The sequence below is a fragment of the Miniopterus natalensis genome, chromosome 14 (genome assembly GCF_054644295.1).
Source record: "Miniopterus natalensis isolate mMinNat1 chromosome 14, mMinNat1.hap1, whole genome shotgun sequence".
Lineage (NCBI taxonomy): Eukaryota > Metazoa > Chordata > Mammalia > Chiroptera > Miniopteridae > Miniopterus > Miniopterus natalensis.
This window is the reverse complement of record NC_142094.1, coordinates 36780315-36924493: the sequence shown is the minus strand read 5'-3', so window position 1 is coordinate 36924493 and position 144179 is coordinate 36780315. Positions and strand designations below refer to the sequence as shown.

Sequence of the window (144179 nt, the reverse complement as noted above, 5' to 3'; positions counted from 1 at the left end):
AAATCTGAGAATGCACATCTCTTCTTTGGCTTCAATTCCTGACATATATGTAATAGTAAGATAAAAACTATCCATGATCCCCCAACATAGAGGTAATCACTGCTAACACACATATATTGCATGCAGGTCCTTTATTTATGTATAACTGTGTGTGTGTGTGTGTGTGTGTGTGTTATGTGTGCCTGTATAAAATATATGCCAAGTTACCCGCATCAAGAGGGCCACAATGAGGTGGTCCCCGGGCCAAGGCTGCATGTTTGCCAAAGCCCAATGTGTCTGGGCCATCGGCTGGAGTGGAGCATCCCTGGCTGTTCTGTGGGCCACAGTTCCTACAGCTTTGCAATAAGATTGAAAGGAAGCAAATGGCAGCACATGGAGGGAGGCCTCTTCTGCCTCCAATGTCCCTCCAGCGTTCTCTGCGGATAAAGCTTAACGCTGTGCTTGCTGCAAAGAAAAAATGCTTAAAGGGCCCCGGCAGTGTCACAGAGCAGGTAATGAAGGGTGTATTTGGAACTGGGAGGCAATAAATTGGTAACTGGCCCACCACCCGAGCAGAAGGGAGGGAGGGAACTTGCCCAGACAGCCAGTCTGTGTGATTTGAGGAGGGTCAGCTTCAAACGGAAGCAGCCCCCCTTTCTTTGGTCCCCTAGGGTGGAGGGGGCGAGGCCCTGTGAACTCTCAGTCCCTCACGATCTGTCCTGGAAAGTCCAGTTTGGCTGGAGTGTCCCCATAACTCCCATTTGCTCAATCACTTATCAGAGTTTCAAAACACCTTGTACAAGTCCAAAAAACAAACACCGCCCCCCCAACTCTTCAGTGGTTGTGATTTGTGGTCCCCCTGGAACCTGGGCCTAGGCAGGAGCCCCTCTTCCTTGTAGGGTTGAGTAGGCGCCCCTCCGATCACAGTGGAGACCCTCGGAGCCACTTGGCCATCCTCTGCCTCCTGCTCAGTCCCTTGTCAGCTTCCCCACAGCAACTCATTTTCAGCTTCCTCACTTCTGCATCTTCCCACGCTCTTCTCAGAGGACCCACTCTTGGCAGGTGACGTGGCCATCTTTTATCAAGATTTCAGGCCACCCTATTTGACCTCTTTAGACTTCTCTTGCCACTGCCTCAAATGTTCTTTTTCTTTACATCTCCGAGGGAAAAAATACTTGGAGAGCCTGTCACAGCCCTGCTGAGTGGGCAGGATCTTGCCCTCTGGCTGTAGTTGACGATGATCTGCCTCAAAGCCAGACCATTCGTTGGCCAGGACTGGCCAATCTGGGGCTCCTTTTGAAAAATTAAATAAGCATGATGATTGCACTCATGCCTCTATGCAGATTGGGACTGTAGACTGCTGTGGGGTCGGGGGGGAGGGGGGGGGGATGGCAGCCTGGGCTGTGCGCTGGGGAAGCAGAGAGCAGAAAGGAAGCCGGGGATCCCAAAGTGAGCAAGGCGGAGGGAATGGCTTCCAAATCACTCCCTAGTTTCCTGAGGTCTTGGACTTTTCGATAAGGCCTCCAAATCTGGGAACGATAGATGCTGATAGCCCCACCTTTTTAACTGGAGTCGTTAGACACCCCTGCAAGACCGAGAGGGTGCCAGACTGGTCTTTTATCTCTCACTGCCTTTACCCATCTCCGGCCTTTGTAAAGAGAAGACTGGAAGCAGAAGAGTTATCCTAGTGTAAGCTGTGTGCTCCACCTTCCCCTCAGGTGAGATGGGATAAAAAATGATTAGGGCGCAGCGACAAGAAGAGACTGGCCTCTCCTGCCTCCGCTCGCTGCTGGCCGGGCCGCGGGCACTGAGCTGCTCTTTGCTTGCAGAGTCTGAGGCTGGCGCTGCCCACAGTGGCAGGAGGAGGGAGAGTGTGGCGCCTGCATGCCCGGTATTGGAATGGCAAAGGTACAAGAATTCCCTGGGCCCGTTAGGTGTTGGGGACGATAAGTGGGCTCCATCCGTCTTACCGAGACCCCACTGAAATGGCCTCCTTCCAAGAAGAGGCTGTGTGATATGTGCTGCTGGGCCCAGGCCCAGGAGTGCAGCCGAAGGATGCATTGCCTTGTTTGGGAAACTGCATAGTGCAGAGGTCTTTGAGGGGCCTCCAAAAAATCCACACATCTGGATCTCACAAAAGAGCCGGGCTTTAGTCTTCTGTGGCACGGAGGGCTTCAGTGGCTAAGAGAGCACAGCTAAGGAGAAAGACTTGGCCGCTTTTCTTTTCTTTCTCCCTCCCCTTGCCCTGACTCTGGAAGACCCAGAAGCAGGTGAAGGGGGTGGAAGAGCAAGGAGTGAAAGTGCAGAGAGAGGACAGCAGGTCCCCGAGCCATGAGCCATGAGCCACACCTCAGTGGGGAGGGGGTCGAGTGGGGAGAGGGAGGAGCTTTCAGGATTGTAGTGGACTTTTTAGTATTTGGAAGTGAGATTTGTTCTTCTACTCAAAGTTTCTAGAAACGCGTTGCTCTAGGACCAGGAAGGGAGGGTTGATGAAACACGGTGGCAGACGGGCTGGAGGAAAGTAAAACCCTTCCCTGAGTTATCCTTCAGCAAGTGCAGGTTGTTGACAGGCTGTCAGGAAGACAGAGCCCTGAGAAGTACGATTATTGTCTAATAACGCCGAGGTTCAGGGAAGTCAAGCTGCCTGCCCAAGCTCACGTGGCTGGGAGGTAGACATCGCCGAGCTGAAACCCTAGAGCCTGTGGCACCACGCCCAGCGCCATCTCGCCGGATCCCCGTGTCCTCGCTGCCCACTCTAAACACAGCAAGGTTGGAGGATGGCATTTTGAAAAAGGGAGAGTTCAAAGAGAGCACAGGCGGGGGCACTGCAGGCAGGCGTGAGTGTGGAGCGTGGGGTACTGGACCAGGTGGGCTTGACCGCGGGGAGGAGCCTGTGCGGGGAAGGAAGGTCAGTTAGGGTGGAGCCAGGTGGCTGAGGCCCAGGGAGGGGGCTCGGGTCAGGCTCCCCCAGCAGGATCCTGAGCCAGCAAGCGAGATGGAAGCCGTGGATCTGCTCTAGCGGAGTGAGAGAAGAGAGCACAGCAAGTAGACCCTCTGAGCAGCCAGATGTGGGATGAGGAGAATTAGAACCATGGTGGTGGCTACAGAAGTTGGCAGAACAGGATGACAAACTGACAGAGGGAATGAAGGAGAGGCTTAAACAACAGGGTGCTAAAGAAAAGAAGCTGGTTGGGGCCTCCCTCACCTACTGAGGTAAACAGCTTGACGGGCAACCTGTCAGTCAAGGCCGCTGTTAAGAGCCGGGGACTGCCTGGGAGGAACATTGGCCTGGTCCCCGTCAGCCTTTCCTCTGGTCCTTCCCCTGAATGACGGTGCCGTGTGCATCCAATGCTGTGGCTCAGGCAGTTCCCAGGGGTGATGCTCGCTGAGGGGAATGGGGCACAGGAAGGGCCTGGCCTTCACCCTGCTGCTGGATGAGTTTTCCCTCCCCCTCTCCTTTCCCTGGGCCCTGGCACACAGCCCACCCCTCTCTGGGGTCGGTGAGCCCTGAGCAAGGATAACAGAAAGGGATTTTTTGTTGTTCCAGAGCTTCTGCACTAGCAGGGACTGGAAACTCTGCAGCTCCGCTCCCGGGGGAGGGCGGAGAGCAGAGAAGCAGGCAGATTGAAATGGTTGACAGCACAGGCCAAAGGCCGAGGAGGGAAAGAGATGAGCCCAGAGAGCGAGGAGCAGAGGTGTTTGAGAGACAAGAGGTGGGAGGGAGCACTGGGTAATGGGGGGTCCTCAAGGCCCCGGAGAGGGGTGGCAGTGTGAGTGGCCCTGGGGGCTGAGAGCAAAGGCCAAGTGGGTGGGGCGGGGCTCTGAGCAGGTGGCTGGGGGAGAGCAGATGGTCTGAGCAGGAAGCGACTGCTCGGAACATTCTTCTGGACGAGTCAGTGCCTGAGACTGACCAGCTCGCAGTCAGGCTCAATTCCTGTAATGGCAGAAAACGGGTTTCATCTGCACCCGGAGAGAAGCTCTGCTTTTCAGAGGGACCAGTAGTAAGTAGAGCCACAGAAACGAAACATGAGTGAATGCCAATGTATTGATTTATATAATGAGAAAGAGCTGTGGACAGATCATGTCAGTAGATCTCTAGGTTACAATTGAGTTATACACTTGGCTTTCACAAATCAGTTTTCATTCCTCAAAGCAATTGAGTTATACACTTACACATGGGAAGTTTAGCAGCATCCCCAGCGTCTACCTGCTAGAGGCCAGTAATACTCTCACTCCCCTACTTGTGACAGCTGAAAATGTCTCCATACATTACCAAATGTCCCCTTCCCTTAGGGTCAAAATTGTCCTTGGTTGAGATTAGTTGCTGAGACTAAAGGTAGCTCTGTTCCTGCCTAATGGAGCTTAAAAGTAAGCCTTAAAGGGTTAAATTGTTTCTAAGGCACTCTACTACATTCCAGAACAGAGTTTAGGGATATTAAAAAGAACACAGACAATCCAGCCTGCTGAAATATAAAATTCACCATGTCTAGCATCCAACCAAAAAATTCCAGACATGCAGAGATATAGGAAAGATAACCCACAATCAGGAGAAAATCAACCAGTTAGAAACAGACTCAAAACCAGCACTCAGTTGTGATATCCTCAGGGCTCCTTGTCTGCTGTGCAGAATTTTGATCACTAGATGGCAACCTAGACAACAGCACTGACTCATCCTGGATTTTTTTCCGGTTTTGATTACCCATGTCAGGCCAGCTAGCACTATTCACTCTTTGCTATCACAAAATAAAGAAGTTTCCTAAAAAGTTACTTGCTGTGACAGAACTAAGTAAACACAATATTCAGGGATTGACGGCAAACAAAAACAACAGCTGTAAACACATTTAGGAAGGATTGTTGGTTTGTCTACCACATTAGTGTCCCTTCCCCAATACATTAAACACCTAATATCCCAGTGTACGCACCAGAAGTCCTTAGAGGCTTCTGGTTTCTCCATTCAGCCCAGTGACGGCTGTTTACCTTGAACTAACCTGCTCACCACAGGAGGAGTCATTCAGGCCAGTTCCCTCAGAAAGCTCTCAGAAATCTCTCTCTCACGAGCTCACTGCTGCTTCCCTGGGCCAGGTCTTGCCATGGCTTTCTTAGACTTTTACAGTATCCTTCTAATTCGACTTCCTGCTTTCACTCTCAACTCATTTCCAACTCATTTTCCACACTGTCTTCTGAACAGTCTTTGAAAAGATGAATCTGGTTGTGTTACTTCCTTGCTAAAATGTTCATTGGGAGTTTCCAGATTATTCACCACTGTTTTGGGAAACATAGAACATGATTCAAATAAATGAGTAGCACTATTAATTTATTGACTAATATTATTTCGAAAGAAGCTCTGAGTCAGAAGCGTGCCGCGACTCTCCCTACTTCATAGCCAGAAGCCCTGGACCCCTGGGGACAGAGCATCACCTGCTGCGCTGACCCCTCCCCCTGGTTCTCACCCTGAGCCACCGCAGGGGCCCCTGGAGCCTGTGCTCGGAGGAGGGGAGCTTCAAGAACCTAACAGATGGAAAGTCGCGGGATCAGCCCGAAATATTGTGAACAGTGTATTCAGTTCAGCTGATAACCGTTATTTCCATAATAAAGCTGTTCCGAGGTTAACCCCCAATGAGTCCATCAAAATGGCTAAAGAAAGGAGAGTCACCGTAGGGAGATAAATGAGGAATTCAAGGGAAAGGGCAGTAACAGTAACAGAAAACGTGAACACTTGTACTTTAATCGAGCGTAGTTTCCTCAATGAAGATATAGTCATGAGTCCTTAGGCACCAAATGGCAGTCAATGAAGATCTATAATAAAAATTTGGAGCAATACAAGGGGAAATGCATACAACCACTGTAGCTGCAGAGCCTTTAAATATATGATGAGACAGCTAAAACTTGGTGAGGTGAGCTTACTTGCCCCAGGTCACACAGTAGGAGCACGACAGAGTTAAGCCCAGGATCCAGATCTCTCTCCCCTGGTCTGTGTCCTTTGCACCTCAACAAACTGACTTCCTTCCCTGAACATACATACCTACAAAATAAAACATGTCCCGTGCCTAAAGCCTATGCTTAGCGGATTTTGAGAAATTGTATATACAGGATGAATCTCAAAAAATTGTGAGAGAGAAGAGGTTTTTGTGACTGTGTTTAGGGGAATTATTGTTTCAATAGGCAAAATTATTTTGGAAGCCTGAAAGAGTTTAATAATACTTGGCTTTCACGAATCAGTTTTCATTCCTCAAAGCAAGAGCAAATAAATAGCTAAGCAGCCAACACCGTTGGTAAAGAGAGTCTTACTGCATGTCAAAGCGCCTGGCACATGGCACTGCATGCTCTCTCCTTTTCGTCCTTCAGCGGGGACTAAAAGGTCTTCATTTCTAAAGAGGGATCTTGGCAGCGCATCCCAGTAACCTCCACACCTACCTTCATCTTCAGCTCTGGTTCCCATTCCTGACGTAAGTGGCTGGACTGCTAGGTTCTGTTTATTGAAAGATGGTGGCTTAGTTGCCAAACATAAGACCAACCCTCGGGGAAACCAAGGAGCTGACAGGTTTGTCATCAGTGGCCCCAGCTTCCCTCTCTGGACCCCTTGCTCCCTTTGTCACTGGCTCTTCGTCTCCCTGCTCTTCTCTTCCTTGCCAAGTGCTCTTCGGCTCATCTCCCCCCACCCCTATGACACCCTCCTTTCCAGTGGAAAGTATTTGATAAATTCATTCACCGAAACCTGTCAATGACAGGGACTGGATTTGCATTTCAATGTACAGTACAGCCTTTGGGCCCGAGGAGTGAAGCCTCTGGAGTTTCAGCCTGCCTTGGTGAGCAGAGGCATTGTTTGGGGAGAGGGGGACACCTTCCTGAGTTGTACAAATGACGTGGTGTTGGGCACCGTTGAGCCCTGAAAGTTAAGTGTGGTCCTGAAGAGATCCCAGGAAATTGGCGCGGATGGGACCGGCGAGAGGAGGAAAATGAGCTTTTTCTGGAGGCCCTTGCCTGCTGGGCGGGATTGACAAGTGCAGATAAAAGCAAGAGCTGGCTCCTTCTGCCTGGGAGCAGCTGCTGCCTAGCAACCCGGGCTAAAGCATCAAAGGCTTTTTCCTACCCTGAACTAAGAATTCATCCCTTGTCAGTTTTGATGAGTTCGTTAAAGTAAATCCAAGTAGAGAACTGGAGAAGCTAGACTTTTGTTCAAGTGATGATAGCGAAGGTACTTTGCACAGGACTAGAAATAATTTCTCAGCCCTCCTCCCCTCCGTTATGGCCACCTGTTCCAGCTGCTGGCGTGGCACTTTTTAGTAGTAAGAACTCTGGATAACCTGAAAGAGGACTTTAGAAAGGAAAGATTTTACTGATATATCTTAACCGTCAGTTGCTTAAGGCCAGGAAACTTTCTCGAAGATTTTATGTGCATAGGCTGGAAAATCTGTGTCTTTAGCGTTCCATCTGATCCTATCTTACTGTTTGGGGAAACATCTCTTCTTTGATGGTCAGTAATTTACACCATCAACAAGTTTCACATTGTGCCAGGTACCTACATTTTGGGTTGTTTCCTGGGAGAAGCATATGGGAAATAAGTGAGTTATTAAAGGATTAGATTTGAAATTTTTTTTTTTGCCGAATTCACTTCTAATTTTGCTTCATATTACATCTCTTTATTTTCAGTTTAATTTTTCTGTATGATCAGTAATATTTTCTTATATTCCACTAGAATGTAAATCCTATGAAAGCAGAAGTTTTTGTTTGTTTTGTTTATAGATATACTCCTGTACCAAAAACATAGTTATGGAATCAATAAATATTGATTGCATGAAATTCATTTTTTAAAAATTTAAATTCATATACTGTGGTTCTGTTTCCTTTCTTGTGCAACTTTGTGTTAGCTCTGGCATTAATAACTGCTTGGTTCTTATCGTCTGCTTAGTCTTCTCTGTACCTATTGCTAACACCTCCCGCTTCTCCAACAGCCTCTCAGTACAATTTCCTGCATCATAAAACATATGAGATAGTCTCCTATAGATTTCATTTCAAACTACAACAAGCCTCTCTCCCGGAGCTTCTGCTGCTCTGCAGCTCCTCTCCCTAGAACTCGGGCCTCCTGCTTCTACTCCCGTCCCTTCCCCTTGGCCAGGGAGCATCTCTGGCCTCTGTGGGCTGGATCCTGGAGCCTTTCAAGTCTCACGTAGTCTTCTTCCCTCGCTTCCTTCATCCTTCTGATGATGTAGAAACTATGGTGGCTTTCTAAGAATGAGTCACGAGTAAATTAATTTTGTTTAGGTTGCACATATCTCAAAACTTGACCTTCTTGTTTTATTGCTTAGCAGGGTATAGAAGTTTAGGTTGGCAACCATTATCATTTAGACTTCGAAAGAATTTCTCTTTTGTGTTCTAGTCTCCAGTGTTGCTGTTGAGAAGCTCCAAACCATCCTAAGTCTTGACCCTCTTTATATTTTTTGAAAACTTTCTTTAGCTCCATTTTTTGGCAATATCTATTTTTTTTTTTTTTTTTTAAAACAGCTTTATTGAAGTATAATTGAAGTGCAATGAACTGCAGAAATAAAAAATGCACAGTTTGATACTTTATTACAACGTACACCAATGACACCATCACCATAATTTAGGCATATCCACTAGTTTGGATACATCAGTTTTGAACATCCAGAGTTTGCTGTGCCCTCGTATAATCCCTCATGCCTGTTCCTTTGCGTTACTTTCCTCTCATGACCTGTCCCCAGAAAACCACTGATCAGCTTTTGATCAGTATAGTTATTCTGCATTTTTTAGAACATGGACTCAGATAGTACGTACTCTCTTTTTGCTTGTTTTTTCCTCGGCATAATTATTTAGTCACCCATATTCTTCCATGTATAAATATTTCACTTATTTTTACTACTGATAAGCATTCCATTATGCACAATTAGTTCTAACATTTATATGGAAATACAAATGAGCTAGAGCAGCTAATTTTTTTTAGACATCTGTGGTAACAGCAAGTTGGAGGACTTATACTACTTGATTTCAAGACTTACTTATTTCTAATACTGTTACCAAGAGAGCACAGCATTGGCATAAAGGTAAACATTTTGATCAGTGGAATATAATTAAGATTCCAGAAACAGACCCACACACATAATGATCTTCAGCAAAGGAAAAGAAAGAATAATCTTTTCAACCAAAGCTGCTGAAACAACTGTGATAGTCATATGGACAAAAATGAAACCTCCACTGCTGCCTCATACCATTCACATCGTTTCTTTTAAATGGAAAATATATCTCAACATAAAAGCTAAAACTCTAAACTTCTAACAGGAGACACAGGAGACTATCTCCTGATGTTGGTGTAGACAGAGGTTTCTTAGATAGGATATGAGAAGAAGAAACTGTAAATATTTTAAACGATACATTGGATTTCATCAAATTTTTAAAAATTTGCCCTTGAAAAGATTCCATTAAGAAAATAAAAAGGCAAAGCACAGACTGGGAGAAAAAATTTACTATACACCTATCTGACAAAAGATTATATCTAGAATAGATAAAGAATTCTTACAGGTCAATAGTAAGAAAATAACCCAATGAAAATTAGCAAACGATGTGGATACTTCCCAAAAGAAGATATACAAATTCTCCAGTAAGCACAGGAAAACATGCTCCATCTTCTATCCTGAGGTAAATGCAAATTACAACTGCAGCGAGATCCTCTTGCAAACGCACCGGAATAACTATAATTAAGAAGACTGACGACAGCAAACGCTCGTAAGGATCTAGAGCAGCTGTAGTCCTCACACATCACGGGTGGGAATGCAAAAGGACACAGCCGTTTCGGGAAACACTTTGGCAGTGTCTTATAAAGTTATTCCTACATTTGTTAACAGTTCCTCGCCTAGGTCCTTACCCGTGAGAACTGAAAGTGTGTATCCACACAGACTTGTATACATTTGTTTTAACAGCTTCATTCTAAATAGCCCAAAGCTGGAAATAATCCAAAAGTTCTTCAAAAGGTGAATGGATAAACAGATTACGGTGCGTCCACATCATAGGCTCTTCTTCACAATAAAAAAGAACAAGTATTGATACATGCAAAACATGGATGAATCTCAAAACTTAAGCTGAGCTAAAGAAGCCAGGACAAGAGTCTATCCTGTATATCCATTTACATAAAACCCCAGAGGGGGCATAATTAATCTGCACTGACGGCAAACAAATCAGTGGCTGTCCGGGGCCAGGGAAGGGGTGCATGACTGCAAGGAGACGAGAGGGAGCTTTGGGAGACGATGAGGGTATTTTATGCCCGTCTTGAGGTCCCACAGTGTGTACATTTGTCAAATCCCACTGAACTAGACCCTTAATATGGGTGCAGTTTATGTTACGTAAATTATGCCTCAGCAATACCTTAAGAAGTGGCAGGGGTTGCTGTCACGTGGCATTTCTACTCTTGGGCACATCCTCTAGTACTCAGGTCACCCAGAAGTCCAGGCAAAGGTAAAAGGTAGCAACATGACAAAGGGAAAAGGAAAATAAAGGAAAAAGAATTTCTTTTAGCTTGTGGTCTCTCAATGCTTGTTAGCTTAAAATACAGAGATACGTTTTATAGTTTTCGAAGGGCAGGAAACAGCCCCTGAATAATGAAGAGAAAGTAGTTGATTGAAGAGAATGTAGAGAACTCATTCTGGAAACAGAAAGACTAGCACCTTACCCTGGCACGCACCGGCGCACAAAGCGGTCGGTACGCGGGTTACCTGTTCCCTAAGGATCAGGAGACATCCAAGTGCACTTAACCCGAAAACTCTGCTGAGCAGAACGAACTCTCTGGTGACTCCCCAGGCTGCCATCCCCTAGGCCTCACTTATAAACACTGTGCTGGCAAAGAGCTGAGAGATTAATATCCGAGATTAGCAGATTTCCTGTTTATAGAATGTGAGAAACAAGGGAATTTAACGCAGCAGTGTTTGAAAAGAGGCCTTTTAGACCTATAATGGAGTGAGTCTAATGGAGGAGGTTTTGGGAATGACAGAGGCAAGTGGGCAGGTCCAATTTTCCTCTCCCTTGGTACCACCCACAGCAAGCTTTTTCCTAATATGTGCAGAGGAGGCCTGTAGCTATTTTTCTCAGCTGACAAACAAGTTGAAGTAAACAGTTTATATTTTCTTGGACATACCCCATTATTTAAAGAGGTCTTGGATTTTACCGTTACCATGCCAAAAAGGGGGGGGGGGCACTTACAAATGAAAAGAGTCTTATGAAACAGATCAAACAATTTAAATACATGGCCCTAATTATTTGGAGCCTGATCAGAATAAATGAAATGTAAAAACAAACAGAAAATTATAAGGCAGTTAGGGAAATGTGGATACTAATTGGATATTGAATGATATTAAGAAATCGTTATTAAATTTTAAGTGTGATGGGATTTGGATTTTGTCTTTAAAAATAGCTTTTATATACCTACTGGCATATTTATGGATGAAATGATGAAATATCTGGCTTTTGCCACTGTGTCAAATGGATGATGACAGATACACTTTTACTTCACTTAATATCAGACTCTTAAAGGAAAATTGCTTATGGAATGAATTATGGATGAATCTGGCCGTTTACTTTAGTGTGACACTCTGGTAATAGCTTTGGAGCTTCGTCTTTAAGTGATTGAAGCATGCTCCCAACCAAAGCCACAAGAACAGGATCAGGAGCCCCCATCGTGTTCCACTCTTTAGTTTGGGAATTGCCTTGTGTCCTGTTCCCTTTCCCTTCTGTTTGTGACTTTCACAGCTTCCATGTTACTTGGCTTTCTACCTGGTTCCCTCTCTTTGCCTGGTGCTGGCTCCAGGTGGGGGACCTGAAAAGCCCTGGCCCTTTCTTGTTTTCCGGCTTCCAGGGTGGACTCCCTTATGTCTACACACACCATGACCACAGTCAAGGGGCCCTGTGCCCTCCAACCTTGCCAAACCTTAAGGGGGTAGCATTTTGAAAGGGGCTCCCAAAGACTCTGTCTGTTTGAGGCTGTAGAAAAGAGTCTGTTATAATGATACCATTTTCACAACCGATCGTCAGAACTGGAAGGGAAAGTGTGAAATTGTGGATACATTACGGTTTCACTAACGAGCTGGATGAGCAATAGTACTGACCCCACAGAAAAGAATCCTGGAAAATGCTAATTAATTCACTGTCTAGTTACAATTTTAATTTAATCAGAACGTTATAAATTGTTATTTTTAAACCACAGTTTAAGTAATTTGATAATTTCAAACTGTGGGTCATATTCCTTTAATGAGTTGTGAAATTAATGGGCAACAAAAGGTATTTTTAATAGACTAGACTAGATGAGAATGGAATGGAATAGAATGAAAGTATTAAAGTGAATCACACATAGTAAGAGGAAATATATTTTCTTTTGAACTTTTAGTTTGGGGAGTGTGTGTGTGTGTGTGTGTGTGTGTGTGCGCCACGCCACAATGTAAAACTAATTTCTAACCATGGTCATTGCCAAAAAGGTTTGAAAACCCCTAGGTAATGAATTTGTATATAATCAGGTAACAAAAAGATTCAAGAGGAAAAAAACAAGATAACCTTGAATGACAATTTCTTTCTAACCAAATTCTGGATAACTGGTCACCTGAATAGAGAACTAAAGTTAAACCATGCCAACCAGTCAGAAACCAGAAATAACCTGGCAGAAGAAACAGGCTACTAGGTGTTACCTGATTCGCTGGTGTTTTTGTGCGTGTTATTTTGCTTCCTACGTTTTCCTATTAATTTTAAAAGGCCCTATGCATGTCTGTAACTGCCATGTCCAGACTGGAGTTTGCCTGTCTCCAGATGCAGCTGCTACAACATCAGCAGGAGAATGAATGAGCCTGTGCAACTTTGCAGTTGGTCCACCGAGAGCCCAAATGAGGAATTCCGTCCCCCCCCCATACAGTATGTTCTGGTAAGAACAAGGTAAGATGACATTAGTCACTCAATCACAGACTGAAGCTGCAAGAACGACGTTCCTACAGGGTCGACTACATGCCAAGGCCACATTTGGCTGAAGAACGTGTGCCCTTTGAAATCTCAGCAGGCACATACCTGCAAATTCTCAGCTGATGAAAGGTTGATCAATTCTAGCAGCCCCAGGGTGGAGAAAACACTTTCCCCCTTGCCAATTTTTTTTTAATATAAACTTTTACATAAGAGCTACGAGCTTTCATAATGCCTACACGCCTGGAAAGTTTTAGTTCCAGTCCTCTGAAACTCCAGGCACTAACAGCCGCTCCCTGTTGTTTGAGAGTCACTGCAGCCTGGGCCTGCAGGTTTCCATCCCAACTAATAAGGGCTGACCCCCCAAGGGAAAGGCACGGCGAGAGGGCATAATTAAGACAGAGAACTTATCTCAGGATGGTACGATCATTTGGAAAATGAAATGTTCAAGCTCTGACGGATGGGGTCAGGAGGACACAAGTCCTAAAGTCTTGAAAGGGGAGTGGGGCGGGGAACACAATTGGATAGAAAAGGAATGTAAAATGTATTTATCAGGTGGTTTCACAATGGGATCTTGTCGGTGCTGTGTCTCTGGGCACTGAAAGCAGAATGGATGGGTGGTTGTGGGGGGGGCATGGCTCTGTGAGAGGTCACCAGTGACTCCTCTGGAGGCACAGCTGGGCCCAAGCAGCAGGGAGAGTGCAGTCAGAGTGAGCACTCAGGCTCCGGGAACCACAGAGATCACTGTTCCAGCTCACCTCTGACACAGACCTGGGCATTGCCACCCTGCCCTTTCCCAGAGAACAGTCTGCTCAGGTTCATGTTCTTGCCTAATTGCAAATTTCAAAGGAGTTGACAAGAGTGACCTCTGTCACACTGCCCGGCAGAGAGGGCACTCATCCCCTCCTGCTCCCAGACCTTTTACCTGTTTACCTCTTGTACCTGTTTCTGCTCCTGTTTCACAAAGGAGCCTGGCTATAAAGTGAGACCCACCTGGTTCAAATCCAGCCTCCCCACATCCTTGTTAGGTGGCAAATTATTGAACTTCTCTAAACCTCAGTTTCCTCAACAATAAAACAGAGAGATAGTAACGCTTACCTTATAGGATCATGTGAGGATTGAGATAATGTACATGAAATGCTTTGCAAGTATTCGACACTCAAGGTCAGGGTTTTGCAACATTTTGACCCAAAATTCTTTGTTGTGGAGGCTGTCTTGTGCATTTTGATGTTCAGCAGTATCCCTGGTCTCTACACACTAATGGCGGTGGCACCCACCCCCACCCCCACCCCTCACCCCTGTTAACTGTGACTTTCATCTTACTCCCCCTCCCTTCTCTCCCTCCCTCCTTCCCTCTCTCCCTCCTTCAGTTTTGGGAAAGCATACTGCCTTGTTAGAAATAACCCAAGTGGCAAGGAACTAATGTTTCCAGCAAGTAGCCAGAAAGAACCTGACACCAGCCTGCAGCCAAGTGAGTGAACTTGAAAGAGGATCATCCCGCAGTTGGTCCTCGAGATGACTGCAGCCCCAGGCACTCCCTTGATTGCAGCCTTGTGAGTCACCTTGAGTGAGAGGTGCCCAGCGAAGCCAGGCCCAGATTCCTGTCCCATAGAAACTCCGAGATACTAAATGTGTTCTCTTAAGCAGCATTTTGTGATAATTTGTGATGCAATAGATAACTAAGAGTAGGCCCAGCAATGCATCGAGTAATATATGGGGTGCTGCGTCAGGAAGCAGATGGCAGGGTTGGAGTCTCTGCTCCCAAAGGACATGAAACCCAGATGCAGCCCCACAGGGCAGATCCTGAGGTTTTATTGGTTTCCTCCCTCCCTCCCTCCCTCCCTCCCTCCCTCCCTCCCTCCCTCCCTCCCTCCCTCCCTCCCTCCCTCCCTCCCTCCCTCCCTCCCTCCCTCCCTCCCTTCCTTCCTTCCTTCGTCTAGAGTCATTTAAAACTAAATCTCACACGTCCAATTTCACACTCACTGTCTTCCTCAAACCTGCCAGTGCAAGGCAGCTTCAGTCGGGGGGTTTGGAGTGGAGGAAGCCTGGGTTACCTTTTTGCTTTTTCTGCCCTCCCTCCTCTGTGGTTGGGGTGAGAGAGGGAAAATAAATAAACCAGTCCTGAGTTAAGAATTTCTGCTGAGCGACAGGCATTATCATCCTGCAGGTCCCAGGGCTGGTGGCACGGCTATAATTCAAGTTCCAGAGAAATATCACAAAGATAAGCAGCACAGATGGGCCTCTTGTGTGGTAATTGTTTTTCTTTTTTCCACACAAGTACACTTTTAACTTCAGTGGGAAACCTGAGTTATTGACACAGACATCTGATCGATTCTAGTGATGTCTTAGTGACTCTTCGTGATTGCAGCCAGTGGTCACTGACTGGCCGGCACTTTATCTAACCAGGTCCAGGTTGGGTCAGGCTCAGGCAGACTGAGTTTCCAAAAGGGTCCTCAAAACCGATCAGTAGCTTTCCATTTTCTGGACATGTTAAATTTAAAATCAGAGCCCACTACTTGGTAAGTTAGCTTGACTTGATCGGGAAAGAGAGTGGTCAGGATAAAATTAGGCCAGTGGAGAGTCTCTCAGCTATGAGAACTGCTACGATTAGAACATTCTGTGGAGGACAGAAGAGCCGACGCACAGTATCAACGCCCTGTGCGCCCAAGGGACGCCGGAAAAGTTCGCGAAGGTATCGGGCATGCTTTCCCGGTGTGGCTATGCGCATGGCCTTGGCACCAGACAGACTGGGCTGAGTCCTGGTTTACTGAATGATTCTGTTGACTGAATGACTTTCAATAATTAATTCACTGAATCACTCTGGCTAAGTTACTTAACTTTTTTAAGGCTTAGTTTCATTGTCTATACAACAGGGATAATAAAGGCGATTCTACTATGCGGTTGTCGGGAAGATTTATTAATATGCGTGCCAAGCTCAGGGAATGTCAGCTGGCTGTGAGTTTACAGAGTCCACACAATAAAGGGTTCTTAGTTTTGTGAGTATCAAGGGAAAGGCTCAAAGGTGACTGCTTTTTCAGTGGCAAGCTAGTCTTCAAGACAGCGGAACCATGTCTTGCAACCGTGTGGGCGGGGAGCATGCGTCAATCCCTAGTCGTCATGGTGGCGTAGCCGAAGAACATTTGTCACCTCGGCTCAGTACAATGTACTTACTGCGATGCTATGTACTGTGAGGACATCTTGCGGACCTCCCTGTGGTGTAATCGTGTGCATGTAAATCACAGGTTTTTCTTTATTGCAGGAGATGGTAGAACTACCATATCTCCAATATGTAATGACACGAGGGAAATGTTTAGGAAATAATGTTAAAAGAAAAAAATGTAGGTTCTATAGGCTGACTCCCTTAATCACTACCTGCAATTAGGAGGCACATGAATTCAGGTCACAGCCCCTGCCTTCCTCCCAATATACCGTAGCCCCTGGGCACTGGGCCTTAGACCTGGTGACCGTCCAGTACTCTAGATCTGGGCACGGTTCTTACATTTGGCCTGGGGGCCAGGTTTGCTCTCAGCTCGGTCCCCGAGCTTGGTCTCTGCCATATGTTCTCAGCACTAACTTCTGCAGTGTCTACACCTGGCATCCACCATCGGTCCCTGACGCCTCCTGCTCCGTGCTCTGGGTCCGGGATATCACACGTGTTCAGAGGATGCCTGGGATGGGCACCTTCTCTAGGGAGCTCCCAGGGAGGGTGAGGCTTGGTGGGAGGAAACTTCTGATTCAATAGGATCCGGAGTTTCTTGTCGTGACTGGGTAGAGATCACCAAACCAAGGAATGGATGAGCGCACTCCGGGACTCGGTTGGTATCTCGGACCCAGGAACCTGACTCAGTCTGCCTCCCGGGCTGCCTGCTGCCTGGAGTTTAACCCCCAGCCGTGCCAGTCAGTTCCCCAAAGCAGTCAGCTCAGCCCGCTTCTGAGGAACAGCCATCAGCACCTGCTCCTGGCAAACGGAAGCGTGAAGTGAGTCAGTTGTTTTATTCCACTTGCTCGTGGGGAGAGATGTTTCTCATCCCGTGTGAATCGAGTCATCCAGGAAGAAACTCTGCCCAGAGGCTTATTCAGACGGTGACGGCGAATGCGGCTGCTCCTGATGAGACCAGGCGGGCTCCGGGGCCCCCGACGGGGCGGCCGGCGCGCTGGCCTCTCCCTCGGTCTCCCGGGCTGTGCTTCCCCCTTTAGCAAGTCATCGCGGTGACAATCGCTGCCTATCTACATGAAGCACGACCAGTGCTTGCTGTCCTACCGGCCCACCCCAGCACATATGCTGTCTTCTGAGGAGGTGGGTCCAGCCGCTGGAGGGCATTTCTTTGCTGAGCCCCTGAGATGCTGCCAGCGAGCAGGCTGGAGGCAGAGGCGAATTGCTCACCGTGGTGAGGGTGGAGGGGGGGCAAGAGAACTGCAGATCCAGGGGGAAACACAGGAAGAGAAAGACCCAAGACAGCAAGACGCAGGGCTGCTTCAGCAAAGAGCAGAGGACACCCCAGGTTAGAGATCAGACACTTCCCAAGAGAATTTGGAGCATTTCACTGGGTGTAACAATGGGAGCCGAACCCCTTCCTCCAGCCTCCGTACAGCACCCATGTTGCTCATGAATTCTCTGGATGCTGAACAGATCGTCTATTTATGTATTGGAATGAAGAGAGATACCATGTCCTTCATCGAGATTTCGTCTTTTTATCAAGAGAGGCTGTTTGCGGGGACAGCGACATCTGAGTTACTTGTGTAATTACACTATTTGTTTAATGCCTGTTTCTCCCCGCCTCGCCTGTGAGCTACACGAGGACAGGAACTGTGCCTCCTCTTAGTGTACCCCCCCAGTGCCTGGCACAGTGTTGGCACATTATAGATGCTCAAGTATTTGCTGGATGAATGCACAAATGACTGCACTCAATGGCTCCATACGACTTCTGATCCCAGCTGAATTGAAGTCTAAAAAACTGTTTCTTTGTCCCTTTGCCCAAGGCCGGTGGGGCATGTGAGAGCCGCAGCTGCGGCTTTCAGGGTGATGCTTTCAGAAGGACACTTTGGTCGCAATTAGGCGGTGCTGTTCCAGACAGCTGGAACAGCATATGCAGGAGGGTGTACAGGCCGTCAGGATACCCACTCCATTTGCAGGGGAGGAGGCCAATCTAATTTCCATAAGTATTCAAGTCCCAGCATTACTACAGGATCCACATGCTGATTTATAAGAAAAAATAAAGCATTGCTAGAAGAACCTCCTATGTTCTCTCCCTGTCTACCCTCTGGGAACTTCCATTGTAAAGGGGAATTAAACTCCCAGTTGAACTCAGTCGTGACATGTGGGAAGAAACATCGAGTATATGTAGTTACCATAACCTTCAATTTTTTTCTTTAGGCTAAAAGGAAACTTATTAAATTGAGAAGGAGGCTCGACAGGCTGCAGTGTGTCACTGAAAGGGAATGGTGTTTTGAATCAGAAGAGGTGGGTGGAAAGCCCAGCTCGACCACGCACCAGCTTTGTAAACTGGATGAATGCTTGGAGCTTGTTTGCCCATCGGAAGAGAGGAACATTACTATGATGTGTGTCCATGACACTGTGATGAAATAGTTTTGATGTAGCTGCTTTGGCTTAGCCAATTCCATGCAGCCTGAAAGTATAACAAATTCTTTACTCTTTTGAGGGTGGTTTTTTGGTTTTGTTTTGTTTTTTTGAGTTTTAAAACAATGCGTATATGAGAATCTCTATCTCATATGTGGTATGGGCTTTCATTTCTTGTGATTTATGTCCATTTTTTCCCCACCCAGGGCCCTAGTTACCTTCATGATCTATTGACACTTTCCCAGCCAGTGGATGTTGGTTATTCTAGCCATATTTCATGGGTGGGAAAGCTTTTCAAAATTCTCAGCTTTTGTGCCTTGGCCGGGTAGCTCAGTTGATTAGATTCAAGAAGCTCAACAAATCCAAGTACAATAAACATGAAGAAAATTACACCAAAGGTGCATTAGAATCAAATTGCTTAAAACTAGTGATAAAGAAAAATCATAAAAGCTGTCAGAGGAAAGGAAGACACATCACATACAGAGGAACAAGGCTAAGGATGAAAATAGATTTCTTTTTGGAAAGAATGCAATAAAACAGTGGATTATTAATATTTAAAATCTTTAAAAAGAGTCTATTGTTTAAAGCAAAAATATAACAACATATTGCGGGGCTTATAACACATGTAGAAGTAAAATGTAAGACAATAACAGCACAAAGACTGGGAGGGGAGAATGCATAATGTAAAATTCTTAGATTGTACATAGACTATATATCACTTGAAGATAGATTTAAGTTAAATATGTGTACTATAACCCCCAAAGAAACCAATAAAAATACAACAACAAAAAGTATAGCTAGCAATTCAAGAAAGGATTTCTCAAATAATAGTTCTCAAATACACAAATAAGTCAAAAGGAAGGCTGGAAAAGAAGGGAAAGGTCCAAAAAAAATACAGGACAAGTAGAAAACACACTGACTACTGCTTCTGGGGTTAGCAGCTTTGTTGTATAATTCAAGATTTGACTGTGAGGAAGCCTGAGGATATAAGAGAAGAACTTACATTTATTTATCACTTGTATTTATATTTAATGCCTCCTTACTCTGTGTCTGTTACTGGCCCAGGTGTTGGGAATACGTGGTTGACAAGCAAAGGGAACATACTTGTTGATGAACAGAGAGAGAGAGACCCAGCTGACACTGACTGAGATCTTAGGCCCAGCCCTGGATTTCACTGTGTTTAGGGAGCTCTTCCACTTCACGACTTGTATGGAACTTGGAAGAAGGAAATGGAAACAGGACAAATTAAAACACCACAAATCTTACTCTTATTGAGATTCAGCCATTTATCTTGAATAAATGCTCCTTGGATTGCTGCCAGGTTTTGGTTGATTTCTAGAGTTCTGAAAATGTTAATTTTGACAGTTATTGCCGCTATTCTCATTGCTTTTATGGAGGAGCACATTTTTGGAGGTTCTTGCACTACCATTTCTGCTGAAGTAGTTCCCTGTAATGTTCAAAATTTTGTTAAAATCCATGAGCATGTATACATTTTAAAATAAAAGCATAATGCATAAAATAAAGTGAATGAAAACATAAAATAAACGTTGGCTATGTTCTAGAACTTTACAAACACTGTTTCTCGTTCAATGTAACTTTGGGGTAGGGAGCAAACTCTAATCCCTGGAGAGAGAGAGCTACAGAGCTGTGTGTCCCAAACATAGGGTTTCCAGGTAAAATACAGGATGCCCCGTTAGAACTGAATTTCAGGTAAAAGCAAATAATATGTTAATATAAGTATGTCCCAAATATTGAATGAGATATAATGATACCAAAATATCATGTTGTTTCTCTGTAATTCAAATATAACTTAGAATTCTAGTTTTTGTTAAATCTTGCAACCCTACCCCAAAACAATACAAATTTAGGAACTGCAAGGAATGGGAAAACTTTCCCTACTTATGTTGCAGGCCTCTGGAAGGGTTCTCAGAGCAAGTCGCAGTTGTCAGCGTAACCACGGTGGAGGTAACAGCCACAGGTTGCACACTGGCCCGAGGGCAGGTGAGTTTCCAGCTGTGGGGGCGGGGGGGGGGGGGACGGGGGGGGGGGGGGGGGACACGACACACACACAATGTGAGCCTGGGAGTGCAAATGAGAATGGCCTGGAAAGCTTTCACTTTCTATTTTAAAATTTTCTGTGCTACTTGACTATCTTACAATATGTATTCCTTTAACATTTTTTAAATTAAAGTGAAAAAATTTTCAAGTTTGTATTGGAGTATATGCAGAAAAGTACACAAGTCATTATATACAGCTCAATAAATTCGCATGAATAAATTCTTGACTTTATGTTAATTAAAACTATGATAATTTTTAACCAGAAAACCATAGTTTTCTCCTACCTTTTTGGAATCCTTACCTCCTCTTCCAGACCTGCCTCCCCATCCCCAAGGATTGTGTTCATCTAAGTGACTAAAGTATTTTTTTTCTGGGCCATTACGTCAACTGTCAAATGCTGGTTATAATCACGGTCTGTTTTGATATGGAAATGCCCTGTCTCCCCAATTTTACTGTAAGCTTCTTGTTATAGGAACCAAGTTTGTCCATCTTACACCCCAACTCGTCAGCATTGTGCTCAATAGGTCAGCGAATTTTGAATGACAATGGTGATGACTGGCATTGATGGATAATATATAGAATTAGCTCCTTAGCTTGCCATTGGGTTGTCCAAGCTTGATTCTAGCTGAGTAAGAGAGAATTCTCCCTGAGTTCCTTTTAACTCTAGGATTGCTTTCTACTCTAATGGGACATAAAACAGAATCACTGATTTGAGATGCCCATAAAATACTACTTCCATCGTTTCCAATGTCAGTCTCCCATCTTCCCCTAACCTCACATGGGAAGATTGTTTTTGATGAAGTAATAGGCAATTTCCAAACACTGGGGCTTATTTAGAAACCTTTGTAACTAAAAGCTCCCAACCAATTCACCCTTATATAAATGATGGTTTCAGATCTTGTTTGATTAATAAAAATGTATTGTTGTCTTTAAAACTTAACCAGAAAGTCAACCCAATGCAACTGAAAATGATCCAGCTTTCTCAGCACAGCATCCCAGTTCTTTTGGAAGATAAACAGCCCCAATAAAAATGCATTAAGAAATTTTTGTCTCAGACTTTTCAAGAGGATTCTTCAGTTTTGTTTTATTTTCACACAGATTTACCCAGAGTTTTATTCTGTTCTTTTATTCTCAGATTCCTCATTCATATCGGTATGAAGACCACTGGGAACTGAGTTATCTTGGGGCCCCTCAGGTATTTTGCATCTTTAGTTGAGACCGGGGGTTTACCTCAATCCTGACTGTATAAAATACCTTCCCAGTTTAGAACTGGGGGAGTAGCTAAGGGGTGGGATGGGCCGTTGTCAGCACAGCACTGCAGAGGCTATTTTGCTGTTGTTCATAATTCCTTATATGCCCCTAAGCAGGAGCAATTTTCTTTACCAGAGCTCCTCACTGGACATACCTTTCTAATCAGGTTTATTCCATAAATCAGGAGCCTTTGCCTCTAGAAATAAGGAAGAACATTTTCCATAGAGTTCTGTTGTTAGTAAACCCCTCAACTCTAGTTGAAACCGGAATGACTTTTCTATTAAAAAATCAATGCAAGTTGTATTTGTTTGAATCTTTTTTAAGAGCAACAATACTTTCTACATATTCTTACAACCTCAAGAGTCTGGTTGCCTGGATCCAAGTATATCTCTGGAACTCACCAGCTCTATGTCCTTGTGGTGAGTCACTTAATCTCTTGTTTCCTCTTCTATAAAATGGGGTTATGATAGACCAGAGCTCACAGAGGTGTGGAGAGGGTGCAAAGAAATACGGAAAGTAAAACACTTAGCACGTTGCAGGGCACATGACTCAGTAAAGGCTCAAGCAGTGGTAGCTAATGTTTTCGCTCCATTTAGCTTCTCGTTCAGATCCATGGAGTTTGGGAGATAAAAACAGTTCAGAGAAATTCCGTAGTGACAGAGAATAAAATTACAAATCTGCTAAGCCTCTGTCCTCAGAAACACTCGTATTTCTGTTGAGGCCTCCTCTCCTGTTTACCAAACAGCTGGAGCTGTTTCTTCTCACTTGCATCCTACAGATAAGACCCTTGTCCGTTTCTTGAAACCAAATATGGCAAAACCCTGTCGGCAGAAAGCCAGGAAAAGGGGGTACCAGGGAACAAGACCAAAACACATGAACCTTGTCCCTTTCCCAAGTACTTCTGGCAGCTCAAGACTAGTGTTAATACTAGTTAAACTGAGGGTATTTAGAGAGATTCAGGGACACACTATCTTCACACTGAGTTGAGATTTTCGTCTCAGCAGGGTATGTGCACACTGAGCGCTGTGACATCAGGGTGAGCTGTCGGTCCCCTCCCAGGGTTAGCCTTCATGTTAGAACAGGCTGAGGACTTACTGTAAAAGCCTTTCTTTATCTGCACAGATTCCAGGCAAGAAACACCCTGGGGGTGAATAGAAATGCTCTGATTCAGGGGCAGAGCAGATTTTTGTATGGCGACAGAAGTGAAATGTACCAACTCATATCACCAACAATAACTAAAAAGCACCCCTGGAAAACCACTCCGAAGGTTACCCTGACAACAGATGCGTGACAAGGCTCGTGTCACGTGGCTCAGCAAGTGTGTGACGTCTGTGGAGTCCTGGGGACAATCATCCCAGATGGAGAAACTAATGGTGACTCACAGCTCTTCTATGTTACTCTTTCTCAACGAGCGGCGCTGTCCATTTGGACTATAACGGGATTTATCCACCCTTCATTTTGCAAAAATCTGTTTGTCAAGGGATGGCCATGATTAAACCTGGTGAATTTTCTCTTTGGATGCTTTTCCAGTAGATACTTTGCTCTTCACTTGCTATCTTACAAAATGTTGAGAAATCAATGGCACTGTTGATTGTGACCTATGGACTACTAGATTTGTCGTTAGGGCAAACAAAAATACTAATAAAATGTAAATATAATAAATGGTATAATTCACAATTGTGCAGTGAACATCATGTACACGGTGGCCCTGGGTGACCTGTTAGTGAATTTGAGAGAACCTAGTGTCTGTAATGCAGCCCTTTCCTCTGGCTTATTTGCTTGGGATCTGCCTTTCTGCAGAGAGATGCTCTATGCTGTAAATTATACAAGAGAGCCCTCCCTCCCCTGGCGGCCTGCAGGCTTTCAGCTCTACCTGTGACTGAGTGGGTAAGTTTAATTCTGGGATACAGTATTAGAAAGCCCGCTGTTGCCACATCTCCAAACAGCTTGCTCCTTTTGGCCTTTATCTATCTGATTCTTGAGTCTTTCCCCCAATTGATTCTGAACTTAGAAAGTTCAGAAAGCAGAGAAAAAGAAAGTAATATTTATTGACCCTTAAAGCCCCAGCCTTCACTGTTTATTGAGCAACTATTATATATACTAGATTCTCTGAAATATCACCTCATTCCATCTTCCCTATGCCTCTGAGTTTGGCATCATTGCCCCTGTTTTACAGTAGACTTGAGGTCAGAGCCATTCAGTGGGTGTTGGTAAGGTATAGAGCTGGGACTTAAGCTTACAGCCTTCTGATTCCAAAGCTCTGCAGTGGTTTCCAAATAATTTTTAGGGGCAGCACTTTTGTTTTCTAAAATGAAATATTTCAAGCCAAATACGTGAAACATAAAAAAAGACGGGCTGCTCTGCTTGTCATGTGGGTGGGGGCTCAGAGCTCCACTCACCTCCTTCTCCCACCTCCCATTCTCTGTGGTGACCCCTGGGGGTGTCCAGTGTAGCTCTTCAGAGCACAGTTTACAAGCAGCTGCCTCTCTGGACAGCTAAGGGATCTTTGCAAGGAGTTGCTCAAGTTGGGGGCTGCCAAGAAGTAGGTTACAGTTCTCGGTTGTCAGCCGTGGGGACAGAGACAGGGAGCTGCTCGCCGAGCAGGAGTCATTGCCAGGAACCAAACCCGTGTTTCCTGCGCTCTTGGCCTGGGGCTGCCCGGGCTCTGGCTGCCAGGCCGGGGGACAGCTCAGCTCTATTTTAACTGCCGCTCAGGCCAGGCCGGGCCAGCTGCTCCCAGGTGTGGGAGTGCTGAAGGGCTGGCAGAAAGGGCAGGCCGGGAAGGACAGCCCGGGGCAGGCGGCCCTCGGCTCCGCGGGTGGCCCGGTCCTGATGGGGGGGAGCCAAGCGAGGAGGCGCGAGCGGCCGCGTGCGATCCTTCCCTTCTGTGCCAGCCGAAGGCTTAATTTACGAACCCTGCAAACCCCCCTGACTGTGGAAGGACTTGGCCATATGGAAAGGTTTCCCACTGTTGGCCTGGCTGGAGAGGATATTTGTTAAGTTTGCACCAGCCGTTAGAGGTTAGTCAGGGGTTGTTTCTGGGGATGAAGGCAGCATTGCAGCCCTAAGGGGCGGCGCAGACCCCAGTCCCGAGATGTTTCTGTGCATGTTTCCCCCTTCACTTCCTTTCAGAGTAGAAAAACTTCTGAGCTTTTCTAATAACCAAGTCTTTGTTCAGTAACTAAGAAACATCACTTTGTTTAAGCCTCTAGTAACTATTCTTATGAGTCTCACCTTAGACAGGTTTTGCATTTCTTGCCTTAATTAAGCAGAGATTGCTTCCATTTCAGAAGTCCTCCGTGATTTAAAGTTGCATTTGGATGGCTCCTGTGTGCGAAAGCTCTGGGCGTTGTTTTTATCCAGGGACAGGCACACTGATCAATGGTGTGCTTCTGTGTCCCTGTGTTTGCTTGCTCTGCATGCGACAGACAGTTCTACTGCCCCGTCAGGAAGATGGGAGAAACACTCAAGGATTTATTTTTATTTTTTTAAAAATATATCTTTATTGATTTCAGAGAGAGGAAAGGAGAGGGAGAGAGATAAAAACATCAATGAGGAAAGAGTCATTGATCGAGCCCGCAACTGGGCATGTGCCCTGACCGGGAATCAAACCCCGATCGCCTGGATCCTAGGTCGACGCTCAACGGCTGAGCCACGCCTGGCTGGGCAAGGATTTTTTTTTTTAAGGTAGCAAACCCAAGAGGTGAATGGTCCGGTTAAAATTCATGTGTAACAAGTTGCTGCCACGTTCAGTGGTGTAAAACAATCATTTAATTTTGCTTATGATTTTGAGTCAGATTTGGGAGCGGTTCAGCAGCTCTCACTGAGCTCTGTCAAGCTCTTGCAGGCAGATGCTGGTTGGGCTGCAGGCATCCGAAGGCTCGGCCGAGCCGGGTGGCAGGGCACAGGGCCAGCAGGTGGTGCCGCTTGTTGACTGGGAACTTCGTGCAGGGTGACCAGAGGCCTACAGGTGGCTTCTCCACGTGGTGGTTCCAGGTAGTTCGGACTTCTTACATGGTGGCGGGACAGGCTGCTCCACAGTGAGTGTCCTAAGAGAACCAGGTGGAAGTAGCACAGCTTTCCCTGACAGCTCAGAAGTTAGGCCACATCACTTCCCCTGCGTGCTATGATTACAGTTGAATCACTAAGATAGTCCCAGGGGGAAGCGACATAGACACTGTCTTACTGAGAAGGAATTTTCATTTGCTAAACACATCCTCCAGAATGACGAACCCCAAAGAGAGTTAGGCTACTTCTCTCATTCACTGATTTTTCCAGCTAATTCAAGTACTGAATTTTCCTATACTAAGGGAAGAGATTCTATCTTTTTTTACCTTTAAGTTCTCCATTCACAGAAGAGAAAAAAAAAAGTATCTCTGCTGTTCACTCATTTGACAAATATGTTAATTATGGGCTGTACCAGAAGCTAGGACTGCGAATGGGGGCCCATTCTCAAGGAACTCACAATGGGGCAAAGCAAGAAAGAGAGCCATGCGTTTTTAGTATTTCTATAGCCATAAGTACGCGAGCTGCATAAGTAACAACTACACCAGTGGAAAGAAATTGTTACGAAATTGGAAGGCAGCAGTTATTTCTGAGGCTGGAGGAAAAGGGAAGGAAAGGCAGAATTTAAAGAGCCTCATTGGGGCCAATCACTGCAGCGTGTCAGGGCCGGACCTCCCAGCCCTGGCTCAGAATCAGGTGTTTGGGGTAAAGGAAGAGCAATGTAGCAAGAGATTCATTCTGGAAATTTAACTTCCTGCTTTCTGCCTAGAGCTCTGCCTGGGAGGGACTAGATATTGATAGACGCTATTTGACAAGAAAAGCAAGACTCAGAATCTAATGAAATGATAAACAATTTCAAATATACAATCTGGCTTCTCCCTGTCTGGCTCCTCTCCTCGTTGTTAGTAAACTGTAAACAACTCACAGTGACCAGTGAAATGTTCGAAGCCGATGCTGTTGGAGCTACCGAGTGGCGTGACTGTTTGCATTTATTCATCTAGGCAGTATTTACCGAGCACCTACCACGTGCCAGGAACATGCTAGCCATAAGGAGTGGATCGGTGAACATGAGATACCATATCACCCTTCTTTTGGGAACATAGCCTTGTTTTGGTCAAATGTTCTGAACTTGTGTACAGAGAGTTGGCTAATATTCCACCCCAACCATAGAGGAGCGGTCACTTCTGGGAGGAAATTGGATTTGGCTTAAATGACATAAAAAATGTCAAACCCTTGTATGGTGAGAATTATACCACCAGAACCAGGTGGTGGGTCCCAGGATGCTGGTGTTAATGCTGGGACCCCAAGACTTCCCGGCCCCGTGGGATCCAGTGTGAACTCCGTCTGTGCGGCGCGTTGCCAGGTTAGAGTGTTGGCTTTGAACAGGAACGCAAAGTTCAGAAGGGTCAGCGGTGCACGGGCACGAGCCCTTCTCCCAGGGCCGTGGAGGAAGATCACTGGCCATTAGTGGGACACTGAGGAAGACAAACATCCTACTGAAAAAAGGTTAAGGGGGGCCCAGCCGGGCGTGGCTCGGCGGTTGAGCTTCGACCTAGGATCTAGGCGATCAGGGTTCGATTCCTGGTCAGGGCACATGCCCCGGTTGCGGGCTGCAGCTGATCGACGGCTTTCATCATTGATGTTTCTATCTCTCTCTCTCCCTCTCCCTTCCTCTCTCTGAAATCAATAAAGACATATTAAAAAAAAAAAAGTTAAGTGAGACCATCTACGAAGGACAGAACTTCATGTCATGGTTTCTGAAAGTGAAAAATCTCAGTGGACAAAAAAATTCTTTTTTTGTTGTTGTTATATCTTTATTGATTTCAGAGAGAGGAAGGGAGAGGGAGAGAGACAGAAACATCACTGATGAGGGAGTATTTAGTGAGCCAGTGACCGGCTGCCTCCTGCACGTCCCCTACTGGGGATCGAGCCTGCCACCCGGGCCTGTGCCACGATCGGGAATCGAACCTCGTCTCCTGGATCCTAGGTCGATGCTCAACCACTGAGCCACTCCTGGCCGGGCAACAAAGAAATTCTTAATGTTACACTCCCCTTCGTTCTTCTGATTAAAATATGAGCCCCCTCCTTTTGTAGGAAGGGTATCTTAATCCATTTCTAGATGCATATTTTACATTGCTTGCCGTGACTCGCATTGTTTTCCAAATGTGCATTGAAATCCCTTTCAAAAGTGTGTTTACTTGCTGTAGACTCAAACAATTTCTGGAAGGTGGAGCAGGCAGGGGAAACTGGAGTGTACTCATGTGTAAAAAGAAAATGTAAAACGGATGCTTCAGGAGCCGAGGAGTGATAGTTCCTGGCTTCTGCTGGCGTCAGCTCCTCTGTTTCTTCCTGTGTGCAGCTCTTATGCATTTTGTAACAGCAAAGGCCATATTTTACAATTTCTGAGTCTGTGGTGTTCGGCAGATTGTCACCTGTTGGACCTCGGGTTCCTAATCATGTCCCTGCAGACATTGAACCAAGTCAACCCATCTCCAAAGTTCTTGTGATAAAAATAATAAATTTTTTTTTCTTATTGTTTAAACCAGCTGAATTGGGGCTTATAATTATTTGCATTCTAATTCCAATGGAGCATAAAGAAGGGAAACTACAGGTACTGATGAAAATTATATAAGGCTGGTGAGGAAAGGTTGACAGAAGAGCCCTGTGGGTAAATTACTGTTTGCTGGTTTGGTAAAAAATTATAAGGATGGTGGTGTCTCCCGGGAATCATGGTACAATTTGCACTGAAGGCTTATTTATCTGTAGAGCCACTGAGTGCTGTTTGCTGAAACAAACAATATGCAGTTGGATTAGGTTTTTGGAAGGGTCACTTTGGAGGAGAGCTGAGCTGTGTTTTTCTTTTAGAAGCTCTATTCTAAGCAAAGACGGGGGCAGGCCATCGGTTGTTTTCCCTCCTTCAATTACTAGGGAGCAGCCTGGGTCCTCACTTGAGATGAGCAGTGTAATAATCTCAGTAAAACTCCCAACTTCATCAAAGCAATTTCTCTGTCCCAAAAAGTTCCAGGCAGTTTGCTGAATTAGATCTTTCACCATCAGGAGCGGTCTATCATTGAGAGAACTCACAGCCCCTTCTGCTAGGTCCCCAGTACTGACTTCCAGCCTACTCTCCATAAGTAAAAATAAGATTTAAAAGACAAAGCTGGGGCTGTGACTCAGCAATGAGAAGGATCTGCAACCACCCGCAGCAACGTAGATGCGTCTCACAAATGAGAAAGGAGCCAGACACAAAACAGAACATACTGTCTGATTCCTTAAAGCTTAGAAACAGGCAAAACTAGTCTCCATGTCAGAAGACAGGAGGGTAGGCTACCTTGTGGGGCAGAATTTACTGCTGGCTGGGGGGTATGAAGGAGCCTTCCTGTAAATGCTCTGATTCTTGACCTGGGTGTTGGTGACACAGGTGTGTATTTTGTGAAAAATCATGATTGCGTTTGTGTGTGTGTTGGGTTTTTTTTTGGTTTTTTTTTTGGTGTGTTAAAATTCAATGAAAAGTTTGTTTAAAAATTATATAACGGACCCTAAGATTCATATGTTTAAGAAAGATACGAGGCAGCAAAAAATGAGACATTAGGGCCTTGCTTGTTTTCTCTTTTGTTTTTGTTTTAATCATGCTAAAGCTGTTCAAACCCCTGTTTGGGTCAGGGCTGTGGTTACAAGGGGCAGACCAGAATTCCAATGAGCTTCGTCTCAAAGGGGAATTGGTCGAGTCACAAAATCTAAGGAAATATTGAAAAACCAAGGCTGGGGAAGAGCAGGGATGCAGAAGCATCTCAGGAATAGCTGAAGCCAGGTTCTCAAAGAGCAGGCGGGGCCCTCTCCCTTGTCTCTGCTGCTCTGTCTGCCTGGTGTCAGCTGCCTTCGCTTTCTTTACAGACACGACCCCTCCACATGGCCAGAGACATGTCCACCCAACTTTGTGCCATGTACCTTCCAGCTTCAGTCACCAGAGGGAGACTCGCAGTGTCAGATCCAAAGACTCCCAAGCAAAGAAGTCAATGGTCCACCTTGGGTTGGGTGTCAACTTTTAGACAAATTAACTGTGGTCAGGGTGGTGGGTCACGTAAAAAAAAAAAAAAAATCATATATGTATAACCATTAGCCTACTGTTTCCAAAGTAAAACACTTTTTATAAAGAAAAACGAAGAATATAGAATTAGGTCCACCCAACCCAAGCTTCAGTTAAATAATGTTACATATTTGCAAATAGTTCCCAATAGTTCCCATTCATTTCAGCAACGTCGTTGGGGAGGCGAGCACAGGCTAAATGCAGCTGTGATTGTCTTGGGGTTTGTGCGGGAGGGACACTCATTCTTCAGGATCCCCAAGGATTAGAGCGTCTCCTTCAAGTCCACGGTGGGGACAGAGCAGGCTGGTGCACAACTCCTCACCCCACAGAGAAGGGCCGCAAAGGGCGCCCCCGGGTTCGCGCAGCCAGCATCTCGAAGCTTCTGGAAGCCCCAGCCCCCTGCAGGCGATGGGGTGTGGACATTCGAGACCTGGCTTCTCCCTCTGGTTTCCTCCCAGTCTCACCAGGCGCTGTTTGAATTCTGCCGTCACCTCCATCCATTTACACAAACCCTAACTTTTAAGGAAAGTTTCTTTTCTCAGAATTAGCTAGGAGATGTTTCCAAAGTCGCCACCCCACCCTTGCACGTTAAGCGTAGCACACGTAAGGATAATCACTGGGGGTCAGACACGCGGCTTTAGATCCTGGCCCCCGCTTGCCAACGTGTCACCTCGCAATGAATTCACTCTTTGTAGAGCTGTCTCCCCATCTGTGAAATGGAAATAACACAGAGTCTACATCACGGGGTGTGGCGGGGCTGAAGTGCGGGGGAGCGTGAGGCCCTGGGGCTTTGCACACACAGCTCGCTGCTCGCGGCCCGGCGCGTAGACGCATCGGTTCAGCACCCTGAGACCGCAGCGTTGCAAACCCCCGTCTCTCTGAAGGCCCCAGTGTCCTGTCTTGTTTGAACCTGTGCCCTGTGCCTGTTAGACTGGGCGTTCCTTAGGGCAGGCCTGAGACCTGCCTGTCTTTTTAACCCTCACACGAGGATGTATTTTCCCCCATTGCTTTTCGGAGAGAGTGGAAGGGAAAGGGGGAGAGAGACATCGATTGGTTGCCTCCCACAGCGGAGGTACATGCGCTTGGCTGGAATTGAACCCGGGACCCTTCAGTCTGCAGGCTGACGCTCTAACCACGGAGCCAAGTGGGCTAGGGCTTGCCTGTCTTCTTAATGCCCTCAGCAGCAGCCTGGTGCCTCAGTGAAAGATCGTGCAATACATGTTCGCTGCGCTGAATGTGTGTGGGTGTGTGCGTGTGTGTGTGTGACATCTAGTGACCTTTAGTTTATTCACTCACTTGAAAACCCAGCAGCTCTGCAGAGGGACTTTGCATGCAAATGACACGAGATACACCCAACCCTTCCTCAGGCGGCAGAGGTCTGCGCCTTGGAAGACAGGAGCCGGGAACTTTCTTCTCACGGGCTTACCTAGCTGACGGAGGTAATGGTGAAGTTGGAAGACGTGGAGGTGTGGTAATCAAGGGCACGGGGCCTCAGACTTCAATGTGCGTAAGAATCACCTACAGGGGTTGGTAAAACACAGGTTCCTGGTCCCCTCCTCAGCAGGTCCGGGGTGGGCCTGAGAATTTGCGTTTCTAATGAGTTTCCAGGTGCTGCTGCTGGGCTGGGACCATCCTTTGAGAGCCACCGAGCAGTTAGAGCAGTGCTTCTCAAGCCTGGCTCCAGGTCAGAATCACCGGGGAGCCCAGCAGAGAGAACTGGGTCAGAGTCTCAGGGGAGTGGGCCCCTGGCCATGGAGCTGACCCTTGAAAAACCTGGGCTTGAACCGCACGAGTCCGCTCACACGTGGGTGTTGTGAAAATCTGCATTGAAGTGAACCACCCAGTTCAAACTGTTGTTCAAGAGCCAGCTGTACTCCAGCTCCCCAGGGGAGCACAATATGCATTCAGAGTTCGTAATGCCCGCGTGACATCAACCAAGACAAATGAAAAAATTAAGGGGCAGAGATAAGGGCTTGGAGAGAGCCTTATACCTATGGACTATGACCCGAAATTCCTACGTCATCAATCATGACCGGTCCCGACTGCCAAATGGCAAAAGAAGCCCACATGCATATGGGTGGGTGCTCCCGGGATGGAAGCAAGGAAATTGTTGAATTAGGCTCACGCTGGGCACATGTGGACATGGAAGAGCCTTCTGGGAAGCACCTGGTTGGCTGTAGTTCCTGCTGAACGGCAGTGAGGACAGAGCTCGGGCCAGGCCCAGGCGTTCCTTCCGGACTTGGCTAAAGCAGGGCCGGCCGGAGCGTGGCGACCCGGAGGATGGGTCTGCAGTCCATGAAACCCCCAGCCCAAGCCTGCTGTCCCAGGAGCCGGCTGAAAAGGTAGCAGTTTTGTCGCTTGGTGTTTTTATTATTTTTCCTTTTATTATTATTGTTTTTATTATTTTTCCTTTTTCTGTTGTTAAATTTCCAAATGTACTTTTTTGATGAAAATTTATCTCTAGTTGATTAATAATAGTCTACATTTATGGAGCATGTATTTATTTGTTGGGGTACTTTTCATGCGTTATTCTGCCTGAGGCTTCTCAAGTCTGTGAGTGAGGCACGCTCATTACTCAGCTTTACAGGAAATGGAAGCACAAGCGGGCGAGTAACATGCCCAACGTCCCATATTTAGCAAGTGGCAAAACCAAGGCTCAGGTGTGGGCACTGGTTCCGGGGCCTTCACTACACCAACAGTGCTCACAGTGGTGCAGTCTGGGGGCCCTTGGGCCTTAGAGACCCCTCAGGGGGTTCTGCAAGATCAAAACTATATCGTACCGAGACTAAGATGTTACAATTCCCTCTCGTTCTCACATGGGATTTTTCCAGAGACTATATGACAGGGGATGAGATCATTGCTCTGCATGTGTACTTGTGTATCCTTGTGCTTTAAAATGTTCTGTTTTAACTTGCAATGATAAATATTGAAAGATATTTACCCATGTAAATGAAAGTTCCTTGGAGTTCTCCATACGTTCAAGAGCTGTGATGGGTTAAAAAGTTTGAGAACTGGTACTACCTCTGAGGTGAAGGATATCACTCTCATGAAGCACCAGCTAGCAGGGATTTGGGTACCGTCCAGCCCAGCTGTCATTTTACAGATTAGGAAACCGAGGTCCGAGTTTCATGTGGTTTACGAAGAGGTCACACAAGGAGGGACAGCAGAACTAGTGCTGGGCCAACTTCCATATGTTCTAATTCTGTTAAAAGATAAATTGAGGCATATTAAAACTTTTGAGTTTGAGTAAAAATCAATTTAAATAGGGTAGTGTCATCCTGTCTGGCAGGTTAAAGGGAACTCTGAGGAACTGTGGAAAATGAATGACTTTTATAGGCAGAAGGAAGCAGAAACAAGGCAGTTAGACTTGCAAAAAAACGGGTTGGTTATTGCAAAGTGGGGGATGGCGGGGGCCTATCAGGGCGATGGCCTAACTCGTGCTGGTCAGGTGGCTCCTGATTGACTGGGGTAAGATTCCATTTCTGGGCGGGCTGAGGCTGTAATTGAGTTGTCTCAGTTTGGGGATGTGGGACTTAGCATAAGCAACTCTGTTTGGGGCCTGTTGTGCTGCTGTTAACAGTTCCCACTGATTGGCTTGAGACAAGGAGGTGAGGCCGGTCCTTTCTCCCAGGCGCTCCTAGGTTACTAGGTGATGCTGGACCAGGTGATGCTGGGCCGCCCCTCTGCTTTCAGAGGCACGTTCTCACAAAGAAGGTGGACACCCTAGTGGCCTTGGAATCGGGCCCGAATGTTCACTGTGCTCACACAAATCTCCCCTTTGAAGTAACAGTTCTCTCAGAACATTTTAAACGGAAGGAATCCACATCAATCCTCGTGGCGCGGCAGTGGGCAATCAGCTCCTATTCATGCAGGCTGGCGACCGAGGCCCGTGCCCTCTGGAAGCAGCCCGGGGACAGGGACAGCATGGGAGGCCCGGCCTCGCCCTTCCGAGCTGTTAGCCGCCTTTCCGAGCCCTTCCTCTTGAGGGTACAGCCCCTGAGCGATTGCTGGGATGGGGTTTCTCAGTCTTTTCCAAGTAAAAGAGGCCAGCGAGTTAAGGCGGGAAGGAGAGAGCCTGGGCTGCAGGAGGCCGGTGCTCACCTCAGCTGGAGCTAGTGGGAGGGATCCAGCCCCCCGACGGCAGACACTCAGGCCTGCGCGCCCGGCCCTCGAGGTGGCCGGCTGTGTACTTGCAGGCGGCGCCCTCAAGGTCCACTTCTGCCTCCCAACTTGCCCCACAAGGCACCAGGACTATCACAGGCTGATGGCGCCCCCTAAAGGTCAGTGTGGGTGACTGTGCTGTCCTGGCCACCCCTGGGCCACCTCCCCATCTTCAGGGAGCTACCTCTCAGGTCAGAGTCTCTGCCTGCCTGTTCTGTCCCTTCCCGTGTATATAGCTCACTCCCCCCCCGCCCACGTGTGATCCAGAGGCATGCATACCCCTCTTTAACCCCTTCAGTATCTCAACTCTTAACCAGTTTTTGCAGGAAAAAGTATAGTTCCATTTCCTTCTTTTCATTTCGTTTGTGTTGCCCAAATTCAACTCTAATCACATCTGACAAGACTCCCAGGAGTATGAGTGAAATAATTCTGTAAAGGGAAACAAATTGCACCGGCTTTGAAGTCAAATAGAGTGCAGACGAGATAATCCCGCAGGGCCTGATCCGGGTGCCAGGCTCCCAGGCAGAGCGAACAACCCTCTGGGTCCATGGGACAGGAGGACTTCCTCAGCGGTGGGACTTAGGTGCTAAAACTGGGTCAGCTGGTCACCCTACTCTCAGGACTGGGTGGCGGTCCAGGGCTTTCATCCTTCTGGGGGCTTCTTCTTGATGCAATCAGAAGTCAAGGAGCTCAGAGAGGAGAGAAAGGGGAAAATAAACAACTCTTACAAGTTAGAGGCATCTGGGGACGCTCACAGTCCAGACATTTAGAAAGTTGGATACAGTACACTGAGTTAGATTAATGCTGGCCGAGTATTGATTCTGTTTTTGAATCTCTCATAATAAAATTCCCTACGTAATATAAAAGCAATCCAGAATTTTCCCAAAGGAACATTAATGATTTTCATTTATGTGTATTTTGCCTAATTTTTATTATTTTTTAAATATATCTTTATTGATTTCAGAGAGGAAGGGAGAGGGAGGGAGAGAGAGAGAGAGAGATAGAAACATCAATGATGAGAGAGTCATTGATCGAGCCCGCAACCCGGGCATGTGCCCCGACCGGGAATTGAACCCTGATCGCCTGGATCCTAGGTCGACGCTCAACCGCTGAGCCATGCCCGGCCGGGCAATTTTGTCTAATTTTTATAACTCTAAATAGCTTATGCATCTCATAAAAGCCAGAGAGTAATGGCTTCCTTTTTAAAAGTTGAGATATAATCGACATATGACATTAGTTTCCAGTGTACAACATAATGATTTAATTTTGTATAAACTGCAAAATGGTCACCACAGTAAGTCTAGTTAACATCCATCACCGCATGTAGTCACAATTTTTTTCTTTTTTGTGTGAAGAGAACTTTGAAGATTTACTCTCTCAGCAGCTTTCAAATATACAATACAGTATTATTAACTGCACTTGCCATGCTGCACATGACATCCCCAAGGACTTTAAATTTTATAACTGGAAATTTGTACCTTTGACCACCTTCACCCATTTCACACATGCACATGCACACCTGCTTCTCGCAACCCCCAATCTGTTCTCGGGAATCTATGAGTTTGTTTGTTTTTTTAAATTTTTATTTCATACGTGAGATGGAATTTGTCTTTCTCTTTCTGACTTATTTCACTTAGCATAATGCTCTCAAGGCCCATTCATGTTGTCATGAGATGGCAAGGTTTCCTTTTTATGGCTGAGTAGTATCCCAGTGTGTGAGGAGCACTTTCTTTATGTAATCATCCACTGAGGGACACTTAGGAGGCTTCCACGTCCTGGCTGTTGTAAATGAGGTTGCAAGAAACAAGGGGTGCATGTTTTTGAGTTGGTGCTTTCATTTCTTTGGATAATTACCCAGAAGTGGAATTGCTAGATCATATTCTAGGTCTATTTTTAATATTTTGAGGATCCCCCTATTGTTTTCCATAGTAGCTGCATAAATTTACATTCCCATCAGCAGTGCACAAGGGTCCCCCTTTCTCCATGTCCTTGCCGACACTTATTTCTGACCCTTTGGCTAACAAACATTCTAACAGGTGTAATGTCGCCTTCTGGTTTTGATTTGCATTTCCCTGATGATTAGTGACCTTGAACACATTTTCATGTACCTATTGGCCATCTGTATGTCTTCTTTAGAAAAAAACATCTATTCAGATTCTCTGCCCATTTTTAAATGGATTATTTGTTTGTTTTTCCATTGAGTTGTATGAGTTCTTTGTATTTTTTTTGGAAATTAACACCTTATCAGATATATGATTTATAAATATTTTCTCCCATTCAGTAGGTTGCCTTTTTATTTTGTTGATGGTTTTCCTTGCTGTGCAGGAAATTTTTAGTTTGATGCAGTTCCACTTGTTTATTTTTGGTTTTGTTGCCTTTGTTTTTGGTCTCAAATCCAAAAATTTATCACTAAGACTGATGTCAATTAGCTTATTGCGTATGTGTTCTTCTAGTTCAATGCTTTCAGGTCTTACATTCAAGTCTTCAACCCATTTTGAGTTAATTTATGTGTATGGTGTGAGATAGTGGTTCAATGTCATTCTGTTGCACATGGTTGTCCAGTTTTCTCAAAACAATTTATTGAAGAAATCTCTTTCCCCATTGTATATTCTTGGCTTATAATTATATATTCTTAAATATACAATCCCTATTATATTTTCTTTGTAATCAATTAATGGACCATATATGCATGGATTTATTTTGTTCCATTGATCTATGATCTGTTTTTATGTCAATACCGTACTGTTTTGATTACTATTGCTTTGTAATATAGTTTGGACTTAGGACCTATGATACCTCCAGCTTTATTCTTCCTTAAGAGTGCTTTGGCTATTTGCAATCTTTTCATTCCTCCCTCCCGCTCTATGAGGTGTTATTGTTCCTGCTCCACCAGGGAGGGAACAAGACTTGGCCAGGCTAAGTGAATTGCCCAGTTATACAACAGAATGACCCTGAACTTGAATCCAGGTCTCTGTGGCACCACATGGCTGTTAAGAACTGAATAGTATCCTCCCAAATTCACATGTTGAAGCTGTAACCCCTAGTATCTTAGAATGTGACTTGTATTTGAGATACGGCCTTTAAAGAAAGGTCAAATGAGGTCACAATATGAGGGATGTCCTTACGAAAAGAGGAATGACACTGGACTTGCTAGAGACCATGGTCAGCATTGCCCCTGCTTTCTGAAATCGGATTCTTTCACTAGTTTCATGGGTGCCAGTTACTATGCAATTGTGTTGTGTGAGGGTGGAGACATGCCACACGGTCACTGTCCCTCTCCAAGCTGATAATCTAATGGCAGGACTAGCAAACCTCAGTGCTGTGGCAGCAATAGAAGTGTGGAGTGTTACAGAGGAGGGAGAAAGTCTGGCCAGGCCTGCTTGGGTTAATGGGATCTGAACTAGGCTTTGTAGGAGTAGGACTTTGGTTGGTGGAAGCTGGTGGTGATCACTTGCTGCCCATTTCTCCATTCTGGGCATGATTCTCCATCTGATTGCTACGGTGGCATCCTGGCCCCCAAATCCCATGGCAGGGGTTTGGGTGTCAAGCAGGGTAAGTGTGGTTTCTAGCAAAATCCTATCTGCAAATCTACCAGGCACATAAAAATCAGAGGCTGGCTCCCAGCTTCCGGCCTAGCTGGAGTACAAGACTCCTCTATGCTCAAAACCAGTGGAGAGAGCAGAGCAGAGCAGGGCTGAGCCTGTGCTGACAAAACACTCCCCAAATGCAGGTGTGGCAGAGATCGATTAGCAGGTCACAAAACTGTCTTCTCCTCTCCTTGGGCCTAAGCCCTCCAGCTTCCCTGGGGCCTTCATCTCAGCTAGATGAAGCCAGCGAGTGAATTCTGGCCAATGACCTATTATAAAAGTAACGTGTGTCACATTTTTGAGCACTCTCCCTGCACGATCCTCCATGCCCTTTCTCATTCCGCAACAGCCTTGCTGAGCGTAAAGCTTATCAATATGGAGAGAGTCAAATCCTAGTCAGAGGGTGCTCGTCACCACCTCCATGACATCACTAACGTGGGACAACGCTTCAGGCATCAAAGTAACAATGAGGCAGGGAGAGGAATCACGCAACCTCCTGGCTCGGAAGTCCTGCCTTAGCCCACCGGGAACTCCTGAGGCACGTGTCCAGGGAGGGGCTGATACAGCAAAGCTGTTATCTAACTGGCTGAAGAACGCAGCTTCCAATCCTCTGGGGCCTTTCTTTGACACCCAATTACATCCAAAATATTATTAATCTAACAAAGTAAGAAGCTGTTCTAAACTGTACATGTGTGTACACTCCAAGTATTATTTGAGGGGACGTCTGCCATCTTAAACAGCTCAAACTCTTCAGAAAACGTTTATGATCCCAAATACTCAACAAATTTCAATAAAATTTGCTACAGTCGTACCTAACGGATACTTTTAAATGGAGATTATAATCTACAACTACTAATATGAAGGATGACAGACAATAAATTATGCAATCAAAATTTTAATAACAAAGATACTATTTTTAACATGGTCAAGTATACTTGGCTAAGTCCAGATTTTAAAAAACAGAAGTTTCTAGCCCAACAGTACGACCATACAGCTTTGTACAGAACATTCCATAGATCAACAGAAAATACATTTGAGCACAAAAATAAAAAATATTTAAAGAGAATCTCTAAGCAGCATTTTATTTCTGCAAAACAGACATACATCTTGTACTGATTAAATATCTACAAGTACTTTTCCTTTACAAAAATACATATATTCTTAATAGACTAAGTCATTAACAATGACCTGGTAATCTTTCACTTCAATTTGAATGATTTATAAGCTAAATCTTACAACCACAAAAAGGTTTTTTATTTGTATTAAGATGTTACCACTTTTGACAAAAAAAAGCTTAAAATATTTTATATTTCAAAGGAAAATCAGCAACACAACTGTACACTATACTCTATGGTGGTTTTGTTTAGCGTGAGGGCTACTCTACCCAACACTGGTGCTCGCTGTTGTTGCCCGACGCGAGGACGCAGCAGGACACCGGGGCTCCCTCACGGGCGCTTGCCGTGGACCACAGCTTCCTAAGGACACTTGGGCCCCATCCCCATTCTAAAAAACACAGCAAAAGAAAACTGACCCCAAACAAGACAAGGCTGATCCCATCACATTTCCAATGTGCAGGCCTCCTGCTCCAGTGGGCAGAGGTGACGTCTGCGGGCAAACAGCCTGCCCACAAACAGCTAATCCTCACTTGCGCTAGACTCGTTTCTTATTCCACGAAGCTCTGGAAGGTGGAAGAAAACTAGACCCAGCATGTAACGCATATCAGTTCCACTTGATTCTAGATTTAAAGGTAGTTAAAAGTAAAAAGCATTCCTGAACAATGTCTTGGTGTTGGGTCCTAGGAAAGGGCATAACAGGTACACAGACACACTTTAATGAGCATTGAAAATTAAATTACTCTTCAGTTTAATTTCATAGCTTTCTGAAAAGGAAGTGCTCAAGCATTTGACTTGTTTGAAAGCACAGTAAGAACAAGTAACACACTATGTGACAAGTACTTTACACTAAGAAGACAATCCCTTTTAAATTACTGGGAAAGTGCCACTGCTGTAGAAAAACAAACAGTGAAAACCTTGTCATGTATATTTACGTACATTTTAATGAACTTTCAGTCTCCTGTTTTTCCATCAAAACACTACTGAACTATATCTATCAAGTAAAACCAGCATTGGTGGGTTATTTTGTGCTTTCAAAGGGTTTCAGAGTCTCTGGTATAGTTAATCGTTTTCAATCCTTCATGAGCCACATCTGGCGGACATGTTACGTTCCTTATTGTACAGATATATACCTTAAAATAATAATAGCATTTCACGGTTTTGTGGTTCTAATCAAGAAAATTAAAGTTATGGCAAACTCCTTCATTTCTGCAATTCTCCTACAACCAACATCTTATGTATCAAGCTCAGCCTGCTGGGAGAGTCCTCGTGACAAACCGTGGTCTGTAACAGAGTCTCCGCCTCTGTCCTGTCCAAGAGGCTCGCCTATGGCCTCCAGAGGCTCCATGACGCGAGCGTCACCTTTAAGGTGGCCTCGGCACGGCCCCCAGGAGAACGGTGTGAGGAGAGTGCTTAGTCGGATGTGTGTGTGCTCTAGATCTGAGACCCATTTTGCTAAAATTGGCTGTGTGGCTGAATTCTAGTAACAATAGAGTAACCACTGAGAAACAGGACAGGGAGTTGAAAGAGGTCTGTAGGAAAATTTTGCTTTTGTTACAGAACAAGCATTTATGTATGTGAGTCCAAAAGAATGTACTGTTTTCTAGACAAGCAAGCATGCCAGCACTTTTACCAAAGTCTGTCTTTAATAAAATCTCTCCTGTTACTAAGGACCCAGGAACCAAGTAAACGTGATTTTTGTTTCTATTGCCTCCATGGAAGAAAAGAGCTCTCAGGAAATTAGAATTTAAAATCTCCACTTCAACTTTCTTTCCCAAGTCTGTCTTTCTCCCACTTTCCCTCCAGAGGCGGCTATCTATTGTATTTATCTCTTTCTCACCTTTGAGGGTTACCTAAGACCTGTCAAATGGTGCTGGAAAAACAAGAAGCACATTTGAAAGAAAGTGTGCTCTGCTAACTGTAAGAAAAACCTGTATTTGATTAATTTCACCATGAAAATTCAATTTAAAGCCTTTCTTTGGTGATATTTTAGCAATCACTCAAGGTTATTGCCTCATATAAAATTAAATTGCAATCTAAAAATTTCCAACCTCCAAACTGTTAAAACTGTCTCTCCCACATGGTTATTGATTAGCAGTAAAATGTCTTTGGTGATACGCATTTTCTTATGAAACGCTTTAAAAAAAGTGATTACTCTAACTTACAAGTGCCTATTTAGATATGAAGTCATTCATGAGACAGGTACAGATAACTCAGATGTACGCAGTAAATCTAAAACAGATGTGCACAGCTGCAATGAGGCACTTTCTCTTAAATATTCCAGTAAAGCTAAACAGTTCATAGTATTAAATAACACACCTTTTTTCCTCTCAAACAATCATTTAAATTTAGGTTACATTTGAGTGTATAATATAGCTGAGCAAACTCATTACATTTATAAAATGTGGCATATTAGTATGGGACAGATTTTCAATGAATAAAGAAATCACATACTTTTCTAAAAGTAGTTAAAAGACATCACCGGAGGTAGCTGTACCCCAGACTGAATGAGCTAATATTACCTCATCAATGAGCCTTTGAGTTTATTTTTTTTGGTACTTCTTGAAAGTACTTTGTTAGTCTAGAGAAAAGGCCACGTTCTGGTTTTTCTATTAACTGATGTGATTACTTCAGTTAAAGTGGTGCCTATAAACCATGCGCCTTTACAGCCAAGGCCCCCTGGCTCTGTTACTAATACAACATCCAAGGCAGAAGAAAAGGTTACAGTCTTTCATGGACGTCAAGCTCTTTCAGTTTGCTGCTTAAGAAATAACAGATTAAAGAAAAACATAGTTTTACTTATTCTCCCATTTTGCAGATTCAGATGATTATTCCTGTAAGTTATTTATATAAAGAGTTTGTTTTACTAGCACCCTAAGTTTTTAAAACCAACCACAAAAGTTGTCCGTCTTTTTTTTTTCTACCTGGTTTCTTGCAAACTCCACAACCTACCTTAGGGAATAATTAACTGGGATTTAGTGTATTACTAGGTATGAAAATAGCCCCACACTTAGAAAGTCACAGGTGAATGGATAGGAAGAGACTGGGTGAAGAAGTCCGTGGTTCTAGCAGTGACACCGTAAGACTCAGGACTGTCATACAATGTGCACCTTGCCCCGAATGGCAACTGATGTCCTTCTTTATGTAAGGTTTCCACATGTTTTGGCACATATTTCATTGCATTTCAGTAAAAATGTTAATACACTAAAACTATTCTAAATTCCATAATTGCTTCCTATATATTTCCTTGGAAAATAGTGAAATTACATATGATGAAGCAACAGGACAGATTTAAAGAGACTGTGTACATAAAACTCACTTAAGGTTGTAGGCTTTGGCTGGGGACCCAAAAACATCCACGTCTCATTTGCGGTTTTTAAAATGCACTCTCAGTGCGTTTTGCATTAAGTCAATTAAAATTAACTTCCATATGTAAAACATTTTAATATAATACATTTTAAAATTTCTTAGGGATGTCAGGGAATTAGAATTCAGGGCATAAAATTATTTCTGTAGCTAAAGAGTAAATTCAGTTTTTGGCTGAGTGCAATAGGAATGGTCTATTCCAACCCTTTAAAAAAGATTTTTAACCAAAAAAATCTGCTTTTTAAGTTCTGCTTGTGAGCCCTTCCCAGCACAAACACAACCTAACAAATGAAATTAAAGTACTGCCATAACCTTTTTCACAAAAGTCAGAACAAAAACAACAGAAAGCTTTAATGTGGACTTTTTGACATGAAACAAAGATATATGGAAAAAGATATTTCAGCATTTTATATTGTGAAATGCATCAGGCTTAGCTGTATTTGTATGTGTTTCTTAGAGTTGTACAATGTTTTACTTCTAAGAAGCATTTTGAGACTCAGAAGGCATTAATTTGTGATACATTTTACTGGAAAATGTAGCACATCTACCATGTATACAGTATAAAAACTATGTGTGTAACACACAGATTGTGCTGTCAGGTTTCTAAAATAAATATTTCTCCTAACTTTCAAGGTTTTTTTCCTAAGTTTCAGAGGTTAACTTGTTTTGAAGCAATTAATAAAACAATTTCCAAAGACATTTTTGGAAAACAAATACACATTTTAAAACATTTAAAATGAAGTTCTTCATATAATTTAAGGTACAAGACTTTCTTTGATTTGCAGATTAATCTCAAAATGAATGGAAGACAACAAAACTGCAAAATCAAGGACATTATCACAGCTCTGACCCTAATGAATTTATGTATAAAACAGTAATCCCATTTCCCCGATTGCTACAGGATCTAAAATGAATATCCTCAGACCATTAATTTTGGTTAGCATATTTATCTACTACAGTGCATTTATTCTATTTTTGCAAATGGTTTGGAAATGCGATAGGTAACTGACAGTTTTAATCTACAAATGCTTTGAAACTTTTGAAATCCATAAAATAGCTAATGTTACCTGCTCTAAAGATCCTAATATTTAAAATCATCATACCCCTCTGCATGCCACAGTGACACATACTTAAGGCCAACTTAAAAAGAGAAACAATGTACTCATTAAACGAGAGCAACAATATAGTGATACATCCATAAAATGGGCTACACGATGACAGTTCATGAAGCAGCACCCGCTTGTCATAAGGCATTACGAGAGAAGATTAACTTGACTCACACATTAATTCTGTTAGGAGTAAGTGTGATCAGCTGCCAACATTTCAAATGGTTGTTCAGTTCTCCCAGAATCACACACATTTTCAACTCTGGAGGCTAACATGCCCTCCTTGTGCAATTGGTAGACTACACTGACAGACGATTTAAAATGCCCAAAATTACAATGTGCTCTAATGTTAAGAATAATTGGAATTCTTCCCAAAAGATGAACTATTTTGCACACAGAAAGCTTACTGAGAACAGGACAGTGGCTCAAAAACCATCCTTGTAAGTATATTTCCCATACAAAATAATTTTGAGACCTAATAATTACTAGTTTCTTGTACAATACTCTATTTAAACAAGAATTAATAAAATATTAAGTATGTGAAAACTGTAATACCACAAAGACTGAGCTATATTACTAGTGTAATCAGACATTAGAACAGTCTTGGAACAGGCAAACAGTATCCCGAAGGCTGCATCAGGGCTGCACACCCAGCTGGCCTCAGTCATGACCTGTACACTGCGAGACAGCACGAGTAACTTACGCGGGTGGTTCAGTAGCAGAATGGCACTTGGTTTGCTCTTAATAGAAACAACATAAATGCAAGTGACAATTTAGAGACAGACAATGGCCTTATTTGCATGCTGAAAATCTGGTTGTGTCCCTCTAGTCCACACACCGTTCGCTGTGCAATCTGTCCATGAGTAAACAAATAGTGCAGGATTGATCTCAGTGGGATCTAGGCCCCTTGGTCTAACCGAAATCAATTCTTGGTCGATACTGCAATACCATGGGATATGACTACAAAATAAAAACAGACAATGAGTAAGACTTGTTATATAAAAACAATAGAGATTATATACAAAATATTTGAAGATAAAGGGGTTATAATTTCCGATATTTTCTGATACTAGTTATTAAGGTGACATTAAAACTATATATATTTTAAATGAAAATTATGGAGGTAACATTGGTTAATAACATTATATAAATTTCAGGTGTACATCATTATAATTTGCTATTTGTATACTCTATTGCTTGCTCACTACCCAAAGTCTAGTTTCCTTCTGTTACCATACATTTGACCCCCTTTCCCCAATTTGCCCTCCCCTACCTCACTTCCCCCTCCCCTACCTCACTTCCCCCCTCTGGTAACCACCGTCCTATTGTTTGTATCTATGAAAACTCTATTTTTTTAATTGCCATTATTTTTCTAGAATCAGTAATGTTTTCCATAATATACAATACAGGCCAAGTTCAAAGGCCGACAGACTCACACTGGTTGCATATGTGAACAGTGCTAAAGTAACACTTAGGGGGAGGCAGGGCCTGTGGGGGACTGAAAGCTATCATGTCCTCCTTACAGGGTTCAGCTGTTAACCTTGTGGGGTTCAACAAGACAAGTCCACAGGCTGATTCCAACAGAGCTGCTCTTCGTGAGAATCTCCTGAGTCACAAATTAAGAGACACCTCTTGCTATGAATCTATGAAAGGGGGGTCATTTTCATAAATGACTTTTTTTAGTCAGTTTGACACTTTTTTTTTCTAAAAAAAACCATTTTTTTCTTTAAAAAATGTTGAAAAACAAGTAGCTGATTTTTTGCATGAAACATTTAGGTTACTGCCTCCTTTCAATGCTCAGTTGACCCTATTAAATACTTGGATTTGATTCTTATATAACTGAATGGTTCAGATTGTCCTTCATGTCACTCTATGTAGAAAAAGTGTCCTACACCAACATATGGCACTACAAGGAAACAGCTTCTGGTAGATAAATGGTGTATGCCGCACTGCTACTCTGGCATCTGTTCTTACCCTCTGTTAACACACGTACAGAAACCAAGTCATAAAGGATCTGGAGAACCAATGGTTTCCCTTTACTTCAAGCTGCACATTCCCCCCTTTAAAATGCAATTTTGAGGAGCTATTCTTAGGAAACCAAGAAAGGGCTGAAAGGGCCATTGACTGTTTCCCCTTCAGCTCCGTGTGGTGAATGCAAAAATCCAGCACAGAGAACTGTTTTCCTTCATGCGAACGGAAGGGACAGACTGAGAGCCTATAATCCTGCAGAGACCGTCTCGATACTTAGCATAGCTGTTACATGCCGAGAAAACTCAGGGTTGGAATCCCTTTTACCATTCAGCCCAGGATGGGAGTGGGGGGCGGGAATGAGAATTCCTAGGTCTCGCTCCTCTGGCTGAGTAAGGTGATACCACTACCAGTTTTCTAGGAGCTGGAGAAAAGTCAGAGGCAGTCTCTCAGGGTTTCCATGGTCTAAATCAATTTTGGTCTAAATTTTGTTTGCTTGTTTTTATTTTAAACTTTATTTTGTTCTCTCTGAATAAGAGTATCTGGGAGTGGGGCACAGCAATCTGCATTTTATAAAACTGCCTGGGCTTTCTGAAGCTCAGCCAGACTTGGAGAGGGCTACCTGAACCTCCAACTCTGACTTTACTGCTTCCCAGTCTACACAGCTTGCCCTTCACCACAATCCTCCTTCCACGTCTGCTTCCACTCCCGACTGCTGAATCTGCATACTCTGCAAAAACTAAGTCATCTGTCTTAGAATCCATTCATAACGCAGGGAAGAACCCATCACCGATTTTACTACCGTGAAGTGGAAAGGAAGTAAAATGGCTTGGTTTTAAGTGGCTGGGATTTTCTGTTTTTGGCTAAAAATAGTTTTGCTTTCCCCTCCAACTAACCATTTGTGTTTGCTCTATGACAACACATGGAGCTTAATAATTTTATTGAAATGTGTTACAATACTGGGAATTAAGATGAACTTTAAGTTCTATTTGTGTGTCGGTTTGCCTTCTTGTGCTAAGGAAACAGGCACATCACTCCTGTTCAGTGACTGCACTGAATGAACCCACATTTCCTAGTTACTAGTCCTGACTCATCAGGTACTAAATTAAAGAACAGATACTTCCAGTGTATGTTTCAAATGTGATAATTTTAGAAAATCCCAAAATGAACTTTGATGCACTTTTTTTCTTAAAAAACAAGTTCTTTTTCAAAAAAGGAAATTGGCTTTACTGTGGATTTGGAAAATACAGAAGAGCACCAAGAAAAATAAAACATTTAAATGCCACCATCCAAAGATAACCACCATAGTCAATTTAGTGTATATCCCCCTAGTCTTTCTGTCTATGTACTTGTTTTTCAAAACTGAAATATTACACATTGTTTGACAAATAATTCTGTCCATTTAAAAATTCCATAAACTAATTTCTACACTACTTAGTGTCATTTGTAAAGGCTGTGTATAACGCCTTTGCTGTACATTTCACTTTATTCTTTTTTCCTTTTATTGCTATTACAAATTAATGCTGACCCAATGACCTATGGTCTAGGCCCTGCTTTCCACCTTACCCCCACCCCTGGGGTGGTTCCTAGAAGTGGAACTGCTGCTTCAAACAGCACATACATTTCAAAAGCCTTTTTGCTAAATGCATGTCACAGAGAGTGAACTCCAAGAAAGTTGTTCTGTTTTTACATTTCCAAAAGAAATATGAGGGCTCCTTCTCCCACAGCTCACCACTAAGGACTACTATCCTTTCTTCCCTTTTAGTTTGGGAATTTAATAAGCATAAAACAGTATTTTATTTCTTTTCTTGGCTTCTAAAGAAGTAAAGCATTTCTGTATGCTTACTGGCCAGTTTCCTTCTTTTGTGACTTGCCTAATCATAGCTTTTGCTCATTTTTCTATGGAAAGCTGAAGATTGTCTTATAGATTTGTATGAATTCTTTCTGTATTAAGGACAGTAAGCCTTTCTGTCATAATGCTAGTATTTCCTCAGTTGTGGTATATTTGTCATGTACTTTCAATATTAATAGTGAACTCAGTTTGTCTTTTTTTTCCTTTTATATGTATAGGGAGAAAGGCCACCCCACTCTGAGATGCATTATTCAACTATATTATCTTCTTTAAATATTTACTACTTTAAGTCATGAGAAACTCATATAATGTGAAGTATGGGTTGAATCCTGCCCCCCATCATCAGCACCAACAGTCTCAGTACAATTCACTAAAAACAAGCCCTATTAGACCACACCCCACTCCCAACAACTATGTTCTGAGTTCACCCTGCCAACTGCCGGCTACTCTTTGTTCCAGCCCCAAACCACCAGACAAGACCACTGCTCCAGCTCTTTGCTCTGTGTTCCCTTGACTTGCAGTGCCCCACCCCACGTACACACATAGCTATTTCCCTAAGTGCTTTTTGATCAAATGTCATCAGCTCAGAGATCTTCCCTTGGCAAGCTTATCTAAACTATTCTATTTATCTACTTTAATTTTTCTTCTAACACTATAAATTTTACTCATTTATTTTTTTATCTGTTACCATTGTTAGAGTGTAAGCTCCATGAAGGGAAAAATTTTTTTCCCCTCATTTCTACTTCTGTGTCCCAGGGCCTAAAAGAATGTCTAATTAAGTGCTTAATAGATACTTGTTAAATGAATCTTCTTTTCCTCCACTAACCTGAAATACTCTCTATAGATTCATACACACTAGTTTGTCCCTAAGCTGTTCTTTTTACTCATATGTCTATGTTTAAGTTAGTGCTCTATTTCAATTACTTCAGCTTTACAATACATGTCAGTATGTGGCACTGCACATGTGCCCTGATTGCTCATTTACAAATGTGACTGACCAGAAGCACTGGTTTATATTTCCTAATGAACTTTAGAATGATGCACTTTGTCAAGTTAAAAAAGAAATTGCTAAAAGTGTGTTTAGAACCTCGTTAAATATCATAATTATGGGGAGAACTGACATCTCCGGGATATTTAGTATACTATTTAAATTTCCCGTGCGTGTAGTAGTATTTTCGTTATATATGAGAAGGCCTTTGTTCTTAGATATTATATGCTGAGGTATTCAGTGGTCTATTGTCATGATACTTACAATTTACTTTCAAATGGTTCCACAAAGAAATAGGTATATGTATAAAGATTAATAAGATAAGGAGAGAGGAAGAATGGAGGGGAAGACAGAGGGCAGAAAATGTAGCAAAATGTTAATTGGTATAAGTAAAGAATAGTCCTCTGTATTATTATTTCAACTTTTTTGTTGTTTTGAAATTTTTCAAAATAAACTATTTGGAAAAAGTAGGACTTAACAATGAATTTTGTCAAATGCCTTTTTGGCATCTACTGATGATTTTTATTTCTTGCATTACTGACAAAAGTAGTATTTGGTCTTGGCTTCATTACTCTTTTAGTATAATAATTTAGTATATATAGTATATTACTTATCTTTATATTAATATTCAAAATAAGATTTGAGCCCTGGCTGGGTAGCTCAGTTTGTTAGTGTGTTGTCCCCGTACACCAAGGTTGAGGGTTTGATGGCCAGTCAGGGCACATACAAGAATCAATCAGTGATGCAGAAATAAGTGGAACAACAAATTGATGTTTCTCTCTCTCTCCTCTTACCTTCCTCCTCTCTCTAAATAAATACATTAATTGAAAAAAAAGATTTGATAGTTTTCTAATTGGGGGCCAGTTTTTGCTATCATGATTATGTCACTTTTGTAAAATGAATTAGGAAGAATTTGATCTTTTTCAATGATTTAAAACAATTTAGAATGGGAATGCTCTATTCCTTGCAAATCTGAAGTGGCTCCTTAATTAACATACATTTGTCCCAACACTAAAACTTCAACATCAGAGACAAGATTGCTAGTTAAGTTTGTTGTATAATTACAATTTTCCTTTCTAGGCTCCAAGGAAACAAGGATGAAAAATAATTTCTAGGATAAAAGAACAATGGGGGTTTCTTTGGGGGGAGGGGAGGCTATCATTATCTTTATGTTTAATTTCTCATATTTTCCTGCTCTCATTATGTTCCTCTTATACTTAAAAATGATAGAGGCCAAAGCAAAGTGTTATTAAAAACTCAACTTTCAAGAAGTTTATTTATAATATTTATAATAAAAAGTAAAACATTTCTCCCTTGCCCCCCAAATTTTGAACATAGTTTTAAGATGTGCAAATCCAAGGGTATGACCATGAAGTAAGTGTTATTTCATTTTTTTCTGTTCTTTAAAAAATTTTTTCAATTACAGTTTACATTCAATATTATTTTATATTCGTTTCAGGTGTATAGCATAGTGGTTAGACAGTCATATACTTTACAAAGTGTTCCCTTGATATTTCTAGTACACCTGGCACCATACATAGATATTACAATATTAGTGACTATATTCCCTACGCTGTACTTCTCAAATACCAATCTGTGCTTCTCAATCCCTTCACCTTTTTCACCCAGTCCCCCTAACCCCTTTCCCCTATCTCAGTCTGTTCTTTGTGTCTGCGTCTATTTTGTTTATGTTGTTCTTTAGATTCCATCTGTAAGTGAAATCATATGGTACTTGTCTTTCTCTGACTGACTTATTTCACTGAGCATAATATCCTCTAGGTTCATCCATGCTGTTGCAAATGTTAAGATTTTGTTCTCTTTTTATGGCTGAGTAATAATCCAAACAATGGGGATTTTAAAGAAATGCTTTAATTAATCCATGGACTAAGGTTGATTATAGATCATCTATGTATAGTATTTACTATACCACCCTTAGTCCCTTCTGTTTTCCAAATTTATAAACTGTATTTTTATTAAAATTTCTTCAGATCCATGTTCAAGTTTTCTCAGTGCATTATTAAATTAGTTCACTATCATTTCTGTATTAAAAGAGGTAACCCAAGTAAAGCACTTAGGGCAGGGCCTAGTAAGCCAGCTCATAATTAGTTTTAGCTGTTGCCATTATTTTGCTTCACCTCATCTGGCATTTTATCTTTCACTGTGAGTGAATGATTAATTTTAAAAAGATACTTATACGAAGAAGTGTTAAGTATGCAGCAGGGATCCAATATGGGGCAGAGATTTCTCAAGGGCTAAAACTGGTAATTGTTAAAAATTCCTAACTCATAAATAATGGCCTTAACATTTATAGTTTCATTTTTAGTTTAGTAAAATTAAATAGGTATTTCAAGAAAACTAAAATAATGAAAAACTTTGGTGACATAATTTGAAAGAAGTTTTGTAGCTCAAATAAGTATTAGTTTCACCAAGTTACATGTCTTGGGTACTTGAGTTTGGGGTGGAAGCAATCCCCATGGTGACAGCATCATTAGGGTCATATGTACAGTCGTGAGTGCCTCTTACCTGATACAAAGGGCCATCCTGAGGGCAGACTTGCGAAGCTGAGCAGTTCAGACACCGAAACTGCGGAGGAGATGAACTCATCAGATAAGAGGCATCCACAACTGGATACATATTTAAAACTGATCATTCAAAGTACTTTAACGTAAAACATGAGTCAACATGATTAATTTTAAGTAAACACTTTCCAAAATAGGGTGGTTGGTTTTTTATTTGAAAAAAATTTATTTTAATAACTTAGTGACTGGTAAAATTTAGCTTGAAGTAATTTTAGTATCTAAATAAGAGTTTGGCTAATATTCTGCAAATATTTTACCAAAATGGTAGCCCATCCTTTCCATCTCTTCTTCAAACACTAATGCCTGTGAAAATCCTCACCTCTTCAATCCAGGAGGGCACCCTGTTTCTTCCATCCCTTCCTATGATTAATCTCTAGATCCCCTCAACTACGTCCTGGGAATACCACTGTTTAAGGGTATCAGAGCTCTGGCTCTGATGGGGGCATGAAATTTGCCTTAACCTGTAAGGGATCCATTTTCTCTTTTAAATTTGGTTCCTTAAGTTGTTCAGATTAGATTCTTAGTCTCCATATGTATTTTAATTTCATCAGATGGTGAGTTCCTTGTGTCTCTATCTTATTTATATCTGCAATATTAATAACTAAGGCCCAGAACTGGTTGGCACACAGCAGCCACTCAAAAAAATGTTTTATGAGTACATCTAGAAATGAACATATTTTAAAACTACTGAGTAAATTCATTTGCAAACTAACTTTTAGCAGTTTAACCATTCATATTTTAAAAGTCATCCCCAAATATTGCTTTTCAATATTATGCTAACATAATTATGCGTATGTGAATTCAACATTGCATGCCTCTTCAAAATGGAAAAAAAATACATAAAAATGTAAAGTGTGATATAACCAGGATAAATCTAACACCCTAGAGCAGGTTTTTAAGAGAGATATTTGAAAGAATACTTAAGTAGGCAATAATTAAAACAGTCTTTAAAATAAAATTTTAGAATTTTTCCATTTCCCCAAAGACTTTAGCAATTTCCCCCCTAAGAGTTAGTCCTTGAATTTCTGTGCAGGGCTGATCAACATGCCGTGAGACATGCCCAGCATTGCTGTGTCCTTGGCAACCTTCCCCTATGAAGAGTCCTCAAGCTCTATCAGATTTGGACTAACTACCCAAGACCCAAATAGCATTTGAAGAGTTAAAGTGGAAAGAGGCCATTTCACTATTTCCCCCCCACCATTAATCTTTCTGATATGAGTCAAGATAGATGTTTGCTTTTCCTAAAACTGCTTGAAAACTCAAAGCAAAGCAAAATAAACGTGGTACAGTAACTTTAGATATGGACTAGCAGGGGTTGCTGAAAGATAAAACCAACCAGGACCATCTGGGAAAGATGGGCTCTATTGAGAATGGGTACTCAGCTTTCCCAAGAAGAGATGAGTAGGAAGAACATGAGCTCATGATAAAAGCTAAGGCTTAAACTGAAAGATATATTAACAATAAGCTCTCAGATGAGACTAAGTGTAGGGGGAGAGAATTATAATAATAATAAAAGCTAACATACATTTGTTAATAAAATAACTAACCTTTATTATGTCAGGCACACTGCTAAGTACTTTATACTATCTCATTAATTCTCACTAAAATTTTTCAAGATAGGTAGCATTACTCAAGTTTTATTTTTTTTTAAAATATATTTTTATTGATTTCAGAGAGAGGAAGGGAGAGGGAGAGAGATAGAAACATCAATGATGAGAGAGTCGTTGATTGAGCCCACAACCCGGGCATGTGCCCTGACCAGGAATCGAACCCCGATCACCTGGATCCTAGGTCGACGCTCAACCTCTGAGCCACGCCCAGCCGGGCGACATTACCCAAATTTTAAGGATCAAAAAACAAACAAAACTAGGAAGCAGGACTCAAATGGGAGGAAATAACCTCAACGTATATAACAAAAGATTAGTATCCAGAATACATAAAGAGGTGCTAGAAGTCAATAAAAAGAGAGTCTTAGCTTTGTTGCAGGTATGTGTATGTAAATAAACAAATCCCAGGTGGATTAAAAGTTTAGTATAAAAATGTACTAGAAGCAAGTGAAAGAACCACAAGGTGGACAGTGGTTTAGCAAATAAGCTGACCCCAGCCTGAGGCAGAGCCAGTTAGCAGTGCCAGCAGGTAAAGTACTGAGAACTGTCAGACATCCTGGCATCTGCTGGCAATGGAGAGTAGAGACAGAAAGATATGTGGTTGCTAGTAGGGGTTTAATCAAGAAATGATTGTTTTACTGTTAATTTGTGCATTCATTTCAATGATCAGAATTCATTAATTACTATTACAACTCACAACTGGAACAAGTTAAAAATTGTTTAACAAAAACTGGGAAATTGAGATTCAAATAAATGGAATGATCTTTAGGGTGTATTTTATGTAACTATTACCTTATTAAAGAAAAATTTTCATTCAATTCACTCTTCCAACAAATATTTATTGAGTACCTGTATTAGGCACTGCTCTTGGTGCAGAGACTCAGCAGTGAACAGATATAAGCCCTGCCCTCAGACTGCATTTTAACTGGGGGACAAACAATAAACATAAACAAGAGGCACAGTATGTCAGGTGGTAATGAGATATGATGGAAAACAGTAAGGCATCAAAAAGGATTAAGAGTGCCAATGGGAGAGGGGACTGTGACATTAAATGAAGTCAGGTGCTTCACTGGGAAGGTGATGGAGAAGCAAAGTTCTTTCAGCAAAGGGGTAAAGGGATCGAGTTAGGTGGACACTTGGGAGGCCAGAGCAAGCCTGGCATGTTAAAGGAAACAGAGGCAGTGAGGCTGAGTTCGGGGAGCCCGACAGGGAGAGAGGGTAAGATCAGAGAGGTGTCTGGGGAAAACCATGTGGCGTCTGTATCTATAGGTCCCTGGAAGGATTCTGGCTTTTGTCTACATACTATTGGATGTTACTGGAGAGTTCAAAGCAGAGAAGTGACATGTTCTAACTTGTTTTAAGAGGATAGCTCTGGGTGTTGTACTGGAAAAGGTGGGAGGGGGAACCGGGTGGCAGTAGGATTGGAAGCATCGGGTCCAGGTAGGAGACTGGTAGAAATTCTGAAGGATCGGTCTGGCGCTCTGGGTCAGAACTGGTGAGTGGAGGTGGTAAGACATAAGAGGATTCTGATTATTTTGTATACTATATAGTATATGTATACAGTACAGAGGTCACAAAGTTTGCTAAGGATGGATAAAAGAAAAAGAAACTAACCAGGACTGACTTCAGGGATTTTGGTCTGAGAAACTGGAGTAATGGAACTACTAGTCTTGGAACTGCTGAGATTGTGAAAACTAAGGGAGAAACAGGCTGGAGAGGGGGGAAAAAAACATGCTTATCATGGTGAAAAGATGAAACAGACTAATATATTACTTTACTGTCGCACTAAATATAAAATGTGGTAATTTCTCTATTTATTGGTTTTGTTTTTACGTGAATGAAAAAAAACATGATACTGAACCATTTTTTGAACCAACTTCGATTCAAGTATGCCTTAAATAACTAAGGACTTCAAACTATTCAGAAATGTGTAATCAAAAACCTAATTGTAGCAAAGACTGATTGAACTTACAGTCCATTAATGACAATTTCTATGAATTAGCCCTTTCATGCTTTGACCTTAGAATAACTGGCCATGTGGGTGACCTTTGGGAAGGGATGTTGTGAAGGATGGTGAGTGCTAGCAGAGGTCTTGCAGTGGTGACTACTTACATCTCTTCAACCTTAAGGTAAACCTATTCATGACGATGGTTTCAAGCACATTCTGAAATGCCCAACAAACTATCAAAGGAAGCTAAAATTATATCAATGCGATATTAATATTACATGTAATATCACCATATCTAGGCCCCAACAATGCTGGGAAAGAGAGAATTGACTGTCTCTGTAATCTGTGCCTGGGACCTGAAACACTTTGGTTGGAAGGATTAAATGAGGGTGATATATGTACAACCATTTAACAACTAGGAAATGTCATATAAAAGCAAGTACTAATTTACCAAATACAATTAGATTTTAATTTTTTTTAAAGCACTAGAGAGGTTTAATGAGTTTTTCAAGGGCACACAACTAGTTGGTGACTAATACTAGAATGTAATTTTCCTTCCTGGTCATGAAAATTCAGCCTTACAAGGAAGGCTTTACCCAAGTGAGACTCAAATAGAAAAAAAAATTGTGACTAAGAATCTAGGTGCTTCATTTATTATGATAATCATATCAAGACATTTCTTCTTAAAAATAGCCAAATATTATACCCATTGAATGGCACACAAAAAAGATATTTTGAGGTTTGTTTCATAGAAGTTCCACATATGTCAACATTCAATATAAGTATGTTTTCGAACCACTGTAACATAGCAACCCTCATTATATTTGGATTCTGTATTACCTATCTTTGTGTGAGGTTGCATTTCTTAATGTTATGTTTATTTTATAGTTAATTTATATTTTCATGAGAAAATATAATAAAATCTATCTTACAGAGAGGTTAAAATTACACAGAGTTTAAAAATATGACACATGGTACCCTATACACCACAAAATCTTAAGGTCTAAAAGGAGGTCATTTAGTCTAGCCTTCTAGACAACCATGTTTATTCATGTAATCAAGTTATTACAGCTATATATCAGTCTTATAATCCCTGATCCTTCAATGTCCCTAATATCAATGTTACATATAACTCAGATAAGATGTGCTTGAACCTTCTAATCAGCCCTAATCAAAGATACAGTTCAAAATATGAAATTCTCCTTCTATATTTTTGGGATTTTCTTGGTTTTTCTCCTTTCAATCATTTCTCCTGTATTGCCTAGGGCCTACGGCACAATAATCAGATAACTCACTGATTAGATTATCTAAAATTCTACTCTATCTGTTCCCTCTGTCATGACCAAAAAATCATGTTATCAGCCATTAAACATACTAGACAGGGCAGAACTTAGTCAACTCACCCATACTCCATATAGTTAAAAGTTCCTGTATTTTATTGGGGTATAAAAAATGTGAGTGCCATCTTCTCTGTCTTGAGGTTAGTAGAGCTCTGAACATACTGAAATGGGGTTTTGAACTTACCTTCATATAACAAAACTACACTTAACACAGACCTGGGTCTTGTACTTGGGGATACTTATCACGAAAGAGCTGGGACAAACAGTAAGAGGAACTGTTTTTTTTTTTCTCTTTCCCAAGCTAGTTTGCTCTTTGAGTTTCTAGGTAATACTGTTAAATTTGAGTAACACAATGGTCTATAACTAAATACACACAAGGTAAGTAAAAAAGCAATTTACGTTTTCGCCTCTGAGTCGCCATCTTGTCATGTAGATGAATTCCATAGTGTGATCCTTCCCCATAATTTCACCATTGCACAGCACATCCAACTTTTAAAAGAATAGTTACAGACCCGTTAACATAAGTAATTTCGAATGTATGTGTTTTACATGTTTTTTCAAATTTCAAAAAAGATTCAAATAATTATAACAAAATAGAAGTATTATCCATTTATTTAAAAAGAACACTATTTTTATTAAAAGCACTGATCCATCTCATAAGTATTAATTCAGATATAAGTACCATGAAGCACTGTTTGTCTTGCCCCACATACCTGTATCTCAAGTGTGTACACATAATTTTGAAATGCAATGTAGATTTTTAGTCCATGTCTCTGCAACCTTTGAGATTTCAGACATATTTCTGTGATTGCTTCTTACTCAATGAGAAGAACTGTGGAAACCTCATAGTTCCTCACAGCAGTTTTGCCTTATAAATTCATCTCTCAGAATACCTTCACCTTCCCAACCCAAATTTGAAGGAATTACTTTCATTAGTCTGTATTTGAAGAGGGTAAATGAATGAATGTGGATGTGTGATTTATGGGGCCTTTGAGACATATGAGAATTGCCAGTAATTACCTGTAGCTAAATTGACAGCACAGTTAGGACCATGCACTGGCCTGTGTTTTCTAGGACTCCAGGCCTTCAGGCTTCTCTGCTCTGCTTGGTTGGTAACTTGCACTAACCGTCACAGAAGGGTTGTACTTATCAATGCTCACTTTTGCTCTAGTATTGCAGGAGCCAAACCACCCCTAAATCCTTAAGAAGGCCTTAAGAACTGTGACCCTGATTTATTAATTCAACAAAGCATAATAAATGTTTTTTGTAAGTCCCTTTAAATAAAACATTTTGGTTCTCTAGCTATTAAGAGCAAATGGATGGAATTAATTTAAAGAGCAGAAAAGGGGAAGAAAAATGAGTTTTAAATAACTGTTTGGCTAGACAAAGAATAGAGTTTTGAACTTTAAAATGAGTATAGTTCTAATTGTATTAGACAAATTATTAGCTAAAATATATTGATTTTTTGATTTATGGTAACTTCAAAATGTTTTTTAGACATTTTATGTTTAAAAGAACAAAATAGATACTTGCATTTTATCTCACCTCTAAAATAAATTCATAAGCAAAGAAGTAAAGGGACACACTGAAGATGCAATTCTTAATCAGGTATACTGCTTCCATTATTATTTAAGAACTAAACTGTCCTGCCCCAATAACAATGCAGTTACAGGATCTTCAGCTGTCAGGTATTTCATTAAATCCTCCTCCTACATGTTGGGCAGCAAAATAAGGGGGGACCAGTAAATATTACTGAAAAATCGTAAGAAAAGTCCTCTGCACTGGAATAGATAAGGAGCTGTCAGCACACTGAGTCTCTTCCCCTTCTGCCCTCTCCTACAGAGCAGTGCATGTGCCAGCAGTAAGAGTGTATGAGAATAACAGTTCTCTCAGCTCTAACAACTTCCTGAACACTAGGAAATAACCCAATGAGTCACACTTAAAAGGAAATAAAACTGTAAAACCAAATAATAAAAAACAATTTTACTCCCTATTTTCACTGTTGCACCTGTAAACTGTTATTACCTGTTACTTTTACAAAGTACATAGGGCTTTAACACTCAGTTTTTTCCTAATGTAAACATTGATGTTTCTGGAAATTTTTTTATATTTGTAGGACCAAACCATAATAAGAATTTCTAATCCACAGATTAGTCATTTGAAAGAATTTTTTAAAAGTAATCTCTCTCTCACCCCCTTTCTCTCCCTAAAATTTATTGTCCATAAGCCTGAAAACTGTTGCCTTTGATGTCTCTGTTTATATAGGAAACTAGTTTTGGTCCTTAGTTTTTTTTGGATGCTGCTATCAGAACCCAAAGGAGAGGAAGAGACCATTAATATAAGTTGTAAGATTGTCATTTGGGCAGGTGAGACACAGTAGCCATGCTTCATTATGTTATAGCTGTACGCCTAGGATCACAAACATTCTCTAAACATTGAATACATTACAAGCTGTGCTGGCATCAACATTAGGGCACCTTCTCATGTAAAGAAACTGGTAAACTGCATATATGCCGATGCAATACTAAAACACTAGCTTTTACCTAGTGCTAAACAATACTACTTTTACGTACCATGGAATTAAAGGAACATTTATAACATCCCTTTTGACAATGTTTTACATTCTAAAAAAGAAGTCTATGAAGAATTGGTAAAAATGGATCTCAAAGGTCTCAGATTAAAAATAAGAAACACAAAAATACACACCCTAAAGCATGCTGGCATAAAAATCAAAGAAAAAGGATCCACTTAACTGGGATATTTATTTTGAAAATACTTAATGTTATTTAAATATATCCTCTAATAATAAAACACTAAAAGCATTAGTGTTATGTTTTAGTCAGGATGTTAAATTAAAAAATAGAGACCACATAAATAGAATACTACATTCTAAGAATTAAATTTGTAACATAAAAATAACCAAAGTTTCCACAAATTTTAATTTAAATGTAATCTCAGTTAATTTTCACTTATTTTGTAAGAATTTTACTTCAGATCATAATTATCAAAATGATCAAGGTTACATTATTAACTTACCTCATAAGAACTTGGAAGTTTTAGTTTTAAACTTAGAAATTTTTTAATAGTTCCCACAGTTACACGTGTAGAACATCGAATGAATTTCTTCATTAACCCCTAAAGGAGAGAAAGATAACTAATTAAAACATGCTACCTGTTTACAAAGAAACTACAGGTGTAATTTCCACTACCACTATGAGTACTTTCAAAGTGTATTCTGAAAATGTTTGAATTCATGGATCTTTAGTATTTGCAATAAAAATGTTCCTAGGACATCTTGCTTCCCTACATGTCATCAGTTTGGCACAAATAAACTCTTGTAAGAATTTTAAAAATGTTCCCAATTCTTAGTACATTCTTGAAGACTATCATGTATCTATCATGTGTACTAAGAAAATCCTGGCAAACAGACAATCTGCATACCTCTAGACATTTGGTCAAACACACATCATGAGTTAAAGTAAAGAAAGGTCTTAAAAAGCATATAAATATTTTATTATGTAATGTCATTTCTGAAAGTATTAGGGACATTAAAAAAGTCTCATAACTTTTAAATACTTATTTAAAAAGAAGCAGTGATTTCACATAGGGCCCCATGGAGCCCTAGGGGTCAAGAGAGAGTGGCCAGTTAGTCCACAAGAGCCCAGCAGCTAAGTCACGTAGAATGGACTCTCGTTTGGGGAGCAACAGGCCCAGCCAGTGTCTGATGGGCTGTGGCAGTACATTACTGGAAAAACAATGTTCTGTGTGCCTTGATTATCTCATTTCATCAGCAGTACTAATTTACTCCTTAAGGCTGACCATCACTAAAATACAACATCCAATCCAGAATGGACACCCAAACTGAAAGTGGATTAAATGAGGTTGTAGACATGATAAATATGAACAAATTTGTAAAACTTGCATCCCCAAACCTCAGAAAATATCAATACTAAAATAACAAAAACCAGCAACTGGGTCTTTTAAAGATATAAAGTATTATTCTACTTACAGTGGACAGCTGGAAGTGTTCTTAAATTCACCAAGTCAAAAGTAGAATTACCCAGTCAATATGTATTTCCTAGTAAATGTATTCCCAGGAAAATGTATTTACTAGCAAAGGCCAATAGAAACAAATCTACAAATGATGTGTAGTCACAATTCAGATGCTAAAATGTTTATTAAAAGAAAAAAGTTAAAAGTTTCCTCTAAGCAAACATACTCTATCCTCAAAGAGTAAGACCTTCTAAACTTCTAAACAGCATCAAAACAAAGGGATAAATATACATGCATATCTCCTCTCTGTTACCTGTTCACATTTCAACCACACCAAGGTTTCCTATTTCCTTGCTCCAAATGGCTAGCACATCTTACAGGCTGCATTAAGTTAGGGAAAAATGTGAGGGCACTGGAAGACCCTCTGAGTGTATTCTCATCTGCAGAGAAATGTTTGTTGAAAGAACCTGCAGAAATGACTATGAAAAAATGATCTTTCAGAAATTATTAGAGATGTCAGAAGAATTAAGAGAAGATTTTTAGAAAGAAAAAGCTTGTTTCTGGAATTTATAATTCAATAAAGTTTGATATCAATCTAACAAAATTCCATCCTGGAATTTAATATTTACTTTGTAGGTACTTAGAAAATAAAAATATAACAATTATGCATCCTCTCTCTCTCTAGAAGCACTGTAATTTTATCAGATAACCCTTGTTGTGTCCTAGCTAGGTACATCTGGGATTGCTCTACAGATCTCTGAAAAGTACAGTGATTGACACATCTTAAGAGGGGCAGTAACAATTAAAGAGTGTTCATAGAAGATGACAGGGATGGTAGGGAGAACCTTAAAGAGTGAACCTAAGCGCAGTGCTTCTTCCCTACCGCTTTATTTCCTAACACATGGAAAAGGGGAAACATCTGTACTATACGCTCAGGAGGGGGAGGGGTAAAGGGAGACTGCTCATGGGCCCGTGGATGCTGTGGCCCAGCCCTGAAGGGCTCACCATTTCAGGCATTCCTGTATATTTGAAGAAATAATTTATGGAAAGAGATTTTTGTTTTGTTTCCCTCTCGTGGCATAATCCCCTTCCTTGCCTTCAAACCTTTTCCTTCCAATTCAGGCCAGAAGAGGAACAGTTCGAAATTGCTCCTTTCTGCTCTAACGTGGTTAACCTAGAGGACTCTTTATCCCTTGGTTCTAGAAGAGTTAAAATACTGTATCTGAAATCAGATAGTGGTCCACAGCTCCAAGTTAGATAGGCTTCCAGTTCCAGGATACAATTTAAAAAATTCTAGTTCTTATGATAATGATTACTGAGTTTTTTTGTCTTTGTTGGTTTCTTAAACCCAAACCCCTTACAAGGTTTTTTTCTCTCATCTTCAGATGGTATGGTTAGTATCTCCACCCACTAAAGCAATTGTCAAGCTAGACTTTTTAAAAATTGAGATATAATTCAAATGTCATAAAACTCACCATTTAAAGCATACAGTTCAGTAGTTCTTAGTATGTTCATGAAGCTGGGCAGCCATGACCACTATCTACTCCCAGGGTATTTTCATCACCACACGAAGACACCACATACCCAATTAGCATTCACTGCCCTTCTTTCCTTGCCCCAGGCCCTCCCCCCAGCCACTCATCTATTTTCTCTCCACAGATTTGTCTATTCTGGACATTTCATATAAATGGAATTGTACAATGTGTGGCCTTTGTGTCTGGGTTCTTTCACTTAACATACTGTTTTCAAGATTCATTCATGTTGTTTATGTTGTGGCATGCAGCAGTACTTCATTTTAGCTTACAGCTTGAATGACAGATTTTGTTGACGCATTCATCAGCTGATGAACATTTTGGGTTTCCATTTTTTTTGGCTATTATGGATAATGCTGTCACGAACATTCATGTACAAGATTTTGTGTGAACGTACATTTTCAATTCTCTTGGGTATATATTTAGGAGTGGAATTGTTGGGTCATATGGTAACCCTCTGTTTAACTTTTTGAGGAACTGCCAAATTGTTTTTCACACTGGCTGCACCATCCTACCTTATCAACATTTATTATTTTCCTTTTTTAAAAATAGCCTCCCTTGAGGGTGCAAAGTGGTATCTCACTGTGATTTTGATTTGCATAGCCCTAATGAGGTTTAGCATATTTTCATGTGCTTATTTGGTTATTTGTGTATCTTCTTCGCCCACTTTTTAAAAAATGGGCTTTTTGTTGTTGATTTTGTAAGAGTTCTTTATAAATTCTGGATACTAAAAGTTTACCAGACATGTGATTTGCAAATATTTTTTCCCATTCTGTAGGTTGTTTTCAGTTTCTTGACAGTGTTCTTTTAATTTTGATGAAGTCTGGTTTATATTTTCTTTTGATGCTGGTGCGGATCATGTCTAAGAATCCATGGCCAAATCCAAGGTAATGAAAATTTATCCCTGTGTTTTTCCACTTCAGTTATTATACTTTTCAACTCCAGAATATTTTAAAACTAATTTCTATCTATTAATATTTTCTATTTGGTGAGATTGTTCAGACATGGTTTCTCTTAGTTCTTTGCACGTACTTAAAATGGATGATTTGAAATCTATTATCTAGCAAGTCCAATGTCTGGATTTCTTCAGGGACAGTTCTATTGACCGCTTCCTTTCTGGTGTATGTGTTATACTTTCTTGTTTCTATCTGGCTCAATTTTTTGTTGAAAATTGAACATTTAAAATAATATAATGTGACAACCTTGGAAAATCAGATTCCCGCTGGCCCCTAAGGGTTTACTGTTGTGGCTGTTTCTCTTTGTTTAATGACTTACCTAAACTAATTCTGTAGTCTCTATTTTTTCCATCTAGTGATTGGCTAATGATTGAACAGATTTCCTTATACACTTGGAAACAATAAGTCTCTCAGTCTTTGCTGAAGACTCTGTGTATGTGTTTTGGGGCACACCTCCAACACTAAATCAGGCTGTTGGAAACTCTGCCTTAGTTTTCACTTCCTGCTCCTGCAGAGCCTCAGGGTCAGCCAGAAGGGAGAGCTTCACACCTATTCATGCCTTTCCTGAGTATGTATATATAGTCCTGTGTAAGTGGCTTGGCCTTTTAGATTCCCAAGAATATGTCAGAGCTTTTCAAAGCTCCTTGTGAGTGAGGTATTCCGGGAACCACCAGATAGGTCAAATAATGACAATTACTTGGCAATTTAGTTTTGAAAGAGCTCCACCTCTGTTTTGTCCCTTTGGTGCCGGAGAGGCCGCAGTGGGAATGTGGGCTATTTTTTCAAGACTCTCCAAAGAGTGGGGAATGGGACCAACACAAGTTAAAATGGCACAAAGCCAGACATTTTTCTTGATTAAATGCTCCACAGACTTCTGCAAACCTTTGGTTATTAGAATTCTGAAAAAGTTGATTTTGAAAGTTTTTGTCAGTTTTTTCATTGCTTTTATGGAGGAGCAAATTTTTTGGAGGTCTTTACTATTTTCACTGCCTTCCTGCTCTTAGCATTGGCTTTTTTTTTTTTTTTTACAAAAGCAGTAGCTATACTGTGTTAACTATCCATGTAACTACTCCAACACCATATTTGAGAATCATATCCTACTGCAAAGGAAGGAGATGGCTGAGGAGGCTATAAAGGAACATAGATATTGTTTCTCTGCCTTCAAGGAGTTTATAATGTTTCAAGGACACCACCAAAAAAGATAAAAAACAGCATCAGTCCCTGGTGCCTTCAGGAATACAATCAATGCTGACTTAATAACTAACAAACTACACCCTAATTGAGTGATAAATGCAAGTCCCACAGAATTTCAGAGAAGGGATTCACTAGGGTGGAAAAAGCATCACAAAGAATAGAGGTCTCTGCTTGGGTCTTGACAGAAACATAGGAAAGTGGTGGGAAGAGGGAAGAACATGCCAAAAAGGAAAGCTTCTTCAAAGTTTTAGAGGGTTGTAAGTATTCTTAGTAGTAGCCTTTATATATCCTGGATGCAAGTCCTTTGTCAGGTCTGAGTGCCAACGTATATGCTGGTACTCATATATAAAGCAATAATCATGTTTTGAGAGGAAGTTTCACTGATGGGTATCATAGGAGATAAACTTATCAAGATAGGGAATAGTTAAAAGCCTTGACTACTATCGGGAAGGGATTAAGACTTTGTTCTATTGGCCAGAAGATCGGAAACTATGACCACAGCTCTCAAAAAAATAGATGGCCAGCCAGAGTTGGCTTAAGTAAAGTTTTATTGGAACACAACCATGCCAGTTCATTCACTATTGTCTATGGCCACTTTAGGGTTACAATGAGGAAGCTGAGTAGCTTCAACAGAGACCATATGGCTCACAGAGCCTAAAATATTTACTATTTGATCCTGATATTGGCCGTGACTCTGGCCTTCACCCTCTGCGGCTGTGGACTCAGCCTTGGATAAGAGAAATTAAGAGTACAAAACAATTAAGAGACTACTTCAAATAATCTACATATAAGGTGAGCAGCACTAGGACTGGGGAGTTTTTCAGGACTTATGACAGGCTGAAGGGAAAGAGGTCCAAGATGACTCCAAGGTTGTGGACTTGTATAATTGGTTGAAAGATGTTAATGATAACTGAAATTGTATGTATGGAAAAAGAATAATGAATTTGTCTTTAAACATGGGAAGTTTCAGGTGTCAGGGAAACTCCCAACTGGGATACTTATATTCATACTAGAAATCCTGCAGAAAAGTAGACTTTACATTTATTTATAAAGATATTCAGCTTTTCTACAAGACAATAACTCATTCATTAGAGAGCTAATGGATGATCACAATCTCTATTATGAAGAACCCCCCAAAATAGGGGTTACAGAAATGTTAGCAATTAAGAAGTGTAAGGTTATTACAAACCCTGATGAAAAGACTTACAAAAAAGAAAGGGCGCTCCATCAGAGCATAAAAAAGCAACAGAGAAGCCTGGGAAGATAAACAGGTACAATGGCCACCTCTCTAAAGATTTCTGCACTTTATTACATGCCTTATCCTTGTGTAAGACCTCACCAAAGTTCCTTGAGTGAATTTTTTTCCTTATTTATATCTTCACTGTCTAATATCAACATAGTGGGTTAGTATTCACTGAATCACTCTGCTCATATATTCTTTGTTGCAAGATACTGGGAACACTTAATTGGAAATAAAAATTTATTTTTCATTTCCTAAAAGAAAAATATTATTAAATTAGTGAAAATTCAACCCACTGGCCTACAGATCACACAGTGGAAGTGAAAGAGACATTGAATATAGTCATTTGAATAAAACATGGACTACAAAAAGAGAAACAATATTCTCAGCAGCTAACATTTGCTAGAACAAAGTGACAAAAACCTATTTAAGTGGTAAAGTAGTGAATATTTATAATGAAAACAAAAGTTTCTTGTAATAAAAAAGGAAGTAGAGCCTGGCCAAGAAGCTCAGTTGGTTGAACATCGTCCGGTGCACAAAAAGGTTGCCGGTTCGATTCCTGGTAAGGGGACTTACCTGGTTTACCTGGTTGTGGGTTCAATTCCTAGTTGGGGCAAGTACGGAAGGCAACTGACTGATGTTTCTCTCTCTCTCTCCAAGCATATCCTCAGGTGAGAATTTAAAAAAAAAAAAAAGTAAAAAATAAGTATGTGTTATAAATTCTCTAATATAGAGATCTTTACAGAAAGGTTCAACTAGCAGGGAGATACAGAGAGAAACAGGGTTAGAAACAGGAATTCTACAGGAAACATCTGGGAGCCCTGAAGGACTTTAAAAGTTCATACACGGTTTACAACATCCAATTTTACTTCAGAACCAATTATATTAGCCATGACATGAAGAGTTTTGTTGAGTTACAAATAAAAATAGAAAACTAAAGGAGAAAGTTAGAGGAAGTTGAACAAAAAGGTTGGAGACACTGCCCAATGTGAAATGATTTGAGTCTGAGTTGGTATCCCCACTTAAAAAGGGAAAAACAATGTACATAAACTCCCAACAAAGGTATAGAAGGAGGTGGAACAAGAAATAGAGGCGTGGTTCTCTGTGTGAGCCACTAGGTGGTGGCATTGGCCCAGGACGGTTCAGTTGTGCGGGTTGGAAATCAGGTACCTGGAGCAAGCAATAATTGCTTGGGCATTTGTAGGTATGGGACTGTCAGAGAATGGTATTCTACTTGCTTATGTTAATAAAAATTTTATCAAAGGTTTACTATAAAATAATTGTAAAAAATTCAACTGTACTTGTCCACTTACCTTTACTACATTGTCCCCTGATTGTCCGTTATTTCGTAAACAATCTAGACATATAGCAATTTGTGGGTCACTTCTGTGATAGTCTTTATCATCTTGATTTTCATCACCTTCTTCATCTACTTTAGGTTTGTCAACTTTGGAAGTATCATCTGACAATTTAAACAAAACCAAGATATAATTCAAAATCAGTAATTAAAGTTAAGAAACAATATATTAATCATCAAAACAAAACTCAACTTTAAAAAAGATTTAACAGTTTTTGATGAAGAAATTTTAATACCTTTAAAAATATTCCAACTAACTCAACAATGAAAATATTTTAAAAAATCATCAGTGACTTCCTAACATGGTCTAAGGTATCTAGGCTCACTGGGATATCAAATGAAAGATTCAGGACTAGCTATATTTGGTCACAAAATAATTGCAATTAGTGATTAGATCACTTAGAAAGTAGACAGGATATAAAATACTTCCAAATTCTATATATATATTCAAATTTAAAACTGAGTACTCTTTTAAAACTAAAATATTCTTTTTACTTCTCAAAATTTCAAATTATTAGGTATTCATAAAATCAGCTGGTTAAATATAATATAATGAATTATCTTTTTAAACATGTACATGTGTATTTCTTGATTCCTTCATTCACTGGGTGCCTTTAACTCTGTTAGATATGCACTGTGCTAGGCTTGAGGGAACAATATTGAGACTAGAGTTATCATCCACATCCTCACATGGTCAGGATATAGGAGGAGATACAGGAAAGTAGAGAAAACAGATGAAGAAGTCAGACAAGGCCTTTGATAGAAGAGGTAAAATAGACTCCATGGCAACATGTAACAAAGGTAATAAACTCAAACTTTGGGGTGAAGATTTCCAGATAAAATATCTCTAAGCTGAAACTAGAAAGAATTAGCCAGCCAAGCATTACAGTATGGAAAAGCCCAAGAAAAAAAGGTCGGCTCCTCTATGATGACTGTAGTATAAGCATTGTCGTTCTATCATGAAAAACAAGTGGGTTCTCTTTTGCATTCTTTCTTCTACATATTTATATGGAAACCACACAGATACTAAGTCGCCTTTTAAGAACCAAACTCCCAGATCCAAGAAAAAATCCAAATTCTCCATCCAAACTAAAGACCAAATATTATAAAATACTTTAGAGGGAGAAATAATGGGAAAAGGGAGGAAAATAAAGTGGGCTGCAGTCCTTCACAAGTCACTCTATAAGATACAGAGTCAAGAGCTAAACCTACCATATCGCTTCTGATAATGATCCCCTGGAACCCTGTCCTCTTGAAAAGGTAGTCAAAAATTGGAACATTTCGTCAACTTTATATCATCTATGCTTTCACTACAATACTATCGTCTAAATTGTAATTTACACTTGGGTAATACAAGCCTTTAAGTCATTTCTTCTCAGGCTTTGTTTCTTTGCCTATTTTGTTATAAAGCAAAAATAATCCCTTTCTATTGTATCCCAGTCATTCAAAATTATGTCCCTACTACAGGAAGCCAGCCCTGCACAGTTAAGTTAAACTAATGAAACTATGATCCCCATTTTACAGATGAAAAGAGAAAGAGCATTTTTTTCACCCATCTTAATTATTACATATAACTGAAAATCCTATGATCTTACGGAAAAACCAGAGATGGGAGACAGAGCCTATAAAAACACACATACATCCTTCAGAGATTTCAGAGGTACTTAGGTCATCTTGAAATAAATCTTACATTAAATAATGGGAAAGGATACTTCCTTATAATTTCAGGTATGTTTTACTTTTTTTCCCTTTGTGTGAATTATACACTTCCTAAAAGCCTTTTCTCTGCCCAGTAATGTTACTTAGCTGAAATTATTAAAAATGTACTGATTGCTGAATCTCCTGGGACCCAGAAGAGAAACTTGGATACTCAGCACTGAAAATGGGAAAAATTCCCATCAGCACCTAGAAATATTTTTCAAATTCCAGGATATATAAAAATTTCTATCACCTGAGCTCCACCCATGTAAACTTCATTCCAAGATCCCCTTGCTATGCTCTCAGGCACATCTCAGTTCCCTCTCCTATTCAAATAAATGTACAAAACAAAACAAAATCCCTCACTGTTTAATTGCAGGCTATGGCTTGCTTCAGTTTCCTTCAGCTCTCCAGCAAATATTGCTATAACCAGTAGTCAGTTTTCTGTTATCTCCTCTTTCTCTTCCTAAAGTCCAATTTCCTCTATTTCCTATTACCTTTAACCAGAGTGATCTCATGATTTTAATATAAAGGATTCATAATATAAATAAAGAATTATGTACAGGAGAAACTTTAGGTTGAAGAGAGAGATTAGCTGACCAAAGCTACAAAAAGCTAATCAATTTGAGAGAAGCTGTCAGATACAGACGTAAGAAAAAGTCACCTTGTCCATTTTCTTGAGGCTTATTTTTCTTCCAAAATTCAGATTCACGCTCAAGTTCTTCTAATTTAAAAGAAAAAAGAAGTATAAAAATAATAGAAATAATCATGAAATATGTAATAGAAATGTTGATTTCATAAAACACAAAAATCTGCAAGAAGCCAAAGAGCAACTTACGTTCTCGTAGTCCAGGGACCAGTTTAAATATGATTTCCTCTAATGTATTATCCAACCTTCCAAAGGGAAAAAGAGAATATACTAACAATGAAGACAGCAAAATCCAATGCATATGCAGTCTGAAATCTCTATCTTATGTGTGTTGCAAATGTAGAACATGCAACAGTATCAGCACATCTACAACAAACTCCTCTGCATGCGGAGCACACCTATTTCTAACCTTTCCCACAGTGACAGGTTGATTACAAAAATGGTCCCAGTCCCCAGCTCTCTCTCTACACACTCCGAACATCACTCTGAATTCCTCCCTTGATTAAGGGATAGAGTCTCTTTCCCCACCCCAAGAATATGGGCTGGCCTTGAAATACGGTTAAGCCAATAGTATGACACTGTGCTTAGTCCTGTGCCTAAGCCTTAAGAGGCGCCTCATGCTTTTGTGTACTTTCTCTCTCAGAATCCATGAGAACAAAGCTGAAGGATGAGGTGCCAAGTACAAGAAAACTAAGCTGCCCTGCTGATCTCAGCTGGTTCTATCTGGCCAGCAGCTAACTGCAGTTGCATTGGTGAGCCCAGCCAAGACCTGAGGAACCACTTAGATCTGTGAATCACAGAATTGTGAGGAAAAAGAAATGTGTTTTTGTTTTTAATTGTTAATCATGACACTTAAGGGTGGCTGGTTTGCAGCAATAGCTGATATAATTACTCTCAAAATCTCTACCAAAACTCTCGCTCTTTCCTGTAAAGGAAATAATCTCCATGCCTCTCTTCTGAGAAATTTAGACCATTTATTCTATCTTCCTAGATAAAAGAATGTAAATATTTATCTTAACATTATTCTAGGGTTTTTTTTCCTGGTAAGAGTGTAACTCTTCTTCTTCAATGCTTTCATTTCTTTACTCTCATTCTCTTGCTCCCACAACACCCTTTACTCTCTTCATACCTTCATCCTGCTCAGCAGCATTACTCTTCTCTAACTACAAACATGTATAGTTTCCTTGCATCTTAAAAAACCCAACCTTTATTTAACTTATTGTCTTTTCAAGCTGTTAGCTCTTTCCCAATCTTTTTTTCCAATTGGGAAACCTTTGAAAGCATAATCGACATTATTTTCGTCACACATTCTGTGTTTTGTTTCCTTCACTGAACTCCCCAAATCATCCATAACTTCAACTGAATAGGTTTAAAAACTTTTTGAAGACATTTTTCTCCCATTTTGCTCTGCAGCAGTTTGATAGGGTTTTCTAACTGCCTCTTTCAAATTGTCCTTTCCTGGTTTTCTTTTTTTCTGTCCCTAAGTATTTTTCTTTTCCAGCTACCTCTAAATCAAGTCTTTTCCAATGCTCTGCACGCTTTGACCTTTTCTGCAGGCTGCCTTCCTTGAGGATCTCGTCCACTTTTGTGACTTCATATAAGCAGATAACCTATATATTTATATATAATTTTAATATAAATATAAGTTAGCTTAAATACATATTTAATTATAATTAAACTACCATATAAGCAGGTAACTTTTATACACACTACATCTCTGCTGAGCTCAATATTTCCAACAGATGCTGGATATCTTAAGCACCTTCCCAGCAAGGGGTGGCCGATGGATGGTGATACTTCTCTCTCTCAAATCAATAAAAACATATTTAAAAAAAAAATGCTTCCAGACACCGCTAAATATACACTTGGAGGTGGGGGAGGGGGGTAAAATCACCCCTGGTTGAGAAGCACTGATATAAATCCAATCAGCAGAAGCCTTGCTCAGGACCATGGGCTACCGGAGACCAATGGCCCTCAATATTAGCACATTTCAGAATCATCAGAAGGCTTTTACCTACAATGGGCTCCTCTCAAAGTTTCTGATTCAGCAAGTCAGAGGTGGGGCCTGAGAACTGTCATTTCTAACAAGAGACTCATAGTTTGGGGACTATACTTTGAACACCACTGGGCTAGACATTAACCTGTAGATAAATTACCCCAATTACAGGCACTAAAATTGGCAAGGGGGGAGGGGAGTTTGAAATGTTTGACTTGCAAATCCAGATTTATGGGATGACAGCAAACATCACACAGAAATGAACATTACATATGGCTACCTAGAGAATATCCAGTATTGTTTTTAGATGTGTACTTCCTTAAGATCCCACAGTTTGTGACAGAGCTATGATAGGAACAGTGGGGAAAAAGCAGGTTTAGTGGTAAGGACACCTGGCTTGAAGCTGGGAAGTGCCATTTGAGTTTGCTGAGACCTTAGGCAAAGCCATGGTAAATTTTAATTATCTAACCTGGAACAAAGGGTTTGGATGAGGATCTTACTACTTCCAGCTTTAAAAATATATGATTATACTTACATAAATGACAGTAATTTTAAAAATTCTATAAGCTTTAAGTGTTTGTGAATTCTGTTTTGAACATACAATAAATTTAAAAAAATTTAATAGTACTAAGATTAGTCTTCCTCACTATTAGGTCTGCTCTCTTTCCACTACCATGTAGCTCAATACAAGTCATGCATTGTGTAAAATATTAAAATACTGAAAAAAACTACAACTAAGTTAACCCTGAGACACTAATATAAAGTTATAATTTTTAATTTGGAAATGTATTAAGTATTTAATATGTATAGCCTTATTTTTCAAAGTGTTAATACTCTAAAATGAAATAAAATGCTTTAAAATGAAAATCATAAAATGTATAAAATCTATATATATATATATATACCGAGTCAAGGCGCCAACAAATATTAGGACGCATAATAAAGATTAGTATGTGCTTCTGTAACTTATTTAAGTTAGATGAACTACAAAATACATTGACTTACCTCAACATTTCTAATGGGTTTGTCTCGTGAACCTGGTTGCCACACCGTGGACAATCATTGCTATCTTCGAAGTGCTGAACTATACAGGTCTTACAGACTAAGAAGAAAGAAGGTGTCAGGTTAAAATGCATCATTTGAATTTAAACTGAATGTAATCAGAAATAGTCCTTAAAAATTACCTACTACAGGTAGAGTGCTATTCTTTAATCAAACTTTATAAAACCTTAAAATTGTAACACTGAAAAAAAAAAACCAACTGAAATAAAGCCTGCTGTCACAATTTAAAAAGTATACACCACTTTGTTAATTGTTTTTCTTAAATATATTCACAAACCAAGTAATTTATTCATATTACTATAAAAAAGCTACTCATTTACATAACACAGGTTTTTCTTAAAGATGTAAGACCAAAAAAAGGTTTTACCTTTATTGAGAAGTCTGCATTTACTTCTTTCGCTAGAAATTTATTTGAATGCAAAATAAATAAAAGAACTAGAGTTTTCAACATGTTTGGATTACTTTTTACTGGCAGGGTGCTTCCTGGAACAAACCAGGAGTTAAAATGAACTTCCAGCCTTTGCAGAGTATGAAGAGTCTAGTCTGTGCTTACAGGACACATGATTCCATGAACACAAAGTATGGTAGTGGCATCAAGTTAGTAAAGTGAAAGAATGACTGCAAAGCTGACAGGGAAAGCTAAGATTTTAAATGAAGATTCTCGACTAAAGTAATAGAAATATGATTTGTGGATTTTTTTGGCCACAAATCTATATAGCCTACATTTCCTCCAAATAATACTAATCTTTCTTCCTATGAATCTCTTTCACCTTTCCCTAAGCTTCAATTACCTATAAAACCAACTGTCTTGCCCCAAAACCTTAGACATATTTACAGCACTGAACTATAAAAAATTTTCAATCCACTTTCCTATCCCAATACCCCCTCCTCCATTTTATTACCCTGTGTAATGTGAAAATACAGACAGGCACCCCCAACCCCCATTTTACAACTCCATTACTAACAACTTCTTTTCCCCCTCCTCATGCTCCACACTATCTAAAAGAAGTAAAAGTTTATCTAGATGACTGAGCAAGAGTAAATACTAAGGGATTCCTATCACTAATATTAGGTAAGAAAATTCAAGCAAATTACATATACTAGTCAGAGCAACAATGGTCAGGGAAGAATTCTACTAACTTTAAAATCATTAACGCATAAAGAGAATAATATCTTGGTATTTCCTTTCATTGATCAACAGACGTTTGTTTACGGAGGGCCAGACATGGTACTAGGAGTTGGGATGCAGAAGTAAACAAAACAAAGTCCATACCCTTATGAAGCTTATATTCTATTTGGGAAGGCAAACAGAGAATTTAGTAGTGAGGAATTAAAAAAAAAAAAAAAAAAAAGGGTAGAGAGAACTGGGGGCTGGCAGCTATTAAGATAGAGTGATCAGTGGAGGACTTTCTAAGAAGGTGACATCTGAGCATATTTTTTGTTAAGTACACCTGAATCACATGTTATCGACCTCTTGATACCATTACATACAGCTATTAAGGTAACACCCTTCAGTACTGTTCTCTCAAAATTTGGATGAAACATGTTCTAAAACATATTTTAATGTTTTAGAAAACATTAAAAATAAAACCGCTTAGATATTAATAATATATCCTCTGTCCTCCAAATCTCTTGGTCCCAAAAAGGTTCTAAAAGTCTTTTAAAAAGTCAAAATAATGTTTGGGAAGGAAGGGTTACCTTGATAAGCCACCTAAAGTGCAAGACAGAGAAGCTTAATTCCTCTAGAAGATTGCTGATATTTGCTCTTTTCCCAGGGACAGTAGATAAGGCTCTGAAATTTGGGGAAGGCAGCAGATTAGAGGCAAGAATGAAGGGGTCTGATCCTGTCCTGGAGTGCTGATCCTTGTGATTGAAAAGGTTTATCATACCCAAGGATTCAGAAATTCCTGGTTGTCTATCAGCCTTGGCCAAATAGAGAGGCCTGTGATATGCCCGGAGCAAGCCCTAATCTGAGTCAGTCCACAGGCTAAGGGGTAAGGAGCCTCTCCTCTCAATGACAAAAAATACTAATCTAGACTGCTGAAGAAAGAAGTATAAAGCTCACCCACCCACCCACCCAAGGTTTCAAGAATAAGGCTGTGTTAATTGCTTAAGGCCAAGACAACATCAGTGCCCAAGGATGCTGAAGGGGAATATTAATCTATATTCTAGATCTGGACTGTCCAATATGGTAGCCGCTAGCCATGTCTGAGCAACATGAAATGGTGCTAGTTCAAGGTGAGATGTGCTGTAAGTGTAAAATACAGATTTCAAAGGTTCAGCATGAAAAAATAATCTCAGTATTTTTTTATATTAATTAGATGTTGAAATATTTTAGATACACTGGATTAAATAAAAATATTTTCATTTGTTCTTTTAAAAATGTGGCTACTAGAACATTCTAAATTACACAGGTGGCTCACTTTTATTTCAACTGAACAGTGCTGTTCTAGAGCAAGATAAAAAGCCCCATTTGGAGGTGAATTTATGTTTCACACCAACATGTGAGATACAGTATGTTATTCTAGTTTTGCAGATGAAGAGGTTCCTATAGGCTAGGTAACTTGTCTACTCTGATGAATGGCAGTACAGAGACTTGAATCCAGGTTTTCTGATATGAAATCACAAATTTTATGTAAAATTTTAAAGATTTTTTTAACTTTACAAAGGAAAAGAATGTTCTGTAGAAATGCCATCTCTCCAAAACATCTTAAGCATCTCTGTTAAATCTGACCACCAAATAAACATGACAAGTAAGCCATCCCACAGGGCATAAGAATTTACCTTACTACACCGTCCACAGTAAAGGAATTTTTAAAAATTTATTTTTCAGAGGCTAAGGCCAAAAAATTGTTCTTATTTTTTTTTTCACTTTAGAAAGAGAAAAAATTAAGATGTTGAAATACATTTTTACTCTAGTTTTCATTTTTGTTCAGATGATTTGGTGGTTGTCATAATCATTAACACAGGACTTATGTACCAGACACCACCCAAAATGCTTCAACATATATTTAATTCAACATGTTAATTATTTAATCCTCACTACAACCCTATTAATTAGGTAACATTATTAGGTCTCTCACAGATGAAGTAAGTAAGTAGAGAACTTCATCAGTTTGCCAAAAATCATAGATTCAGTATGGATGTGAATGCCAGGATTGTAATAAAGAGCTTATTTTCTTAACCAATACATACCTATTTTATATATTTTCTTCCAATTTTACTTCTATAGATCTGCAATAATTTTTTTTTAAAAGCCTTACCCCTTAATTTGGGAGCCAAAAATATCTCTACTTGTAGAATTAAATCTCCTTTTAAACTGAATATTTAGCACAAAATAGTTTGTTCTTTAAAAAATAGCTTATTTATTCCTTAAAAAAACAAAAAAACCCAGTCCTGACCACTGTGGCTCAGTTGGTTGGGCATCATCCCATGCACCAAATGGCTGCCAGTCTGATTCTGATCAGGGCACATGACCAGGTTGCAGGCTCAATCCCCAGTAGGAGGCGTGCAGGAGGCAGCCAACTGATGTTTCTCTCTCTCTCAAAATCTTAAAAAAAAATAAAATAAAATAAACTTGTGGTAAAGACATCTCCCATATGCTTTTTAAAAGCTGTTAAATAAAGCACAGCCTTATACAAAGTAGAAGCTGAGAAAAAATCCAAGCCAGAAGTTCAGTGAGGATGTGCTTTCCCTTAGATGTTTACAAAACTCATCACTACAAATCTACCCTTTGATTCTTAGTCTTTAATTTGGTTTATACCAGCTGTAAAACACATTTAAAAAATATCTTAAATATTTAATGCGAAGCTCTTTAATTGCTCAACTGCTGTACTGGTTAACTAAACTGGTCCAAGATAAAAAGGTCCCAGTCTGGGTTAAGACTGTATGGAGACTAATTAGAATCTTCATTCTCACCAGCCACCTACAGATAGGTGCTGTGGCCACAAGAAACACCTGGGTCAGAAAGGGAGTTAGGTTCACCAAAGATATCCCCAGTGGAAAAAACGCTTAAATAGCAACAAGTGCTAACATTTACTAAGCACTCACCAAGTATTCGGCTCTGGGCTCAGAGAGCTTTGTATAGATTATAGATAGTATGAACTGTTACCATCCCCCTTTGGCAAATGAGGAATGCAGTATTGCAGAGCTTGATTAGGCTGCCATGGCGGCCCACAGCTGCTCAGCTGTGTAGCAGAGATGGCATCCATCCCCAGGCTGTGCACCTCCAAGCCTAAAATCCAAACCACTATGTAAGGCGTCATAAAGTCAATAACACTTGGTCCCTGGCATCAAGATTTCTTATTTTTAACTGATTTTATATTTAGCCCATCACTAACATCATGAAACTTCTGCCTAAAGCTTACTAAGTGAAATCCTTCCTTTTACCATTTCTTAGATTTGAACAAGGTTGTTGCACAAATTAATAGAGAATCATGTATCATCTAAAACAGTGGTTCTCAAGTTGAAATGGGCATCGCAATCACCAAGAGAATAATGGGCCCCATCCTAAAACAAATCAGAATCTCTGGGAGATTAGCACCAGGACTCTAACTCTGCAAAGCTCTCTACCAAAACAGTCAAAAGATAACTGGGAAATCCTGGCCAAAGGAGGCCAGGAGCTGGCCACAAAATCCTTAACGGAAAGTACCTCTGATAGGTGGGCCCGTTCGAGGATTTGGCCCTCTGCCAAATCACATCAGAAATCACTTTACCATTCACTATTAGGAAATCACTGCCATGGGACAAAACATAACCAAAAGAATATGGGATGAACGTATTCTCTTCCTGTAATGAGGAGGCCAAGGGATTACAGCACAATTGTTCTAGACAAAAGACAATCTGGAGGCAGACTGCCTGGACCTGAATCTCAGCTCTGCCATTAGGCACATTACTTACTTTGTCCTTCAATGTACAAGAGAGATAACAAGGACACCTATTTCACAGGGTTCTTGTACGGATTAAATGAAGTAATATAGGTAAAACATGTAAATAAGTGCATGGTAACTTGTAAATATTCAATGAATGTGAGCTATAACTAGTTAGAGCCTAACAAGGAGAATCAGAGTAATCAAATATTGAATGGGAACAGACTATGATTAGTCTGATGCGTCCATCTTAAATAACAGATGATCTTGCTACCGGAACTGCAAATATTTATTATACACTGGAATTAATCCTCTGTAGCTATGATAACCCTAGAGATAGTCTTACAACTTCAGTAAGATATTTTTTCACCTGAATGGGCACTGCCTATCCTTGCATGTATGAAACTTCTTTTTCTGGGGTGGAGGGTCCAAGATTGATCAACATTTCTCTATCATACATTCCTTCCTTAACTTTATGTTAATACAATTCCAGCAGTCCCACTGGTCTAGGAGCTACCTTGTTCTGTTTCTTTACTTTGCAGGTACCTGCTCAGAAATACTACTGTATGTTGATTTCATAGTTTAATAAAGGGCTATCCTACATCCTTATTTTCAAGTTCTTGAGAGGTGGTGGTAGGGTATTCTTTACAACAGGTGCAAGGACCATTTGTTGTTATCTTAGATATATGGTCCCCCCACAGCTCTAAGCATCAGAGAGCTAGCTTCCCAGCCCTGATGACATAAAATAACTTACACAAATTTCTCTTCGTGAGCACTAATTCTGCTATTATTCATAATAAAACAATAGTCTTTTCTCTCATGTCCTTGGTGCTGTCATTCATCAGTAATGTTCTGTTTATTAAGTGATCAAATGCTGATTTCCTTTGGCAAAACCATCCTAATGAGTTGTTTTTATCTGTCAGCATAGAAGCAAGTTTTTTCTTCCTTCCTTAAGCATATCACCATCTTTATGTGCCCTTGTTGATTAATATTCACTTGATACAGTGTGCTTTAAAAACTTTATTATCTGCTAACAGTTTTAAGTAAACTGTGGTCATCTGCAAGGGGAAGAGGCATCAGGTTCCTGATTTTGATACATATTCTTACAGATGAAACTGACAATATTTTAAAGAATGAATAAACACCTTTCTTCTCTTATGTTATACATGGCACATTTTCAAAGGCCTACGTGAGCTGCAATTTCATGGAGAACATTAAGGACAGCATTATTTTCTACTGAGAAGAATGCTTTATTGTTTGACACGACAGAGGGCTAGGCAGCAACGAAGCAAAAGGATCTTACATCAAGCAGGCCAGGAGACGAAAATGTCCAGGAAGGACATGTCTTCCACTGACAGTTATGGAGTCAAGTGGGACTCCATGGTCAGGGGAGAATTTGGTAACTCAGTGAGTGCAGCAATGCCCTCATACCCCTCCTGATAAATATAAATTCTGTGCTCCATCAGAATAATCACTTCTTCACACATATTCCTGATAGCTCTGCTCTTCTTTCTTTTAACTTTCTACCTCCCTTTTCCTCATACTTGCTCAGTTAAACTATTAACCCTGGATAATCCAACATACTCTGCTTCTACAAGATTATAGCTATGGGAGAAAAACATGCACCACACTGACTGTCTCTCACTCTAAATTCATGACCATGAACCTAAAGTGGGTACTTCATCTGCCAAGCGGTTATACTCAATGCCCAAGTCCATTATGCTGTCAATACTTCATACCTTCTCCTCTCTCCTCCCCAATCTCACTCTCCACTGACAACCTTGCCTCCTAGTTTACTGAAAACAAAAGGAAAAACACCTGAGACAGAGAAAATTCATACCACCACATTACTAGCATCTATACTTTGTGCTCTTGCCTGTTTCCAGAACTTTCAAGTCCCTATCTAAAGCCAATTTCTGCTCTGTGTACTCGATCCCCTCCCAATGACCGAAAAACACTGCTTCAGTATTCTCCCGTCACCTATGTTAGTCTTTTGCTATCTACTGAAGATTCCCGTTAACATTCAAACATGTTCCCCATCTTAAAAACACACACAAATCCTGTTAACCCTACTTCCCTTGCCAGCTATTTCAGAGCTACCTATACTCACTCTCTCCAATTCCCCTCTTCCCGTTCTTTTTTTCACTTTTTTTTAACCTTCATGAAGATGAGATACTTACATAATCATAGTACAAGTATCAAAACCAGGGAATTAAAAATTTTCCATCCTCTCACACCTATCCACTTTCCCTCTGTACCACCCACTGAAAATGCCTGATAAGATTATCCATGACCCCCACTGCTACTTCCAGTGGTCTATGCTCAGTCCCATCTGACTCAACACGGGTGCCTCAGCTGACCCCCTCCTCGACACCGTGTACTCTGCTCCCCAGAACTCCCTGTTTCCTTCCTATCTCACTGACTCCTCCTCAGCCCGAGCTCCATCCTTGCTGGTCCTCTTCTCTTACTCCACTCACGCCTGTGGGACTCCCACTATTTAAATGGGATCTATTCGCTGATAATCTCCAGACTCACATCCAGCTCCCAACTGGACATCTCCATTTGGATGTCTCAAAAAATAGCCTCCTGATCTTCCACCTTCAGCCTTTTCTATATGATTGGATGACATCTTTATCCCTCCAGTTTCTCAGACCAAAATATTAAAGATATCCTTTAGGACTGACTGAACTCCTTGACTCCTTTTTCTTTTATGACCCCCACGCAGTTCATTAGCAAATCTGGCACTACCTTCAAAATATAACCAGAATCGGACCACTTTTACCACCAGCACTTCCTTGGTGCAAACCTTCACCGCTTTTGGCCTGGACTATTGCAACCACCTCTTAACAGGTCTGTTTTCAATAGCGGTCTGAGTGATGCTTTTAAACATAAATCAGACAATGTCATTCATCTACTCAAAATCCTACCTGAAATGGGTCATTTCTCTAGAGTAAAAGCCAAATCCTTACAATGGCTCTATGAGAACTGCGCACTGTGCCTGTGGCCCCCATCTACCCCCATCACGTCTCTGAACTCTCCTTTGCTCACTGCTGTCCAGCCACACTGGCCTCCTGACAATTTCTCAAGGTTGTCAGGCACATGCCTGCCTCAGACCCTTTGTCTTGCTATTCCCTCTACCTGAAATACTCTTCCCTCAGACATATAATTGGGTAAGTCCTTTACCTCCCTAAGTCTGTTCAAATGTCACCTTCTTAATGAGGCCTACCCTGAACACAGGCTTATTTTAAATTGTAACACCTTCCCACTGACTGCCCCATTCCCCTTACCCAGCTTGGCTCTCCCTTTTTCTATACCATTTATCACCTGCTAATATACACTATGATTTACTTTTTGCCTATGATGTTGCCTAATGTATCCCAGGTGCCCCGAATAGTACCTGGAGGAGGAGGTGCTCAGTGAATATTTGTGGAATAAATGAGGACACAGGGTTAGGAACAGGAAATGGAGCCAAGATTCAAGGACTTACAAGTGCACTATTGTAGTCAAGTTAGAAATCTGCCTATGTTTTCAAATAAACCAAGGGAAGAGATTCTGAGTTTACCAGTAATTTTTTTGACAACTAAAATGAGTTAATTCAATCTAAACTAAAATCCATTTTAGTTTTCTAAAATGCAATGATTATTTTCTGTTGAGTAAAGAAATGTCAATGGTTAAGCCTCTGAGGGAACATAGCTTTTGTTTACTGGTATTTAAAATTTTGATATAATATAGTAGTCTGGTAAAAACCAGTGTTATGAAGCTAAGAAAAGTCTTCAAAGTATCGAAATGGAAATTATCTTTTGCCTTTTTTACAGGATAGACTGCACTTATTCTTAATGTTTACACTCAACCTTTCTACTAGACTCCCCTGCCCTTTTTAAAAAATTTAAGACTTCAATTTTTTTCACCTCCTGGGTAGATGGCGGTCATTGCTACTCTTCTAGCCCCCAAACCCTCTACCCTTCACAGTAAGAAACATTTAGCTTAGAAAGTGCCCAAGCTTTGGTGGCTGACTTGTGATGGTCAGAGTATGCAAGAGGGTCAGTGGCATTTATCCACCCAGGCACCCAGTAGTGGGTCAGCTGGCCAGCCTGGCCTGGGTACTGGCATTCAGAGATATGACGGTAGTAACAGCCTTCTTTAGTTTTAGGAGTATTGAGGGAAACTTTTGGGCTGCAGCTGCTATCATGGCATCATAAGCCTGATGTTCAATATATTCCTGTAAAATTCTGAACAGGAATTCTTAACCGAGGTTACGCCATCACTGAAGGCTTCTTTTGGTCACCAGAGAATCTCTTTAGGCATCAGACTGGAGTCCTCAAATGTCTCAGATGTTTTTCTATCCCATTCATGGGAGTTCTCATATGGTGGCAGAGACAAGTAATAGGAACAAAATCGATGACCCAGGAATGGGACTCGCAATTCAAGGCGATGGGCAGCAGTAGTTTGATCTGCATGGAGGAAATTAAACAGAGTTCCTTCAGAAGCCTCTCACTCTCCTCAGCTTTTCAGGAGGAGCCTTGTGAAAATATATGTAACCCTGTGTAGGTTCATCTGAACCTTCTCGAGAGATTACCACACTATCTGTATTCCTCTGAATGTACTTGGAAATTAAGTACAACATACCCACTGAAGCGTGAACTGTTGTAATGTCATAAGCTTCCAAGGAAAATATGACCTCATACAGGACCTGAATACCTTGCTCAGAGTTAATGAGGACTTCATGGTGTTCACTCCTAATGTAATTTGCCACCTTTCTGGCAGCTAGTAAATCAGGACTGTCTTCCATGCCAACCACAAATGTCTAGAGAGGGTATTGGACTTGGGCCTCTTTCAGCTGCTTCTCAGGGTAGCAGCAACCAAACTGGAATCCAAGCCCCCTGTAAAAGACAGCCAATCCTTCTGTCTGTCATCAAATGTTTCTTAGTGTCATTGGAAAAAAATTCCGGAGGTTGCTCTTCATGGTTTCTATCTTAGAACCTGGGAGTTCGCTGTGAGCAGTGAGCAGGTGGCGAACAGCAGGCGAATGGGGCCTCTGCTAGACTCTTAAACATACCTGTACACTGAGAACCTAAGAACGCTGTCACAGAGGGCGTGCAGAGGCTCACCTCTGCAGAGATATTTAACCATTTCCACTGACACAACTTTGCCATTTGGCTTTAAGTCCAAACCTCATAGTGTCTGTCCCAGAAGAAAAGGCTCCACTTTAAAAAAACAACAGGAGCTATGGAGTGCTTTGAATTAACAAGACCTTTAGCTTCTGAAGACACAGCCAAAAACCCATCTTTAGTCATAGCTTTAAACAGAGGTCTGACTACACAGGTATCTCCACCCAGGAACACTTTCTCACTGGCAGTATTCAGGAAAATAAATGCAAATGCCCATCCAAAATACAAACCATTTGTTCAATTCCTCCTCTGTCATAAAGATGAAGGATTATCTCACCATCTTTGGTCTGATATTCAAATTCAAAATGGTGTTGCAGCTTCTGGTGGCTGTAGATTTCTCTGTTGTAACATAGCCACAAATAAGGATATTTCTTCACTCAAATTGGCTGCATTCCAAACAGCTGGTCAACCACCGCCAACCGGTGAAATCCAAAGCAGCAGTTGGTATATCCATTGACATTCTCAAAGCAAAATGCATCTGGACCCCTGTGTGCAACCTTCATAGCACTCAGACACTGAACAGAAAGGCAGTCATCTCTGCCAAAGAGGGCCCAAATGCCACACACGGCACAATGGAGCTATGAGCTCTCTGGATGCGTAGTTCTGGTGAGCAGGTGGCGGACAGCAGGCGAATGGAGCCTCTGCTAGACTTTTAAACATACCTGTACGCTGACCATTTCTAATTCTGAATATGTATTTTAGGTTACATATTTTCTTTCAATCCATTACTGGTGGTATAATTCTGACCTAGATATAATTTATTCTCAGAAGCCAATATGAAAGACAACATTTTTTATCTGTTTTATCTTTTAGTGTCCACTATGAAGCTTTGCTCCACTGTTTAAACATTCTTTACTATCTAGTGCAGAGATTTTCAGCGTTTTTCATCTCATAGCACACATAAACTAATTACCAAAATTCTGTGGAACAAAAAATATATTGTGTTGCTGATCTGGCCTAAAAAATAGGTATAATTTTGATTCATTCACACTGGATGGCTATTGTTGTATTGACTGTCATTTTTTTATTTGACGATCTAAGGGAAAAGAGGTCAGTGCCCCTGACTAAATAGTCAGGTATTGCATATTTTAAAAATTCTTGTGGCACACCAATTGAAAATTGCTGCTCTAATGCAGTTTCAAAAGCTAAAAGAACCATACATCTCATGTAATTCTTCTTCAACATTATTACTAATACTAGATGACACCTAGACTGATTAAAACCTGTAATTATTCTTATTTAAAAATCATCAAAATGATCACTATACTCACTTTCTTGAATAAGTGACTAGTTTCTGCTAAAATGCTGTTTGAAATATGTAACATCAGTATACCAGTAACCTCATTTCTAGTATCACCTAAAACATTTTATCCATACCCACTAAAACTTTAATATAACTTCTACTTAGGCCTTTTATATTTTTCCTTTTTTCTTAAAAATAAACAATTTATTTAAACTGAAAAAACAATAACAACAGTTCACCCTGTTTCTCCCCCACCTCTGGCAACCACCAATCCATCCTCTGTATCTATCAGCTTGGGTTTAAAAACAATTTTTTTTAGATTCCACCTATAAGAGATCATAACGTATTTGTCTTTTTCTAACTTATTTCACTTAGCATGTCCATTCACGTTGTCATAAATGGCAAGATTTCATGTTTCCTTATGAGTGAATATTTCATTGTGCATGTACACACCATATTTTCTTTATCTATTCATCCATTGATGGACACTTAGGTTGTTTTCATATCTTGCCTGTTGTAAATATTGCTGCAATAAACATGGGGGTTTCACATATCTTTTCGAGTTAGTGTTTTTCTTTTTTTCATATAAATACCCAGAAGTGAAATAGCTGGATATGGTAGTCCAATTTTTAAAATTTTGAGGAACCTCCATACTATTTCCATAGTAGCTGCATCAATTTACATTCCACCAAGAGCGCACAAGGATTTCCTTTTCTCCGCATTCTCACCAACATGATACTTGTGTTTGATAATAGCAATTCTAACAGTTGTGAGGTGATACTGCATTATTGTTTTGATTTGCATTTCCCTGATGATTGGTGATGCTGAGCACTTTTTCATGTGCCTGTTGTTGGCTATCTGTATGGCTTCTTTGGAAAAATGTCTACTTAAATCCTCTGCCCATATTTTAAAAATAAGATTTTTTTTTTTGCTATTGAGTTGTATGAGTTCTTTCTATATTTTGGATATTAGCCCCTATCAGAAATAGGATTTGCAATTATTTTCACCCATTCAGTAGGCTGCCTTTTTGTTTTGTTGATAGTTTCCTGTGCTGTGCAGAAGCTTTTTAGTTTGATATAGTCCTATCTGTTTATTTTTGCTTTTGATGCTAGATTCAGAAAATCACCAAGACCTATGTTAAGGAGCTTACCACCTATGTTTTCTTCTAGGAGTTTCATGGTTTCAGGCATGTTTTACTTTCAAGTCTTTAATCTATTTTGAGTTCATTTTTGTACAGTATAAGATAGTTGTCCACTTTCATTCTTTTGCTGTGGCTGTCCAATTTTCCCAACACCATTTACTGAAGAGGTTGTCCTTTGCCCATTTTATATTCTTGGCTCCTTTGTTGTAAATTAATTAACCATATAAATATGTCTATTTCTGGGTTCTCTATTCTGTTCCATTGATGTGTCTATTTTTATGCCAATATCACACAGTTTTAATTACTATAGTTTTGTGATATAGTTTGAAATCAGGAAGCATGAAGTCTCCAGCTTTGTTCTTTTTTTTCAGGATGGCCTTGGCTATTCAGGGTCTTTTATGGTTCCACACAGAATTTAGTTTTGTTTGTTCTATTTCTGTATAAAATGTTTTTGGGATTTTGACAGAAGCTGCACTGAATCTGTATACTGCTTTGGGTATTAAAGTTTAATGATATTAATTCTTTTAATGATATTAATTCTTCTAATCCATGAGCATGGAATATCTTTCCATTTACTTGTGTCTGCTTCAATTCTTTCATTAATGTCTTAATTGTTTTCAATATACAGGTCTTTCACCTCCTTGGATAACTATATTCCTAGGTATTTTATTCTTTTTGCTACAATTGCAAATGGGATTGTTGTCTTCATTTCTCTTCCTCATAGTCTGTTGTTAGTCTACAGAAACACAACAGATTATTGTGTACTGATTTTGTATCTTGCAAGTTTACTGAATTCATTTATTAGTTCTAACAGTTTTTTGATAGAATCAAAAACTTTGATAAACCTTTGATTTTCATATTAAAAACAGGTCTTGACTAAAAATAAGATTTTATAAAGAATACACTATTAGACAATTCAGTTTATATCCTTTCTTCATTAAAATAGCTATTTAATTCAGGATCAATAATAGATTCAGATCCTGACTGGGTATATAATCGCAGCTATATACAGTCAAGAAAACAGTTAAAGAGGCTCATTATATACACATTTTAAATTCATATGTTGTTAGAGAAATTTTAGAAAATAGAGCCAAGCAGAAAGAAAAAATTTGAGGGAAATGACAATATGAAGATGTGCCCAAGTCAGTTCTCCAGGATGCAGAACCCAGCTCCAGCACTTATTAGCTGTGTCACTTAACCTTTCTGAGTCTTTGTGAAAAATTCTGGAATATGGATCTGAAACACTCTGCCTTCAAACCTTCTCATAGCTTGCTCCTTCCTGTTATTTTGGTCTCTGCTCAAAGGGTAACTCCCAAGGAAAACCTTCCTCTATTTTATTTTTCCTCATAGCATTTGATACACACAATGTCTGAAATTATATTGTTTACTTGTATGTTGTCTGTCTCTCCTATTAGAACATAAATCCTAGGAGGGCAAAGACTATGCCTGTCTTGTTTATTGTGTTTCCACTGGCTAGAATAAAAACTCGTAAAATGTAGGTGCTACAAACATTTGTTGAAAGATTAAATAATACCACCTAACTAGAAGGGCCCTTGGGAAGATTAAATAAGGCAATAAGAGAAAGCTCATGGCCCCAAATACGACATTTAATAAATAACAGCTATTAGTTTAATCTTTCATTAGCATTTATTTTAATTACTGTATGATTAAAAGTACAAACTGCCTACTTCAAGAGATGCTAGTATTATAAATGTCTGGTTCAGAGCAGTGTTTCTCAAATTTTTGTGCATCACAGAATCACCTGGAGAGCCTGTCATTACACAGACTTCTGGCTTTCTCCCCAGAGATTCTGACTCAGTAGGTCTACAGTAAGGCCCACAGATACGCACTTCTAACAAGTTCCCAGGTGGTGCTGCTAGTCTGGTAACTGCACCTTGAATAGTAAGTATACGCAGCACGAGATTTTTAAACGTTAAGTATCAACGTATGAAAAGTTCTCTATAACTTAAAAATTATTCCTCCATTCTTCCATATTACCACATAAAATCACCAAGTCCCTTAACTGTCACATCAACTATATTTAATTATCAATTATCCTTTGTTCTTTGCATAAGTTAAAAGCTAAGTACAAAAATGTGTTTTTCCAAAGAATTCATTCTTAGTTAGGGGGTAATGCCATAGGCTTTGAATGGGCAAAAAGAAGAAAACTTTCCTATCCTGTACCATAGAATTCTGTGTCTAAACCTTCCTTTTTTTTCTGAGAAAAGAATCATCAGATTCTTAAAGCAGACTCTAACCACAAAAGAGTTAAGAACCAATGCATGGTATTCTTCACATTTTAACTGCTGGAACAAAGCTCCTTTGTTCTTAGTTTAAGTGAAAAGTCTTCCATTTTAAGTCACCAGCCTACCTATGCAGCCACCAGCAAATACACTCTACGTAACCTCAAAAAGTTCCTTAGAACCCTAGTGCAAGAGATAGAGCATCCCTTAATCTAGAGCCACCAATCTCTAGTCCCCAATCCAGCATCTCTCCCTCTCCCTACCTAAGACCCACATGACTCCCACCTGTATTTTAGAGGACAGTTTTTTCAAAATCCGTAAGTCCTAACCAACACTGTCTTCATGCCTCTCACTGCATTTTAATCTCTGAAAAACACAATAAAATAATTAACTGACCAGCTATTTATTTATTCATATAAGCTTTTATTGAGCACTCAAGTATGGGGCTCTAAGAATACACAAATCTGACTGTGGTAGCAGGTGGGTGGCCTATCTTGGAGATGATTTCTGAAGAATGGGTAACTTGTTAGCCAGGTATACAGGAGAAGTGCATTCCACGAAAGCAAGCTGCTAAACCAAGTATTTGCACATGTGTGTGTTGGACAGTGGGACAAAAATCAGTCATACCTAACTACCCTTAATTTGTCCTGTGGGCATTAGAGTATCTGAAGGAAATTTTGGGTCAGCTGAAGAGTGAGTGATGAAGACAGTAAGATGTTTAAATGATCATCACTATGACAATGGTTAAGAGTGGGCTTTGGTGACCTTGGTGAGAAGTAATGAGGGCCTGAACAGTCATGGGGGAAGGAAGTGAGGGGACATTTTTAAGAGATACTAAAGAGAGAGGCCAGTTAGGACTTTGTCCTTGTTTTGGTAATGAGGGTAAAGGGAATCAAGTGTGAAGAATATTTCTTGTTTTGACAACTGACTGTCAGAATCCCATTCATTCATTTTCAGATAAGTTGAGTTTCCAGGTGGCTTTAGGACATACAAGAGGACATACAAGAGGATTCTGAAACTCAGAGGAAAGGACTATGCCAGAAATAAAGATTTGGGATATATCAGCATCGGTAGTTGATGTCTCAGAGTAGATGAGTTCACACAGATAAGAAAAAGATAGATCCAAATATATGTGTAGAAATTTCTTCTTGTCTTCTGAGAAGTTTTGCTTGATAGAGTTTTAAGTTCAAAATTTATTTATTTATTTTTTACTACTCTACCCTAGTGACTAGCAAAGTGCTTGACATACAATTACTTATTTTTAAAAATTCAATAATTATTTGTGTGAACATGTTTATCTCCTTAGGTTTGTTGAACTACTTAAATTATCTCATAGACTTGTAACCATAATAAATGGAGACTTAGTTCCTCCCTAGTATTAAGTGATTATTTAAAACTAAAAACTCACTTACGTTTTAAATTTTTACCTCATTTTAAAATTTTATCTTTTTATAGAATGTCCTTGGCCTGCTGAAGGGAAGTGGTATTAGTAGGCTTTTATAAAGTTTTTTCCCCCAACTCCTTGCCAGGAGCCTGGGACACAGCTTGCCCTGCCATCTCTGCCTCCCTCTTCCAACTGGCTTGCCATTTCTCCTCCTTCCACCTAGCTGGAGTACTTAATAATGTTAAGGGCTGCTGCAGTCAGTCATCCCGCTGGTCCTTCTGGCCCTTCTTTCTACATCTACAGGGAAGCCAGTCAGTGTTAGCTACAGAATTTCTCAATGGGAGAGCAACAACCTCTCTGATTTGAACAGAGAGAAAGAGTTGACTTGCCTTTGTGGAATATTTTGAAGGAAGAGTAAAGCAACTTCATTTATCCATATCAAAGCAGGGAGAGGCACTCATGATCCCTACTGCCCACCTCAATGCACTTTTACTCGAGGGCAACAGATAATTTGTATTTCAAGACAGTTCATAGTTAACTGCCAGTTGAACAGCATGGGTTAGTAATACCCAAAGGAGTATATACCAGCATCACCTGGAGAGGTTTTCCAAAATGTTGTGCCCAGACCTCATAACTCCCACCAAACCTCTCCAGGTGGAGTCTAAGCATGTGCATGTTTATACAGCATCCTAGATGATTCTATTCTTTTTTTATTGTGGTAAATACATATAACATAAAATCTGTCACTTTAACCATTTTTGGTGATTATATTTTGCATCCCTGTTTAAAACTACTGGTAAAATATTATGTCAGTTCAGCAGAGTATAGCTGAAAGGGAGGATTTAAAAAGGAAGAGATGGACAGACAGACACTATTTTATCTTAGAAAAAGCACAGGCTTTGGAGTTGAACACAGGTCCACTACTCATTAGCTGTGAGACTGAGCAAGTTACTTAACTCGTAGTTTCCATACCACAAAATAGACAGCCTTTATACCCATTCTTTCTTCCCATATCCACTCCAAATTGCTCCAAGGTTACTGTAAAGCTAAAATGAAACCTAGTACATATATAAAGTACTTACTTTTGTACACATAATAGGCATTAAACTAGAACTTACTGGAATTACTTTTCATTGAAATAGAAAAATAAATTCATATGGGCAGAACCACAAAAGTATTTAAAACCCTGGCATAAGTGGCTATAAAAATTTCTCATCTACTCATAGGGCAGGTGAGAAAGAAACTTGTTAGGAGTTCCACAGATATGATCATCTTAGAAGAGTGATTCTCCAACTTGAGTGTGCTTCAGAATCACCTGCAGAACTTGTTAAACGCATATTGATGGGCCCACTCCCAGATTTTATGATTCTGGGCTGGGGCTTGATAATTTGCATTTTTAACAAGTTCTCAGGTGATGCTGAGGCTACTGGTTATTAGTCGAAGGGTACAAAATTTTGGTTATACAAGACGAATAAGTTCCTGGATCTTCTGTACAGCATGGTGCCTTATGGCTACCAATACTGTGTTGTATACTTAAAATTTGCTAAGAGAGTATATTTAATGTTCAGTGTTCTTATCACAAATAATAATAAATAAGAGGGTGGGAGGTGATGAATAGGTTTATGGCACAGATGTGACAGTTTCATGGGTGCATACTTATCTCTAAACTCATCAAGCAGATAAATATAATTACAGTTGTTTGTATGTCAACCATATCTCAATAAAGTAGTTAAAAAAACCAATGAGTTAAAGTATGCATATTCTAAGAAAACCTCTGAGCAGATTCCTTCAGTATAATTTAAATAAACCCCAAAAAACCTAAAACAGTTTATTTTTTAAAAAACTATAACCAATAATATGCTTATGATTTTTACAATATTTAAAAATCTGATAAAAGTCAACTACCTTAATTTCAATAAAACAAGAATAATTTCATACCTCTGGTATACTAATGAAAAATTCAACCCTGTAAATATAAAGTTAAGATAATTCTTAGTATACTCATTGTTTTAAAAGTTAAAAACTAGATAAAAACAAAATGTGGTAATTTAAAAAGAGCAAGTATAACCCATAACTGCTGATGGGTACATGACATAAGATTACTTACAGGTATGGAGGCATTCCGTCACTGTAGTTGGCTTGATCAGATACCCTTTACAGATGTAGCAGGTGATGTAAGGATTGAAATCTTTCACCAAGTGTTTCCTTTGGGTAGCCATTCGTAGTTAGCTAGGGCTGGCGTCAGTAGTTCAGGTAAAGAAGGGTATTAAGTAGATGAAAGTTTGATCCCAAGAGCTGGTGTGGAGTTCCCAACTGGATATCCTGAGGCATGAGAACTAACATCCAGATCTATCATGAGATTGCCGGTCATCACTCCTTTTGGTGGTTCTGCTTTCCCATACCTGTTTCCACAATAATTTAAAAGGTAGAAAATGGTGTTAGATGCCTCATACTGTATTAATACCACTATATTAGCAGCAAGTGTTAATTGTTCAAATTGGGTAAACAGGTGAAGAGAACACTGCCCTCACTGTAACAACTAATTTGTAAACCTGCTACAATTTAATTCAGAATAATGACAAACTCATTCAGTTCTGAAGCCTCAACTATCCACCTCTATACCAATGACATTCAAGGCCATTAACTCGTTTTGACATCTTTGCCTCTCCAGTAATGCATTTTAACTGTCTGCTTGACTCTATTAGGAGTTCTTGGCGATCCAAGTTAAAGGATTCAAAATTCAAGTCACACTGTCCCCCTATCAAAATGGTCCCTATTTCCATTTTGTACCCCATTCCCACTCAGTCCTTTCCATCCACAGCCACTCCATCCACCTTCAGTTCATCTTATATTCTGCTACCAGGTTAGCAAAGAATGTCAGTGTCTCCTCTTTACAAACAGAAAAACGTTTAAATGTCTTAGCTTGTCTAAGACCCTCCACAGGCTGACCTTAACATACCCCATACCGTTCAACCCCCAAGCAGAATAAAAGGCTTGCTCTCTCCCACAGTCTGCTCTGCAGGCCCTGTGCCCTCTATCCAACAAGCCCTTCCTCTCCTCCGTCTGGATCAGCTATTTTCGCCCACAAGAGGCACACTGGTGTTTGCCACAAGAATTTTTAAAACTTGTAATATCTATTTAGTCAGGAACACGGACCTCTTTTCCCTTAGATTGTCAAATAAAAAAATGACAACAGCCAACACAATAGACATCCAGTGTGAATGTATCAAAGTTATACCTTTTTTTGTCAGATCCGCAAAAAAATATATCTTATGGTGTGCCGCAGAATTTTAGTAATTAGTTTATGTGTGCCATGAGATGAAAAAGGTTAGAAATCGCTGGTCTAGATCCCACCAATCCTTCTAAACCCTTCTCCAAAGCTATCCTCTGGGTAATCTCTCCACGTTTTTTAACCCTTACTTCTCTCCTGTTACATTTCCTTTTACATATTTTGATCTATAGTTATATTCACTCTTTATCTCCTCCATTAGACTGCAAAACTCTTTGAGAGAAACTGGTCAAATTTAGTAAATGTATATATAACCTGGGCAGTGTTACTTACCCTCTTTGTTTTTTTTTTTAAAACTGTATATGAAAACATGAGTGCCAGCCTCCTAGAGTGGTAATTAAATAAGACAATATGCATAAAACTAGCACACAGTAAAAACTGAGTCATTAACTTTTTTCCAGACACGTTTAGCATAGTTGACTTGTACATAAGGTTACTTTTTAAAAAAGTTTTAAAGGTTTCTTATAACAAATGTATCCTCTTAGAAAACATGACGTGAGAAAGGGGTCCCATTTTCTAAGTTTAATTCTGGAAACAGGAATTTTCCCCGATCTTAGCTGTTCACTCATAGATAAGCACACATAGAGCAACCGGAAAGGTAAAAGGCATCATTCCACCCACCACCGCCACTGCGAAAGTGCAGGGAATAGGCTCTGCGCGTAGCCGTCCTGTCTGCTGGGGAAACTGCGGAGGGTGTAGCAGAAAAAGAGCATAATTAACAGACGGGGGGGGGGGGGGGGGTCCGGGTTCTCTCCTCAGCTCGGTATGACCTTCAACCAGGCATTTAACGTCCGCGCGTCGGCCTGCGCTTCCCCTCTACTCACTGGGACCGCGGGCCTGCCTTTCCCACAGGTAGCTTTGCCAGGAAGCTCCGAGTTAGAGAAAGTCCTCCGAAAGAGGAAACGCACGTCCGGACCCGGGCGGCATTACGACCGCCAGCCGGAGCCCTGTCACCCACACGGAAAGGAAGCAAGTACGTGCAGTGACAGCGCAGCGGCGGCGGGGAACTTTTCCGCGTCCTCCAGCGGCGGGACCCTGCAGCACAGCCCTGGGCGGTCCGAGCACAAGCCCGCCCCGCCCGGCCCGCAGGTGCCCGGCCCCGCGGACGCGCCGCTCGGCCCGGCCGGGGCTACGCCGGGGAGGACGCGCCGCCTCTCCCGGGCCGGGCGCCGGCAGCCCGCCGCCTCTCCGTCCCCGAGGGGAGGCCGCGCCTCCGAAGCCCCCAAACCCCGGCCGGCCACCCCCGCCCCGAAGGACTCTCCCGTTCCAGACGGGGCGGGCCGCGGCAGGTGCCTGGAGGTGCCGGTGCCGGTGCCGCTCCCCCTCCGGGCCCAAACTTGGACGGGGAGCGCGGGGAGGCTGGGTCCCGGCCCCTCGGCCGCCCTCCAGCCCGCCGGGTACCTACCCCGCGGCCGCCGCGGCCGCCGCCGCTCCTCGCCCGCCAGCGCGCCGGCCTCACAGGGAAGGAAAGTGAAAGAGAAACAGCGCCCGCCGCGGCCTGGCCGGTCCCGGCGCCCCGTCCGCCCTCCCCCTGCAGGCGGGAGCGCGCCGGCTCCGCGGGGCCACTGGGCTCGGGCACAAGAGGGCGCGACGGGCCTCGGGGCCCAGGGCCGGTGCCGCCCCCAAGGGCAACTCCACCCCCTTTCAACCGCCGGCGCCAGAGACTGGCCACGCCCCGGCCACGCCCCCAGCGCCACGCCCGCAGGCCACGCCCGCCGGCCCTCGCTCTACGCAGGTGCGGGGCCGCCCCGCCCGCCCGCCGCCCGGCTCCAGTACGACACGTAGCCTTGGCCAAATTTTATCTCAGTTCATCTCTCCACCAGTCCCTCCCCGCCGTTTTCCTCATCACAATGTCTGGGCTAGTTTTCCTTGCGGTTTTAAAAACAACGGTCAGTGCTGAGGATGAGTCACGCTGCGAAACTGTCTCCTGGACTGCATCTTCCCCCAGCCAGTCCCACCTGGGCGGACAGGGCGACCGAGACATCCTTGGATTTGGACCTTATTTTAAAAAAAACCATTAACGAACTTGCAACTGTGGGGTGGGTCCCGGCAGCATCACTGTGGACAACTGTAAGCAGGAGGGAGCACGGTGGGGGTGGGGGTTTCGGTGGGAAGGTAAATAGTTGTGATTGTTTGCAAGGGCCAAACCAAAACAACAAAGCCAGTGGACACTGAGATCCACAAAAGACCATTTTCCCCCAAAACTGTACTTAAAAGCATGCATTAAAAGACTCCTCAAAGTCATTCAATCCTATTCTGCATTCTACAAACTTATAAATTTCTACTACAACCACTATTTTGCTAAAGATAAATTAGACCTCGTTCTTGGCTTCTTAGAAGACTGCAGCCCAGTAATCTCAGGGTAGCAGGGAAAACAATGTGGTCTCCACCCGTAAAACAAAATTTTAAAACTAACATCACAAAGGGAATCAGCAAAGGGCAGCTTTCAATCTTATGTAGTATTAGAAAGAGGAAAATTTGTTGCAGTTACATTACCTTTGCTTCTGTAGAAGTGAGAGCAGTGATGGTTAGCTAGGGAGGTGACAGAAGTGGAGTGGGAGGGGAGAACGAATACAAAGGATCTGCTTCATCTCCAAATGACAGGAGTCACTTTCCTTATTACCAGAGTGACAGACTGTGAAGATGGCTCTAGTGACAGACCAATGAACTCAATGACCACTAATCCAGCAGACATACAGGTATTCAAAGATCCATTTCAAATTTAAAATACACCAAAAAGTGGACCAGGACAGCTTCTTAAAATATCCAATTTATAATTAAACTTACGTAGAGTGGATGTAACATTTTAAAATTACCATTTTTAATATCAGGAGCAATTCGCTTTCGGAAACAGCATTCAATGACCACATTTTAAAGACAAACGTGGCCTTTTTTAAGCCAACATGCCCATTTCCAAGTTGGGTCAACTTCAAAAAGTCATAGCAATCACAATGAGAATGGAAAACAAGTCAGGTCAAATGACTTTACAGCTGAAGAATTACTCTTCAGATATTTTCATCTCAGAGACTAAACAAATCATTATGTGAAAATTCACCCTATTTCTAGTGTATTTAAAATATGTGATGGAAGATACTACCATAATACTGCAACATACATAGTACGACTTGGTATTTTCCAATTTTGCATGTGAACCTATTTTAAATGTATTTTTAAAGAATAATACTTAATGAAGTCCAGGGGGCTTAAATGTGATTGGCAATCAACATTGTAAGTAGGGCTAATTAGCATTACTTGAGGAAATGAGTTTGAGGATTGGTATTAGGAGGACTTCCACTGGCAATGGAGGGAGGGGGGGGTCACAAAGATGCTATAGAGCAATACCTGAAGATAGTGGGGAAGTGGGTTGCCATAATAAAAAAGTGCAAATGGTGGACTTGGGGTGGGGGAGAGAATTACAACCTTTGTAAGGAAATCTGTGCTTTGTGTCCCTAGAGGCAGCATGGTTTGTAAAAAATGTTTAGTGGTCTCTCCTTTCCCTTCCTTCAGCAACCACCCTATCTTTCCCATTCCAAGAAAAAAAAACGAAAAAAAAAAACCTTGCATAAACACACACAAAAAAATAAAGCAAAAAACTCCAACTTCTGTCTGGTTAAAAAAATAACAACAATAGAAAAGGCAAGAGAGAATGTTACAAAGGGGCAAGTTTCCTGACCTATGTGCAGGTTCTAAGCATTTAAACATAAGACTTTCAGCTGCTGTGTTGCCTCTCCTCCCCTGGGACAGCTTTCCAGTAATTCATTCTTTAGTCCCTTGGTTCTGACAGTGGGGGCTGGGAAAAACCACAGAAGGCTCAATATGAGGGGTGGCTCTGATAACAAATCTCAAGTACCAGTGGGACCCTCAAGTAAACAAAGGCCTGGAAGCAACTGGATATGCAGGACCAGGAAAAAGAAAAGGCAGATAAAAGAGTCATAGCTGGGAGCCCCCTTATCACTAATCTAGTTCAGCTTTCTCATTTTACAGATGTCAAACCCAAGATCCTGAGAACTTGCAAATTCATAATCACAGAGTTGATTTTGGTAAAGCCACAACCAAAAAAAATGTGCTAGTTCCATATTATTTATACCTCTCAAGAGAACTTCTCAAGTCCAAAAATTTAAGGGAGGTCTGGTAAGAAACAAATTAACTTAAAGAAAATAAAGGAACAAAGGGACAGAAGAATGGATGAAGGGAGGGCAGGAAATAACTGCTTAGATGGTGTTTAGGAGTGAACTGGACACTGGTGATTTCCTATCAAAGAAGCATAATCCCAAAGCAGTAACTTGTTTCATTTGATCACTGATCCAGATTTGTCCAGGGAACTACAAATGGCTCTGGATGGCCCTTAGAACTACTTGGAACTATCCATATACCTAACAAATATTTTAATTATGTTTTATGTCTAGATTTTTATTTCCATTAAAGCTGGACAATGGATGGGCAATTCTGTACTGAAAAGTTTACATTCCTTCCTTATCTAATAAATATATCATCAATGAACTGTTGAACTGTTGTTTAATGGCATAACATTTTAAAACAGGGTTATATCTTTACATTTTCCTGAAATATTAAATAATATGACTTTCATTCTTATAAATTATTTTATGTATCTTAAGTATGCTATTTAATCTTTTAACATAAAATATCTCTAACATAAAACTACCTTCTGTATTCTAAAAAATTTTCCAGAAAGATTTTAGAATATATTAAAATTTAAAGTGTCCTACTGGGTCCAAATGTATTTATTTTATGGCCATGGATATTACAGCTCAAAATTTATGATTGCCTAAAATCAATGATGGAGGAGTGGGAGGGGAACAGGGAACTGAAGGATTTCTAATCACCCTTGACCATGTCTTTTTCTCTTAGTGCAGCTCTCCCTGCAATCAATAATTCTCAAGGACTCTTTCTGCTAAATGTCTCTTGAATCCTTCCACTTAACCTACCCTGGTTCAGATCACTCTCATCTCTACCTTCCATTACTCCAGTGAACTCTTAAGCAGTCTTCCTACAGCTCTTCTCCGCCAAAACATTCTCTACAGCATAGCCAGAGGACTCTCTCTCACTACAAATTTGATCATGCTGCTCCCTGGCCTAAAAAGAAAACCCCACAAAAAACAACCCTTGTTCTTAGGATAAAGCCAACACCTAATAAGCCCATCTCAGATCCCTGTCACTTCTGTAGCTCTCCCTTGAACTCCATGCTGCAGCCATAATGAACCTTTTCACCCTCTGGCTAGAAAGATAGGTCTTCTTTCAAATGAGCGCCCTACCCCAATCCCCTCACCTCTCCCCATCCTTGCTAAACCTGGCCAACTCTTACTTATCCTTTAGGTATCAGATGACTCAAAGGCCACCTTCCCAGGCACCTCAAAGCTGCTTAAGAGTTTCCTTGATGTACATACACCACACACATACATAACAACTGATAACCAATTTTCTCAAGTCCTATATCACACTGTCTTGGATTATATGATTTGTCTGAACCTCCTACTAGTGTGTAAGCCCAGCGGACACATTGCTTGACTGTGTATCCCTAGCAGAGTGGATGACAAATGGTAAGCATTCAAATAAATACTGACTGAAAAGCTGAATGATTGCACATACTCTAAAACATATTCTGTCTATTCTTCCTTTGGTTTCCTCTTGGAGGGATATTTATAAAGGATGTGCTAAGGCAAAATCCCTGCCCTCTAGGACTACTAATTAAAATCACCCCAGGGATTACAGACTTATCCACAAGAAAAAATTATGGAGCAACCTACCAAATTTATTAATAAATTGTTAAATGGAACCTGATCAAATGACAAAAACTCTAGTTGAAAGATGGAATACCATGGGTGGTTAAGAAGTGAGTCCCACATGCTTAAGACTCTACCAGTTACACAGACAGCAAGGTAAAAATACCAAATGCTATAGTATTAAATGAGAAAGCCAGAAAAAGGGAGAAATTAAGTCAATATACTAAAAGTGGGTACAGATAAACAGCATAGGTATAGGGATAAGATTAGTCTGTGAAAGACCGTGAAACTAGTTAAATAAATATTTCAAAGTGCTTTAAATACATTATGCTAAAGAGACAGATCTACAATTTTTTTCTCCTTTGAGAGGCAGAAAAACTAGCTGTATTTTCTTTACTGTGATGTCAACAGCTGGCTGAAGCAAGTTTCATTTATACTGAACAGGGGCTGTAACTAAAATAGGTACAGACTATAAGGAAAAACTGAATTTATTCCAATCATCAGGGTGATGATGTTTTAAACCATCATTATAGAACCACAACTGTTATTTTGGGAGGTCAGATTAAATCTGAGGATCATAAATGAACAAATAACTTAACTGCAGAAACTAAGAATATTCCATCAAATCTGAATGTGGATGATTCTAAGTTAGGAGTGATTATAGAAAAGTTAGAAAAAAAAGTACTACCAAAAAAAGATATGAAATTCAATTGAGGCAAATGCACTACAGAAACTTAGTAACATAAACATTCAAATACCAAAGGTTACTAGGCACATAGATTGAAAAGGTCCTGATTTTACACATAGCTATGGTTTAGAAGAAAGGCCTCTGGATTCAGTCAAGAGAACCTGGTTTTTAGTCAGGGCAAGCCACTTAACTTTCTTTGGCTTCATGTTCCTCCACTGAAAATTGAGATTAATATTATCATCTTAATCACTGGCCTGCAGGGAAGATCTTCTTTATATACTTGTATGCTGTTATAATGAGCATATAGAAGATTAAATGAGGTAAGTGAGAAGGGTTTTTCAAATTGTAAACTGTAAAAAATAAAACGTATACATGGTAATTCTATGGACCACCCAGCAGAGGTCCTGATACTAAGATATATCCAAAGATTGTTTGCAGAACAAATGAGACACTCCAGGCATGGCAATGGATCCAGACAGGACGCAGCACAAAATAAGGCATGAAATGATAAGAAAGTACTCCTTCCTTTGCAACAATATTCATCACACCCATTTTTAAAAATCAAGATGGGGAAACCTAAATATTTCACTAAGCAATTCAAAATCATACAAAGAAAACTAGTTCCCCCAAAATGTTTAATAATTTGGGTCAGTTCAACATGGTAGACATGGTGTGTTAAATCTTTACTCACTCCTCTCAAATGAAGGGTTAGCAGAAATGTTTTATATTAAAATGTATAGTCTCCAGGCAGGTCATAATTGAGCCCTTAGGAGCCATCTCTTGAGCTATCCACAGCTCACCAGGATTAGTAGACTTCTTACTCCATAGGACAACAGGAGGTTTTAGTTACAAGTCAACACTTTAGCAAGTCATTAACTGTAACTTTTTGCTGGCTAGGAGGCTGGGGAGCCAGAGGGAGGAAAGAGTATCTGAAAGAGGATTGCAAACCACCAAAGATGATCTTCTCTTTTGTGCATCACAATTTTGTCTTGGATCAACAACAACAACAAAAATCTCTTGAAAACAAAAGGGAAAATTAATGTGTCATACTGTCTTCAACTTGACTAAGATACTGGTTGATTTTTAAATAGATCTGCATAAAAGCTAAGAGAAAACTGGCAATAAATTAAAGCAGGGGACATTAGCTATAATACAAGATAGACATTCTTAATTCTTGACCTTCAGGGTGAAAAACCCTACAATAGTCTCAGATGCTGTGATAACTTGTCCTTGATAGTTCAAGAGGAAAGAAACAATATTTGTCTCCAATGGTTTCTTCAATTCTGTTGGAAGACGTCATCCTAGCTGACTGGAAAAGCTCCTGCCATTTACCAAACCTTAATGAGAAGCTGAAAAAAACCACCAGCATCAAAGCATCTTAGGTTAGATGACAAATGAGAACCCAAGATGGCTTCGTGGAAAAGTGGTTAACAGCGTATAAGCTCCACGAGGGCAAGGCATTTACCATTATTGCTGTATCCCTTGAATTAAGTCTAAAACATAATAGGCTCTCATTAAATACTGGCTGAAGGAATGGACAAATAAATGAAATCTGGCTTTGCAGTCAAGACTGCTCACGTTCAAATTTCAGCACAATCTCTTCTTACTGGCTAAGCGTCATAGGGCAAAGAACTATTTTGGGTCTCCGTTTTCTCATCACTTCAATGGATATAATAAAAATACAAATCTCAGGAGTTTTTAAGAAGATTATATGAGATAATACAAGTAATGCACTTAGCACATAGTAAGCAAACAAATGCTTGCTGAATTAATTTTAAGAATTGCGTGTCTATACACTTTCCTGCTACTGGGACAAAACAACAATAAAAATAGGATATAACTTAAGGCCTGATGACAAACAGATAGTTAGACAAATCCCTTAGAATTTATTTGCTTTTATGAAGTCCATGGAGGCAGCAGTTGGTCACCTAACTTTCCTGCCAAGTGCCCTCCCTCCCCCTACAGGAATTTTAAAATAAGGTTTATCTCTAAGTGCTAAATGAGTAAAATATGAAAAGCATGGCGCAGATCACTAATCTCAAGATGAAATCAGGAAATGGCACGTACACGGAAGTCTAAAGAGTTTTATGAACACTCAGAACTCCAACTGAATGACCTGGGTATAGCCTTAGAAAGGCAGGACTGAAACACGACCTATTTAGTAACCTAAAATGGAATCAATTATATTCTACCCTGTCTGAAATAACTTTGTGCAAACAGAACAACGATGAGCACAAAGCACAAAAAAGGGAAGTACGAAGAACAAGACACGGACGGTGTGTAGGCAACACTGTCCTGGATGGGGAGATACGGAACTCTGCAAACTTTGAACTCGTCACCAGAGAAGTATGCTCGATCCTCCCCAGGAGTGGGTCGTGAGACCTCAGCTATCATCCTTCATCTCTGGCTCTGATTCACAAAGTTACTGCCTCAGTATTATCTTGTGCTCTCTTGTCCTGAAATACTGGAAGCAAATATCTGAACTGCAAAGTTAATACTTTGTGACTATTCCATATAAACTTTGAGATCTCCCTTTTTAATTTTAATTGACTATTATCACGATACTGTGTTGTATTCTTCAGGAAGAGATTTGTCATTTTAGAGCTGAGGACATTAAGAAAATTTGATCAGTTTACTCTGGATCAAGTCAAGTGGTGAACCAGTCAGGGGCCAAGGCTGGACTTTACCTGTTTCTGTAAAGCATATGTCCTTCACTTAAAGTATGGTTCCACTTACATGAAGTACCCAGAGTAGGCAAATTCATAGACAGAAAGTAGAATGGTGGTTCCAGGGACTGAGGGGAGGGGAACAGAGAGTTATTATTTAATGGGTACAGAGTTTCAGTTTGGGAAGATGACGAAGTCCTGGAGACGGACGGTGGTGATGGTTGCACAATATATTCACACTGTTGTACTGAATGTCAGGGAGCTGTACACATAAAACGGTTAAATGATAAATTTTTCATGTGTATCTTATCATAAAAAAAAGTTATGAGAAAGTCTTTTTTTAAAAAAGTAAAAGAAAACCATCAACAAACAGTAAGACTCTTGGCAAGTCATTTCATGTGCTTTGACCTGTCCATCTATAAAATCACTTTAGACTTGAAATACACAATCTCTAACAGGCCTTGAAGTTCTTCAATTATATAGTTGCACAATTTAGAAGCATTACCTAAAGTAGGAGCCAGCAAATTTTATCTGTAACGGGTTAGATGGTAAAGATTTTAGGTTTTGTGGGCCATAGTTCCAACTATTCGACTCTGCCGGCACAGGACAAAAGCTGCCAAAAACGACATGCACGGGAATGTATGTAGCTGTGTTTCAACAAAACTTTAAGAAACAGGAAGTGAACCAGATTTGGCCCTTGGGCTATAGTTTGCCAATTCCTGACCCGGACAACATCTCTGTGAACCTGTATCGATGACAGCAATTAGAAGCTTCCTGTAGCCCAAGGTTGATCACTTGTATAATTCCAATAGCTTTTGATGACTGTTTCAAACCAGAACACTTTTAGTGCAACATCTTAACTTTACGATTTAACTACCAAAAGGTGGTGGTATCATCATCATCCTCACCATCACCATCATCGTCAAATGGCTCAGAGAATTAGAAATGATTTTTTATTCTTCTTTGTAAAGGTTTGCCCCAATCTTACCTTTCTCCTGTGTCACAGTGAAGAGAGTCTACCAACAAAGAGAAAAGGAATATTAAACCAAAGCATTCTCTCCTGTTCTCCAAGGAGCAGGCTTTGTCTCTCACCTCTGCCTTCGAGACACCCAACAGTCCTAGTGGTACTTCAAGAGAAAGTATTTTCCCATCCTACCTGGGCCTGGAGAATGCTCATCTAGAGAAAACACAGGACTTCAAGGGGTAAACTCTGCTTACTTACTTAGAGACAGTGCCGCAGGCTGGCCTGACCTGGAAAGTCCAGCCTGTCTGTGGCCAGCCATGGCAGCCTGCATCCTGGTCTGAGAAGAGGCCTTGAAGGACAGGGTGGCGAGAACTCACCATCTCATCTCCTTTGAAGGAGAGCAGCTGCAACAAGAGAGGACACATTTGAAATAAGGGAACTAGATTTGGCCTGACAGATGAAGGAGACAGAAAGGAACTTCTAATTCTCTGATGCTGAAAGGAATTTATGCAGCTGACAGGTACTGACAATATTCTCCCCTTCTAGACTTTTGGATGACTATTATACGCAAATCAAGAAGATATGTGAACAGGGTAGAAGAGTTTCAAAGTACTTTTCACAAAAGTCATCAGACAGAGGTCCATTCACTACCTATATTGTTGAATTACAAAAGAGGAGCCTTTGATAGATGATCACTTGAATACCAGCATTTTAATTTACTAAATTAAGAAAACTGCAGAAAAATCCAAGGAAGACAAGTAATTCCATGTATTCACTTACGTTTTTAAAAGGTAAGTTTTGTCAAGAATTGTTGTTCTCAATTTAAGCAACTTATAATGATACTTCACGTCCTAAAAATCTCAGAAGGATGATGCTTATCACATATACTGACAAGGGAGTTATTTGGAAGTTGATAATTATAAATTAGTAGATTATCACTTCCTTTACAGTATTTCCTGAACAATTTATTCTTTACTCCTTTTTACCAATGAAGTCCAAAGTCTTAAGTGGGGGTGCTCATTTTTACTAGAAAAGGAAAGAATATTTGTAATTAGAAACTGACTTACAAGCATAGGCACGAGTACTTGTATGAATGCTTTATGCCATATAAGATAATTCACTTTAGAGGTATCAAATAATAAACTAGTCATTAATAAAACTGAATAAATAGAAGTTATCTTTTAAAAGTTGACGTAATACCCATACTCAACAACAATGTGAATGTTTCACACTTCTGTACTTTATTGTTTCCATATGCCACATTAAACACACACACTTCACACACATGTTTATTACATGTTAAATATTGCACAGATTTATTCTAAATGCTCGTTATGGATTGAATTGTGCCCCCCTTCCCCCGCAAGACTTGTTGTTGAAGTACCTAACCCCTGGTACCTGTGATTGTGAGCTTATATGGAGATAAGGTCTTTGAAAGTATAATCCAGTCACAATGAGGTCATACTAGAGTAGTTGGGCTCCTCATCTAATAGGACTGGTGTCCTTGTAAGAACAGGAAAGAGACAGACAGGGAGAAAGCCATGTGAAGACACAGACACACAGAGAGAAGATGGCCACAGGATGACCTGGCAGGGACTGGAGCAGCAGCAGCAGAACTGCACGTTGAAGGGAGGGGAGTAAGTGCCATTTATACTGCACTTAATTCTACATATCCTTTTGAATCAGTTCAAAGGAATCTGATATCGATGAGTACTTACACTACCTGGCATAGAACTAATCTGTGTTATGTATCCTTGAATAGTTACAGAGATTACTGATACATATACACATAAACATATACATATACACCCATACAATATGATAGTAAATTTTAAAGGCCGCATGGACTAAGACCTAGAGAGATGTATTTTCTTAAAACACTATAGTCACACTCACTTTTAACTCACCTCTTTTCTGTTTTATAAGACACAAATATCATCAAGACCTAATTAGCAACTGTTGATGTCAATAAGTGCACAGCACTATATTTGGCACCCTATACCAGAACTATTAGCATTTATAAGCCTTGACCCTTGAAACCACTGAAATGGTACATAAGAACACTCCATGCCATACATGGAAACACTTATAATGTTCAGAATCAAAATATAGGCAAGTAGCCCCCAGGAAGTAAAACTTACTATGATAAACAAAAATGTGTTCTGTAATGTCATCCTCTGAAGATGCTGTTTCTTCGCATATTGTAATGCTTGTGCTATAAAAATCTCCATACAATTTCAACCATGAAGACAGAACTGAAGTGGGACTTATTCATATCTTTGCAAAGACAAAAGCTTAGTAAGAATTTAAACCTCCTACTGGATGAATAAAACTTCGTTTCAGCTAAAAATCTCATAGTTTAAAGAAAGAAAAGCTTCAAGGAAAAGTATGAAAAGAATTCCTGTTTTTATATGGAGAGCTGCCTTCCGTTTTCTTAGCCACACAAAGTGTAAATACAACAGAATTGGCATGTGCATGTTATGTAAATCAGGCGCGACAATTCTTACAGGGATATTCAGTTATTTTCTATTTTGATTTATTAAGATTCAATTCTCTATTTCATCTCTGTTAGCACAGAAGCCTCTGGATACACAATATAAAATATTAACCAAGAAACCAAAAGGCAAGCAAACAAACTTCCAGTTACTTCTGGCCCAATAATTCACTTCCTTTAACAGACCAGCTGAGATTTCTCTATGGCTAGTAAGGGACACTGCCTATTACTTTGACCAAATCATTTCTGAATGACTGTCAAGCGTGATGAATCTTAAAATCTGTGAAATGGAGAGGGAGTGAAAACAGAACGGCTTCGCTCAACAGGTCATCCTGTACACATTCCTGTCCCTTCTTACAGAGTCTGGAAATGGTGGTGACACCTCTAAGTTCCTGTCTTAACTCCATCCAGGTAAAAGGAAAACTCCACAAAGCCTCCTCAGGCTCACTCCAGGAAGTTTTCAACAAATGAAAACCCATCCTGCATACCAAAGTCAGCTTTCTAAAGCAAAGCTGCCACTACTTATTTCCCTTGCCTAATAACTGATGATGTAATGGACTCTGCTAAGTACCCAGCACTGTGCTAAGCAGTTTATGTTATTGTTATCTCTTTTATTCCTTACAGCAACCCTGTGAGACAAATAAAATCATTGTCCTCATTTTACACAAGGAAACTATGCCACAGAGAGTTTGCATGACAACCAGGATCACGTAGCTCAGGACAAACGAGGCAGGAGTGACACCCAGCAAGGTGCCTCCAGGACCATCTTCGGGCAGTCTGACCACCTTCCAGACCACTTTGCTCTGCGGCAGCGTAACACCTCTGGGTGTTACAAGCTCTGCTGCCTTATCTCCACTCCTTCCAACATAGAACCTCTACTCCACAATGGACGAGACTCCTCACTGTCACAAACTCAATGTGAACAGCAACCTTTAGCCTCTGCTTATCCTGCTCCCCAGTAAGTGGAATGCCCTCCCTCTCCTCCTCTTCAGCACCCACTAAGCCCAAGTCAGTGCTACATCTTCCCAAACTGTTCCTCCTCCCGGCCTTTCCCCACTCATTTGAGACTCTCTTTTCTGCTGGAGATCAGCACACCTGCTATTTAACCAGTGTAGTATTAGTATTGATGTTTCATGTTTATGCAGCCTATTGGCTCAGGTGGTAAATGACCTGAAGGCAGGGACAGAGAGGGCCCAGCACGGGTCTGTGAACCAGCAGATGCTCAATCACTGCTGGTTGAACTTATAATACCCTCTGTAGCAACTCAGTAAATAAAAATTAATGCAGCCACACTGTTATGAAGTAACCCTCTAAGACATCATCTCAAGACTTTTGGGTAAAATTAAAGGTACACATAGCTTTCAGAGTACTCTGCAGCCTTCCAACCAATTCCCCCAGTTAATCACGTCAACTAAGTAGGAGCTTCTGTGTCTGGTATAGCCAGTCAGTCTATGGATATGTGTGCGCACTAACAGCCAGGGGCTGACATTCAAGCAGTGTTCAAACATAGCCCTGGAAATATAATGAGGGATCCAAGTTTGCCGGAATCAAAATGATGTTTTGAAAAAGCTGGTAAGATGGGAAATGAAAATAAAATGCACCCAGTTGCCATTCCTTCTTGCTTTGGATCATTTATTTACCAAACACTTCCAAGAACCTACATGTTGAACATTGTTTGGGGCCCTGTGAAGGATGCTGCAGCAGCCCTAAGCTGTGTGTGTGTGTGTGTGTGCGCGCATGTGCCTATGTGTGTGCCTGTGTGCATGTGCATGTGTGTGAAGTAGCCTGCCTGTCTGAGAATTTTTCAAAGTCAGAATGAGATATTCTTCTACATCTGGAAGAGAGAACAGGTGAAGCTTGCTCTCTTACTACTATGACCAGATTTTACACACAGTTTTAAGAGGTTATAAAGATACGTAGAGGTCTGAATCAGAATCTGAAACATTTCTGATTTTCAGTGACTTTTTTTTTTAAAGACAGGAGAGACCAAACAGAAAGCAGGTGTGGTCTAATTGGTACCAGGTGTCTAGCACTCAAGGCACTGAAACAGCCTTTCTGTTTTCCACAGGGGCTTGGCCCCCTGCCATGGCCACACTCCTGAATACCTAACAGTGGCCTGTGCAGACCACCGGTCCTGCTGGCCCCGGGCTTCTATAGCAACCATGGAACCTCTGTGGGCAATCATCTCGCACCAGGCCAAGCCAATTATGCAGTTTGATGTTAGAAATCTTCAGATGACATCTTCTAACAAAGAAAACATAAAAAGCACCTCCTTGTTTATGCATCTAACTAGGAGATTTCCAGGTTAGGTTTTAGAAGTAATGTTTCACAGTGAGGCTATACTAAACACCTTCTGCAACACACATATTACCCAGGGAGTGAAGGTAAAGTCCCTACTAACTCCACACAGTTCCATGAGCAATAAGCATGTGCCTGACGAAAAAAGGGATCTACAGAACTTCTGGCAGAGAAGGGGGCTCTTGCAGCAGGTAGATTCTTTGCAGTAAGGGGAAGAGTACCTAGCATCCCTCAGCAGGGAGGCGGGGCCAGCCTTCTGGAAGGAAGGGGGAGCTGAGAAAGAGCACTGGGACATCTGAAGTTGTGAATCATTCATTCGTAAGTCAGGAATCACCTAAGCTTTACTCAAGTCTAATACTATTATCAGGTATATCTATCTAAATGCCAGAAACAGCAAAACATACAAATGGTAGAGATTAAAGCAAGGAAGCAAACAAACAAACACAAACAGAACATTCACTTTGGAAATCTTCCAGATTCTGTTCAATAAGTTGGTGTGAGCACATCGGCTCCACACTCCTTCATTCTCCAGTGCTCATTAGTAGCTGCGAAACTAGGATGATTAAGTAATTTTACATCAACGAGTGTCTTAGTTCAGGTTGCTGTAACAAAATATCACAAAATGGGAGGCTTATAAATAACAGAAATTGACTTCTCACAGTTCTGGAGGCTGGAAGGCCAATGTCAGGGTGCCAACACAGCTGGGTTCTCGTGGGAACCCTCCTCCAGACTGCAGAGAGCAGACTACTGTTGTAACCTCACGTGGCCAAGAGCAGCGCAGAGGTAGCAAGGCTCTCGTGCTTGTAAGGGCACTAATCCCTTTCATGAGGACTCTACCCTTATGATTTCATCTAATCCTAATTACCTCCCACAGGCCCACCTCCTTAGGACATATTAGGCAGTAGGATTTCAACACAAGAATTTTGGGGGACACAAACACTCAGTCCATAACATTAGGTATCCTCTGATTTCTAATGTGTCACCTCCACAGAAGGATTTCCTTGCTTGTAAAGTTCTCTCCTGTAAGGAAGGCCCCATCCATTCTCAGTAGAATGAGGTAAGGGAAAATGTAAAAGTCAGATGACAGATGGGTAAATGAAATTATGTAAGGAAATAAGGATTACTGATAAAAATGTAAACAGATTAAACAAGATTACCAAGCAATGCAAAATACCATGTACATTTGGCATTTTTATGAATGTAGCGGTTGCAAACTGCAGATGCCAGAGTGCCAGGAACAATCTGTCTAGAAATGGCTTTAAAAGGGAAAAAGAAAATTATTTGCCCAAACGCCACTGAAATCCACAAATGACAGAAAGCTCATAATTCCCACAGAGCAAGAACAATTGAACATTTATTTTTGATGAAGAGAGCTCAAACTGCCTGATTTCCCCTGATATCAATAAAGTTCAGTCTGACTAATGGGGAATGCTGGTAGAGACACATCCTCCACTGAGGTTGTCACTATTTCCCCTGATCCCAGGTGTCAGGAGCTGAAGGCAGCTCCCTGAAAGGTCAGGATTTCCAGGGAAATGCCAAAACAAGCCCGAGTGAGGGGAATACAGCCTTCCTCATTATCACCGTTTCTGAGAATTGAGTAGCTGGGGTGTGGCTCTTCTCTCCCTTCTGCCTACCAGAGCTTACACACACTTCAAAAGATGAGTCTCTTCTATGCAAATTAGGCAAATTTTTCATCCTAATACAAGACGTGTTTTAAGTCTTCCAGATCAGTCTGCAGACTCCTATGCTTTTGCTGTGTCAACTGCAGTCCACAGGCCATCAGCATCAGCATCACCAGGGAGCTTGTTAGGAATGCGGAATCTGGGCCCCAGGTGATTCGAACACAATTAAAATTTCAGAAGCACGTTGAAAAGTACTTCTTACTCTTGGGATTAGATATTTCTTTCCCCAGATGCTAGGGATCAGTTGAGTCAGATAAGCCAGCCAATCTAACAATGTGAGCATCAAAATGAATGATAGTAATGGATTACAACACACTGATTTTAAAGAAAAGAATTCACAAGTCCATATTTATAATAAGGAAATAAACAAATGGGTAAAGGGAAAACTCTTCCTTATAATAGAATGCCAACTTATAAATATATAAGGAATGAAAGTTAGAAAATCACCATTTTGCAACTACCATCCTTATAATGGATTCTGGCAAGAATCTCCAGAGATCCCCAAACCATTAGGTGAAAGTTTGCTGGGGAGTAGGACAGTTACATAGTTTTGTAGTATCTCTCAATAGACTATTTCTAAATTACAAAGGGAAAAAGGTACCTTTCCAGTGAAGAAATCTGGACACTACCTAAACCAAGTGACCACAATTAATGTCATTAATTGATGTGACCACCTGACATCATGTACCTGCTGAGGTGATGCACTTAGGAGATTAGGATTGTCATCAATGTAGCATTTCTGCCAAAAATGCATAACCTAACTCTAATCATGAGGAAATATAAAATAAGCCCACATTGGGGAACATTTTACAAAACAAATGGCCTGCACTTTTCAAAAATGTTAATGTCAAAAGCCAAACAGAAAGATAAAGAGGCTTGATAACGAAATGCAATGTGTGATCCTAGACTGCTCCCTGGATTGAGACTTCTTCCCTGTTGTTAGATGTGTATTGTTGTCATAAAGCACATCATCAAAGCAGGCCTGACATTAGATAATGCTATTGTATCAATGCCACACTTCCTGAATATGGTAACTGTATCTCCCTGTTAGGTGATACAAACTGAAGTACTTAGAGGTGAAGGGTCAGATCTGCAACTTATTCTTTTTTTTGGTAATACTCATCCGAGGACACATTTTAGTGATTTGAGAAAGAGAGAGAGAGAGAGAAACACTGATGTTAGAAATATCAGCCTTCTATACTCGCCCCGAGGGGGATCAAACCCACAACCCAGGTATGTGCCCTGACTGGGAATCAAACCCGTAACCTTTTGGTGTATGGGACGACGCTCCTACCAACTGAGCCACCTTGCCAGGGCTGCAAATTATTCTTAAATAGTTCAGTGAGAATTGTAATAATATGCATACCTTGAGAGAGAGCAAATGTGGCAAAATGTTAAATGGTAAATCTAAGTGAAGGTATGCAGATGTTCACTGAACTATTCCAGCACACTTTCTGGAGATTTTGAATTTACCAAAATAAAAAATTAGAAATAGAAGGGGGAAAAAAAACAGTGAAAGATAAATAATTAATGCAATCACAAATGGCCCCCATCCCACAACCTTCCAGTAGAAGAATACAGAATACTATCACCAACTGCACCCTCTGCCCACCCAGAGTGGTCTTGAAATTGAATACAAGTAAATGGCAGGCTGAAAAGAGATTTTAAAAAACCCACCTTTTTTTAAAGATTTAAAAACTTTTAGAAGATCTTTTAAAAATTTTATTATTTTTAGGAAAAGCACTTTCTAGGCTACAAGCCCCTTCTTTAAATATGCACCTTCACCCAGCAGCCGTGGCTCAGCAGTTGAGCATCGACCTATGATCCAGATCTCTGGTTTGATTCCCAGTCAGGGCACATTCCAGGGTTGCAGGCTCAATCCCCAGCAGGGGGCCTGCAGGAGGCAGCCGATCAATGGCTCTCATCACTGATGTTTCTATCTCTCCATCCCTCTCTCTTCCACTCTCTGAAACAAATGTGTGTGTGTGTGTGCGTGTGTATGCACCTTCTAATTTCTTCTACAACATGCAATGGTGTGTCATGGCCACAGGAAACAGAGACCCTGTTCTCATGGAGCTTACATTCTTATAGAAGGAAACAGACAGTAGACAAATTAACAATGCCAGGAAACTGTTAAGTGCTATAAAGAAAAATGAAGCTGAGAGGGACTGTGGGGGAGTGCTATTTAATACAGAGGGGTCAGAATGGACTCTAGTCAGGTAACACTGAGCAAAGAGACCTGCATGAAGTGAGGGACTAAAAAATGTGCAGGTAACTGGGAAACTTGTGTACTAGACAGAGGACCATGTGCATGTGCAAAGGCACGGAGGCAGGATCCTGCTCAGGCGAGAGCAGACAGAGTAAGGAGGAGAGGTCAGAGGTCAGGCAGTCCCTCACAGGCCATTATCAAGACTCTCTTGTCGACTCTGATAAGCTGACTGTTGCCTCCCACCTTTTCCACCAAAGTCCCACGCGCTCTGGACAGTCCACTGTGCTGTCCCATAACGAGGGGACACTGAGGGGATGCAGCCACGTTTGCTCTGCTCAGTGTGTGAGGCTCTGTGGAGGCTCCTTCCTTCTGCTATTCCGTCTCAGTTTATTTCTTCCTCACACCAGAAAACACACTCTGCCTAACTCCCACTCCCTTCCATACTCTTATAACCCTCAAAGGTTTCTCTTTGGTTTGGGAGGTTAAAAAAAAAAAAAAAAGAGCCCTATAATAGTTGGTAAGCTTGAGAGTGATATTGGTAACACCCAGAGCTGGTTTTCACAGAAGTCATAACCCCTTCTGGGATGTTAAGTTTTGAAGGGGATTGAAGCAAACAAAGCATTAGTGCTCTGAGCATAAAGAAGTCACTGAAAAAGCCCAGAAGGCGCTTCAGAAAATTGTACCAACCTCTCTATTCTCTAATCAAACCCACTTTTCTTCAAGTTCTGCTGTGAAGCTCCCTGAAGGCAGAGGTCATCTGCTGTCTTTTATTCCTAGTGACAGGGACAGAGCCTGGTATATAGTAGTCCTTCAATAAATATTTGTGGGCCTATTTTATAAAGATTAAAAAGCCAATTTCTTGGTAAGCGGATGAGAACTGCCGAATGTTAATATACTGTGCCTTTCATCTCTATTAACTGCAAATGTTCCATGAAGGATTTGGATGCAGTCTCGGGCACAGCACGCTGCTTGGCCACAGTAGGAACTTGCTAGGTATTTGATGGATAGAAGGATGGTTGGATGGATGACCAACCACACACCAAACAGCAGTTGTGTGGGCTGGCCTGTGACACTCATCATTTATGATATTTGTAACACTGTCTCTAGAGGAAAAAGTGTACCTGGAGCCTGGTTCATAGCAATTAGTTTATAAATGGACTTTGGGCTGCAACCTTGTCACTTGTCATATTGATACCTGGGCGTGCAGGTATGTTTTTCCTCGCAGGCTGTTTGTGAGGGGTGGCAGATCTCGGATCCACGTGAGCTGAGCTGAGTGCATAGAAGTCAAAACTTTCTAGTAAATTTTAGAAATCTAGTAAATTTTGGAAACTCAGAAAAAAGGAAATAAATTCAATAACATGCTTTCAAACTATATGGGAGCAATGTGCTCAAGAATGAATGACATGGAGAATCAAAGAAGTAAAGATTTTTTCCCAACTTAGTGACTCTAGTGAGGAGTTGAAATATATGTGATACTTTCAATATAATTATATTTATGGATCTACTATCACTGGACTGGAAGGACTAGAATTGTAAACAGTTATGACAAATAGTTTGGTTTACCCATGAAGTTTTAAAAGTTGCTTATATAGATAAAAATTATAAAATTTTTAGATTTTATATATAAACTATACACACACACACACACACACACACACACACACACGTTTCTTAAACTTGGTGACCTTCACAGTATCAAATCAATACCGAAAGTACTCATTTTCAGAAAAAGAAACTGAGAGAGTTAAAGGGGGAAGAAATTTGAGAAGGAAAACAGGGCAGAGCAACAATGAATTGGGAGTGGGGGAGCTTCTGCGATGTACATCTAACTGGCTTTACCCTCTGAGCTATCCCTCTTAGCATCTTCTGGGTTCCCATGTTTATCATCATCTGAGACTTTTGAAAACCAAAGGTTTGTCTGAATAGAAATGGCTCTACCATTTTGTATTAATTTAGTCTCCATTTTGGTAATTTCCAAACAGGCCAATTACACACACACACACGCACACAGCTGCAGAGACTGGAAGAGTTTGGTACAGATGACTAACAAACGAACTCAGAGGATATGTTATGTCCTGTGATTCTCACAGCTTGGTAATATCCTGGATTTCACATCCAACCACATTCAGCATTCACAGAATCTGAAATCGTCTGTTTATTGTCAAGTTTTACGAGTGTCCTTTTTTTGTGAGGAAGTGAGAGTGGGCAGGTAGTGATTCGGTGAGGCTAGAAATATTTTGTTGAGGGCCCTCCCACACACACACCAAGGCTGCAAAATCACTGTTGGTCTATTGTTGTTTTTTAAATCACATTTGGCCTCTACTCTTCTATATTAGAAAATGTGCTGCCTACCCTGTGTTGTTTCAAGTCATTCCCATCTACCCCTTGTATGAATACTAATGTCAACCTTTTAACCAAAAAATATCCACTCCTTCAACATAAATACAAGTTCTGAATCACAGTTTAATAATAAGCATTGTATTACATAGTATAAACGGTCAAGCCCTCCACCACCACCTTTGTTCCAATATTAAGAGGCACAATGAAAATGTTTATTATTTAAGATCAATACGTTAACAAACTCTGCTCACTGAAAACCAATTAAGTCACAAGAAGGGTCTTTCTAAAGGCTTCTAAGGAGTCAATATAGGAAAAACTTCTGGCTCTATATTGCATTACAATTACAGCATCCCTCATTTAGAGCCTTAATAGTTAATAATAATGTTGGTTGTGATACAATGTGCCAGATACTGTGCTAAGGGATTTATAAATTTTATCCCATTTAATCCTCACAACAATTCTGTGAACTAGTTTGTATTATTAGGCCCATTTTTCATATAAGTAAATGAAGTCCCAGAAAATTAACTTTCCCAAGATCACAATGGGGGTGGGTTCCAAATCTAGGTTATTTAGCTTCAGAGCTCAAAGGCTTAACCACTATGCTATGAGAATTATAAAAACAGGAATAATAACAATAATAATAATGGCACTTGTATACATGTATGGTACTTTGTAAAATATGTTTTTTTTTAAATTTATTTTAGAGAGAGAGGAAGTGAGAGAGAGAAACATTGATGTGAGAGGGAAACATCAATTGGTTGCCTCTTGTACGTACCCTGACCAGGGACCCAACCTACAACCTAGGCATGTGCCCTAACTGGGAATCGAACTGGTGACCTTTTGGGACAATGCTCAACCAACTGAGCCACACTAGCCAGAGATAACTGTATGGCAGTCTTTATATGCAGGCACTATTCTAAGCAATAAACATATAAAAACACTTATTTCTCACAATAACCCTATGGGTTAAGTATGACTATCATTCCCAATTTATAGAAGAAAACATTGAGGCAAAGAGTAGTTTAGTACTTGTTCAAGGTCACAGTGCTAATAAGAGGCAAAGCTGGGATACAAACCTGGACAGTCTGGCTCCCAAGTCCTGGGCCTTCCTTGAAACCACGCTGCTTCTTGTTACAATTTGAAAAGCACAGCTTAAGTAAACAGTCCTAACTCTTGAGAACCTCTGAGGTTGGAAATCACCACATTAAGGCACAGAACCGTAACTAAACGTTCATTACTATAATCAAAAATCATCAAGAACAGATTAAAAGGTTTTCATTCAGCCTTGTTAAGAAGGCAAAAAAGTAATACACTTAAGCAAAACTTCATCCAACATGAGATTCTAAAAAAAAAGGCTTTCTGGAAAACTAACTCAATACAGAACAAATGAGGTGTTACAGTCGTTTTTAAAAACCCCTCTAAAAGAAATCGTTTTTGTTCTGCAGCTTTGGGGTTTCTCAGACTCCCTCAGGGGCTGTGGGTGGCTGAGGAGGAGGGCAGAAGATAGGACCCTGCTTCCCCATGCCACTTTCAAACGAGCAGCCCTGTTTATGTCTTCACAGGCTGGGTTTCCCCATGAACTTTCGCTCTGATGGGACCTAGGCTCCCATGAGAACTTGGTCTGAGTGGGCAGAACTTCTCGACTTCTTGACACCTTTCCCTTCTCCTCTGTCAACAATAATCACGACCACAGCAGGCTTTAGGTCACATGTTTTTATATCAATGACTTACGGGATGCACTGAATTAGTTCCCTCTACTGGCCCCCCTTTACAGAGGAGTAAACTGAGGCTTAATTCGCCCACCGTCCTATGACCCCTGTGTGATGGAAGTATGATAAAAACTAGACGGTGCACTCCGCCGGCCCCCCGTTCCTAACCAGTGTGCCATCTGCCTCTCAGTCCACATCAATCCATGTTCGAACTTCCACTGAGACTCTGCTCCACACGCAATCTCCTGCAAACAAATGAACAAAAACAAAACAAAACACCCCTTTCCTCTGGAGCAGCCCCTTACAGATGTACCTCAGCACTGACACAGCAATGCTCCGCCTGCGTACAGCATCATCTGCACGCTTGACGCAAAGGCTCCTAAAATCCTCTCTCGTGTTCTTTCAGACGTGAATGTGGGCTTGGCTCTCCAACTAGACTGCTTCCCAAAAAGAGAGACTGTATCTCCTGCTCTCTCCACAGCCTCACTCTCCTCACTAGATGACTTACACGGGTTTGAGTCCAGTGTAGGAAGCTGTGCAATAATCAGTGTTAAGGGCCCTTGTCGGTAGTCGGGGCTCCTGAGTCCTACTCTAGTTTTCGGCAAGGCCTTGCAGAAGATTCTGTCACTGTCTCCCACCCCCTCCTGTGTCGTCAAGGCTCACCTCTACATGGCAACACCTGTGGCTTTACCTCTGGCCCTGGGAGCAGGCCAGGCCCATACAGAGGGTGGGCTAGGGATGCATGGCAGTTAATGCCTCAGTCAAGGATGGATGGGGAGTTGCTGGGCAAATATCCTAGCTTCCTTGCCCTCTGGGTGGTAGAGCTCTAAAGTCTGCGGACTGTCTCCTTGAGTTCCCGCAGGGCACTGAGCTCCAGGTGTCCACAGCAGTAATTCTCATGACAATGCACTTTTACTGACTCCCTTTACTGACTTCCTTCTCCTCCCTGTCCCACTTGCTCACTTCCCTATGGAAAATTCTTCTCCCTATTTCGGGGGAGCATCTGTCAAATAAACCACTTAGTTTCAAACCCTTGTCTCGGGTCTGTTTCTGGGAAACCCATATGGGGATTTCCTCCCTTTATTACTCCATTTCTCCATCCTTTAATCCAGAGGGCTGGATAGAGGATCTCTATGGCTTCTTCAGGCGCTAACATCCTATGCTTTCAATGAAATGAAACACATTTCAATATCAAACTAAAGCTGATAATGGAGGTTACTTCTTAACTAAAACACTGCATCCTATTTTGGAGCAGTAGCTGGACTGCACCCTCATTAGTGCAGAAGCAGCTGGGAGGTACTGCCCAGATCCTCCTTCAGAGGCCCTCTTCAGCACTTGCTGGGGATGCTGCTGGCCTCTGCAGGGATGGCCTCAGCGGCAGAGATCCTTTTGGCCCAAGGTCATGAATTTTCCCAAGGTAGGCGCCGATGACTGAGGGATGCTGAAGTATAGAATCCTGGCCATCTCAGCTTAAGCAAAGACAACCCTGAAGAGCGATTCTAGCTCCAGAGCTCTAATAAACATCCTGAGCTCCACGTCAGACCCTGCTTCCCAGGGAACCCAACCTGTGACAATTACCTTATAAATTTTGTTTATTATGTCATGAAAATCGTAGACCCTGGAACTTTGCCTGAGGAGGCAGGGCTGTTCCTTTTAATGCTGTAAGACCAGACAGTGGTAGAGAAGAGGAAGAAAAGCTAAGTTTTTAATAAAATGGGAACGAGGCAGATATAAACCAGCAATGTATGAAATGCAGTTTCGGTTTCTGAACAAAAACAAGAAACACATAAAAGGTCGGTGTAGTGAAACTGAAAGCGGAGAACTCGGATGAGCAGTCGCCGAGGGTGCAGAGAGAGAGAGATGTCTTGTGAAAAGGAAAACAAGAGCAGCCTTGCCAAGGAGGAGCAGGCTGAACATACCAAACACACCCAGTCAAATTCATGGGGTGCCAAGAATCCACAGGAGAGAAGGCCCTGTACTGCAAGAGGCTACATTCAGTAGGAGGGGTTATACCATGTGTGACGTACTGGGAATTCCCACTAATGCAGAATTCCCACTAACGGGTTGGAACATTCAACTGAAGAGGCGGGGGAGATTCCCATGGTGCTGCCACTAGGCAGGGCCTTTCCTGAGAACTCTCCCAACAGAACTGAGAGACCGTTCTCCAACCCACAGGCAGGCCTGTCCCCAGGAGGGACGATGCTCTGCCAGGGGTTGTGCCCAACTGGTGGTGCCTGGCCATCTCCTCTGCTGGGCTGTGACCTCCTGCAGAGTAAGTGAATTTCAAAAGAAGGTGGTCAGGAAGGCACCCCTGAGCAGGTGACACCTGGGCAAAGACCAAAAAGAGATGGGGAGTTAGCCTGGTGGTAATCTGAAAGAAGGGGTGGCTATGTAGAGAGAAATGAAAGTGCCAAGGGTAGAAATGATGCTGATGCCCAAGGAACAGCAAAGAGGAACAGCACGGAGGCCAGTGTGGCTGAGAACCAAGAGGGCGCTGAGGTCAAGGGGATGAGGGCCGGATCCGTACGGCCTTCTGGACCACTACAAGCCCTGTGGCTTCTACTTGGAGAAGATAGGAAGCCATGGGAACATAACTGGGTGGACTGACATGACCTGATGCTTCTATTCCCCTTCTCTAGACTGACTTTTCTCCATAGCTTTCTCACAGTCTGACAGATTATACAGGTTATCTATTTACTGACGGTCTTAATCCACTGGAATATAAACTCCATGAGGACAGGCATTTGTTTTGGTCTGTTCTGCTCACTGCTGTCGACTCCCCCAGTGTCTGGCACTCAGCAGATAACCAACATTTACTGAATGAATGGGTGGATCAGCTTGAGAGAAACCTGAAGAATTCTTTTCTAAACGGCAATATGAATCCAGACAAATAAAGAATGTTTCTACTTCCTCGGAAGGTCGGTGCTTAAATCAATGTTGTGAGGCCTAAACAACAAATACCTACTTGTGATCTGTTTTAGGCACCAGGAGAGGTCCTCAAACCAAACATGTTTCTAATTTCTAAGAACTGGATGCCTTGACGCAGGGGAAACCATAGGAGCACCAGCAGTTTGGGAGGTACAGAACGGCGTTTACAGAATTCACTCATTAGACACACACTGAGCAACAGTGTCTATGAGATGCTCCACAGTGAGATTTAAAATAAATAGGATTTCAAGGATATTGCCTTTCTGGGTGCTACAGGCTAGCCATTCTCAAGGCAGGAGGGAAGACGTTGTGGGGAGGAGGGAAGCATTTACAAACTACTCTAGTTCCCTCTTTATCACGATGGAGAATCCCCTTTGAAAATCACTGACCTAGATGGTTCTCAGGGATGCCTTCTGGGTGCATCTTACTTAACTTCTTAGCAGCGTTTATCACAAGCTATCACTCTCTTTCTTGATATGCTTTCCTCTCTTGCCTTCCAGGGCATCACCCTCTCTTCATGTGCCCCCTACCTCCCTGCCTACTCATTCTTGGTGTGCCCTGCCACTTCCTTCTTTCTTCCTGAGGACCCCTTGACGCTGAGTGCCAAATGGCTCCCTGCTCTGCCCTCCTCTCTATCTCTACGCATTCTATTGGTGACCTCACTTAGTCCCATGGCTTTAAATGCCATCTCTATGCTTTCAACATCCAGATCCCTCTCTCTTCACCTCCAGACTCATCTCCAACCGCTTACTCTGTATTAGTTTTCTATGGCTGTTGTAACAAATTACCACAAATTTAGTGGCTTAAGACAGTGATTTTCAACCTTCTTCATCTCATGGCATACATAAACTAATTACTAAAATTCTGCGGCACAACAAAAAAATATATTTTTTGCTGATCTGATTAAAAAAAAAAGGTATCATTTTTATTCATTCACATCAGATGGCTATTGTTGTGTTGGCTGTTATTTTTTAATTTGACAATCTAAGGGAAAAGTCAGTGCCCCTGACTAAACAGGTATTGCACATTTTAAAAATTCTTGTGGCACACCGGTTGAAAATCGCTGGCTTAAGGCAATGCAAATTTATTATTTTACAGTCCTGTAGGTCAGACATGGTTCTCACTGGGCTAAAATCAGATGTTGGCAGGACTGTTCCTTTCTTGAGACTCTAGGGAAGGATTCGTTTCTTTGCCATGCCCAGCTTCTAGAGGCCACCTACATTCCTTGGCCCATGGCCCCCTTCCTCTAGCTTCAAAGCCAGCAACACTGCATCCCTCTGACAATGTTTCCAGAGTTATATCTCTCTCTGACCACTGCTGGAAAGGTTCTCCACTTTTAAGGGTTCATGTGATTAGGCTGGGTCCATCCAAATAATCCAGGATAACCTCTCCATCTCAAGGTCCTTAATTTAACCACATTTGCAAAGTCCCTCTTGCTACCTACAATGACATATTCACAGGTTCTGGGGATTTGGGGGCCGTTCCTCTACCTACCACACTGCATCTCCGAAGGGATGTCTGCCAGACACCTCCATCCTTGCTTTCTCCAAAATGACCTCCAATTCTCCCCTCCACTCCAAATGTCCTCCACCCACAGCTTTCCACATTTCAGACTGACGGCAACTCCATTTTTCTAGTTGTTCAGGCCCCAAACTATAGATTCATCTTTGACTCTCCTCTCTTTCATATCCCACATCAAAGTCACAAAGAAATAGACTTGATCTTCAAAACATATTGAGAATCTAACAGTTTCTCATCTCCACTACCACTGGTCTAAGCCACCACCATCTTGCATAGAATTTCTGCTGTCACTTCCTAATTGGTCTTCTTGTTTCTCCCCAACAATCTATTTACAGAACAGCCAGCATGATCCTTTAAAAAATTAAGCCAAATGATAATGCTTTTCTGATCAAAATGCTGCAATGTCTCCCCAGCTCCCTTGGAATAAAAGCCAAAGCCCTTTATGGTCTCCACCCTCTACCTAAATGTCCTTTCTGACCTCATCTCCTACATGTCCCTTTACTGTCTCCCCTCCAGCCACACTGGCCACATGCTGTCCCTCTAACAGTCCACGCGGATCTCACTTTAGGACTTGCTCTCCTTGCTCTGTCTGTATGGAATGCTCTTCCCCGACACCCTCAGCTCACTTCTTCATCCCCTGCATTAGTTTTCTATTTTTGCCTTGAGCAATTACTACAGATACAGTGACTTGAAACAACAGCCATATTATTTCAGTTCTGTAGATCAGAAGTCTGGCTCAGCTGGTCCGCAGCTGAATCGCAACGGCCAAATATTTTTTTCCATTATAATTTGGCCAAAAGTCTCAAGATCAAAATCAAGGTGTCAGTAGGCCTGCATACCTATTTGGGAGGCTCTGGGGATAAATCTGCCTCCAGGCTCATTAGGCTGTTGTCTGAATTCAGTTTCTTGCAGCCGCAGGACTGAAGTCCCATTTCCTTGCTGGTTATCAGTTAGAGGTTGGTCTTTGCTCCGCTTTCTTCTCATGCTTTTCTCATGGCCCTCCTCGCGCCCTCCCCACCTCCCCAATTCAGCATTGGTAGGCTGAGTCTCTCCAGCACTTCAGATCACTCCAGCTTCAGCCATGTCTCTCTGACTCAAACCACTACCCTCCTTTTAAGGGATCATTGATTAGATTGGACCACTGGGATAAACCAGGATGATCTCTGTATTTTAAGGTCTGTAACTTTAATTAAAGCTGTAAAGTCCCTCTCGCCATAGAACTTTATTTACAGGTTCAGGATTAGGGCATGGATATCTTTAGGGGCCTTTCTGCCCACGACACCTCTTCCCCTGACCATTGTATTTCCACTGTAACCCAGCTCTCTGCTCCCAACCCACCTTTCATTCCCCTTTTCCTGATCAACTTTTTCATTTTTCTATAGCTCTTACCATCTTATAACAAACCATATAACTAATATTTATTATGCTGATTTATTATTGTGAGAGAAAATAACTCCATTACATCAAGGATCTTTGTTTTGTCCACTGATAATCCAATGACTACCCAGTAGGCACTCTAAGAGTATTTCTTGAACAAACAGATAAGCTTAATCTATCCCAGAACATTCTCTAAACCCGTTTCCACAGATTTTTATTTTTTTTTAGTTCAACAGTTTAAAAACACTAATTTGAACAAAGATTTTTTTTTTTTTTTTTAAATATATCTTTATTGATTTCAGAGAGAGGCAGGGAGAGGGAGAAAGAGATATAGAAAGATCAATGAGAGAGTCATTGATTGTCTGTCTCCTGCATGCTCCCCACTGGGGACTGAGCCCACAATCCGGGCATGTTCCCTGAACAGGAATCGAACTGTGCGATCTTCTGGATCATAAGTCGATGCTCAACTGCTGAGCCACGCCAGCAGGGCTGAACGAAGATTCTTCATTGATGATAAGGAATATGGATAAACATCAAAGACCTGACCTCTTAATATTGCTCCATAGCTAAGGTCAATAGTATAGAAATAGCTTAGTTCTCATTAACAACGACTCACAGCAATGCATGCTGGCGAAGAAATGTTTATTATTTCTACAAAAATAAGAACATTTTACGTTTATGCTATTATCTAGATATGCAAGCCAAACAAATTGAGCTGTTGAGTTAATCTGGTCTCAAGATGTACAGAAAAATAAAAGGAGTAATACTGTCACAGAGGCTTTTAAAAAAATATGTGGAAATGCCTGTGGGATAGAAAAATAATCCATACTGGTTTGAGGAAGTACCAGGAGAAAAGACAGAGACTTGCTGAGGTCTAAGATTACTGATTGTCATGGGTCACTTTAGGGCTGGAGACAGGATGACTAAGCTATAAAGAAAAAAATAAAAGAATTTTGGAGCCAAAAGCAGTTTAGAAATAAAATCCCAACTTTACAGAGGAGGAGATGGAGGCTCAGAGAGGGTAAGTGACTTGCTTAATCTCACACAGCTAGTCAAAAAAAATAACTGTTAAGGATCTTGACAAAATCTGCAAGTATTTATAGATATGGACTTGCTGCCAGCAGGAAGGCAAAAATGAAGGAAAGCATATTTTAAGGGAAGAATAAATAAGACATATTTTGAATGGGGTTCTCACACAAACACAAAAGACAGCAGGAACTGATGTGAAATACTTTCTAAATTTACCAAATCACCACCTTCTGCTTTCTGAATACCTGCAACAGGAATGCAAAGGAGCACAATAATTCAGCTTCATGTTTAAAACAGAGACAGGAGCTTGTTTATTTGGTATTTAAGACAATCTTTCATTCACTTTTGAGAACTCCTCATTATGGAAAAAAAAAAATTGGTTTATTAAGGCAACACACACGGAGTGATTTCCTCAATGGGTGAGCATCAGTGTTACGCAGAAGGAGAAAATAAGTCTATTTCTGGAGTCACCAATCAACTTTCCTCACCATGGTTACCGACTGTGTTTCATAACTTTCCAGAATCACAGATGATTCAAAAATGACCTTGGTAATAATTTAGACCAAATCTCATATTTTATACATGGGGAAACTAAAGCTTAGGGAGGTGGGAAGGACTATCTGACACAACAGCCCTTTAATGACACATCATGACAGAACTCAAGTCTCCTCCACTCCTATGGAAAAATCATTACCTCAGAAAAAAGGTACCTCAATTTCTCTCTGAGTTTTACTCATTTGTCAACTATACAAAATTGTTTCGGCAGTTAAAATCTCCATGCTTCTACAAGATTGGGAAAAGACTTTTGAAAACTACATTTTTATACGCCTTACTTCAATACAACTTGAAAATATAGGAGTGTGTAATACCAGCTCATGTTTCCTAAGGTTTTGACCTGTTTCCTACTAGACAAAGAGGCCCGTCTGAAACAGAACAGATAAGCCATGTGCACTCTGCAGGCCTCTGTGAAGCTTGTTATCCCAGACATTTAATATTCATACTCTTTGATCTCTTGACATTTCTTTCATTTTCACGCAGATATATGTATGTATGTGTATAAACGCATGTATATGTGTATATCTGGAAAGATCTTATTAACTTGAATATTTGGTAGGGGTAGATCAGACTAAAAATTAAAGCCATAAAATTTTTTATGCCGTATACTACTAAGTTGAATTCACTTTTAAAATGACCCTTATCCAGTAAGAACAGATTCTCAACACTTTACAGAAAAATCTTGCATTGATTCACCCAGCATTTACTGTGTGTACTCTGTGCCAGGGACTGTGTTATGAACTGGGAGACCAAAAGATCACATCCCTGCCCTTGCTGAGTTCACAGTCTAGAAGAGACAGGTATGAACTGATACTTGTCACAGCATGGTAAGTGCAATCATAGTGGCTGGTTAATGGAACAACGGGGACAGAATGGAGGGAGATGATCGAATTCCCATGGAAGTGACAAAAGAATGTCTGGAAAGAGAAGAAAATGATCATCAGGGCTTCTTAAGGAAAGAGAAAGATTTTTTCCAGGCAAAGAAGATAAGGGATACTTTTCGATGGAGGACCCGACATGTACAAAAGCAGAGACAAAAGCGGAATGGCTTAGTCAGGCCACTGGCAGGATGCAAGGCTCCATCCACCTCCTCCGCACCTGTATCCCTGCAGCCAATGCTAGGTGGTCTCACTTCACACCTATCACCACCTACCTCAGGAGACCTTCACTGCACCATCAGTCATACTTCATGTCCCTTGTGCTATATACTCTCCCACTCTCCTAAACCACTCTTTCATGCCTCCAATATTTCCTCCCCAGTCTTCAGCTAAGAAGTGAGTAAACTGCTCTATAAGGAAGTGACAGGGACAGAGTGGAGAAAAGGTAGGGGCAGGTCAGAAGGCTCTATATGACACCCTGGAGATTTAGACTTTATCCTCAGGCATAGAGGGCCATGGAGACCAGAGGGGACTCTGGCAGAAGGACTGTAAAGGGGCAAGATTGGAGGGAGCGAGGTCCAGTGAGGAAATTAACGTGAATGAGAATTAACTGAAGTCAGTGGCGATGAGGGAGACAAGATAATTTTAAGGAAATAAAATCAAAGGCCTATTTTATGATGGAATGGTTAGGAGGTAGAGGGGAGGATCCCAATTTCTAAGTAGCATAATTATATTTAATTTTAATCTGCTAGTTTTAAAGCTTACTGTCTCCAAGAAATTGTAATTAACATAATTTTAATATACATAAAATTGTATTATCTGCTTCTAGGAACATCCTTGTAATAACAACAAAACAATTAACCTTTGAACTGAGCTAAGACCCATGATTTTGAGAAAACCGAATCATCAATCTGCTATTAGCATTGGAAGCTCTGAGAACAGACAGTTCCTTCATCAAGATGGTAAGTCACCCAATTTTTAGGACAAGTTAGGACCCAAAAGTAAATGTATAGAAAATATTCTATATTTTCCTAAATAGATGGCAAATGAAAAATATAAATACTAGAATTCTGGTTGTGCAGAAACTTTGCAAGAGCACACATTTATAGGTAAACACATACACAGGGATAGTAAGGAATAAATTTATAGACTTCTCTGGAGGAACAGAGCATCAAAGTTTAGAACATAATTTTCCCATGATCTCTCACTAAAAGGATGTAGAAAACAGAAGGATCCCCTGAATAAAGAGATACCAACTTTGTATTTGCTGATCACTTCAAATTCCTTCCTGTATCATATGACATCTGGGTTTTACTGGAAAGGCCAGTTTTTCTTCTTTGGTATGCCCTCCTCTGACAGCCACCTCCACCTATCTCCAGGAACCTAGAATCCAAGAGGAATCCCTTCTCTATGGACAGTATCCATACAGCAGGTGGATTCATATCATAAAGGCTCTAGAAGGTGCTTCCCAGATTGCTATGAAATCTACATAAGAGCTTTCCTATAAGTCACAGCAAAAGTGTACAGAGCTTGTAACATTGTTCTCAATCCTGTTTGCACACTGGTGTCACTTGGAGAGTTAATATATATATGTATATACACACACACATATACACACACATATGTATATTATGTCTGGGCCCCACCCTAGGCCAATTAAGTCAGAATCACTAGGGATCGGTCCTAGAAGCTTCCAGATGATTTTAAAGAGCAACCAGGGTTGAGAACCATTAGCCAGAATCTTGGTTCCTTAAGTGTGATCTGTAGACCAGCAGCATCCCCTGGGAACTTATTAGAAATGCAGAATCTCAGGCCCCACCTGAGATCAAATGAATTGGAGTCTGAAATGTAATGCCATCCCAATGATTTATGTGCACATTAAACTGTGAAAAGCACTGGTCAGGAAGAGTCTGGTGCTAAGTGGGCAAGCTCTAAATAAGACTTATTGATGAGATGAATCAATCCTTCACCTTAAAGATCACACTTTGGCCCAGCTGTATACACATATTAGGTAGAAAGTGATCCCTCAGAAACTGTCAGGATAGCTCCCTACATACTGGACAGAATGCCAGAGGCAAGTCCTATCACAGCTTGGAGAAGGGCACTGGCTTGATGTATAACCGTTACAAGGGGATCACTGATACACCCCATTCATGAGAAATGTAGAGTCTAGGGAGGCAGGAAATGGGCCTGGGAAAAAGTACAAAAGAAACTAAGTATGTCTGTAGTTACTGATATTTTTAAAAATCTCGTTAGTCTTATACTGTAGTAGTGACTTATATTGTGACCTATGTAAATATTACTATCTGCTGGGCCAATCTCTTATAAGTCTTTTCTTGTGCTGCTATTTATTCCTCTGGAGTTTATAACTGTCCTTTTAAAATTTACTAGGTTTTTTGAATCAATAATTCATCCCAAATGCTCCACAGGAACTGGAAAGCTCCTCCAAAGAATATTTTGCCCTTGATCAAATCGTCAACCAGTTTTGTTTTTGTTTTCATTTGGAAACTCCTGGAATGGATCTTCTATTCTGATCTGGACTGGCTTCTCTCTAGGCTGCTACTCTACTGTCACCTTGAAATTTCTCTTTGCTGTCATCCTAGAATTTTTGTTTTGTTTTGCTCCTATGTTTGACTCCCTGTTTCTAGAATCCCATTCATTATTCTTTCTTGGTTTACGCTCACATTTTGGTAAAATATAGCATCTGGTGATTTCCTGTAAAATATGCACAGAGATAAAATTTTGAGACCTTTCATGCCCTCACACTGTCTTCATTCTATCTTCTACTTGATAGTTTGTGTTAGGAATTCTAGATTGTAAATAATTTCCCTCGGAATTCTGAAGGAATTAATCCACTGTCCTCAGGCTCCAGTGAAGCTGTTAAGAAACCTGGTGCCATTCTAATTTCCAATCTTTTTGCATGTGATCTGGAATTTCCAGCACACCCTCTACCCTGCCCAGATTCAGGATATTCCCATTTTCCTTGGTATCTTGAAAATTTACAGTGACATGTCTTATACACTGGTGGTGTGGATCTTTTTTCATTCATTCTACTGGCTATTTTGTGAATCCTTTTAATCTACAAATGTATGTCCTCTAGTTCTAGGAAAATTCTTGCATTACTTCTTTGGTAATTTCATCTACTTTTCTCTATAGTTTCTTTCTGAAACTCTTACTAGTATGATATAATCCCTGCTGCACTGATCATCTAATTCTGTATTTTCTCTTTTTCTTTCCTTTTGCTTTTATTTCTACTTTACCTTCGGTCCTTCCAATGATTATTTTTTTGCCATGTTACTTTTAATTTCCAAGATTGTTATTTTCTAATTATTACTTTTTTAGAGCCCTGTCTTATTGCATTAATTACATGTAGGTTGGTTTTGATTATTTTCATTTTTATTCTTTGCAGATCTGTTTCCTCCATGATTTTTTCTCATTTGTCCCTGTTTCTGGCTTTTAAAAAAATTGAATGCTTTCTTTAAATGTCTCATATTCATTGGCTATCTATTTGTCTTTAAGAGTAAGACACTAAAAAGCTCATTGCAAGTTCCACGTTCATGAAGCAGAGTGAGTAGGGTTGTTGACTAGTGGGTTCCCTAGAGGAATAATGGGTAGTAAGTCAGTGTTGTTATTGTGGGACCTCAGATGTCAGCATCTATAGGACTTTTCTCTGAGGGTCTTCATTTCACCCAGAGGGGAATCCTTCAATACGCTGCCTGGGTTGGTAATTACCTAGCTATCGCAGAATCGGAGTAGGTGAAAACAGTATAGTATCTCACTGTTTGGTATGCACATAAGTTCATTTAATTCCTGTTTTCAGTCGAACATTTCCCTCTTCCCCTCTTTTTTGCCTGGTATCCCTAAATCTGGAGTACCGTTCATTTACTTCAATTTCTCCAGAGGAAAAATGTCCATTCTCTGGCATTCTCTGGCAAGGACTTCATCTCACTGTATGGAAAGGGGAAAGTTAACAGGGGCGTGGTTCCTTTTACAGGTTTTCAATCAACTCATTATTGTCAGCTCTATGCCCGATTTCAAAGCTTCTAATTCCAGAGCCTTTCTGGGATTTTGGGAAATAAACCATTTCTTCCCAGTATCCACTCCCAACCTCCTTTAAGGGGCACTAAGTACTGACTTTCTCCACTACATTAAGTCAGCTGCCCCAGATCTGTTTGCTTTTCACTCTCCAAAACTTGGTCGGCATCTCCCATCTGCTGTTGTCTCTTCTCAGGTTCCCCATTTCCATAGTCCTGTTTCTGGAGACAGTAAACACATGTTCAGTTCACCAAGCTCTAATCTATAAAGTCCCTATCACTGAATCTTACAACCATAGGAACTGCCCCAAAAGATGAACCTTATCACTTTTTTAAACCTTTGTAATTTTTGTTTTTATAGACATACCTGATCAGCCAAGATACTTTCCCAATTATTTAATTTAATTGATTATTTATTTATTTATTTATTTATTTATAGATTTGAGAGAGAGGGAAGAGAGGGAGAGAGACAAAAACATCTATTGGTTGCCTCCCACTGGGATCGAACCTGAAACCTGGGTTTGTGTCCTGACCAGGAATCGAACCTGACACCTTCTGGTGGTGTACGGGATGACACGTCAACCAACTGAGTCACACCAGCCAGGGCTTTCCCAATTATTTTAATGTTTATCATCTTTCTTAATCATAAAAACCTTATTCAAAAGAATCTTTTTCTGGATACCACAAAAGACTTTTGATTTGACTCATTTAGTCTTGAAAGATGGTAGAATTTAGAACATTAGATTATAACTGAACGAAGAAAATACAGATTTTCATGCAATAAAGCTGTTTTTGCTGACTCCTTCCTGCCACTTCAAATCTTGTAGATGGTGGCCTAAGCTCAGAGGTATTTGCCTTGATAGTGATCAAGTACTTTCCAAGAAGACCTGTGACTACTGGACAAAGTCATCGTCAGTATTGGAGTTTTAGCTGTTTTGCTTTTAAAGACAGGCAAAGGAGGGGTGATCAGAATACTGAAAAAAACAATTAAGCAAGAGGACTTTTCTCACATCTAAAGGATCACAACTTTTTCACTCCCATCCAAAGGACACAAATGTGAAGGCCCTTAGCCTGATCTTTAAGGCTGAAAACTCAGGACTTGTCCTAAACACTAAATTCATTGTTATAGAAATAAGAAATAACTAGAGTAAAAGTAAGAAAAAACTAATATTATACCTTTGATCTAATTCCACTCAAAGGAGCACATATTCTGGACCTGTCAATACTTATTTTTGTCTCCTGCTACTACTCATGACTTTCCTGAAAAGAAAACCATGCATCTAACAAAGGAAATCTATTCCTATCAAGAGAAAAATTAAAATGCTCTGTTTCTTAAGCTGGGTAGTAATTACATGGACGTTCACTTTTTCATAATTCATTGAACTGTACATTTACATTTTAGAAGTTATATATGTGTCACATATTATAATAAAAAGACTTGTAACAATTAACAGAGAAGTAAGGCGGGAATTTCATCTGTCATGAAACATAGTGCTCTCATCTTACTTGGCTATAATTATTAGACACACTGACAGTGAAAAAGGGAGAAAAGTCATCCTGATTTACCTTAAATGCCTAAACCAGAGTCCCACCAAATTTCAACAGTCATCTTAGTTGTTTTATTTGAAACACTATTTTAAAAAATTCTTAAACTTCACAGTTTACCTTGCATCCCCTAAGGTAATATTGATAGCTTTGCATAAGACTATTTATTTGCAAAGAGCTTTCACATAGAATACCTGGGGAATAGGATAGGTATTATTTTCTCGCATGCTGCAGATGAGGAAACTAAGGCACTTAATAGTTATTAGTACAGTCACTAATAGTGACAGAATCAGGACTAATTCCAAGCATCACATGTCCAACAAGGGCTCCTTTCTCCTTTTATAAGGAGAAAGAGCTTTCAAGTTCTGAATTCAAAACACGATGTCAAAGCTGGTGGTTTCTGCTATGACATCTGTGGGTTTCCTGAGACTCCCTGGAAGGAAGGAAAGATGCACTGGGTATGGCTGTGAAATACATTAACCATTCTGAGTCATTACACTCTAGTTAACAGAAAACTTCACCTGCTGTTTCAGAAGTTAGTTTAACTCAAATGCAAACAGGAAAGTGAGGAGAGGTCAATAACTTTAAGAGGAACAAATGCCCCTTTCCCCTCATACAGTTTCCAAAGGAGGGACATCCTGATCCACTCCTGTCTGTTTGCCCTACACCATCTCCTTCCCCATAGAGGTAGAGCAATTTGGTTGGTGTGTGAAAGCCATGGTTCTGTTTCTCAGTAAATGGATGGAGTTTTTCTTTCAAAGACAGTGGGCGTGAGAGATTTGGCCTCTTATTCTCTCTACTTGGACAGTGAAAGGCAGAAACCTGGGTATTTCTGCTCTGCAGCCTCAAAGTTTCCTTCCAGTGGGATCGAAGTCTAGACTAGGGTGTAGATGGTGCATAAGATTATTTTGGGCTTCACAACAAGCTTCCCAATCTAACCTTCATCAAAAATGAAGTTAATATTTTGTCTACTGGCTGAATCCTTGTCTGTTCCTTGGTTGGTGAATAAGAACTGATGCTTTCCATGGATCCTTCTCGAAGGTGCCATCACCTGCCTTTCAGTTAGAAGTCTGAGCACCTGGACTTGACTCCACAGCTCTCCTCAGTGGAGTTCCAGGCCCACAAACACTGGGGTGGGCGAGCTGTAGGGCGAGCAAGTTTTCTAAGATTTTGTTCAGTGGATACTCTAATTGCTTCTACTGCCCTGCAGAGCAATACTAAGCTGAGGGTCAGAGATTCTGATTCTTTCCAGAGACACCTCTGCCACACATCTGTGATCTGGGTAAGTTGCAATCTTTCCAGAAAGTCTTTAGAGGACATTAGCTTCCTATCTCTTACATGAAGTAATAACTTCCCTATCTTTAAGGTACTTTCCAACTCTACGGACTAAAAGCTCAGAAAGGCTTTAACAATTAATGCATTCCAGAATGTTTAAAAGACATTGACATTGATATACAATCATTTTAACGCTTTTGCCTCAGAGTTCCTGAAGATCAATGACCTTCTACCTCATGCCTGTGTCACCTCATCGTCAAATTCAGCCACACTTAGAATTTACATCATCGCTCATACAGGATCCCTCCGTGATAAGATCCTCTGAGAGTTCCTCATATCCTTTGCCACTAGCCTCAGAACCTCACCGCTCCACATTCCCATTTCTCTCTTTGTTCTTGCTAAACCAGCCACTCACTGCGTATTCTAATCTCACATCTCCTGCTCATTCTCGCAGCCCATCAACACTCTAGTTTCACTTGCCTTCCTACTTAACCAGGGACCCATATGGAGTTGGCAGTCTCCATGATACTCACACCATCTCCACGCCCAACTTTCTGAGCTCTGCTGGAGAAAGTCATGAATACAAGGAAGATCCATTCTAACACAAGGCTAAGGCTAAGGCCTTTTAGCAACCTGCCAGGCCCTCATCACCTTTCGCTCCCTGTCACCAGCAAATCCACAGCTACTCTAAACCCTTCCCACGCTCCTCCACCTCCCAACTTTACCGCTCACTCCCAACTTACTTTCAGCAAATCAACTGGTCGCCTCTGTTATTTTTTTCCCCAAACCACTTTAAATGCAGCCACCCTCTCAGCTTCCAACTTTCCTTTCTAAATCTGTTTCTCTTTGCCTTTATTTAACCTCATTTTCTTTCCATGTCACATCTGGCTTTTTATGAATAACTATTTGACCTGTGTCATGACCAGGGTCATAAAGTAATTTATTATTCAAAAAGGGACTTTCTGTTAGAATAAAAATAGGCATTATTTGTCCGAATATTTGTTCCAATATCATTCCATAATTAAACTGGGATAACAGGTGTGAACTGAGACTGTCCTGGGCAATCCGGATATATGGTCACCCTATCTTGCTCCTGTCCTTCCTACTTGCTCAGGGCCTGGTACATTAATTACCCTCCCACTCCCTCTCTTGAGCTTCAGTTCCTTCCTCTCCACAGACAGCTACAACATTCTTGGGACTCACTTATGGTTTTATTTTAAAGCAAATTTCACTGGCATTTTCATTGCCTCGTCATCAGCCTCTCAGATTTTCAGTCCAATCATAGCTCACACCAACTCTCCTCATTTCCTTCCCATTCCGGACTCCTCAGGTACCTGGCTGACTTCTGACCCCCGTCCTCAAAGGCGACCAACGATGGTCTTTTTTTTTTTTAACCTGATCTTTTCCTTGTTTCCCTCGTTTGTTTCTTTCTTCTCAGCATCCTACCAGCCTCTATCTGTCTTCTCCCTCTAAGTATACAAACAATGGTGAATCCAAGGCCCTGAGCTGGCCTTTTATACTTTCCCCTCACTACTTTCGGTGCCTTTACTAGTGGCTCTTCCTGACTATTTCAATCCCTGCCACTGCCATCCAAAGTTACTGTTTCAGTGTTTGACTTCTCCCTCAACCCCCTCATCCAATTCGTCAACAAGTCCTGTTGCATTTATTTCTACAGTCACACCCAACCCATCTGCCCCGTACCCGAATTTAGGTTCTCACTGCTTCTCTTCCGGAGACTATTTTAATAGCTTCCTAACTGGAACTACCCCTTGTTCCTTCAATGCAGATTAATCTTCTTAAAGCACAGCTTCAATGACATCATTCCCCCATTTAAAATACCTTTGATAGTTAGCTACTAAACAGGCTCCTTAGCCCAGCATTCAAGATATTCACAATATGGTCCCAACCTTGCTATGCAGCCTTCTGTCCCACTATCCTGCCCCCAGGTTCCTCCAGCTCAATCACATTCCCCTCCATTCCTGGATATTCTACTAGCTTTAGTACAGGCTGGTCCCCACATCTCTGCCAGTTGAAGTCTTCCCCATTCCTTAAGGCTTTGCTCGAGATCCCTTAATTAAGTCTTCTCCAATTTTTCCTTCTCTGAAATCACAAAGCATTTTTTTATGCCTAACAGTTCTTCCATGTACTACAGCCTTTGGTTACCTGTCTTATGCACCCTACAAGCCTCTCAAAGAAAGAGTGCCCATGTCTTATTAACCTGTGTACTCCTTATACTACCTTGAATATAAGCTGAGAGGTTGAAATATTAAGTTATCTTTGTACCCATTATATAGCATATAAAATAATAAAAATGTACTTAATATCATCAAAGTTAATTATGCTAAATTATTAGGAACCCCTAGAAACAAACCATGTTTGTAGTTCCTCTTGTTAGATCAATAGGAATCATTTTATTTAAACTAAAATTACAGAAGAATTGTGTATTCTTACTGGTTTCTTATATAGATGGACAAAATCTTTTTTTTTTTTAATATATATCTTTACTGATTTCAGAGAGAGGAAAGGAGAGGGAGAGAGAGAAACATCAAAGATGAGAGAGTCATTGATTGGCTGCCTCCTGCATGCCCCCAAGTGGGGATCGTTCCGGGAACCTGGGCATGTGCCCTGACCAGGAATCGAACCCCAATCACCTGGATCCTAGGTCAACGCTCAACCACTGAGCCACGCCCGGTAGGGCAAGATGGACAAAATCTTATACATCATTTCATTCCCCTCCTCTCATCTCAACCACCATTCTCCAGGTGAGAAAACTGAAGCTTTGAGAAATTAAGCTGTTCCCATGGTCACAAAAGTCAGAAGTCATAATTATAGCTGTTACCATTCATTAAGGGCCCAGTGTGCACCAGGTACTTTACCTATGTTATCGTAGTCTTACAGCAATCCTTTGGGGTAAGTGGTATTACCCCAAACCCTTTAGAGATGAGAGGATACTCAAAAAAGTTAGATAACTTGCTACAGAGAGCCAGCCCTGATTGTTAGGGGCAGAGCTGAGCTGCAGGCCCAATGCTATCTGGCTACAAAGTCGAGGCTTTTCTAATTAAACACTGTGGCAGAGGCAAGACCTACCAGGTCTTTCCTACTGTTTCCCCAGTGAATACTTATGCTAACTAAGCAAGCACACACACTTGTAAGTTGTAAGCTATTTTATTTGAAATCCTGGAGCCATGTAAACTAAACAGTAGCTTCATTACTATAAAAATTCTAAAGTTAATTACAGCCAGCATTCTGACTGTCAGAAAACCTCTTCAATCCGGAAAAGAGATATCTTTTCCTGTGTTTTCAATTCTTAAGGCTACTTTCAACTTAAAATACATTGTCCAACCACATTCAACAAGTATTTGTTGAGCCCCTAAGTGTCTAAGGCACATGGGAGGGTACAAAGTTGAATAAGATGTAGTTTTACTAAGAGTTCATGAGCAAGAGGGAGACAGTCAACTAATGGAAGAAATCACTCCTCCCCCACCTATGGGATCTCTGGCTAATTCAGGGTCTTCCAACTAGAAGTCAGAACCCGTGGTTCTCATCCCCGCCCTGCATCTTGAGCAAGTCATCTCAGTGTGCCTTCGTTTCCTCAGAAAGCGAATGGTAAAAAGCAATGACCTGTGCCAAGCAATTTCAAGGTCCTTTTTAGCTTTAAATTTCTATGATCTCTGAGCTCACCCTGAGATTATGCTTCTGTAAGTGACCACAGCCACTTTTAAGGGAACTGCTGGGTGCCCAATCTTCTTTAGCAGTGACTTTTGAAGTACTGAGTTCTAAAAAGACTGCTACAAGATTAAAGCTGACTAATGTGCTTCCCAAGTTTATTATTTATAATAATATAAAGTTTACCCCTCTAAGGAGGTAGAATTAAGCACTACATTCAAATTGTCCTCCCATTGTATCACTGGCTTATTATTATAGCCTTAATTCTTTACAATACACTTAAGATGTTTAAAATATAATTTTAATAACGTCTTCGATCTGCTGTTCTGTGGAGTTGTTAGCAACATTAACAACAACAAAGCAGAGTTAAGACCTCTGCAGAGATGTATCTTGTATTCATTAAGTTAAATTAGTACTTCATATTAAGTTCTACCTGCTATGGACCTTCCTAAACTGCAGCTAAATTTGAGTTTGGTGCACAGGCAGTGGGGAGAGAAGACTACAGAAATATCAGTATTTTAAATGTGAGTGGAAACATATACTACTGTGGGAGCTTGACTGTGCTGCTTCCATTTCAATATCCTGCACTTTCCCCCTCAACTAGCACAGATAGTATTTTTAATCATCCACTGACTTAAACAGTAACACATTCTTTTGACACGGCTCCACATGCCTCCTCTTTTTCATACTCAGCATCTTAGGATGCGATGCACAAACCCATCTTGTGCTGTAAGTTAACGGCACAAAGGAGGCAATCAATCACGAAAATTGGAAGAAAAAAATTAGAACTGTATCCTCTTAGTGCCTGACCCACAAAGGCACCAACTTTCAACTGTCAAAGATATTCCTACCAAGAAGTCAGGAAAAAAGAATTTATTTATTCACTAGTCAACAAATACTGAGTGCCTAATATATGCGGGGCGTAGTGCTAGGCGCTAAAGTTATAGCAGTGAACAAAACAGGCAACGATTCCTGCCAGACTGGAGCGTTCATTCTAACGCACAGAGACAGGATTTAAAGAACACCTAAGTACAATCATTTCATAGAGCGAAGAAATGCTATGAAGAAAAGGAAACAGGGCTAGGAGGTGGTTCTTGGAGTGAGGGGTAGAAAGCTACTTAAAAAGTTGACCACGAGGGCCTTTACTAAGCATAGTCCTAAGTGACGAGAAAATTTCACTCTGAATCCTCCAAGGGTGGGCTGGGGTGGGAGTGAGTCAAGTTAGTCTTTCAGGGAGGTCACCACGGTCAAAAGTTTACTATTAGGATTGGCTTTTAACCTCTATCCCCCCACCCCCTACTTAAATCTTTAAGTAGGACTTCTCTACTTAGAGGCCACTTATTTTCCTTTCAAGATCCACTAACTTTTTAAGTTTTGCTAATTACTTTAGCGGTACCTGAGTAGAGGCAATTACTAGAAGGCTTCCCTCTGAGCCCAGTAGCTCACTTGACACCATCCAAATTCTGAATGAGACAGGACCCAGCCCTGCAGCGAATCAGCGCTCCTCCACCGACTGTGAACGCAGCCAGGTGGAATCCTGCAACCCTCCCAAGAAAGTGAAACACGCCTTGGGAAATCTGGGCAACTTGACACCCCCAACGTTTCGCCAAATCGTGGAAGGGGCGAAAAAACAAAAAGAAACCGCCACCCTTTTGTATTAACTCTTCCCCGCCCCTCCAGGCGTCATCTCTGCAGCAGGGCCGCTGTCCCCGGGTCGGAGGCTCGCGACGAGTACGCGCGCCTGTGCACACCCCGCGTGAATCATCGGTGCCCGGTCCGAGGGGCGGTGATTCAGTCCCCGCTCTGGAGCTCACAACCACACTTTCCGGGCGTACTATGACGGCCGCACACGCAGCTTCCTTAATATTAAACAAATGTTTCCAACTACGGGCGCCTGGAGCCAGAAACGCTGTAGACCCAGGCCAGGCGGCCAGGGGGAAAGGCACCTTTCGGCGGGAGCCCGAGTGTTCCGGGGTCCGGGAGGAGAGCGGCGGGCCTGCCCGTGCGCCCCTGCGGACCCCACCTCCACCCCACCCCCGGCGCGCGCGCGGGCGGCGCCCTCAGGGGCGCGGAGGGCGCACAGGTGGGTCCCCGCCCGGCTCTGCCGCCAGCCCCTCCCGCCACTCGCGGCAGGCCGACGCTCCCTCGCCAACGCGCCTCCCGCTCGCCCCTTTCCTCTCCGTGACATCTTATATAATAACCCGAGCGAATCAAAACGGAAGCGAAGCGCGCGGCCGGGGCCCGGCCCCCCGCCGGGAACAGATGCCTGCGCCCCCGGCCCGCGGCCCCCGCACTCGGAGCCCCGGCGCGCGGCTCCCGGGCGGGGGAAGGGCCCGAGCGCCGACTCGGCTCGTCCCTCCTCGGGGAAGGCGCTGCTGTGGCCGGTCCCCGTCAGGAAGCCGCGAGCGTCACCAACTGCGTCAGCTTCTTCAAACACATTTCATGGTCTCCCTCCAGCCAGGGAGCCGGCTGCTCCCGCGGCGGGGCCGCGGCCGCGGCTGGAAGGAAGCCCTCCGGGGAGGAGAAAGTTCCTCGGGGCCCTCCCCTCGCCCGCACCGCGCCCGGTCCCGCCGCGCCGCCCGCCCGGCCGCGCCGCCCGCCCCAATGTCAGGTTGGGCAACTTGGGACCCCCGGGAGCCCGGCCGTCCCCTCCCGCCCGCCGGGCTCGCCCGGAGCCGGGGGCCTCCCGGAGCCCGGCGGAAAACAGCGACGTCAGAAACTTCCCCGGGCCGCGCCAGGCGGGGAAGCCGCCCGCGTCCCCGCACGTCGCCCTTACCTTGCTCTCGAGAGGCCACGATCCGAGCGGGCTGCGCGGGGCGCGTGGTGCGCGAGCGCGCGCGCGTGGGGCGGTAGGTGAGGGAGCCCGCGCCGGCGGGGGCGGGGCGGGGCGGCGGGGGTGCGAGCGGCGCGGGGCGGGGGGCTGGGCCGGCCCGGCGGGCGCGAGGGGAGCGGAGCCGGCGGCGGGCGCAGGGCGAGCGCGCCGAGGGGGCGGAGGAGTTGCCGCGGGTTTGTTTACGCGTTGCCGCCCGGCTCCGGGCACAGCCCGCACTCCCTGATTGGACACAAACTGGGGCACTGCCTCCCGCCGCCGGCCTGGCCTCCTCCTGCAGCGGCCGCGCGGCTCGGGAGCGCCCTGCCCGGCGCGGCCCGCGGCGTCGCCCGGCCTGGGGGGGACGAACCCCCGCGGCTGCCGGCGGCGGCCGAGGAGCCCCACGCCCGCCCGCCCGGAGCTCGCGGTCGCCCACCTGTAGTGGCCCATGGGCAGGGAGAAATCCGAAACTTCTGACGCTGGGGACTTGGGACCATCCAGCCGTAGAAGGGGCACTTTTCTTCCCCCCAGACGGAGGCAGCTTGCCCTTCAGTGGACAGAGAGGCAGCTCAGCCCCAAACGTTGCTGTGCCCCCTGGGCGCTGGCGAGCCGAGGCTTCCTGTGTAAAGCCACCCCCGGGAGCGGCAGTTCCTTCCCGTCCCCAGCTGCCCTGAACCCGTCCCCCTGCGCAGCATTCACAGTTGCCACCCCAGAAGTGACCTTGCCCCATGGAGCTCCAGATCCTCCGATGACTCCCCATGTCCTCAGACCCCAGTTGAGCTCCCCAAGGCCGGGCCTCTACCTTTCAGTCTCCTCTCTTACTCCAGCCATCACCCCCATAAGCCTGATCTGCAGACAGACACCACTTCATCAGATGCCTATGTCCTTTCACAATTGGTTTTGATCCCGCTCTGTTCTCTGCCGGGAAACAAAACCCCAGAGCTCGTTCCACCTGTCAGACCCTCCAGTCAGCTTGTCTAACATGTGCAGCCTCCCCCCTCCCCCCCCCCTTCGTGTGCAGAATCCCCCCTGTGGCTGGCATCCATGTGGCTTGAAGGTCAGTCCTGTGCCTACTCTCTGCCCCCTCTCCTCTGTGGACTCCTGAAGAACAGGAGCCTGGTTTAACAGGGCTCTGGAGATGGGAGAGATGACCGCTGCAAGAATAAAATTGTCTGTCTGCAGCTCTGCTGGGACTGTAAAAACCCCAGAGTCTCCATGAAGAGGGTCTCCTCAGAGAGGGTTCAAGAACCTCATTTTGCAAAAAGCAAAAACAGAATGCTCTCCATTTCTTCTGTGTCTCCTCCCCACCACATCTAGCTATGTAGCCGCTATACACATAATGGGCACTTAATAACCCTGGGAGGAATAAAACTCAGATGTTCTTTAAGTTAAGGCTCAAGTGATCAAAGTGAATATAGGAAATTGGGAAGGAATAGACATGAATGGCCTGGAACCCAGTCATTTTACAGATAATCCCCAAGCTCAGAGTCCCTCAACTCTGACAGTTAGTGTCACTCTCCAAACAGTCGCTGGAGAAGTGGACCCAGACCCTTCCTGACTCGGGATCGCTGATTTCTTTCTCTCCTGATGTGCTGCTTCCCCTGGGAAAGTTGTCTTTGAACTCTGAGGGCGAATCCAAGTGAGAGTAAGGTTTTCTTTCTCAGACAATTCCTTAGGGATAATTCAGTGCCGTGGCTTAGTTCCATAGGGGCTGAACGAACTGGAAGTGCAACCAGGGTAAGGTGAGACAGTCCTGAGATTAGCAACTGCTGGATTCATCCCCACCCCAAGGGCTGGAGGGACCAGGGGCGGAGGCTGCCAGAACCATGAAGGGCTTGTCCAGTGGGAGTTGGAGCCAGGAAGGAAATGCAGCTACTGCTGGGGAGGCCTCCCAAAACAAAGCGGGAGAAATCCCCTGACTTCTTCCTTCCTCCAACCCTCCGGGGCCACCCAGTGGTAGAAAGCAAGAGAGGCCTATGGACAAGGTGACAGAGGCAGGGGTCAGAACCTTCACAATAGAGGTCAGAGCAGGAAATGGAGAATGGGTCCTAGGGAGCAGCGGCAAGTGACTAGTACTCCCAGCTTGGGTGCTGCACCTGGCTCCCTCCGGGACTCCTCCTCCGGGTCAGAATGCAGGAGCAACACAAACCTTTTCTTTCCGAGCCCCAGAACTCCCTTCCTCGTTCTGTTTCCTCTGCCCTTTTGCGTCCATATCTCCATCTATTCTCTTCTCTACCATGTATCCGCATCTCCACCATGATGCCCTTGCATTCCTTTTCTCTCTCCCACTGTTCTGTCTCTGGCTCCCGTTTTTCTGTTTGCGCTCCCATATACCGCCTCCTGATTCCTCTTATTGCCACCGAGCCTCTTCTCACCTCTGCTTGTCCTACTCCTCCCTGGGCTGCATGGCAGCCTTCGTCAGCGTGACAGAGAGGAACTGTTCCTGTGGTACGCAGTGGAATTCGGAACTATCATATTGTTGCCCCTCTAGACACTGCTAGATATTTCAAGTTATCTCATTTTATCTTCAACCCACACCTGTTAGCTGGGAACCACTTACTATAAATTTGGTGGACTTACAGAGAAGGCTTTGCTAGGGTAGGTCACTCTCAACAATGCTGGCAGGTATCTACCTTTCCTTATCTATGTGTCTCCCTCCATTCTTTCTTCATCATTCTAAATCTTTTCATTAGCACACATATTTCCCCCAAATCCCAACCCTCTAGAGTCTAATACATCTCCACTCTAGATCTCCAAAGGTTGAGAATGGCTACTTGGAGGAGGTGGCATTTCAGCTGGCTTTTGAAAGATGGGAAGAATTTCCACAAATGGAGCTTAAGGAAGGGTATTCTTGGTGAAACAATGAATATTATGATCCAGCTTAACTGAAACCCAAAAGACAGCTAGGAAATAAACCCAGATTTCAGAAATTTGTCTTTAGGTTCCAGTTCTCTATGACAGACTACTCAGAAACACAGATTAACCCTAACTATATTAGTAGAGATGTAATTCATACGATTAGAATCATAGCATTTTAAAGCCAGAAAGACAGTCTAGACATTGTCTGGCGCAACTTGGCCATTTTAAAGTGCGGGAACTGAGGTCTAAAAGACTTAGGTAACTGGCATATCATGGTAGTTAAACATGAGCACTAGAATTCGAGTACCTGTATTCAAATCCCTGCTTTGACAAATGTTAGGCAACATGACCTCAAACTTATTTGTGTTTAAGTTTTCTCATCTGTAAAACAGGAAAAATGATAGAATCCACCTCAGTGAATTATGGAAATTAAATGTTTTTACAGATAAAATGCATAGCGCGGTGACTGGCGAATATATTATGATTTCCTGTGGCTATTCAGCCAGCAAATACCAGAGCCAGAACTGGTCCCTCAGAGTCTTTTAAGCCACAGTTGAGACGTCTTCATTACTAGAAGTTCTGTCTTAGGGTGCCTGGAGAATGCCACCTGTGAAAATGTGTTGCTCCTCGGGTTTGCGGGTTAAAGCGGTTCCAGCTCCTGTCCCTCCGCACCCCCTGCTGCCTGCTACCTGCTCTGCCACCTGCCCCGGCGACCTTGCTGTGCAATCGGCACTACGCACTGTGACATTTTGGGGAGAAGGGGGACATGAAAAATTAGCAATGGACATGTATTCCACAGTCAACAGTACAGTTTATAAGTTCTGATGCAGTCAAGTTTTACTAATTTAAATTTCAAAGAACCACTTCAAAAGGACCATTCAAATTTCACAAAATCGTGGACCTGAAGGCATTTGCATTATCTGTCACTCCTCAGCCTACAGGGTGTCAAAACTACCAGCTTCAGCTTTGGTTCCATAGAGGAATCCACTAGGACCAAGAAAAAGCCGCCTTCTGAGTATCCAATCCTTCAACAAAATTGTGATGGAAGAGAAGCTTCTTTGTCCCTCCACCTTTCCTTTCTGAGCCCCTGGTCCTACGTTTCAAAACTACCCAGCACCGTGATTTTCGTGCAGTCTGTTCTCTGGACTCTAAGTCTCTGGAGGCAACGAACCACAGTTGACTTACCTTTTCATCCCTAGCACCTTGCTTAGCGTCTGGGGCATAACAGACGCCCACATGTTGTCGAACTGACAGACAAGCAATGCCACACATGCCAAAGCATCCCTTCCTCCTCCCCTTCCAAGTCCTCATCTCCTCAGTTGACTGTCCTTAGCTAGTTGTTAGCCTGCCGCACTAATTCACCGGAAAGCATCACAACAGCTGAATGTGAAAGAAATGTGCATCTTACAATACAAACTACATTCAAAGGGTTTATTTTAATGGTGTAAATCCAGGCAGTATTTTAAGAGGGTCAGGAAGACATTTTGGGGACAGCTGGGCCATCCCAACACCTTCATATTATACCATGCAAACTGAAGCTTATCTTTTCTATAAATAAAGGCTATTTGACTATCAGTATTACACATTTTACTTTAGATTTCTTAGGTTTGTAGATGGCCCCCATTCTAAATAATGGCTATATTAATTATCCTGCCCAAGTCATTTCCTAAAAGGCACAGTTTTCTTTGTCCCAGTTTTCTCTTTTACTTCAAAGCCAGACTAATGACCCAATACCTTGATCACTCACTGACTCTTTTACGTTTACATGCTTCCTCTAGGAAGCTGGAAGGAATCCAAAGGATGAATTCTAGATCAACTTATCATTTTATAGAAGAGAAAGCTGAGCACAGAGATGTCAGTGGCAGAATCTTGAGTTCCCATAGCTCTCATCCCATGCTCTGTCCACCTAAAGGTGAACTTCCCATCACCAGCTGCCCTCCCGACTGCCCCATTTTTGCCCGTCACCACTCTCCTTCGGGCGCTTTAGGATTAAAACAGGTGACCTTTGACTCTCCCTTCTCTGCAGGCTCCCTCTTCCACCTCTGGTAGCTCTCTGACTTGTTTTTCTAGTCTGAACTGGCCAATGGTTCAGAGCAGTTTCTCTTCACAACTCTGTTACTATAATAGGTTGCTAATGGTTTATTGTCTCTCTCCAACTTCTTTCTCTTACAGAAGAACCATCTTAATATAATTCAGTTTTTTAGTTATAATAAAACAATGCCACTTTGCCATATATAATCAAATCCAACATGCATGTAGACTATCAATAAAATACAAGTTTATTACTGTCAAACATTTTCAATTCTGAAACATATACCAGTAACTAGCTATGTGACCTTGGGCAAGTTGCTTAGCTTCTATGAACTGCAATATCCTCTGTCTGTTAACTGGTATTCTTATTAGTGTATATGCCTAACTTACAGGGTTGTTTGAGAATTAGATGGGATAGTAAATGTAAAGTGATTAATAATAATAGTTGATAACAGCTAATGTTTGTTGGTCTTACTATGAACCAGGCATTATTCTAAGCTCTTTAAATGAAATATCTCCTACCAACCCTACAACATAGATTCCATTATTTCTAAATGAAAAAAACTGAAGCTCAAAGGAGTTTTAAAACTTCCCCAAGATCAACAAGCAAGAAGTGACTGAACCAGGATTTAAAACTGGGCAGTGAAACCTGGACAAACCTGTATGCTGCAGACTGGAATGTAGAAAGCATTTAGTAAATGTTAGTTGTTGTTGTTGTTATTATCAGTATTATCACTCTAAAGAAATGAGAAAAACTTTCTCTGCTTTCCTTCCAGATTTCTTTCAGAAACTGAGCCTTAGCATCATTTTAGGAGGAGATAGATAACTCATGATAATCCAGTTTGCTGGCTACCACTTGTTTCTGCTTCCCAAAGAGAGGCTGGAAGGATGGTTAGGGGTCCTTGCACTGCTTGGGCCCTGTAATCACCCTGGTCCTCCCCATCCCCACTCAGTCCTCCAGTATTCTTGATAAAAAGGGAACCACACAGGCAATCTCTGGCCCAAGAACAGTTCATAATGACAGGCCAAAGATTTGTTCTGATTTTGCTTACAGTTCTTTAGGGCTTGCTGGTGGATGGGATCAGAACAGTCTCTGTGTCTAGCTCTGTTTGTCTGCCTCAGACATTTCTGCCTCAGAAGATAATTTAGAAAAGAGAATTTGCCCAGTGGCATCACAGAAAATAATTCTTTTGGTCTCTACTATTATTTCAATTCCTTCCCTTAGGGCACCTTTTTGCACAATGGTCATCAAATGGTCTGATTTAACTGGCTTATCCCTTTCATGATGCTAAAAACAAAACAAACCCCCTCATTACTGGTTTTGATGTCCCTCTGCAGGTGTTCTGTGAGTTGGTCTTTGGCCCACTGTATTTCTGAACTGTACTTGACACACCATGCCTCCCATGATCCCTTGCTTTCCTCAAGTGCCTGTTACCCCTGAGCATCTGATTGTTTATATTTGAACATCTGGTCTTTTTGATTCATAGTAAATATTGACCTTGGCCTTCCAATAATGAGACTTTTACAGATCCTAGAATCATAAAATGTTAAAGCCAGAAGGACTTTTGTGGATAACAGAGGCCAATCAATTCCTTTTATAGTAAGGAGCCAAGACCCAGAGAAGCGAAGTGTCAGATGCAAAGCTACACAGCCTATCACGGGGAAAAGCTAGAATCATACCCAATGCTTCTGCCTCATTTGTTTCATGTGAGTTAGATTACGATTCCTGGAAATAATGATATGAGGAATTTAAAAGTGTCTTCTACCAAAATGTTCGTGTTTTCACATCAGCAGTTTTCCTAATACATTTCCAGGAGGCTTGGAGGAATAGGTATTCCAATATAGCAGAATGACCGCCCTAAGAAGACAAGAATTACAGAGCTGGGACTATGTCCCTTAACGATAATCCTCCTTTTCTAGTGGTACTTTGTACAGTGTACACAGCAAATTCTCAACAATGATGATGAGGAGGATGGTTAATGACGACTAGGCCTCATATTTCTCTGCTCTCAGCCCTTATCTTCTATTTCATTCTCTATAGAGGCAGGCTTTTCTGGCTTTCAAGCCTCCTGGAAGCCTGGCTCATGGAGCTCAGAGCTCGTGAGGGTCATGGGTGGGTATTCGGTAGCCGCCTCCACAGTGATGATGGAGATGACTTCAAATTGTTAGAGATCCACTCCCAAGCACGCGCGCACACACACACATTCTAAAACTTTTCTGAACTTGAGGAAGTGTGTTCCTAAAATAATACCAACTATTGCATAAAAGCAGCATTGTCCGGTTGGGTAGTTTGAAAAATACTGTATGAAACAGAATTAAACAGCTCCGGGTTGATTTGTTTTGTTTTTATTGAAATTCACAGGATCTTTAAAACACTAATGTGAATCCTGAATTCCTAAAGGAGGGTGGTGAAATACATAGAATTTCCCAAAACACATTTGACTATCAACTCCTTTATTCCTTAAACATCTTTCTCATGGGACTGGTGTAACATGGAGTAGACTTTGGGAAATGTTAAATATCCTTTGGGTTTCAATTAGAGCCTTCACTACTCCATTTGTTCTAAAACTATCTGTTTCAAATGTCAAGATACCTTTCCCTAAGGTTTGTTTTCTTAGATATAATGTCTTAGCCTGTGCCTCTCTTCTCATTGTTTATTATTTCAGGACAGAGATACTGTTATTTTTTAGCATGAATTTCTCCAGACAGAGAATTTGTAGGTTGTTTGACCTCATATGTGAGCTGCTAATTTCAACTGTCCTGTTCTAATCTACAATTTTCAAGGTGCAGGGTCAATAAGTTAATGATAACTATAATGACAACTAGCATTTTTGAGTGTGTATGGTGGGCCCAATATTATGCTAATAGCTTTACATATAACTTCTCACTTAATTGCCACCACAACTCCATAAGGTAGATGTTACTATATGTTTCCATTTTACACATGAGGAAACTGAAGTGCGCTGAAGTAACTTTGCCCAGGAAGGTACCAGTTAAGGCTGCGAAGCTGGGATTTGAACCTGATTGTGTTCAACTCTTAAGTATTGCCGGACACTCCTCTTCCAGTGTTAGTTCTATTTTTTCAATATAAGTGCTGCCTCCCCAAGCAGAGTCCATGTGGTCCAGACCTCAGTACAATCTTCTGTGCTTGACACAGCACCTGCCAAACTGTAGCCAATACTCCTTTGAAAAGAAAGGTTAAACAGCTTGTCCAAGCCATTCGGCTGGTAAATGATAGGCCCAAGGTTTGAAATCATCTCCCTCACTGCAGGCATCACGCCTCCTGAATTTCCCACCAGGACCATGCTCTGTGCACCAACTGAGCTCTCCTTCCCCTTCGGGCCGCACTCACTAGGCCTTTGAGCATCCCAAAGAAGGACTCATGCCTCCCCCAGCTCCCCAACGGAGTCATTCGGTCTTCTCCCAGACGACTGTTCTAGACCTAGTGAACTAAATCCACCCGTAATGGCTAAAGTCCTGGTAAGCAAGAAAGCACTTTGTTATTGGCAGGAGCACTTGGTGATCTATAAAGGTACGTAGATGATCCTTGGAACACAGATAATGCGTGGATAGAGGCAGAGTCTGTGAACTGCCATGAACCAGGTGAGGTAATGGGTCATCTTCGCCTAGAAGCTGGCAATGATGCCAAGAGAGTGAAATGGGTGGACATGATCAGCTCAAGCTTTATGCCCGCCACTCCAAGTTTATTCAGTTTGTGGCAAGGAACAAGGTGCTCAGGGAGTGAGGACATGTATCTCGATTTCTCATGTAAGCCAGCGACCTTCAAAATGAACATGGGCGGATAAGAGGCGAAGAGCCCCGAACTCCCCTAGAACAGGACAGGGAGTCACTTCTCCTGGTTATTTTCCAAAACTGCTCATGGTATGAAGGCTTTGTTTTGGGGGATAATGTTAGACACATGGGGGAAGGGAATCTCAAGCTTCTTGGCTTTCCATTGGCAGAAGAGTAATATAGTCACCTGTTGTATAGATAGCTTTAACCAAATTATATAACTAATTCTCTTTGAAGAACTGTGGGTAAAACAAAGATAACTTCTTACCAACCATAACCTCTACTTTACAGCTGGCTTGCACCGGTCAGTCCTTTCACCCGATGTGTTAAATTGTGGTCTAATCTAATATGCAATCTGATTTTTTGGTAACATTTCTTTTTCAAGTTTAGCTGTATGTGGTCTTATATTTGTTGCTTTTAAGTATGGAAGTTCTCTGGTTGTTCTTGTTTTTAGAACCTTCAGTTTTATGGGAAAAGTTCCATCTCTATTTTAGTCTGTAAGAATCAAGTACTCACAAAACAGAAGAAATGTAGTGACAAAATGAGCTGAGTATCCAGCCTT

General features: G+C 41.5%; 1 protein-coding gene and 1 pseudogene across 3 annotated transcripts; both read right to left on the bottom strand.

Annotated features, from left to right (window-relative positions):
• Positions 1-38527: 38527 nt before the first annotated feature.
• On the bottom strand, positions 38528-134942 carry PCGF5 (polycomb group ring finger 5). Of its 3 annotated transcripts, XM_087824436.1 has the most exons (11): positions 134903-134942; positions 89346-89640; positions 71135-71231; positions 68323-68378; positions 68149-68208; positions 65743-65891; positions 58551-58649; positions 55914-56003; positions 53841-53936; positions 50564-50623; positions 38528-44192 (listed from the first exon to the last, which is right to left on the bottom strand). In XM_087824436.1, exons 2-11 carry the CDS (start codon positions 89455-89457, stop codon positions 44145-44147), a joined length of 867 nt encoding a protein of 288 aa, XP_087680562.1. In that variant the 5' UTR covers positions 89458-89640; positions 134903-134942; the 3' UTR covers positions 38528-44144. The 3 variants fall into 3 exon arrangements, with proteins under 3 accessions (XP_087680562.1, XP_087680563.1, XP_087680564.1); XM_087824437.1 differs by lacking the exon at positions 53841-53936; XM_087824438.1 differs by lacking the exons at positions 50564-50623; positions 53841-53936.
• On the bottom strand, positions 79455-81745 carry LOC107543339 (asparagine synthetase [glutamine-hydrolyzing]-like; annotated as a pseudogene).
• Positions 134943-144179: the final 9237 nt, after the last annotated feature.

Bases quoted from the DNA above. Each gene is read 5' to 3' on its own strand.
- PCGF5 (XM_087824436.1), bottom strand. From the start codon at position 89,457: ATGGCTACCCAAAGGAAACACTTGGTGAAAGATTTCAATCCTTACATC. The intron at 71,232-89,345 runs GTAAGTAATCTT...CTTTCTTCTTAG, and splicing joins GACGGAATGCCTCCATACCT to TCTGTAAGACCTGTATAGTT. The intron at 68,379-71,134 runs GTAAGTCAATGT...TCCCTTTGGAAG, and splicing joins AACCCATTAGAAATGTTGAG to GTTGGATAATACATTAGAGG.